The following is a 144179-nucleotide window of genomic DNA, read 5'->3' as shown; positions in this document are numbered from 1 at the left end:
AAGACAATAGTTCACCCTGTATAAGGTGTTCTAATTTACACTTCGTAAAGAAGCACAAACATGTGCCTTCATAAAAATGACATCAAATAAAACGCATCTGCTGTTACACCGTTTTTTATGGTAAACTTAGAACACCTAGAGATGAGACATGATTCTGTATTACTACCAGCTGAGGTGACTAAGAATTGCATAGATAACCCTGGTTAAGGTGTTCTAATTTACACTTCGTAAAGAAGCACAAACATTTGCCTTAGTAAAAATGACATCAAATAAAACGCACCTGATGTTACACCATTTTTTATGGTAAATTTAAAACACCTAGAGATAAGACATGATTCTGTATTGCTACCAGCTGAGGTGACAAAGAATTGCAGGGGTCAGCAGAAAAATGACTAGAGATAATTAGCTTACATCAGCAGAAAATCTTAAAGGAAATACCACTGAAAAAAGGTATAAATATTGAACTCTCAAATGGGATAGTAGACTCGCTGTAAAGGAGCAAAGCAATTCACAGCTTCAGAGAGAGCTCTGTAAGTCTACAACTTTTTGTACCTCGGGGATCAAAGGTACTGTATTTGATTTTGGTGGATATCCTGAATAAGACTAAGAACTGTAAAACTTTAGTGAAGTTAAGATTTGAGAGTAAGGATCTCTGATAATAAGATTGTAAAGCTTTCTCTTTTTGGAACTGTTAATATTGCAATTGACTCACCAACTGTAAATTACATGTCAGTTCTTTAATAAATCTATATATTTTTAGAATTGTCTCACATTCTGTATCAAACTCGCAAACTCAATCTCTGTACACTCTTTGGTGAGAAGTTGCAGAATTCTGGGGGAGTTTTCCGGACCCTCATAATATCCGGAATGTTACAGTCTAGCTAAACTTACTAAAAGTGCTATCTGGAGGATAGTAACATTTTCAGGTTGTTCCTTTCCTTTAGGGAGAGATAGTCTGGACCTTTAGACCCAATTAAGCGTCTTTAGGATTCGGCTACCTCAAACTTCAGTTGAAAGTGAATGTCTGAGGAATACGCCTGATCCGGGGTAGCCCGAAAGGGGCTAGGACTAGTGATTATCCCTTCAACATGAGATGGCAAAGTCGAGGGATGAATATGTGTAGGAGGGAGAGGTTAAGGGAGGACAGGAGGCCAGTGAACTCAGAGGAGAGAGGGCAAAGTGAGGTCAGCAAATGTTGTGGTTAGAGCTGGAAATCTATAACCTGCTAATGAAATGGTCAATTTAATCATTACATACAATGCTAATGTGCCAACCATGCAAGTTTCACAAGGATAGTGTGTGCTTCCAGCAGAATGCCAAAATCTTGGCTTGTATTCCCTTGAGTTTAGAAGGTTGAGAGCTGATGTAATCAACGTGTTTAAAATTATAAAGGTATTCCATAGGGTAGATACAAAGAAACTATTTGCTCTGCTGAGAGAATGAAAAACAAGGGGGGCACAATCTTAAAATCAGAATTAGGCCATTCAGGAGTGAAATCAGGAAGAAGTTCTTTACACAAAGGGTAGTGGAAATGTAGAACTCTCTTACCTAAAATGCTGAGAATGATGGGGGATAATTGGAGATTTCAAGACAAGGATGGATTGATTTTTATTAGGTAAGGGTATTGTTGTGTCTGTGTATAATAAGACACAGACTGCAGGAGAACGGTATAACAGGTGCTTACTCAATGTGGCTCACACGGGAACTGGGCTGTACAGATTACTACTCAGTGTTATATACAGGTGTGGTCACTGCCAGTACTGCAGTATACATTAGCTGTAAAAAGTAGTTCCCCCCTTAAAGGTATATACATTACAATTCCCCCTCTTTTAGATTAACAGTACCATAACACTCATTTAACAATTAAATATCAAACTAATTACAATTAACACATTTAACATGCAACATTAGCTGAAAATAGTCTATTTATATATTCAGTCTTTGGAGAAGCTTCCTGATCCTTTCTGGATAGCGCCTTTCCTGAGCGTCTTGCTCTTGGTGCGGAGGCGATTCTGGCCCCCTGTCGTCGGTTGGTTCATCAGCTTCCGATGCTACTGTTTCTGGGGTAGATGTGACCTGTACGTCGGGTTCATCACCAGGTACGTATGGGCGAGGCATGGGGTTGACTTGTTCCTGAGACTCTAGGATCTGGTCAGCATGGCGTCTCACGATGCTGTCCCCAACGTCCACTGTGTGCATTAGTGGGCCCTGCTGTGTGCATATCATTCCTGGCTGCCATTTTTCTGTTTGGTAGCCGCGGGCCAAGACTGGTTGCCCTACATTGAAGCTCCTTTTTGGCTTCTCACGGATGTGCTGGAATTGCTTACTCTCAACATCTCTTCGTACGTTTGGTCTGAGCAAATCCAGGCGAGATCTTAACCTTCGGTTAAAGAACATCATGGCTGGGGCCTGGTTGGTGACTGCATGTGTCGCATTCCGGTAGGCGAACAGGAAATTGTCCACCTTGTGCTGCAGCGGAATGTTGTCATTGTACATAGCCTTTATTGCCTTCTTAAAGGTTTGTACGAACCTCTCAGCCAATCCATTTGTGGCTGGATGATACGGGACGGATGTGTAACGCCTTACCCCATTCTTTTTCAAGAACCTCCAGAAATCTTCGGACACAAACTGTGATCCGTTGTCAGAGCAAATCTGTTCTGGCAAGCCATTCCTGGCAGAAATGGTCCATAGGACTGCAATAGTTTTCTCCGTGGTGGTGGAGGACATTTTGATGACCTCAGGCCATTTCGAGTGCGCATCCACGGCTATTAAAAACATTGAGTCCATGAATGGTCCAGCAAAATCAATATGCACCCGTTGCCATGGAGATGAGGGCCACTCCCATGGGTGTAGAGGGGCCTGTGGCATCCTGAGCAGCTCTTGGTCAGGTCCTCGATTTGTTTATCGATTCCCGGCCACCACACATAAGCCCTGGCTAGGCTCTTCATTTTTAGCCTTCCCAGATGACCCTCATGAAGCTCATTGAGCACTCTATCCCTTAACTTGGGTGGAATTACGACTCGGGATCCACACATCAAGGTCCCCCGGCACACTGACAGCTGTTCTCTCCTTGTCGAGAATGCTGGCAACAGTGAGTCGCCATGTGCTGGCCATCCCTTCACCGTCAAATCATATACCCGAGACAGTGTCAGGTCATTTCGGGTTTCCTTTTCGATACAAGCGTTAGTTACCGGTAGGTATTCAACTATAGTCAAATGGAATACTTTGACAGGGTCCACTGCTGGTGCTTCCTCCGCAGTAGGCAGTGGCAGGCCTGATAGCCCATCAGCATTTCCATGCTGTTTCGTGCCCTTATATTCAATCTCATAGTGGTGCGACCCTAGAAAATGTGACCATCTTTGTAGTCGTTGCGCAGTCATCACCGGAACGCCCTTCTTCGGATTAAAAATGGAGACAAGAGGCTGGGGATCAGTCAGCAAGGTGAATTTCTGCCCGTGCAGATAGTGATTGAACTTTTTCACTCGCCACACTAGGCTGAGGGCGTCCCTGTCAATCTGGGCGTAGTTACTCTTGGCTGAGGTTAGTGATCGTGACGCAAAGGCTATTGGCCGCTCTGAGCCGTCCAAGAATTTGTGCGACAGCACCGCTCCAATGCCGTAAGGTGACGCATCACATGCCAACCGAATTGGTAATGCTGGGTTGTAATGGGCCAATACCTCTTTCGATGTGATTAGTGTTTTGCTCTTCTGGAAAGCTCGTCTACATTCGTCACTCCACTTCCATGGCACCCCAGTTTGCAGTAGGGTGTTCAGTGGGTGCAGTATTGTAGACAAATTTGGCAAGAACTTATGGTAGTAGTTTACCAGCCCAAGGAACGACTCAGTTGTGACACATTTTCCGGTGCTGGAGCCTTGACTACTGCCTCAATCTTCTCTGGGGACTTATGTAACACCTCTTTATCGATAACGTGGCCACAATACGAGATCTGTTTTCTAAAAAACTCGCATTTGGGGCGGTTAGCTCGGAGCCCATATTCCTGCAATCTAGTGAGCACCTGCTCCAGGTTGGTAAGGTGATCACTGTCATTTTCGCCTGTGGCCAGGATGTCGTCCAAATAACACTGGGTCCCTGGGATCCCTTGCAGGACTTGTTCCATTGCCCTCTGCCAAATAGCCGGAGCTGATGCTACCCCGAATACCAGTCGGTTGTATTGGTAGAGACCTTTATGGGTTTTGATTGTGAGATATTCTTTTGATGCTTCTTCTACCTCCATTTGCAGATACGCCTGGGCCAGATCAATCTTAGTGAAGCGTTTCCCTCCTGATAGTGAGGCGAAAATATCTTCAATCCGCGGAAGTGGATATTGTACGGTGTGAAGGGCCGGGTTCACTGTTACCTTAAAATCCCTACAGATGCAAACCTTCCTTGGCTCCCCAGCCGTGCTGCTCAACGACTTTTTCATCACAGGGACGATGGGTGTAGCCCACTCGCTCCAGTCTACCTTGGACAGTACACCTGAACGTTCCGGACTCTCCAGCTCTGCTTCGACGGCTGGGCGGATCGCATAAGGTATCGGTCTGGCCTTAAAAAATTTTGGGCTTGCGTTTTCTTCAATTTTAATCATCGCTGTCATGCCTTTTAGTGTTCCGAGTCCTTGCTGGAACACTTCTTTTGCGTCAGTTAGGATCTTTGACAGTCGCCCAGGTGTGACGTCGTCATCCTTTTTGTCAGCCACAGTCAGTGCCTGTATGGAATGCCAATCCAGTTGTATTTTCCGGATCCATTCACGTCCCAGTAATGGTGGGCCTCCATCTTGCAATACATACAGGTCTAGTTTTGGTGTTTCCTTACCGTTATATATAACGGTCACCCTTATTTTTCCTTTGGGGTAGACTTTTTGCCCCGTGTACGTCTTCAAAATAATTTTTGTGTCTCTCAAGGGTATGTGTGAGAATAGCCGCTCATATTCCCGTCGGTTTAAGACTGTTAGGGCTGATCCTGTGTCCAATTCCATCTTTACCTGGACTCCTGCTATCTTGAGAGTTACCCAAATGGTTCGGTGATCCTCCATTGTGATCACATTATGTAGTTTCAGACAACTCAGTTCCCTGCTTTCGGAGTCGTTATCACTCTTTTGTTCATCTGAACTATTCTCCGTCATCTTATGTACCTTCTTGTACTTTTCTTTGATAGGTTTCTTATTGCTGGTTTTCTTTCCCGACCTGCAGACTTGTGCTATGTGTTCTACTTTTCCACACTGTCTGCACAATTTGTCTTTGAACCAGCAATCATTCTGGTCGTGTGTTGATCTGCCGCCGTGATAGCACCTCTCTGTTCTATGTGACATTTCGTTTGTGCCATATTCTTGCGGTCTCTGTTGTATCTCTGCAGCACCCCATGCTGCTGCTTCATATGATACCGCAATGCTGAAAGCCTTTTCCAGTGTAAGGTCCTTTTCAGATAAACGCCATTTCTGGGTTCCTTCACTTTGAAGCCCACACACAAACTTGTCCCTTAAGGTATCTGCCAGTCCCGCTCCAAACTGGCAGTGTTTCGATAGTTTGTGCAGTTCTGTTAAATAATCAGCATTGCTTTCATCCTTATGCTGGTTCCGTTTGTGAAACTTGAATCTTTCTGCTATCAGCAGCGGTGTGGGGTTTAAATGTTCCTGTAGCATCGTTACTATGTCTTCAAAACTCTTTTCCATTGGCTTCGTTGGGTTTACTAGATTTTGTAATAAACCATACGTCTTTGCACCCATTAAATTTAACAATACCGACGCTTTCTTGTCATCTGACACCTCATTTGCCTTGCAGTATACCTCTATTCGTTCAACATATGTAGTCCAATCTTCGACTTCATTGTCAAATGCGGTGATACTGCCACTCTTCGGCATTTTGGGTGTGATTTAAAATGGCATCTCCCAATGGCTTATAATGGCATCTCCTGCGCTTTCCTACCTCCCCTGCTGCTGCCAATGCCGCTCCCGGCGGTTCTCATGGCAATGGCGGCGCCCTGTAGGTTTCGCGCGCTTCTCCTGCGCTGCTGCCAACACCACTCTCGGCGGTCCTCGTGTCAATGGCGGCGCCTCGCGGGTTTCTGCGCGTCTCTCTCTCCCTCTCTTCGACGCTGCTCGGCCCCTGAACACCGGCTGCGCCCTGTGCGCTCTGCCCTCTCTCTCTCTCCCCCGTTGACGCTGCTCGGCCCTTTGCTGTGCTGATCGATCGGGCTCTAGCCCGCCGCTGTCCGCGAAGTGTCTGCGCACTTCCTGTTGCCAGCCCGTTTCGCTGGACCACCTCGACTGGAAAGCCAAGCCTGGCTCTCGACAGCCTCCCCCGCAATTCTCGAGTCTCTGCTGGATGACTGGGCGGTTGCCCGTGGTCGTCGCCCGAGTCTCTGGCCTTGACCTCCAATCCACTGATCTCCAGGAACGAATCCCTGGGAGGTGATGCAGAGTTGCAGGTAGGTTCAAACTTGCCTTGTCGCCAATGTTGTGTCTGTGTATAATAAGACACAGACTGCAGGAGAACGGTATAACAGGTGTTTACTCAACGTGGCTCACACGGGAACTGGGCTGTACAGATTACTACTCAGTGCTATATACAGGTGTATTCACTGCTGGTACTGCAGTATACATGAGCTGTAAAAAGTAGTTCCCCACTTAAAGGTATATACATTACAGGTATCAAGGGATATGAAGCAAAGGCCGGTAAATGGAGATAAGATACAGATCAGCCATGATCTGATTGAATGGCGGAGCAGTCGAGGGGCTCAATAGCCTCCTCCTGTTCCTATGTAAAAGCCCTGTGCTCCCAGCTCCAGCTGCTGGTCCATGCTGCTCCAAGTGATTGAACACCTCTACATTCTGTTGGCGGGAACATTACAGCATCCAGCAACAGGAGTCAGGAGTAGCGCTGCGGGTTGGGAGGTATTATGTCCATGTATGATTGAGACACGGACAGCAGGAGTTGAACAAAACAAGTCTTCACTGAAAGGCGTCAATTGGGAAACTGAAACTACAGAGGCTTACTAGCGCCTTTTATACAGGGGTGGTCACTGCCGGTACTGCAGTCTGAGACCAGTTATTCTCTTAAAGGTACATACACAACAATTCCTCCCCTTTTAGATAAACAGTACATAACATTCATTTAACAACTAAATGATAACTAATTACAATCACAATTACGGTTGCTAGATACATTGGTTAAGTTTAAGCAATTATAAGTTCAGTCTTTGAGGAGGCTTCCTGATTCTGTCTGGAAAACGCCTCTTTGGGGTATCAGGTTCCTCTGGTAAGGTTGAGTCGGGATCAATGTCATTGTTTCGTTCATCTGCTTCCAGTATCACCGATTCTGCGGTAGCTGCAATTGGTACGTCGATTTCATTGCCAGGTGTATCAGATCGTGGTGTGGAGTTGACGTTTTCCAGTGACTCTAGAATCTGGTCAGCATGGCGTCTTACAATGCTCTCTCCAACGTCCACGGTATACATGAGAGGTCCTTGCCATGTACAAATCGTTCCTGGCTGCCATTTCTCAGTGCGGTAGTCCCGGGCCAAAACTGGTTGACCTATCTTAAAACTCCTGGTCGGCCTTTCATTCATATTCTGAAACTGCCTGTTCTCCACATCTCTTCAGACGTTTGGCTTAACCAAATCCAAGCGGCATCGTAGTCTTCGATTGAAGAACATCATGGCTGGAGTTTGGTTGGTAACCGCATGTGTCACATTCCGGTAGGCAAACAAGAAGTTGTCCACCTTGTGTTGTAGGGGTATATCTTCATTACACATTGCCTTGATAGCCTTCTTGAATGTTTGAACAAACCTCTCGGCCAATCCATTAGTGGCTGGATGATATGGGGCAGATGTGTAATGCTTAACACCATTGTTCTTTAAGAACTCTTCAGACACAAACTGTGGTCCATTGTCAGAGCAAATCTGTTCAGGCAGCCCATTCCTGGCGAATATGGTTCGTAAAACTGTGATGGTTTTTTCCGTGGTGGTTGAGGACATTTTTATTACCTCTGGCCACTTTGAATGTGCATCCACCGCAATTAAAAACATCGAGTCCATGAAGGGACCAGCAAAATCAATGTGCACCCTTTGCCATGGAGATGAGGGCCACTCCCATGGATGTAGAGGAGCTTGTGGTGGGGTGTTTTGGACCTTCTGGCATCCTGCACAGCTCTTGGTCATCTCTTCGATTTCTCTATCGATTCCCGGCCACCACACAAACGCTCTGGCTAAGTTCTTCATTTTCACCCCACCCAGATGACCCTCATGAAGCTCATTGAGCACTCTATCCGTCAACTTAGGTGGAATTACTACTCTGGATCCACACATCAAGGTTCCTCTGCACACTGACAGCTGTTCTCTTCTCGGCGAGAATGCTGGCAGCAGTGGTTCGCCATGTGCTGGCCATCCCTTCACTGTTAAATCATAGACCCGTGATAGTGTCGAGTCATTCCGTGTTTCCTTTTCTATGTTTACATTCGTCACAGGGAGTCATTCGAGTATGGTCGAGTGGAATAACTCCATTGGATCCACTGCAAGGTCTTCTTCTTCCACCATCGGCAATGGTAGGCATGACAATCCATCAGCATTCCCATGCTGTTTAGTTCCTTTGTACTCGATGTCATATTGGTGTGCCCCTAGGAAAAGGGACCACCTCTGCAGCCGTTGCGCTGTCATTATCGGTACGCCCTTCTGAGGGTTGAAAATGGAGACAAGAGGTTGATGATCGGTTAGTAGAGTAAGTTTTTGACCGTGCAGGTAGTGATTGAACTTCTTCACCCCCCACACTAGGCTGAGGGCCTCTCTGTCAATCTGGGCGTAGTTACGCTCGGCAGAAGTTAACGAACGTGACGCAAAAGCTATCGGCCTCTCTAAACCATCCAGGAATTTATGTGACAGTACCGCCCCAATGCCGTAGGGGGACGCATCACACGCCAGTCTGATCGTCGGTGCTGGGTTGTAGTGAGCCAATACTTCTCTTGAAGTGATTAAGTCCTTACTCTTCTGAAAGGCCCGCTTACAGTCATTGCTCCATTTCCATGCTACTCCCGTTCGTAGCAGGGCATTCAGTGGGTGCAGAATTGTCGACAAATTCGGCAAAAACTTATGGTAGTAATTCACCAATCCGAGGAATGACCTCAGTTGCGACACATTTTCAGGCGCTGGGGCCTTAACAACTGCTTCAATTTTGTCAGGGGACTTATGTAACCCCTCTTCATCAATCACGTGGCCACAATACGATATCTGTTTCTTAAAAAACTCGCACTTGGGGCGGTTGGCTCGTAGCCCATGTTCCCGTAGTCTAGTGAGCACCTGTTCTAGGTTGTTAAGGTGTTCACTGTCATCTTCACCTGTCACAATTATGTCGTCCAAGTAACACTGAGTCCCCGGAATCCCTTGCAGGACTTGTTCCATCGCTCTTTGCCATACCGCCGGAGCCGATGCTACTCCGAATACCAATCGATGATACTGGTAAAGACCTTTGTGAGTGTTTATCGTGAGATACTTCCTGGAGGATTCTTCAACCTCCATCTGCAAATATGCTTGTGCTAGGTCAATTTTTGTAAAACGCTTCCCTCCAGACAGTGAGGCGAAGATATCTTCTATCCTCGGAAGAGGATATTGTACTGTGTGAAGGACTGGGTTCACCATCACCTTGAAATCCCCACAGATGCGAACCTTCCTTGGCTCCTCAGATTTATTGCTTAACGTTTTCTTCATGACAGGAACGATGGGTGTTGCCCACTCGCTCCAGTCGACCTTAGACAACACGCCTGCCTTCTCCAGATTCTCCATCTCTGCCTCGACGGCTGGGCGAATTGCATATGGTACCGGTCTTGCTTTGAAAAACTTGGGAATTGCATTCGCTTCTATTTTTATCGAGGCGGTTACGCTTTAAAGAGTGCCCAGTTCTTGTTGAAATACCTCTTTGGCGTTAGCTAAGATTGTTGACAATTGTCCAGGAGTGACGTCTTCATCTTTTTTACTGTCCACCGTCATTGCATGAATGGAGTGCCAATCTAAGCTTATCTTCCTGATCCATTCACGTCCCAATAACGGTGGTCCACCATTTTGCAGTATGTAGAGATACAATTTCCGTATTTTCTTGCCGTTGTATTCGACAGGCACCCTTATTTTTCCTCTGGGGTATACTTTTTGCCCCATATACGTCGTCAAGACGATAGATGTCTCTCTCAAGGGTATGTGTGAGAATAGCCGCTCGTAGTCAGGTCGATTCATGATGGTTAGCGCTGATCCTGTATCCAATTCCATTTTAACTTGGGACCCTGCTATCGTGAGGGTGACCCAAATGGTTCGGTGATCCTCTTTTGCGATTACATTGTGAAGTTTGAGACAGCTTAGTCTCCTGTTCCCGGATTCACTATCGCTCATCTGGTCTTCGGAACTACTGTCCGTCATCTTTTGTACTTTCTTGTACGGTTCCTTAGTAGCCTTTTTGTTGTCGCTGGTCTTCTTCCCAGACCTGCAAACTCGTGCAATGTGTCCCATCTTTCCGCATTGCCTGCATATTTTGTCCTTGGACCAGCAGTCCTTCTGGTCATGGTTAGTTCTGCCGCAACGATAACATTTTGCAAATCCCCGTGTCATTTCGTGGGTGCCGTATTCTTGTGGCTTTTGTTGAATTTCCGCAGCTCCCCTTGCTGCTGCTTCGTACGATACTGCCACGCTGAAAGCCTTATCTAGCGTCAGCTCTTTCTCTGGGAGTAACTTCTTCTGTCTTCCTTCACTCAGGAGTCCACAGATAAATTTGTCCCGTAGGGTATCTGCCAGCCCTGCTCCGAACTGGCAGTGCTTTGATAGCTTGCATAGTTCCGTAAGGTACTCAGCATTGCTCTCATCTTTATGCTGAGTTCTCCTGTGGAATTTAAATCTTTCTGCTATCAACAGCGGTGCAGGGTTTAGGTGGTCCTGTAGGACAGCAACAATTTCGTTAAAACTCTTCACCTTCAGTTTGGCTGGAGTAATCAGGTCCCGCAATAGGCCGTACGTTCTAGCGCCCATTAAGTTTAGCAATACCGATGCCTTTTCCTATTTCGTTTGCCTCGCAATATACCTCGACTCTTTCCACATATGTGGTCCAGTCCTCTATTGTATTATCAAAGGCAGTGATACAGCCAGTCTTCGGCATCTTGAAAATCTAAAATGTCACCTCCCGTGCTTTGCCTTCTTCCCCGATTTAACAAAATGGCGCCTCCCACGCATTGCCTTCTTCCCCGCTGATTAAGATGGCGCCTCCCGCGCTTTGCCTTCTTCCCCGCTGTTGCTAGCGCTGCTTTCCGTGGTTTCCATTGCAACCTGCAGCTCCTCGCGGTTTCCTGTGCGTTTAATATTTCTTTTTTTTTTTTAATATTTTCCCGTCGTGGAACAACCATGTGGGACTCTTGCCTCCCTCTTCTTGGGTCTATACGCAGCCCGGCTTCGTAGCACCGGCCGCGCCCTGTGTGCTCCACCCTCTCTCTCTCCTCTTCCCGGCAACGCTGCTCGGCCCCGTTGCAAGCCACCCGCTCGAGTTCGCGACCGCCGCAGCCCAGGAAGGATCAGTGTACTACCTGCCACCAGCCCGATTAGCTGAAGCACCGTCGACAGGAACCAAGCCCCGCTTTCGACAGCTTCTCCAGCAATCTTCAACTCCGCTAACTCAGGGGCGGATGCCCACGGTCGACGCCCGTTTCTTCTGCTTCTTTCTTCCTTCTGGCCTTGACCTCTGCTCACTTCGCTGCAGGAATGGATCCCAGGAGGTGGTGCAGACTGTAGGTAAGTTCGTATCTGCTCGTCGCCAGTATTATGTCCGTGTATGATTGAGACACGGACAGCTGGAGTTGAACAAAACAAGTCTTTACTGAAAGGAGTCAATTGGAAAGCTGAAACTACAGAGGCTTACTAGCACCTTTTATACAGGGGTGGCCACTGCCGGTACTGCAGTCTGAGACCAGTTATTCTCTTAAAGGTACATACACAACAGGAGGTGAGGAAAATGACAACATAATTGGGAGGGGGGAGGAGAGTGCCAGCATAAACTGGGTGAGGGAGCAAGTAAAGTAGTGACCTAGGAGAAGAAAGAATTGAGGGTGGGGGAGAGGGAGAAGAGTGCCAGAATGAACTGAGAGAATTGGAGCGATACAGTGTCTCTTTCAACTGGATCCAGAGGGAATCAAGTGTCTCTGTGAACAAGGGGGAAGGGTGGAGGGGCGGGGCTTAGAGTGTCTGTGAACTGTGGCAAGAGGGTTAGAGGGGAGTGCCTCTGTGAAGGGGAGAGAGTGATTGTTGAGGTAGCATTGGGAGAAGTGATGGTTTGTGTAGTGTTCGCATATCAATAATACACGGACTGCAGGAGAACAATAATAACAGGTATTTACTGAACAGAGGGTAAGCTTAAAGCTGAAAGTACAGAAGCCTGCTATGGCTTTATATACAGGTGTGGTCACTACCGGTACTACAGTATAAAGTCAGTTCTCTCTTAAAGGTACATACACAACAATTCCTCCCCTTTTAGATAAACAGTACATAACATTCATTTAACAATTAAATAATAACTAATTACAATTACAATTTTCTCTGTACTATATACATCAACTGAAATAATCATTTATAAGTTCAGTCTTTGAGGAGGCTTCCTGATCCTGACTGGATAGCGCCTTTCTCGAGTATCCTGTTCTTGCGGCGGAGTCGATTCTGGCTCATTGTCATTGGTTGGTTCGTCAGCTTCCAATACCACTGATTCTGAGGTAGACGCAATCTGTACTTACCAGGTGCACATGCTCGTGGTATGGGTTTGGCTTGCTCCTGTGACTCTAGAATCTGGTCAGCATGGCATCTCACGATGCTTTCTCAACGTCCACTGTGTACATTAGTGGTCCCTGCTGTGTGCATATCGTTCCTGGCTGCCATTTTTCTGTTCGGTAGTCGCGGGCCAAGACTGGTTGCCCTATCTTGAAGCTCCTGGTTGGCTTCTCATTGATGTGCTGGAATTGCTTATCCTCAACATCTCGTCTTATGCTTGGTTTGAGAAAATCCAGGTGACATCTTAGCCTTCGGTTGAAGAACATTATGTCTGGAGTTTGGTTGGTGACTGCATGTGTCGCATTCCGGTAAGCAAACAAGAAATTATCCACCTTGTGTTGTAGTGGTATACATCGCCTTTATTGCCTTTTTAAAGGTCTGAACAAACCTCTCAGCCAATCCATTTGTGGCTGGATGAAATGGGGCAGATGTGTAATGTTTCACCCCATTATTCCTCAGAAACCTCCGGAAATCCTCGGATACAAACTGTGGCCCATTGTCGGAGCAGATCTGTTCTGGCAAGCCATTCCTGGTGAAGATGGTCCGTAGGACTGCAATAGTTTTCTCCGTGGTGGTGGAGGACATTTTGATGACCTCTGGCCATTTCGAATGGGCATCCACGGCGATTAGAAACATTGAGTCCATAAATGTACCAACAAAATCAATGTGTACCCGTTGCCATGGAGATGAGGGCCACTCCCATGGGTGTAGCGGAGCCTGTGGTGGAGCGTTTTGGACCTTCTGGCAACCTGTGCATCTCTTGTTCATATCCTCGATTTCTTTATCGATTCCCGGCCAACACACAAACACCCTGGCTAGGCTCTTCATTTTTACCCCTCCCAGATGACCCTCATGAAGCTCATTGATCACTCTATCTCTCAACTTGGGTGGAATTACCACTCGGGATCAACATATCAAGGTCCCCCGGCACACTGACAGCTGTTCTCTCCTTGGCGAGAATGCTGGCAACAGTGAGTCGCCATGTGCTGGCCATCCCTTCACCATCAAATCATAGACCCGAGAGAGTGTCGGGTCATTTCGGGTTTCCTTCTCTATACTTGAGTTTGTAACAGGTAGACATTCGACTATGGTCGAATGGAATATCTCAACAGGGTCCACTGCAGGTGCTTCCTCCACCGTAGACAACAGTAGGCGCGACAGCCCATCAGCGTTTCCATGCTGTTTCGTACCCTTGTACTCTATGTCGTACTGATGTGCCCCTAGAAAAAGTGACCATCTTTGCAGCCGTTGCGCCGTCATCACCGGAACGCCCTTCTTTGGGTTTAAAATGGAGACCAGGGGCTGATGATCAGTCAGTAGGGTGAATTTCTGCCCATGCAGATAGTGATTAAACTTCTTCACCCCCCACACCAGGCTGAGGGCCTCCCTGTCAATCTGGGCATAGTTACACTCGGCTGAGGTAAACGAGCGCGACGCAAAGGCTATTGGCCTCTCTGAACCGTCAAGGAATTTGTGTGACAGCACCGCTCCAATGCCGTAGGGAGACGCATCACATGCCAACCGAATCGGTAGTGTTGGATTGTACTGGGCCAATACTTCTTTTGAAGTGATTAGGCATTTACATTTCTGAAAGGCATGCTTACACTCATCACTCCATTTCCATGTTACTCCAGTTTGCAGCAGGGTGTTCAGTGGGTGCAGAATTGTAGATAAATTCGGCAAGAACTTATGGTAGTAGTTCACCAACCCGAGGAACGACCTCAGTTGCGACACATTTTCCGGTGCTGGAGCCTTGACTACTTCCTCAATCTTGCCTGGGGACTTATGCAACCCTTCCTCATCAATCATGTGGCCACAATACGAGATTTGTCTCCTGAGGAACTCGCATTTGGGGCGGTTGGCTCGTAGCCCATATTCTTGTAATCTAGTGAGCACCTGCTCCAGGTTGGCAAGGTGTTCACTGTCATTTTCGCCCGTAACCAGGATGTCGTCCAAATAACACTGGGTCCCCGGGATCCCTTGCAGGACTTGTTCCATCACCCTCTGCCAAATAGCCGGGTCTAATGCTACCCCGAATACCAGTCGGTTGTACTGGTAAAGAACTTTGTGAGTGTTTATCGTGAGGTATTTCCTAAATGCTTCTTCCACCTCCATTTGTAGATACGCTTGGGCCAGATCAATCTTCGTAAAGCGTTTCCCTCCAGATAGTGAGACGAAAATATCTTCTATCCGTGGAAGTGGATATTGTACTGTGTGCAGGACTGGGTTCACAGTTACCTTGAAGTCCCCACAGATGCGAACCTTCTTCGGCTCCCCAGGCGTGCTGCTCAATGATTTCTTCATTACAGGAACAATGGGTGTGGCCCACTCGCTCCAGTCCACCTTGGACAGCACACCCAAACGCTCCAGACTCTCCAGCTCTGCTTCAACGGCTGGGCGGATCGCGTAAGGTACCGGTCTGGCCTTAAAAAATTTTGGGTTTGCGTTATCTTTGATTTTTATCATTGCCGTTACTCCTTTTAGAGTCCCAAGTCCTTGTTGGAACACCTCTTTCACGTCAGTTAGAATTTTTGACAGTTCTCCAGGTGTGACATCGTCATCCTTTTTGTCAGTCACAGTTAGCGCCTGAATGGAATGCCAATCCAATTGTATTTTTCGGATCCATTCACATCCCAATAATGGTGGCCCTCCATCTTGTAGTATATATAGATAGAGTTTCTGTGTTTCCTTGCCGTTGTATTTAACTGGCACCCTTATTTTTCCTCTGGGGTAGACTTTTTGCCCCGTGTATGTCTTCAATGCAATGGACGTGTCCTTCAAGGGTATGTGTGAGAATAGCCGCTCATAGTCTCGTCGATTCATGACAGTTAGGGCTGATCCTGTGTCCAATTCCATCATTACTTGGGACCCTGCTATCATGAGGGTGACCCAAATGGTTCGGTGATCCTCATTTGCGATCACGTTGTGTAACTTTAGACAACTTAGTCTCCTGCTCCCAGAGTCATTATCACTCTCCTGACCTTCTGAACTACTGTCTGTCATTTTTTTTACTTTCTTGTACTTTTCCTTAGTAGTTCTTTTAGTGTTGGTTTCTTTCCCGACCTGCAGACTCTTGCTATGTGTCCCATTTTCCCACATTGCCTGCATACTTTGTCCTTAAACCAGCAGTCCTTCTGATCATGGGTTGTTCTGCTGCAGCGATAGCACTTTTCTGCTCCATACGCCATTTCGTTAGCGCTGTATTCTTATGGTTTCTGTTGTATTTCCACAGCTCCCCGTGCTGCTGCTTCATAGGATACTGCCACGCTGAAAGCCTGTTCTAGCATCAGGTCCTTTTCCGAAAGTAGTCATTTCTGGGTTCCTTCACTCTGGAGCCCGCAGACAAACCTATCCCTTAAGGTGTCTGCCAGTCCTGCTCCGAACTGGCAGTGCTTTGATAACTTGCGTAGTTCCGTAAGATAGTCAGCATTGCTCTCATCTTTGTGCTGGTTTCTTTTATGGAACTTGAATCTTTCTGCTATCAGCAGCGCTGTAAGGTTTAGGCGTTCCTGTAAGATATTAACAATCTCTTCAAAACTTTTCTCCATTGGTTTAGCTGGGGTAATTAAATTCCGCAATAGGCCGTACGTTCTCGCGCCCATCAAATTTAATAATACCGACGCCTTCTTTCCATCAGCCACCTCATTTGCCTTGCAGTACACTTCAATTCTTTCCACATACATGGTCCAGTCTTCTACCTCGTTGTCGAAAGCAGTGATACTGCCACTCTTCGGCATCTTGGGTGGTTTAAAATGGCGCCTCCCGCGCTTTTTCTTCTTCCCCGATGGATTAAAATGGCGCCTCCCGCGCTTTTCTTTCTTCCCCAATGGAATAAAATGGCGCCTCCCGCGCTTTTCCCTCTTCCCCTTGCTGCCATGCTGCTCCTAGCGTTCTACAGGGTAATGGCGGTGACCCGCGGCTTCGGCGCGTCTCACTTTTCCTTCCCCTCGTTTTATTTTCTCTACGCTGCCCAGTTCTTGAGCACCGACCGCGCCCTGTGCGCTCCACCCTCTCTCTCTCTCTTTTCCTCCCGACGACGCTGCACGGCCCCTTTGCAGAGCCGCTCGATCGAGCTCGAGCCTGCCGCAGTCCGGAAGGGTCAGCGCACTACCTGCTACCAGCACAATTTGCTGGAACACCTTGACTGGAGAGCCAAGCCCAGCTCTCCACAGCCTCCCCTGCAATTCTCCGAACTCCGATGGATCCCTGGGCGGTTGCCCGCGGTCGACGCCCGTTGCTCTGACTTCGACCTCCAAGAAGCTTCTTTTCAGGGAAAGATCCCCGTGAGGTGATGCAGTACTGCAGGTGAGTTCGAACCTGCTCGTCGCCAGTGTAGTGTCCGTGTATCAATAATACACGGACTGCAGGAGAACAATAATAACAGGTATTTACTGAACAGAGGGTAAGCTTAAAACTGAAAGTACAGAAGCCTGCTGTGGCTTTATATACAGGTGTGGTCACTGCCGGTACTACAGTATAAAGTCAGTTCTCTCTTAAAGGTACATACACAACAGTTTGGGTAGTCTGTTGAAAACCCAAATGTCACTTTTCTCCTCTTAATTTTTGATTAAAATGTATTAATTGTGAAGTATAAATATGTTTAAAATTACGGGGAATGCACGAATGCACAATGTTACGGGGGAGAGTGCCCAGGAAGAATACGGACAGTAAGGGGAATAGAACAGAGGTGGAGTGGGGGTCAGGGTCATTTGGAAGGGGTGTGTAGGATGGCCTCCAGCCCTGACTGGTTCGACCCCTCCAGATTTACAGAACCGGGAGTCTCAGGTAGCAGCAGGGGAAACACACAGGGAGGTGGAACAGATCGGGGTGGGGGGGTGGGTGGTGGAATATAGGTCAAGAGGAGGGAGCAAAGCTTCAGGGGAGCATAGGTCACGGTGTATCAACACAAGAGAGGCAAGAAATTCACCCTGGGAGGAGGGAATTTGGAAACTTCCACACCTCTATACAGCGGGGGCAAGTTTCCAATTCTGTCCTCCCGAAAATTAGATTCCCAATTTGCAATTTTCCCTCCAGCCGGGCAAGCCTCTCCGCTGGGAGCACAAAATGAGAAAATGATCCCTAATGTGTCGGGCACAAGGAATCAGAGACAATGTGCGCTTGTTTAAATGGGCCAGTGACTCCCTTTTTTAATTTCCCTTTCAATCTGCAAATAAATTGTCTTGTCTTTACAGCACACCCATTGCTCCACCCTGTTTGCAAGCTGTGGTTTGAGGATCGAATAGACTGCCAACTCTGACTAACCCCAAATGGACAGGTTCTGTGTAAACATTGCTAGATAATGCAATCACAGGCTAAAGTGCATGACCACACCAAGTTTGCGGAGAATGAGGGGAAACAGATGTGTTTTTCTAAATAAAACTGATGTCTTTGCAGATTTTCACATTTGGGACTTCATGGCAAATGATGATAGCTACAGCTGTGCCCCACATGCGCCCACTAAAGTGACAGTGCCTGACACACACCCATTAAAGTGACAGTGCCTCTCACACACCCATTAAAGTGACAGTGCCCCACACACACCCATTAAAGTGACAGTGCCCCACACACGACCACTAAAGTGACGGTGCGCCACACACGACCACTAAAGTGACGGTGCCCCACACACACCCACAAAAGTGACAGTGCCCGACACATGACCGCTAAAGTAATGGTGACCCACACACGCCCATTAAAGTGACGGTGCCCCACACACACCCATTAAAGTGACAGTGCCTCTCACACACCCATTAAACAGTGCCCCACACACGCACCCATTAAAGTGACAGTGCCCCGTACACACCCATTAAAGTGACAGTGCCCCACACACGGCCACTAAAGTGACGGTGCCCCACATACACCCGCTAAAGTAATGGTGACCCACACACGCCCATTAAAGTGACAGTGCCCCACACACACCCATTAAAGTGAAAGTGCCCACAGACACACCCATTAAAGTGACAGTGCCTGACACACACCCATTAAAGTGACGGTGCCCCACACACACCCATTAAAGTGACAGTGCCCCACGCACACCCATTAAAGTGACAGTGCCCCACACACACCCATTAAAGTGAAAGTGCCCACAGACACACCCATTAAAGTGACAGTGCCTGACACACACCCATTAAAGTGATGGCGCCCCACACACATCCATTAAAGTGACGGTGTCCTGCACACACCCATTAAAGTGACATTGCCTGACACACACCCACTAAAGTGACAGTGCCCTACACACACCCATTAAAGTGACGGTGCCCCACACACACCCATTAAAGTTACAGTGCCCCACACACACCCATTAAAGTGAAAGTGCCCACAGACACACTGTGGAAGTACAGTTTTTAGTTAGACATTAAAATGGCTTCCTGGGCATAGAATGAAATCCATTTAAACTTTAAAATGGCCAACAGCATGATTCACTAATCATGTTTCAAGGGAACGAGATAATTTAGGAATGCTATATACGTACTCCTTGTTTGTGATAAGCTTAACAAGGAGTCTCATTATACCAAACAAACAGCCAAGGACATGATAAGGTAAACATCGGCCCACAGGCCTAGTTGGTACAGTGAGAGAACAGAGGGAACAGAGAGATCCCATAATAAAGGATTAGTTAATCTTATCCCAAGGTATTTCCGTTCGTTATTCTAACGCAGCCCGGAATACTTTGTTTCAATAATTCGCAAGGTCTGTGCCTTTGTAATCAGTTATGATTCAATACTATATCATGTGGCATAGAAAGCCTGTTTTGCTTCTATACTGTATAAATATACTACAACTCCTGTATTACTTTGAAGAGGTCTGATGTAGCCCTTGTCTACACACCTCTTCCCTTGCAAGCAAATAAAGCCTGTCTTTAACGATACTTTGTGTTTAAGAGTCTTACTCGGGAGTCGAGACTTCGACAAAACCCAGTAAAGTGACAGTGCCTCACACACACCCATTAAAGTGACGGCGCCCCACACACACACCCATTAAAGTGACGGTGTCCTGCACACACCCATCAAAGTGACAGTGCCTGACACACACCCACTAAAGTGACGGTGCCTGACACACACCCATTAAAGTGACAGTGCCTCTCACACACCCATTAAAGTGACAGTGCCCCACACACACCCATTAAAGTGACAGTGCTCCACACACGACCACTAAAGTGACGGTGCCCCACACACGACCACTAAAGTGACGGTGCCCCACACACACCCACAAAAGTGACAGTGCCCAACACATGACCGCTAAAGTAATGGTGACCCACACACGCCCATTAAAGTGACGGTGCCCCACACACACCCATTAAAGTGACAGTGCCTCTCACACACCCATTAAACAGTGCCCCACACACGCACCCATTAAAGTGACAGTGCCCCGTACACACCCATTAAAGTGACAGTGCCCCACACACGGCCACTAAAGTGACGGTGCCCCACATACACCCGCTAAAGTAATGGTGACCCACACACGCCCATTAAAGTGACAGTGCCCCACACACACCCATTAAAGTGAAAGTGCCCACAGACACACCCATTAAAGTGACAGTGCCTGACACACACCCATTAAAGTGACGGTGCCCCACACACACCCATTAAAGTGACAGTGCCCCACACACACCCATTAGAGTGACAGTGCCCCACACACACCCATTAAAGTGAAAGTGCCCACAGACACACCCATTAAAGTGACAGTGCCTGACAAACACCCATTAAAGTGACGGCGCCCCACACACACCCATTAAAGTGATGGTGTCCTGCACACACCCATTAAAGTGACAGTGCCTGACACACCATTAAAGTGACGGCGCCCCACACACACCCATTAAAGTGACGGTGTCCTGCACACCCCCATTAAAGTGACAGTGCCTGACACACACTCATTAAAGTGACGGTGCCCCACACACACCCCATTAAAGTGATGGTGCCCCACACACACCCATTAAAGTGACAGTCTACCACACACACCCGTTAAAGTGACAGTGTCCCACACACACGCATTAAAGTGACAGTGCCAGACACACACCCATTAAACTGACGGTGCCTGACACACACCCATCAAAGTGGCGGTGCCGCACACACACCCATTAAAGTGACAGTCTACCACACACACCCATTAAAGTGACAGTACCCCACACACACCCATTAAAGCGACAGTGCCCCACACACACCCATTAAAGTGACAGTGCCCCACACACACACCCATTAAAGTGACAGTCCCCCACAAATACCCATTAAAGTGACAGTGCCCCACATACACCCATTAAAGTGACAGTGCCCCACACACACCCATTAAAGTGACAGTGCCTGACACTCACCCATTAAAGTGACAGTGCCCCACACACATCCATTAAAATGACAGTGCCTCACACACCCCCATTAAAGTGACAGTGCCTGACACCCACCCATTAAAGTGACAGTGCCTCACACACCCCCATTAAAGTGACAGTGCCTGACACACACCCATTAATGTGATGGTGCCCCACACACACCCATTAAAGTGACAGTCCCCCACACACACCCAGTAAAGTGATGGTCCCCCACACACACCCGTTAAAGTGACAGTGTCCCACACACACCCATTAAAGTGAAATGCCCCACTCACACTCATCAAAGTGACGGTGCCCCACACAAACGCATTAAAGTGACAGTGCCCCACACACACATTAAAGTGACAGTGCCCGACACACACCCATTAAAGTGACGGTGCCCCACACACACCCATTAAAGTGACGGTGCCTCACACACACCCATTAAAGTGGCAGTGCCTGACACACACCCATTAAAGTGACAGTGCCCCACACACACCCATTAAAGTGACAGTGCCTGACACACACCCATTAAAGTGACAGTTCCCCACACACACCCATTAAATTGACAGTGCCTGACACACACCCATTAAAGTGACGGTGCCCCACACACACCCATTAAAGTGACAGTGCCCCACACACACCAATTAAAGTGACGGTGCCCCACACACACCCATTGAAGTGACAGTGCCCGACACACACCCATTAAAGTGACGGTGCCCCGTACACACCCATTAAAGTGACTGTCCCCCACATATACCCATTAAAGTAACAGTCCCCCACACATACCCATTAAAGTGACAGTGCCCCACACACACCCATTAAAGTGACAGTGCCCCACACAGACCCATTAAAGTGACAGTGCCTGTAAGGGGTTTTGATCGACATGGTCTCTCTCTCTCTCTCTAGAGGCCTCTCTCTATTGCACAGTAATTCACCGAGTTCTTCGACCCACTCACCCCTTAAGTTCTATACACTAGACTTTGAGGCAGGAACTACAATGCAGAGAATACTCTATCGACCAGGTTTAATGAAACGAAATGAAATTTTATTGCACAAAGGAAAAATTGAAATGTAAGCCAATAAGGTACATGGGATGGAAAAACAATTCATAATACAGTACTAACCAACATATCTACAGGCATATTATGCTTTACAAGGTTCATCATGAAATAGGGAAGCACACAGAACATCGAGGGACAACAACTCATTGTTAATTATTCCCCGAAGTGCCCACCCCCTAAACCTAGTTAGATTAGATTATGAGGGGCCAGAAACATGCTCACCAATCCCAGTTAGAAGCATAGAGGTTTTGAAGTCTGCGTTTTGGTCCTCTCAGGCATCCTGTCTCCATGTGGTCAGCGGAACGCAACGGGCTGCGACACACTCTTTCCTCCCTCGAGGTAATGGACTCGGACAGGCTGGATGTTAGCAGGCCTGGACATCGGTGTGGAGAGAGGCCATCTGTTTTACCATTACCATATGGGTTTCTTCTCATCTCGTCAACGTCCCAGGGTTGGTCGATGATCTCCCGACAGTTACCCCGGGGCTGGATGCTGACTTGATCTCCCCTCTCGAACCCCTCTCTCCCTCTCGAGCTTCTCTCCGAACTCGAATCTCGATCCTCCGAACCCGATCCTCTCCTCGATCGCCTCCACTCGAACTCTGCACCAATGAAGCTGATGCTCTTCAATGGCTACCTCAATCGCCACCCGATGAAGCTGCCTCCCAACTCCACCGCTTAAAGATGACTCCCCAGGTCTCCAGTTATACTTTTTCATGGAGGCCCTTATCTCCCGCCAAATGAAGGTTAGTCTTTGTTTAACTTTTGGCGGGCTTGTAGCGCAGCAGGGTAGTCTTTGTTTTTAAAGTATCTTCGGGATGGCCGGTAACTGCCATCTCTGGTCTGGAATGACCCTGTATTGTCTTTAATGTCCCTCTTCGAACTTGAATCTGTTCCCCTTTGTCTGGGTAAACATTTAGATGGCCTTTATCTACAGGCCGATCTGATTGGATCTGCATCCAATCTATATGTATGGGGCTCTGTCTGGTTTTGTTTTCCCTGAAACTGCCTTCCAGAACCTACTGTGGGCTGAATCCACAAAAGCTGTCTGGGGACTGCAGGAACCTGTTTAAAGTGTCCCAAAAGCTGGTCACGGGGTCTGGCGGCCATTTTGTGGATCCCACTTTCTGTGCTTCTTTTAAAAACAGTCTTTAAAATCAAGGCCTTTTTCTGCCAATAGACCCTTATAGGACAATGTTCAATTTTGCGAATTCTACATGTCTAACACTCACCCATTAAAGTGACAGTGCCCCACACACCCATTAAAGTGACAGTGCCTGACACACACCCATTAATGTGACGGCGCCCCACACACCCATTAAAGTGACAGTGCCTGACACACACCCATTAAAGTGACAGTGTCCCACACACACCCATTAAAGTGAAATGCCCCACACACACTCATTAAAGTGACGGTGCCCCACACACACCCATTAAAGTGACAGTGCCTGACACACACCCATTAAAGTGACAGTGCCTGACACACACCCATTACAGTGACGGAGCACCACACACACCCATTAAAGCGACAGTGCCGCACACACACCCATTAAAGTGATGGTGCCGCACACATGCCCATTAAAGTGACGGTGCCCCACACACAAGCCCATTAAAGTGACAGTGCCCCACGCACACCCATTAAAGTGATAGTGCCCCACACACGACCACTAAAGTGATGGTGCCCCACACACGACCACTAAAGTGATGGTGCCTCACACACACCCACAAAAGTGACAGTGCCCGACACACGACTGCTAAAGTAATGGTGACCCTCACACGCCCATTAAAGTGACGGTGCCCCACACACACCCATTAAAGTGACAGTGCCTCTCACACACCCATTAAACAGTGCCCCACACACACACCCATGAAAGTGACAGTGCCCCATACACACCCATTAAAGTGACAGAGCCCCACACATGACCACTAAAGTGACGGTGCCCCACATACACCCGCTAAAGTAATGGTGACCCACACACGCCCATTAAAGTGACAGTGCCCCACACACACCCATTAAAGTGAAAGTGCCCACAGACACACCCATTAAAGTGACAGTGCCTGACACACACCCATTAAAGTGACAGTGCCCCACACACACCCATTAAAGTGACAGTGTCCTACACACACCCATTAAAGTGACGGTGCCGCACACACACCCATTACAGTGACAGTCCTCCCCACACACCCGTTAAAGTGACTGTGTCCCACACACACACATTAAAGTGACAGGGCCTGACACACACACACACCCATTAAAGTGACAGTGTCCTACACACACCCATCAAAGTGGCGGTGCCGCACACACACCCATTAAAGTGACAGTGCCCCACCCACAAACGCCCATTAAAGTGACAGTCCCCCACACACACCCATTAAAGTGACAGTGCCCACACACACCCATTAAAGTGACAGTGCCTGACACTCACCAATTAAAGTGACAGTGCCCCACACACACCGATTAAAGTGACAGTGCCCCACACACCCCCATTAAAGTGACAGTGCCTGACACTCACCCATTAAAGTGACAGTGCCTAACACACACCCATCAAAGTGGCGGTGCCCCACACACAAGCCCATTAAAGTGACAGTGCCCCACGCACACCCATTAAAATGATAGTGCCCCACACACGACCACTAAAGTGATGGTGCCCCACACACGACCACTAAAGTGATGGTGCCTCACACACACCCACAAAAGTGACAGTGCCCGACACACGACTGCTAAAGTAATGGTGACCCTCACACGCCCATTAAAGTGACGGTGCCCCACACACACCCATTAAAGTGACAGTGCCTCTCACACACCCATTAAACAGTGCCCCACACACACACCCATTAAAGTGACAGTGCCCCATACACACCCATTAAAGTGACAGTGCCCCGTACACACCCATTAAAGTGACAGAGCCCCACACATGACCACTAAAGTGACGGTGCCCCACATACACCCGCTAAAGTAATGGTGACCCACACACGCCCATTAAAGTGACAGTGCGCCACACACACCCATTAAAGTGAAAGTGCCCACAGACACACCCATTAAAGTGACAGTGCCTGACACACACCCATTAAAGTGACAGTGCCCCACACACACCCATTAAAGTGACAGTGTCCTACACACACCCATTAAAGTGACGGTGCCGCACACACACCCATTACAGTGACAGTCCTCCCCACACACCCGTTAAAGTGACTGTGTCCCACACACACACATTAAAGTGACAGGGCCTGACACACACACACACCCATTAAAGTGACGGTGCCTGACACACACCCATCAAAGTGGCGGTGCCGCACACACACCCATTAAAGTGACAGTGCCCCACCCACAAACGCCCATTAAAGTGACAGTCCCCCACACACACCCATTAAAGTGACAGTGCCCACACACACCCATTAAAGTGACAGTGCCTGACACTCACCAATTAAAGTGACAGTGCCCCACACACACCGATTAAAGTGACAGTGCCCCACACACCCCCATTAAAGTGACAGTGCCTGACACTCACCCATTAAAGTGACAGTGCCTAACACACACCCATCAAAGTGGCGGTGCCGCACACACACCCATTAATGTGACAGTGCCCCACACACACGCCCATTAAAGTGACAGTCCCCCACACACACCCATTAAAGTGACAGTGCCCACACACACCCATTAAAGTGACAGTCTCCCACACACACCCATTAAAGTGACAGTGCCCCACACACACCTATTAAAGCGACAGTGCCCCACCCACACCCATTAAAATGACAGTGCCCCACACACATGCCCATTAAAGTGGCAGTCCCCCACACACACCCATTAAAGTGACAGTGCCCACACACACCCATTAAAGTGACAGTGCCTGACACTCACCCATTAAAGTGACAGTGCCCCACACACACCGATTAAAGTGATAGTGCGCCACACCCCCCCATTAAAGTGACAGTGCCTAACACTCACCCATTAAAGTGACAGTGCCCCACACACCCATTAAAGTGACAGTGCCTGACACACGCCCATTAAAGTTACAGTGTCCCACACACACCCATTAAAGTGAAATGCCCCACACACACTCATTAAAGTGATGGTGCCCCACACACACCCATTAAAGTGACAGTGCCCCACACACACCCATTAAAGTGACAGTGCCTGACACACACCCATTACAGTGACGGAGCCCCACACACACCCATTAAAGTGACAGTGCCGCACACACACCCATTAAAGTGATGGTGCCGCACACATGCCCGTTAAAGTGACGGTGCCCCACACACAAGCCCATTAAAGTGACAGTGCCCCACACACACCCATTAAAGTGATAGTGCCCCACACACGACCACTAAAGTGATGGTGCCCCACACACGACTACTAAAGTGATGGTGCCCCACACACACCCACAAAAGTGACAGTGCCCGACACACGACTGCTAAAGTAATGGTGACCCTCACACGCCCATTAAAGTGACGGTGCCCCACACACACCCATTAAAGTGACAGTGCCTCTCACACACCCATTAAACAGTGCCCCACACACACACCCATTAAAGTGACAGTGCCCCATACACACCCATTAAAGTGACAGTGCCCCACACACGACCACTAAAGTGAAGGTGCCCCACATACACCCGCTAAAGTAATGGTGACCCACACACGCCCATTAAAGTGACAGTGCCCCACACACACCCATTAAAGTGAAAGTGCCCACAGACACACCCATTAAAGTGACAGTGCCTGACACACACCCATTAAAGTGACGGTGCCCCACACACACCCATTAAAGTGACAGTGTCCTGCACACACCCATTAAAGTGACAGTGCCAGACACACACCATTAAAGTGACGGTGCCGCACACACACCCATTAAAGTGACGGTGCCGCACACACACCCATTAAAGTGACAGTCCCCCCCACACACCCGTTAAAGTGACTGTGTCCCACACACACACATTAAAGTGACAGGGCCCGACACACACACACACCCATTAAAGTGACGGTGCCTGACACAGACCCATCAAAGTGGCGGTGCCGCACGCACACCCATTAAAGTGACAGTGCCCCACCCACACACGCCCATTAAAGTGACAGTCCCCCACACACACCCATTAAAGTGACAGTGCCTGACACTCACCAATTAAAGTGACAGTGCCCCACCCACACACGCCCATTAAAGTGACAGTCCCCCACACACACCCATTAAAGTGACAGTGCCTGACACACACCCATTACAGTGACGGAGCCCCACACACACCCATTAAAGTGACAGTGCCGCACACACACCCATTAAAGTGATGGTGCCGCACACATGCCCGTTAAAGTGACGGTGCCCCACACACAAGCCCATTAAAGTGACAGTGCCCCACACACACCCATTAAAGTGATAGTGCCCCACACACGACCACTAAAGTGATGGTGCCCCACACACGACTACTAAAGTGATGGTGCCCCACACACACCCACAAAAGTGACAGTGCCCGACACACGACTGCTAAAGTAATGGTGACCCTCACACGCCCATTAAAGTGACGGTGCCCCACACACACCCATTAAAGTGACAGTGCCCCATACACACCCATTAAAGTGACAGTGCCCCACACACGACCACTAAAGTGAAGGTGCCCCACATACACCCGCTAAAGTAATGGTGACCCACACACGCCCATTAAAGTGACAGTGCCCCACACACACCCATTAAAGTGAAAGTGCCCACAGACACACCCATTAAAGTGACAGTGCCTGACACACACCCATTAAAGTGACGGTGCCCCACACACACCCATTAAAGTGACAGTGTCCTGCACACACCCATTAAAGTGACAGTGCCAGACACACACCATTAAAGTGACGGTGCCGCACACACACCCATTAAAGTGACGGTGCCGCACACACACCCATTAAAGTGACAGTCCCCCCCACACACCCGTTAAAGTGACTGTGTCCCACACACACACATTAAAGTGACAGGGCCCGACACACACACACACCCATTAAAGTGACGGTGCCTGACACAGACCCATCAAAGTGGCGGTGCCGCACGCACACCCATTAAAGTGACAGTGCCCCACCCACACACGCCCATTAAAGTGACAGTCCCCCACACACACCCATTAAAGTGACAGTGCCTGACACTCACCAATTAAAGTGACAGTGCCCCACACACACCGATTAAAGTGACAGTGCCCCACACACCCCCATTAAAGTGACAGTGCCTGACACTCACCCATTAAAGTGACAGTGCCTAACACACACCCATCAAAGTGGCGGTGCCGCACACACACCCATTAATGTGACAGTGCCCCACACACACGCCCATTAAAGTGACAGTCCCCCACACACACCCATTAAAGTGACAGTGCCCACACACACCCATTAAAGTGACAGTCTCCCACACACACCCATTAAAGTGACAGTGCCCCACACTCACCTATTAAAGCGACAGTGCCCCACACACACCCATTAAAATGACAGTGCCCCACACACACGCCCATTAAAGTGACAGTCCCCCACACACACCCATTAAAGTGACAGTGCCCACACACACCCATTAAAGTGACAGTCTCCCACACACACCCATTAAAGTGACAGTGCCCCACACACACCGATTAAAGTGACAGTGCCCCACACACCCCCATTAAAGTGACAGTGCCTGACACTCACCCATTAAAGTGACAGTGCCTGACACACACCCATCAAAGTGGCGGTGCCGCACACACACCCATTAATGTGACAGTGCCCCACACACACGCCCATTAAAGTGACAGTCCCCCACACACACCCATTAAAGTGACAGTGCCCACACACACCCATTAAAGTGACAGTCTCCCACACACACCCATTAAAGTGACAGTGCCCCACACACACCTATTAAAGTGGCAGTCCCCCAGACACACCCATTAAAGTGACAGTGGCCACACACACCCATTAAAGTGACAGTGCCTGACACTCACCCATTAAAGTGACAGTGCCCCACACTCACCCATTAAAGTGACAGTGCCCCACACACCCATTAAAGTGACAGTGCCTGACACACACCCATTAAAGTGACGGTGCCCCACACACACCCATTAAAGTGACGGCGCCCCACACACACCCATTAAAGTGACGGTGTCCTGCACACACCCATTAAAGTAACAGTGCCTGACACACACCCATTAAAGTGACGGTGCCCCACACACACCCATTAAAGTGACGGTGCCGCACACACACCCATTAAAGTGACAGTCCCCCACACACACGCATTAAAGTGACAGTGCCCCACACACACTTATTAAGGTGACAGTGCCCCACACACACCCATTAAAGTGACAGTGCCCCACACACACGCCCATTAAAGTGACAGTCCCCCACACACACCCATTAAAGTGACAGTGCCCACACACACCCATTAAAGTGACAGTGCCTGACATTCACCCATTAAAGTGACAGTCCCCCACACACACCCATTAAAGTGACAGTGCCCCACACACCCCCATTAAAGTGACAGTGCCTGACACTCACCCATTAAAGTGACAGTGCCCCACACACCCATTTAAGTGACAGTGCCCGACACACACCCAATAAAGTGACGGTGCCCCACATACACCCATTAAATTGATGGTGCCCCACACACACCCATTAAAGTGACAGTGCCTGACACACACCCATTAAAGTGACAGTGCCCACAGACACACCCATTAAAGTGACGGTGCCCCACACACACCCATTAAAGTGACGGTGCCCCACACACACCCATTAAAGTGACGGTGCCCCACACACACCCATTAAAGTGACAGTGCCCCACACACACCCATTAAAGTGACATTGCCTGACACACACAGACACCCATTAAAGTGACGGTGCCTGACACACACCCATCAAAGTGGCGGTGCCGCACACACGCCCATTAAAGTGACAGTGCCCCACACACACGCCCATTAAAGTGACAGTCCCCCACACACACACATTAAAGTGACAGTGCCCACAAACACCCATTAAAGTGACAGTGCCTGACACTCACCCATTAAAGTGACAGTGCCCCACACACTCCGATTAAAGTGACAGTGCCCCACACACCCCCATTAAAGTGACAGTGCCTGACACTCACCCATTAAAGTGACAGTGCCCCACACACACGCCCATTAAAGTGACAGTCCCCCACACACAACCATTAAAGTGACAGTGCCCACACACACCCATTAAAGTGACAGTCTCCCACACGCACCCATTAAAGTGACAGTGCCCCACACACACCCATTAAAGCGACAGTGCCCCACACACACCCATTAAAGTGACAGTGCCCCACACAGACGCCCATTAAAGTGACAGTCCCCCACACACTCCCATTAAAGTGACAGTGCCCACACACACCCATTAAAGTGACAGTGCCTGACATTCGCCCATTAAAATGTCAGTGCCCCACACACACCGATTAAAGTGACAGTGCCCCACACACCCCCATTAAAGTGACTGTGCCTGACACTCACCCATTAAAGTGACAGTGCCCCACACACCCATTAAAGTGATAGTGCCCGACACACACCCATTAAAGTGACGGTGCCCCACACACACCCTTTCAATTGACGGTGCCCCACACACACCCATTAAAGTGACAGTGCCTGACACACACCCATTAAAGTGACAGTGCCCCACACACACCCATTAAAGTGACAGTGCCTGACACACACCCATTAAAGTGACAGTGCCCCACACACACCCATTAAATTCACAGTGCCTGACACACACCCATTAAAGTGACAGTGCCTGACACACACCCATTAAAGTGACAGTGCCCCATACACACCCATTAAATTGACAGTGCCTGACACACACCCATTAAAGTGACAGTGCCCCACACACACCCATTAAAGTGACAGTGCCCGACACACACCCATTAAAGTGACGGTGCCCCATACACACCCATTAAAGTGACTGTCCCCCACATATACCCATTAAAGTGACAGTGCTCCACACACACCCATTAAAGAGACAGCGCCCCCCACACACCCATTAAAGTGACAGTGCCACACACACACACCCAATAAAGTAACAGTCCCCCACACATACCCAATAAAGTGACAGTGCCCCACACACACCCATTAAAGTGACAGTGCCCCACACAAACCCATTAAAGTGACAGTGCCTGTAAGGGGTTTTTGATCGACATGGTCTCTCTCTCTCTCTCTAGAGGCCTCTCTCTATTGCACAGTAATTCACCGAGTGGTTCGACCCACTCACCCCCTAGGTTCTATACACTGGACTTTGAGGCAGGAACTGCAATGCAGAGAATACCCTATCGACCAGGTTTAATGAAACGAAATGAAATTTTATTGCACAAAGGAAAAATTGAAATGTAAGCCAATAAGGTACATGGGATGGAAAAACAATTCATAATACAGTACTAACCAACATATCTACAGGCATATTACGCTTTACAAGGTTCATCATGAAATAGGGAAGCACACGGAACATCGAGGGACAACAACTCATTGTTAATTATTCCCCGAAGTGCCCACCCCCTAAACCTAGCTAGATTAGATTATGAGGGGCCAGAAACATGCTCACCAATCCCAGTTAGAAACATAGAGGTTTTGAAGTCTGCGTTTTGGTCCTCTCAGGCATCCTGTCTCCATGTGGTCAGCAGAATACAGCGGGCTGCGACACACTCTTTCCTCCCTCGAGGTAATGGACTCGGACAGGCTGGATGTTAGCAGGCCTGGACATCGGTGTGGAGAGAGGCCATCTGTTTTACCATTACCATATGGGTTTCTTCTCGTCTCGTCAACGTCCCAGGGTTGGTCGATGATCTCCCGACATTTACCCCGGGGCTGGATGCTGACTTGATCTCCCCTCTCGAACCCCTCTCTCCCTCTCGAGCTTCTCTCCGAACTCGAATCTCGATCCTCCGAACCCGATCCTCTCCTCGATCGTCTCCACTCGAACTCTGCACCAATGAAGCTGATGCTCCTCAATGGCTACCTCAATCGCCACCCGATGAAGCTGCCTCCCAACTCCACCGCTTAAAGATGACTCCCCAGGTCTCCAGTTATACTTATTCATGGAGGCCCTTATCTCCCGCCAAATGAAGGTTAGTCTTTGTTTAACTTTTGGCGGGCTTGTAGCACAGCGGGGTAGTCTTTGTTTTTAAAGTATCTTCGGGATGGCCGGTAACTGCCATCTCTGGTCTGGAATGACCCTGTATTGTCTTTAATGTCCCTCTTCGAACTTGAATCTGTTCCCCTTTGTCTGGGTAAACATTTAGATGGCCCTTATCTACAGGTCGATCTGATCGGATCTGCATCCAATCTATATGTATGGGGCTCTGTCTGGTTTTGTTTTCCCTGAAACTGCCTTCCAGAACCTACTGTGGGCTGAATCCACAAAAGCTATCTGGGGACTGCAGGAACCATTTTAAAGTGTCCCAAAAGCTGGTCACGGGGTCTGGCGGCCATTTTGTGGATCCCATTTTCTGTGCTTCTTTTAAAAACAGTCTTTAAAATCAAGGCCTTTTTCTGCCAATAGACCCTTATAGGACAATGTTCAATTTTGCGAATTCTACATGCCTGACACTCACCCATTAAAGTGACAGTGCCCCACACAACCATTAAAGTGACAGTGCCTGACACACACCCATTAATGTGACGGCGCCCCACACACCCATTAAAGTGACAGTGCCTGACACACACCCATTAAAGTGACAGTGTCCCACACACACCCATTAAAGTGAAATGCCCCATACACACTGATTAAAGTGACGGTGCCCCACACACACCCATTAAAGTGACAGCGCCCCACACACACCCATTAAAGTGACAGTGCCTGACACACACCCATTTAAGTGACGGTGCCCCACACACACCCATTAAAGTGACAGTGCCACACACACACCCATTAAAGTGATGGTGCCGCACACACACCCATTAAAGTGACGGTGCCCCACACACACACCCATTAAAGTGACAGTGCCCCACACACACACCCATTAAAGTGACAGTGCCCCACACACACGCCCATTAAAGTGACAGTCCCCCACACATACCCATTAAAGTGACAGTGCCCCACACCCACACCCATTAAAGTGACAGTGCCCCACACATACCCATTAAAGTGACAGTGCTCCACACACACACCCATTAAAGTGACAGAGCCCCACACACACGCCCATTAAAGTGACAGTGCCCCACACAAACACCCATTAAAGTGACAGTGCCCCACACACATGCCCATTAATTTGACTGCCCCCCACACATACCCATTAAAGTGACAGTGCCCCACACACACCCATTAAAGTGACAGTGCCCCACACACACCCATTAATGTGACAGTGCCCCACACACACCCATTAAAGTGACGGTGCCTGACACACACCCATTAAAGTGACAGTGCCTGACACATGCCCATTAAAGTGACGGTGCACGACAGCCACCCATAAAGTGACAGTGCCCCACACACACCCATTAAAGTGACAGTGCCCCACACACATGCATTAAAGTGATAGTGCCCCACACACACCAATTAAAGTGACAGTGCCTGACACACACCCATTAAAGTGATGGTGCCCCTCACACACCCATTAAATTGACAGTGTCCCGCACACACTCATTAAAGTGACAGTCCCCCACACATACCCATTAAAGTGACAGTGCCCCACACACACCCATTAAAGTGACAGTGCCCCACACACACCCATTGAAGTGACAGTGCCCCACACACATGCCCATTAAAGTGACAATGCCCCACACACACCCATTAAAGTGACAGTGCCCCACACACACCCATTAACGTGACAGTGCCCCACACACACCCATTAAAGTGACGGTGCCCGACACACACCCATTAAAGTGACAGTGCCCCACACACACCCATTAAAGTGACAGTGCCCCACACACATGCCCATTAAAGTGACAGTGCCCCACACACACCCATTGAAGTGACAGTGCCCCGCACATGTGCCCATTAAAGTGACAGTGCCCCACACATACCCATTAAAGTGACAGTGCCCCACACATACCCATTAAAGTGACAGTGCCCCACACTCACCTATTAAAGTGACAGCGTTACACACAGACACACATCGCACTTCCAAACTCTCACACTACATCCCCTGTAATCAGGACAATCTCTTCAAACAGTGGTTTCTGTGCAATTCTATCTCTCTCCCCTCCCTCTCCCCCATCTAAGGCTCAGACACTCTTTTCCCACCCCATACATTTATCTCTGTCCCTCCCCTATCTTTAACAGGCCCTGGGCCCCAGCATGGATGCAATAAAATAAATCTTGGAACTTGTTCCTCAGAGACAACAACAACAATTTGCATTTATATAGCACATTTAATGTAGTAAAATGTCCCAAGGCACTACACAGGAGCATTATGAAACTACATTTTGACACCGAGCCATCTATGGCAATATTAGGACAGATGACCCAAAGCTTGGTCAAAGAGGTTGGTTTTAAGCAGCATCTTAAAGGAGGAAGGAGAGGTGGAGAGATGGAGAGGTTTAGGTGGTGAATTTAGAGCTTAGGATCTAGACAGCTGAAGGCACGGCCGCCAATGGTGGGATAAAGGATATCTGGGATGCGCATGAGGCCAGAATTGGAGGAGCACAGATTTCTCGCAAGTTTGTAGGGCTGGAGGAGGTTAGAGATAGGGAGGAGCGAGGCCAATGACGAAATTGAAAATAAGGATGAGAATTTTAAAACTGAGGCGTTGTCAAACCAGGAGACAATGTAGGTCAGCAAGCACAGGAGTGATGGGTGAACGGAACTTGGTGCGAATTAGGATACACACAGCTAGGGTTGCGAAGGGGTAGAAAGTTTCCGGTAAATTTCCGGAAATTTTCCACGGAAAGTTTAGCTTGGGAATTTTGGGAATTTTGCCCAATAAAGCACATGCTCGCATAATATTGTTTTTTTTTTGTATTTCTTTCATTTTTTTCACAGGTCCTCTCTTAAAATTACTAACAGAGCTGGAATCTTAATTATTAAGGAATTTCTTAATCAATATATGTTTAACTTCTTACTTGGCTTGTTTTAATAATTACAAGTTTTGTGTGTGACTGTGAACAAAGGTGTCCTGATTGGTTGGATGAGTGGATGAGTGATTAGCTCCCTCTATTGGTGATGTAGCATCATGCATGCACAGGTCATGCTTCCATCACATGGAGCATCAGGAAAAATTTACTCACCCTGTTGCAATCGTGCTGATCGACCACAGTTCGACACAGAGACAAATGCCCTTTATTTCTCTGCATAGAACAATGCCACATTTACCATCGGATGTGTGGAAGCCTTTTACCCCAGGCATTAAAGATGGAAAGACTGTGTACATGTTCAAACACTGTACAAAGCCATATGTAAAGAATGCCACAAAGATGCAGCAGCATTTATCCAAATGCAACAACTTCACTCAAAGCTCACAGCAGTCAGGCCTCAGTTCCTCTGTTTCCATTCAAGAAGATGATGGTTCACATTCAGCATCAGGCTCTTTATCATCAGCAACTTCTGGCCCACTTGGAAGGTTCTTTGACACAATGGATAACCATAGCCAGGAGAATGCCTTCCTCGAGCTGTATATGCGACAGGCTCACCCCTCATGCTCACAGCCAATGTGTACTGGAAGAGATTTTTCAATGTTATTCGCCCTGCATACTGTCCTCCCACCAGATATGCTTTGTCTACTTATTGCTGGAGGCTGAGTATAACAGAGTCCAAGGAAAGCTCAAGGAAATGATAGAGATGGCAGGCTGTGTTGCAGTTATCTCAGATGGTTGGTCAAATGTACGAGAGGAGTGCATCATAAACTACATCGTCTCCACTCCTCTCCCAGTGTTCTTCAAGAGCACAGATACGAAGGACAACAGACACACAGGCACATGCATTGCTGATGAGCTGAAAGCGGTCATCATGATCTTGGATCACAAAAGGTCTTTGCAGTAGTTACTGACAATGCTGCAAATATGAAGGCTGCTTGGGCTCAAGTGGAGGAGGCCGACCCTCATATTACATTTATTGGGTGCGCAGTTCATGGGCTCAACCTGCTCCTCAAGGACATCATGGGTTTCAGAACCATGGAAATACTGTACAAGAGAGCCAAGCAAGTTGTTAAGTATGTCAGGGGAAAACAGGTAGTTGCAGCAACCTACAACTCCAAGCAAACGACAAAGAACAAGAACACCACACTGAAGCTGCCCAGCAACACTAGATGGGGTGGCGTTATCATAATGTACAACAGCCTTCTGGAGGGTAAGGAGTCATTGCAAGAAATGGCAATATCCCAGTCTGGGGATATGGAAACCACCATCAAGAAAATACTGCTGGATGATGTGTTTCGGGAGAGAGTGGTTAGCAGCCTTAAACTACTCTCACCAGTAGCATCTGCAATTGCTCAGATTGAAGAAGATGATGCTGTCTTGTCAGATGTTCTCAGGCTTTTTGCTGATTTAAAAGAACATATCAGCATTGCCCTACCCACATCCCTGCTGCTCAAAGCAGAGGAGAAGGCAATTGTTCAATTCATACAGACGCGTCAAGAATTTTGTGTCAAGCCGATTCATGCTGCAGCATACATGCTGGACCCAAAGCATGTTGGGAGACCAATACTTTCTGGAGAACAGATCAACAGCGCTTACAGTGTGATTTCTACCCTCTCACGCCACCTCAATCTGGACGTGGGCAAAGTTCTGGGAAGTCTGGCAAAGTTCTCTACCAAGCAAGGTCTTTGGAATGGGGATGGGATATGGGAAACATGCAAGCATATCAGTGCACATACCTGGTGGAAGGGACTTTGAGCATCTGAGGCCCTGTCACCCATTGCATCGGTGATACTCCAAATCCCACCTTCATCAGCGGCCTCTGAACGAAACTGGTCACTTTTTGGGATACGCATACAAAGCTGCGCAACAGGCTGACTAACAAGAGAGTCGAGAAACTGGTGGTTATCCGGGCAAACCTACAACTTATTGAGCCAGATACAGAAGTGTCCACCACATAGCTAGACAGTGACACAGAGGAGGAAATGGACATGTCAGAGTCAGAGTGAGAGAATCAGGAGTGTTATGTCCGCGCCTCAATAATACACAGACTTCGGGAGAACAGTTTAACAGGTACTTTACTGAACAGGAGGCAGCGTCAGACTGAAAAAACAGAAGACTGCTAGGGCCTTTTATACAGGGGTGGTCACTGCAAGTACTGCAGTCTAAGACCAGTTATTCCCTTAAAGGTACATACACAACAATTCCTCCCCTTTTAGATAAACAGTACATAACATTCATTTAACAACTAAATAATAACTAATTACAATTACAATTTTCTCGGTACTATATACACCAACTGAAATAGTCATTTATAAGTTCAGTCTTTGAGGAGGCTTCCTGATCCTGACTGGATAGCGCCTTTCTCGAGTATCCTGTTCTGGCGGTGGAGTCAATTCTGGCTCATTGTCATTGGTTGGTTCATCAGCTTCCAATACCCCTGCTTCTGAGGAAGACGCAATCTGTATTTCGGGCTCATTACCAGGTGCACATGCTTGTGGTATAGGTTTGGCTTGTTCCTGTGACTCTAGAATCTGGTCAGCATGGCATCTCACGATGCTCTCTCCAATGTCCACTGTGTACATTAGTGGTCCCTGCTGTGTGCATATCGTTCCTGGCTGCCATTTTTCTGTTCGGTAGTCACGGGCCAAGACTGGTTGCCCTATCTTGAAGCTCCTGGTAGGCTTCTCATTTATGTGCTGGAACTGCTTATCCTCAACATCTCGTCTTATGTTTGGTTTGAGCAAGTCCAAGCGACATCTTAGTCTCCGGTTGAAAACAGTACGGCTGGAGTTTGGTTGGTTACTGCATGTGTCGCATTCCGGTAAGCAAACAAGAAGTTATCCACCTTGTGTTGCAGTGGTATGTCATCATTATACATTGCCTTTATGGCCTTTTTAAAGGTCTGAACAAACCTCTCAGCCAATCCATTTGTGGCTGGATGATATGGGGCAGATGTGTAATGTTTCACCCCATTATTCTTCAGGAACTTCCAGAAATCCTCAGACACAAACTGTGGCCCATTGTCAGGACAAATCTGTTGTGGCAACCCATTCCTGGCAAAGATGGTCCTTAGGACTGCAATAGTTTTCTCCGTGGTGGTGGAGGACATTTTAATGACCTCTGGCCATTTTGAATGGGCGTCCACAGCGATTAGAAACATTGAGTCCATAAATGGACCAGCGAAATCAATGTGTACCCGTTGCCATGGAGATGAGGGCCACTCCGATGGATGTAGCGGGGCCTGTGGTGGAGCGTTTTGGACCTTCTGGTATCCTGTGCATCTCTTGGTCATATCCTCGATTTCTTTATCGATTCCCGGCCACCACACAAATGCCCTGGCGAGGCTCTTCATTTTTACCCCTCCCAGATGACCCTCGTGAAGCTCATTGAGCACTCTATATCTCAACTTAGGTGGAATTACCACTCGGGATCCACACATCAAGGTTCCCCGGCACACTGACAGCTGTTCTCTCCTTGGTAAGAATGCTGGCAACAGTGAGTCGCCATATGCTGGCCATTCCTTCACCGTCAAATCATAGACCCGAGAGAGTGTCGGGTCATTTCGGGTTTCCTTCTCAATACTTGCGTTTGTAACAGGCAAACATTCGACTATGGTCGCATGGAATATCTCCACAGGGTCCACTGCAGGTGCTTCTTCCGCCATAGGCAACGGTAGGCGTGACAGCCCATCAGCGTTTCCATGTTGTTTCGTACCTTTGTACTCTATGTCTTACTGATGTGCCCCTTGAAAAAGTGACCATCTATGCAGCCGTTGCGCCGTCATCACCGGAACGCCCTTCTGTGGGTTAAAAATTGAGACCAGGGGTTGATGATCAGTCAGTAGGGTGAATTTCTGCCCGTGCAGATAGTGATTGAACGTCTTGACCCCCCATACCAGGCTGAGGGCCTCCCTGTCAATCTGGGCGTAGTTACGCTCGGCTGAGGTTAGCGAGCGTGATGCAAAGGCTATTGGCCTCTCTGAACCGTCACGGAATTTGTGTGACAGCACCGCTCCAATGCCGTAAGGTGACGCATCACATGCCAACCAAATCGGTAGTGTTGGGTTGTAGTGGGCCAATACTTCTTTTGAAGTGATTAGGCATTTACATTCCTGAAAGGCACGCTTACACTCATCACTCCATTTCCATGTTACCCCAGTTTGAAGCAGGGCATTCAGTGGGTGCAGAATTGTAGATAAATTCGGCAAGAACTTATGGTAGTAGTTCACCGACCCGAGGAACGACCTCAGTTGCGACACATTTTCCGGTGCTGGAGCCTTGACTACAGCCTCAATCTTGTCCGGCAACTTATGCAACCCTTCCTCATCAATCATGTGGCCACAATACGAGATTTGTCTCCTGAAGAACTCGCATTTGGGATGGTTGGCTCGTAGCCCATATTCCTGCAATCTCGTGAGCACCTGTTCCAGGTTGGCAAGGTGTTCATTGTCCTTTTCGCCCGTAACCAGGATGTCGTCCAAATAACACTGGGTCCCCGGGATCCCTTGCAGAACTTGTTCCATTGCCCTCTGCCAAATAGCCGGGGCCGATGCTACCCCGAATGCCAGTCGATTGTACTGGTAAAGGCCTTTGTGCATGTTTATCGTGAGGTATTTCCTAGATGCTGCTTCCAGCTCCATTTGTAGATACGCTTGAGCCAGATCAATCTTTGTAAAACGTTTCCCTCCAGATAGTGAGGCAAAAATATCTTCTATCCGCGGAAGCGGATACTGTACTGTGTGCAGGACTGGGTTCACAGTCACCTTGAAGTCCCCACAGATGCGAACCTTCCTTGGCTCCCCAGGCGTGCTGCTCAATGCTTTCTTCATTACAGGAACGATGGGTGTGGCCCACTCGCTCCAGTCCACCTTAGACAGCACCCCCGAACGCTCCAGACTCTCCAGTTCAGCTTCCACGGCTGGGCGGATCGCGTATGGCACCGGTCTAGCCTTGAAAAATTTTGGAGTTGCGTTATCCTCAATCTTTATGGTTGCCTTTACTCCTTTTAGAGTCCCAAGTCCTTGTTGGAACACCTCTTCCGCGTCAGATAGAATTTGTGACAGATGTCCAGGTGCGACGTCATCATCCTTTTTGTCAGTCACAGTTAGTGCCAGAATGGAATGCCAATCCAATTGTAGTTTTCGGATCCATTCACGTCCCAATAATGGTGGTCCTCCATCTCATAGTATATACATGTATAGTTTCTGTGTTTCCTTTCCGTTATATTCAACTGGCACCCTTATTTTTCCTCTGGGGTAGACCTTTTGCCCCGTGTATGTCTTCAATACAATGGACGTGTCCTTTAAGGGTATGTGTGAGAATAGCCACTCATAGTCTCGTCGATTCATGACAGTTAGGGCTGATCCTGTGTCCAATTCCATCTTTTCTGGGGACCCTGCTATCATAGAGGGTGACCCAAATGGTTCGGTGATCTTCCTTTGCAATCACGTTGTGTAACTTTAAACAACTTAGTCTCCTGCTCCCGGAGTCCTTATCACTCTCCTGATCTTCTGAACTACTGTCTGTCAGTTTCTTTACTTTCCTGCACTGTTCCTTAGTAGTTCTTGTCGTGTTGGTTTTCCTTCCCAACCTGCAGACTCTTGCTATATGTCCCATTTTTCCGCATTGCCTGCATATTTTGTCATTAACCCAGCAGTCCTTCTGCTCATGGGTTGTTCTACCGCAGCGATAGCACTTTTCGGCTCCATACGCCATTTCGTTAGTGCTGTATTCTTGTGGTTTCTGTTGTATTTCCGCAGCTCCCCGTGCTGCTGCTTCGTAGGATACTGCCACGCTGAAAGCCTGTTCGAGCGTCAGGTCCTTTTTTGAAAGTAGTCGTTTCTGGGTTCCTTCACTCTGGAGCCCGCAGACAAACTTATCCCGTAAGGTGTCTGCCAGTTCTGCTCCGAACTGGCAGTGCTTCGATAACTTGCGTAGTTCCGTAAGATAGTCAGCATTGCTCTCATCTTTGTGCTGGTTTCTTTTATGGAACTTGAATCTTTCTGCTATCAGCAGTGGTGTAGGGCTTAGGTGTTCCTGTAAGGTATTAACAATCTCCTCAAAACTTTTCTCCATTGGTTTAGCTGGGGTAATTAAATTCCGCAATAGGCCGTACGTACTCGCACCCATCAGATTTAATAATACCGACGCCCTCTTTCCATCGGCCACCTCATTTGCCTTGCAGTACACTTCAATTCTTTCCACATACGTGGTCCGGTCTTCTACCTCGTTGTCGAAAGCAGTGATACTGCCACTTTTCGGCATCTTGGGCGATTTAAAATGGCGCCTCCCGCGCTTTTGCTTCTTCCCCAATGGAATAAAATGGCGCCTCCCGTGCTTTTGCTTCTTCCCCAACGGGATAAAATGGCGCCTTCCGCGCTTTTGCTTCTTCCCCTTGCTGCCACGCTGCTCCTAGCATTCTACGGGGTAATGGCGGCAACCTGCAGCTTCGGCGCGTCTCGCTTTCCTTCCCCCCGTTTAGTTTCTCTCCGCTGCCCTGTTCTTGAGCACCGACCGCGCCCTGTGCGCTCCACCCTCTCTCTCTCTTGTTTTCTTTTCCTGGTGACGCTGCGCGGCCCGTTTTGTAGAGCCGCTCGATCGAGCTTGAGCCCGCCGCATTCCGGAAGGGTCAGCGCACTACCTGCTACCAGCACGATTTGCTGGAACCTCTCAACCGGGGAGCCAAGCACAGCTCTCCACAGTCTCTCCCGCAATTCTCCGAACACCGATGAATTCTTTGGGCGGTTGCCCTCGGTCGACGCCCGTTGCTCAGACTACGACCTTCCAGGACCCTCCTCTCAGGCGAGATCCCCGTGAGATGATGCCACACTGCAGGTGAGTTCGAACTTACTCGTCGCCACTGTTAAGTCCGCGCCTCAATAATACACGGACTTCGGGAGAACAGTTTAACAGGTACTTTACTGAATAGGAGGCAGCGTCAGACTGAAAATACAGAAGCCTGCTGGGGCCTTTTATACAGGGGTGGTCACTGCCGGTACTGCAGTCTAAGACCAGTTATTCCCTTAAAGGTACATACACAACAAGGAGGAGCAATGATGAGTAGAAGACTCATGAGTAGAAGACTCAAAGGGACAAAATAAGGACAAATTACAGGCTAAATAACCTGACGCTCTTTTTATTTTATTTTAGATGGGTCTTTTTTGAGAGGGTTCAATAAAGTTCAAAATTATAACCTAAATAAAGTTTTGAAAGCCTGTTTTGATTTGTATGGAACAGTATGTCTATTTTGATGACAAAGATAATATAAGGGTCAGAGACAAAAACCATCAGTCTGCAAAAAAACTCAAAATTCCCATAAATTCCCAAAATTCCCATAAATTCCCAATAATTCCCATGGAAAGTTTTCTCTTTTAAAAATTCCCAGAATTTTACAATCCGACACACAGCAGAGTTTTGGTAAGGTAGATAGAGAAAAATTATTTCCTCTGGTGTGGGAGTCCAGAACAAGGGGGCATAACCTTAAAATTAGAGCTAGGCCATTTAAGGGTGATGTCAGGAAGCACTGCTTCACAAAAAGGGTAGTGGAAATCTGGAACTCTCTCCCCCAAAAAGCTGTTGAGGCTCAATTGTTGAGGTCAATTGAAAATGTAAAAACTGAGATTGATAGATTTTTGTTAGGCAATAGTATTAAGGGATACGGAATCAAGGCTGGTAGATGGAATTAAGATACAGATCAGCCGTGATCTGTAATTGAATGGCGGAACGGGCTCGGGGGACTGAATGGCCTCCTCCTGTTCATATGTTCCTATGTTTTTGATATTACGGAGGGTGGAAGATGGAATGCTGACCAGAAGAACATTAGAATAGTCGACTCTAGAGGTAACAAGGGCATGAATGAAGGTTTCAGCAGCAGATAAGTTGAGGCAGGGGTGGAGACGAGCACTGTTTCGGAGGTGGAAGTAGGCAATCTTAGTGATGGGGCGGATATGTGATCGGAAGCTCAGCTCGAGGTCAAATAGGATGCCAAGGCTCCGAACGGTTTGGTTCAGCCTCAGACAGGGGCCAGGATTGAGATGGAATTTGTGGCTAGGGAACAGAGTTTGTGGTGGGGGCTGAAGACAATGGCCTAGAAATTCGGTGGTGCCCCGTTTGGGGCGCCAAGCTCACCTGGGCGCCGGAATTTCCGCTCCAGTCGGAGCCACTTGCGCCAGCGCAATATTCAGTTTCAGCGCCCCAAACGGAAGCGGGGCGCTGCTCGAGACGCCCCGCCACCCTCTTGGGGCGCTGAAACTTAATATCGCAGTGCAACGTGCCGCAGCGCCACACACTGCGGCATGGTGCGCTACGGTACTGCAGGCCTTCCTCCCCTTCTTAAAGGGGAGGGGCCTGCACCAGCGCGATCTCCGATCGCGAGTGCCGGCAAAAGAGCCCGGCACCGAGGAGAAGTGCCGGGCTCTTGGGACACAGCCGGCACTGCCCGGGTGGGGGGATCAGGAGGACGGGGAGGGTGGTGTGAGGCGGTGCTGGCAGGCGGCCAGTGAAAAAAAATGGCCGCCCCACACCTCCCCTTTAATTTGCGTCACTACCGCCACAGGTAGGCCCCCCTGAACCGGTCGCGAATTGCGACCGGTGCTACGGGGGGGGGGCGCGACCCAATATCGTGTTCGGGGCAGTAGCGGGGCGCTGCGCTCATCGATGACGTCATCGGTGGCAGCGCAGCGCTACAGGCTAACGCCGCCATTAGCGCCCCGCTGAATTTTGCAGGTGGCGTGGCCAGTGGCGCTAAAGCCACTGAGTGCCCTCTTTCGGCGCTAACTGGTGGCGCAGCCCACTGAATTTCTAGGCCAATGGCTTTGGTCTTCCCAATATTTAATTGGAGGAAATTTTTGTTCATCAAATACTGGATGTCAGACAAGCAGCGTGTCAGATCAGACTGCCTCTTTCATTCCTCTTTATCTTTCCTCCTGTTCCTTTATTTCTTTTCACTTTCTATTTTTCTCCTCATTGTACCCCTCTCCTACTTTCTTTCATGTAGGTTTCTGCAACACTGGCCTAGCCAATATTTATCCTTCATCTGTGGCGACACGCCACCACTGGACACAATCCGCTCACGGCGTTACGGACAGTTTAAGCAGACGCCCCCAACCGGGGGCCCTTTCCTCCAGCAACTTGTTTCCCACAGGGACAGGCTGCCGGGAGCACTTCCTGTCTGGGGAGTATTTAAGTCAGGCGCGGGATCTTCCAGTTCCTGTTTTGCCATGAGGCTGAGATAAAAAGCTGTTCTGTTTTACTAGCTCTGGTCTCGACTCCCACGTTTGCCGCGGTATCTCAACACTGGTGACCCCGACGCTCAGGACGAATCCTAAGCTAGCATGGCGGATACAAATGCAGTCACGGTTAAATTACCAGACTTTTGGGAAAACTTGGCCGAAGCCTGGTTCGTTCAAGCCGAGTCCAGATTCCGGCTGAAAGGCATCACAGGCGACACCACGAAGTACGACTACCTCGTCTCCTCGCTCACGTACGCTACCGTCCCCAAAGTTTGGGCAGCGCTGCAGGACCCACCACAGACTGGCAAGTATGAACATCTGAAGGCTGCGCTCCTTAAAAAATTTCAAACGTCCTCTTACCAGCGCCACTGCCAACTCCTTGACCTCCCCGGTCTCGGTGATGCTTCACCATCAGACCTGCTTTCCCACATGCTGTCCCTCGCGGACGACAAGCCCCTTGGCACCCTCTTTCGCACGCTTTTCATTCGGCAGCTTCCCGCCAGCATTCGCCCGCTCATTGTGGAGTCCAGCTCCACGGACCTGAATGACATAGCAAAAAAGGCCGACCGGCTGCTCTCTGCACAGTCCGCGCGCGACGTCACACCCGACCTCGCGGCAACGACCACGCGGTCTCCCCGGCCCACCAGGCCCGCCCGCCCTACCACTCCGGGCCACTGTTACTACCATGCCCGTTTTGGCACTAAGGCCCAACGCTGCACGCCACCGTGTACCTTCAATTCCCCCCCCGCACCGGCCCCCGCGATGGCCGTGGGGCAAAAGGGGCCTCTACTGTACGTCACTGACGACAGAACCAACCGCCGATTTCTGTGCGACACAGGGGCCCAGCACAGCATCACCCCCGCCTCCGCCCTCGAAATCCAACGCGGCACATGAGGTATCACGCTGGCCGCCGCCAATGGCTCAGACATCCGCACATATGGCACCCGCATGGTCATGCTCGACCTCGCGGGCCGCCGCTACCGCTGGGAGTTCCTCACTGCCGAGGTCCTCTGCCCACTCATCGGCGCCGACTTCCTACGCGCCCACAGCCTTCTTGTCGACGTTCTGAGGCACCGCCTCGTCGACGCCAACACTATGGCCACCATCCCCGGTGCCTTTACCCCGGACCGTTCGGCCGGCCTGACGACCTGCTGCCTCGCCAGGGCCGTGGACGACTACTCGGAACTCCTAGCCGAGTTTCCCGCCCTCACCAACCCGACCTTTTCGGCCAAAGCCGCCAAACACGGGGTGGAGCACTATATCCCCACCACCGGCCCTCCAGTTTCTGCCCACGCCCGCAGGCTCAACCCGGCCAAGCTGGAAATCGCGCGGGCCGAGTTCACCACCATGGAACAACTCGGCATCATCCGCCGCTCCAGCAGCCCCTGGGCCTCGCCCCTCCACATTGCCCCTAAGCCCGGCGGAGGCTGGCGCCCTTGTGGGGACTACTGCCGCCTTAACGACGCCACCACCCCCGACCGATACCCGGTGCCTCACATCCAGGACTTCTCGGCCCGACTGGCCGGATGAACCGTCTTTTCCAAAGTCGACCTGGTGCGCGGTTACCACCAAGTCCCCGTACACCCCGCGGACATCCCCAAAACGGCTGTCATCACCCCATTTGGCCTGTTCGAGTTCCTGAGGATGCCCTTCGGCCTCAAGAATGCAGCCCAGGCTTTCCAGCGCCTTATGGACTCGGTCCTGCGGGACCTGAACTTCCTATTCGTCTATCTAGACGACATTCTCGTGGCCAGCTCCTCCAAACAGGAACACCTCGAACACCTTCGCGTCCTGTTCGGGCGCCTAGCCCAACACGGGCTCATCCTCAGCCCGGTGAAGTGCCAATTCGGCCTAACCGAGATTGATTTTCTCGGTCACCACATCACCCCTGCTGGGGCTGTCCCCCTGCCCAACAAGGTGCAGGCCGTCCAGCAGTTCCCCCGCCCCACAACCATCAAGGGCCTCCAGGAGTTCCTCGGGATGGTGAACTTCTACAACAGGTTCATCCCCAGAGCTGCAGCCCTCATGAAGCCCCTATACGACTCCCTCCGAGGTAAATCCGGCAAGATGGCCATAGCCTGGACCACTGACACGTCAGCCGCCTTCGGTGCCACCAAAAACGCGCTCGCCGATGCCACTCTGCTCGCGCACCCGAGGGCCGACGCCCGGGTCGCGCTCACCACCGACGCCTCCGACCACGCGGTCGGGGCCGTGTTCGAGCAGTGGGTTAATGGCGCGTGGCAGCCACTTGCCTTCTACAGCCGCCAACTGTGCCCCCCGGAGGTCAAATACTCCACTTTCGACCGCGAGCTTCTTGCGCTCCACCTGTCGGTCCGCCATTTCAGGTTCCTCCTGGAAGGCCGCCCCTTCACCGCGTATGTGGACCACAAGCCACTCACATACGCGATGGCCAAGCACACCGAACCCTGGTCCGCTCGGCAGCAACGCCAGCTCGCGGCCGTGTCCGAGTTTACCACGGACATCCAGCACGTCTCCGGTAGAGACAACGTTGTCGCCGACTGCCTTTCCCATCCCGCCATCTGCGCAAATCACCTCGCGGTCGACTACGCGCAACTGGCAGCGGCCCAGCTCACGGACCCAGACCTCCTCTCGGCGGCTACCAGCCTGCCAGGGCTATGCCTAGCCAAGGTCGCGCACGGGCCCGAAGCCACGGCAGTTACTTGCGACATCACACTCAGCCAACCCAGGCCGGTCATCCCTGAAACCTGGCGCCGCCGCATCTTTGACGCGCTCCACGGGCTCTCCCACCCGGGTTCCCACGCGTCCGTCAAACTCCTCTCCCAGCGTTTCGTCTGGCGCGGCCTCAGCAGAGATGTTCGGACTTGGGCCACCTCCTGCCTCGCCTGCCAATGGGCTAAGGTACAACGGCATACAAAGGCACCCCTGGGAGACTTCGAGGTACCCAGCCGCCGCTTCGACCACGTACACGTCGACATCGTCGGGCCCCTGCCGCCATCGCAAGGCCAGACTTATCTCCTCACGATGGTCGACCGCTACACACGCTGGCCTGAGGCAGTGCCGCTGACCTCCACCACCACAGCCGACATCGCCAGGGCGTTCGTTAACACCTGGGTAGCGAGGTTCGGCGTACCGGCCGACATAACCTCCGACAGAGGCGCCCAGTTCACCTCCGAACTCTGGACGGCCACAGCACGCAACCTCGGTGTGACGCTCCACCGAACCACGGCGTACCACCCGCAGGCCAACGGGCTTTGTGAACGCTTCCACCGGTCACACAAGGCCTCACTCTGCGCCAGCCTGCAGGACAGTACCTGGACTGACCGCCTACCGTGGGTACTACTAGGCCTACGCACCGCGGTCAAAGAAGACCTCCAGTCCTCGGCAGCGGAGTTAGTCTACGGACAACCGCTGTGCGTCCCAGGCGAATTCCTTCCGGAGGCTACCACGCCTTGGTCGGCCGACCAGCAGCGGCTCAACTTTTTCTCTTCCGCTCAGCAGTTCGCCCCACTTCCGGTCAACCGACACGGCGAACTCGCACCTCACGTTCCGCCAAATTTACAGCAGGCGCGCTTCGTCTTTGTGCGACACGACGTGCACCGCGGACCCCTGCGACCCCCGTACGACGGACCGTACGAAGTACTACAAACCGGGGACAAGGTCTTCAAGCTGCGACTCGGCAACAGGGTCGAGACAGTCTCCATCGACCGGCTCAAACCAGCACACACAGAACCAGGGGAACAGGTCCCCGTGGCCCGGCCTCCAACTAGAGGCCGTCCCGCCAGCAAGCCAGCACAGCCGGCGGCAAACCGCCAGGCCCCGCCAACTAGACCGGCGATCACGCAGAGCCGCTGCGGCAGAACCATCAGACCACCGTCACGACTCATCCACTCCTCCTAAGCAGATTCTGGGGGGAGCTCTGTGACGACACGCCACCACTGGACACAATCCGCTCACGGCGTTACGGACAGTTTAAGCAGACGCCCCCAACCGGGGGCCCTTTCCTCCAGCAACTTGTTTCCCACAGGGACAGGCTGCCGGGAGCACTTCCTGTCTGGGGAGTATTTAAGTCAGGCGCGGGCTCTTCCAGTTCCTGTTTTGCCATTAGGCTGAGATAAAAAGCTGTTCTGTTTTACTAGCTCTGGTCTCGACTCCCACGTTTGCCGCGGTATCTCAACACAACCAACATTTAGTGAAACAGATTTCCTGGTCATATCACATTGCTATTTGTTGGCGCTTGCTGCGCACAAATTGGCTGCTGTGTTTCCTACATTACAATAGTGACCACACTTCAAAAAGTACTTAATTGGCTGTAAAGTGCTTTGGGATGTCCTGACATTGTGAAAGGCACTATATCAATGCAAGTTCCTCCTTTCTTTCTTAGCTGCAGCCTTCAAGGGCTGGGGGCATGTGATATCTCCCAACTTTGTGGATGGTAAACTCCCACTGGCAGGCACAGCCTGGACTGGGATGTCGCTGGGCATAATTGCTGAGGCAGACATCACAAAATCTGACAAGGTCGGTCTACTGTAACTTCGGCGAAGCAGAGGAGAATCAGCCTACTTTGTGCTGTCGGAACATAGGAACAGGAGGAGGCCATTCAGCCCCTCGAGCCTGTTACATAGTAACAGGAGGCCATTCAGCCCCTCGAGCCTGTTACATAGGAACAGGAGGAGGCCATTCAGCCCCTCGAGCCTGTTACATAGGAACAGGAGGAGGCCATTCAGCCCTCGAGCCTGTTACATAGGAACAGGAGGAGGCCATTCAGCCCCTCGAACCTGTTACATAGGAACAGGAGGAGGCCATTCAGCCCCTTGAGCCTGTTACATAGGAACAGGAGGAGGCCATTCAGCCCCTCGAGCCTGTTACATAGTAACAGGAGGCCATGCAGCTCCTCGAGCCTTTTACATAGGAACAGGAGGAGGCCATTCAGCCCCTCGAGCCTGTTACATAGGAACAGGAGGAGGCCATTCAGCCCCTCGAGCCTGTTACATAGTAACAGGAGGCCATTCAGCTCCTCGAGTCTGTTACATAGGAACAGGGGGTGGCCATTCAGCCCCTCGAGCCTGTTACATAGGAACAGGAGGAGGCCATTCAGCCCCTCGAGCCTGTTACATAGGAACAGGAGGTGGCCATTCAGCCCCTCGAGCCTGTTACATAGGAACAGGAGGAGGCCATTCAGCCCCTCGAGCCTGTTACATAGAAAAATGAGGAGGCCATTCAGCCCCTCGAACCTGTTACATAGGAACAGGAGGAGGCCATTCAGCCCCTCGAGCCTGTTACATAGGAACAGGAGGAGGCCATTCAGCCCCTCGAGCCTGTTCCACCATTCAATTAGATCATGGCTGATCTGTATCTCAACCTCATGTAACCACCTTTGTTCCATTTCCCTTGATACCCTTACCTAACAAAAAGCTATCGATCGCAATCTTGAAAACTCCAATTGACCACCATCATCCACAGCCTTTTGGGTGAGAGAGTTCTACATTTCCACTGCCCTTTTTGTGAAAAGTGCTTCCTGATTTCACTCCTGAATGGCCTAACTCTAATTTTAAGCCACAGTAAAAGTATATCTTACCATATCAAAACAGAAGGTTTCTCAGAAAACAGATGGATTTTACTCAGAGGAATAGTGTTTTTTGATTGTGTTTAGCTGGGGCCATGTGTGCTGGATAAAGCTGATCTCAGAGTTCTGGAAATGCAGCCAGAGCTGTGGGTGGTCGACATGCTGCCTTCAGCACTGGAAACATTACTTGAACAGCTGAAAGTTAAAATTACCCATAATAATAACGGATCTCTCAACTCCCCACGGTGATCGCTCACATCAATCGCCCGCTGAGAAATCAGGGGCGATTACATTTTCAGCCTTGACATCAGTGCATCTATGTAGGGACATAGGAGCTGACAATGAGCATAGGGATAGAGGAAGAGAAAAGGCCAGTGCACAGCAGCAACACTAACACCAATACCAGCAGGAACCACAGCACCAACACTAACACCAATACCAGCAGGAACCACAGCACCAACACTAACAGCAATACCAGCAGGAACCACAGCACCAACACACCAATACCAGCAGGAACCACAGCACCAACACTAACACCAATACCAGCAGGAACCACAGCACCAACACTAACACCAATACCAGCAGGAACCACAGCACCAACACTAACACCAATACCAGCAGGAACCATAGCACCAACAATACAGTTGCCAACAGCAATAACAACAAACTGCATTCTCTAATACTTCTCATGTGCAGAGAGGTATTGCAGAGAGGTATTGCAGAGCATTTAATTGCTCTGCATCCAGTTCTAATCTGGAGCAGTGTGACGTGGGCTCCTCTACATGGATTGAATTTAGTGTGCTCCACAGATTGACACCTGACTCTAGAGTCACACTGAACCCCCCCAAAACTGCTTTGTATTGACACAGACATGGCAGGATAAGAAGAGTTGTACATTTCATAGAATCATAGAATGATACAGCACAGGAGGCCATTCAGCTCATCGTGCCTGTGCCAGCTCTTTAAAAGGGCTATCGAATTAGTCCCACTCCCCTGCCCTTTCCCTGCAGCCATGCAAGTTTTTTTCCCTTCAAGTATTTATCCAATTCCCTTTTGAAAGTTATTATTGAATCTGCTTCCACCAGTGGATACAGTAGCATAGTGGTTATGTTACTGGACTAGTAATCCAGAGGTATGGCCTAATAATCCAGTAGGCATGAGTTCAAATTCCACCACGGCAGTTTAAATAAATCTGGACTAAAAATCTAGTATCAGTAATGATGATCGTGAAGCTATCCGATTGTCATAAAAACCCAAATGGTTCACTGATGTCCTTTAGGTTTTTGTGCTGTGTGCTTACCCAGTCTTGCCTCCAGACACACAGCAATGTGGTTGACCGCAAACTGCCTTCTGAAATGGCCGAGCAAGCCACTCAGTCTTATCAAGCCGCTACAAAAAGAATAAGACCTAGACATCGGATTCAGACATGACAAAGGTATACCCAGTCCAATCGACCCTGCAAAGTCCTCTTATCTGGGGACTTGTGACAAATAGCCATCCCACAGACTAGTCAAGCCTGACAGAATAGTCATACTCACAAAATCATACCTATCAGCCCATGTTCCAGACGATCCCTGGGTATTTCTTGTCCCACTGGCAGGAGAGACCCACCAGTGGTGGCGGCACAGTGGGAGGTAATGGCTCTAGGAGTCCCCAACATTGACTCCGGACCTCATGGCATCAGGTCAAGGAAAACTTCTAACTGGCAGCCATATGTAATTCCTGGAGTTAGATCAGGATAACTCACCTGTGTGAATTCCATACTTTCTACATTCCCATGCAGTCTTGTGACTGTTTGTCGCCTTTCAAATCATCCCGTCAGGCCCACTGACTTCCACATCTGAAGATTTGCTCCCCTGGTGCACAAAATTCCATCCATTGTCTTCTCAGATTGTATTTCTGATTTGATTTTCCTGTTATTATTTCCTTTAATTCTTCTTAAATCTTCCACCTTGTTCTCCCCTTCTCATTTCAACTGTTATCCTCATATATTTGATCCTCTCTATTCAGTCCTGGTGATTCTGTTGTATTAATTGCTCTACTTTGTAATTGTCTTCTCATCTCCTGTACCATGGAGTGCGTCACACCACTGAGAGGCACGGAGCAGTTTATTACTCCACAAAATAAGTGTGTGTGCGCCTATGTCTGCCTGTGCGTGTGCGCCCATGTGTGTGTGTGTGTCTGTGTGTGTGTGTACGTGTGCCTGTGTGTGTGAGTGTGAGCCTCTGTGTGTGTGAGTGTGAGCCTCTGTGTGTGTGTGTGTGTGCCTGTGTGTGTGAGTGTGAGTCTCTGTGTTTGTGAGTGTGAGTGTGAGCCTCTGTGTTTGTGAGTGTGAGTGTGTACCTCTGTGTGTGCCTCTGTGCCTGTGTGTGTGAGTGTGTGCCTGTGTGTGAGTGTGTGTGTGCCTGTGTGTGTGAGTGTGAATGTGTGCCTGTGTGTGTGAGTGTGTGTGTGCCTGTATGTGAGTGTGTGTGTCTGTGTGTGCGTGCCTGTGTGTGAGTGTGTGTGTGTCTGTGTGTGCGTGCCTGTGTGTGAGTGTGTGTGTGTCTGTGTGTGTGTGCCTCCATGTGCCTGTGTGTGTCTGTGTGTGTGTGTGCCCGTGTGTGAGCATACGTACGTGTATGTATCATGTGAGTACAGGCTCGGCTTCAGTTGTACTGTTGTCCTTAATGAGATACCCCGCGGACAGTCACACATTAAAAATGGCCTCGTGGGTTATGTACTGGAGGGCTGCCTCCTCCCCTGGAACTGTAGCCCAGCAAAACTTAGCGCTGCAGGGGAGAAACGTGAACAGGAAAGATCAGAAAAACTGTTCAATTTAATTGGTCTGAGTTCCCCTTTAAACCAGCCCAGCTGGCTGTGTGCTGGGCTCGGTGTGGCTCCTGCGAGAGGCTGTGGGATGTCCACACTGACCTTTGGCCAGGCTCCAGTGAAAGCCTCCAGCGAGCTGGAATGCAGGCCTGCACGTTCCAAACTATTAACACAACACAGGTTGCAGCTGCGTGTGTCTCCAGCCCGTGGCTCGCTCCATCAACTGCTCCCAGAGCAGCTTTTACAGCTTCGTGTCATTTTCACCAAACCCTGTGGGGAGCCAGCCAGAAGATCATCTCCTTAAAGGAAAGGGACACGACTGTGGCCCCAACAAGGCAAAACCCAACTGCGCACAACCAAAGTAACTGAATTGGCACTGACAACAACAACAACAACTTGCATTTATATAGCACCTTAACGTAGTAAAACGTACCAAGCCACTTCACAGGAACATTATCAAACAAAATTTGACACCGAGCCACATAAAGAGATATTAGGACAGGTCTTGGCCAATGGGGTGGGTTTTAAGCAGCATCTTAAAGGAGGAAACAGAGGTCGAGAGATTTAGGGAGGGAATTCCAGAGCTTAGGGCCTAGACGGTTGAAGGCATGGCTGCCAATGGTGGGGCAAAGGGGCCAGAATTGTAGGAGCGCAGAAATCTTGGAGGGTTGTAGGGCTGGAGGAGGTAACAGATATAGGCGAGGCCATGGAGGGATTTTAACACAAGGACGGGAATTTTAAATTTAAAGCGTTGCTGGACCGGGAGCCAATGTAGGTCAGTGAGCACAGGGGTGATGGGTGAACGGGACTTGGTGCATGTCAGGATACGAGCAGCAGAGTTTTGGATGAGCTTAAGTTTATGGAAGGTGGAAGATGGGAGGCCGGCCCGGAGAGCCTTGGAATAGTCAAGTCTGGAGGTAAGAAAGGCTTGGATGAGGGTTTCAGCAGCAGCTGAGCTGAGGCGGGGTTAATGGGCGATATTACAGAGATGGAAGTAGGCGGTCTAGGTGATGGAGAGGATATGGGGTCAGAAGGCCAGTTCAGGATTAAATAGGATGCCTAGGTTGCGAACAGTCATGTTCAGCCTGAGACAGTGGCTGAAGCATTGAGAGTGAGTTATGGGCTGGACTCTAATTGTGAGATTGGTGTGATTTATATCTAGAATAGGGGTTACGGGGATCGGGTGGGATATGTGTCGGTGCAGGCCCGATGGGCCGAAATGGCCTCTATCTGCACTGTGGGGTTTCTGTGATTCTGTGATTCTGTGAATAACGGATTCCCAAGAGTGAATTAAAGAAAATCTAATCAAGGGGTTCAGGTGGTTTATAGGAACTTAGGAACAGGAGTTGGCCATTGAGCACCTCGAGCCTTTTCCACCATTCAATGAGATCATGGCTGATCTGTGACCTGGCCCATAATTCCTTAATACCTTTGGTTAACAAAAAGCTATCAATCTCCAATTTAAAATTAACAATTGATCTAGCATCAATTGCAGCTTGCAGAAGAGAGTTCCAAACTTCTACCACCCTTTGTGTGTAGAAGTGTTTCCTAATTTCACTCCTGTAAGGTCTGGCTCTAATTTTTAGACTATGCCCTCAGTCCTTGAATCCCCAACCAGCAGAAGTAGTTTATCCCTATCTACCCTATCTGTGCCCCTTAATATCTTGAAAACTTCGATCAGATCACCCCTTAACCTTCTAAATTCTAGGGAATACAACCCTAATTTGTGTAATCTCACCTCGTAACTTAACCATTGAAGTCCGGGTATCATTCTGGTAAACGAACGCTGCACGCCCTCCAAGGCCAATATATCCTTCCTAAGGTGTGGTGCCCAGAACTGCTCACTGTACTCCAGGCGTGGTCTAACCAGGGCTTAGTATAGCTGCAGCATAACTTCTACCCCCTTGTATTCTAGTCCTCTAGATATAAAGCCCAGCATTCCATTAGCCTTTTTATTTATTTTCTGTACCTGTTCATGGCATTTTAATGATCTATGTACCTGGACCCCCAAGTCTCTTTGGACCTCCACTGTTTTTAGCTTTTCACCATTCAGAAAGTACCCTGTTCTATCCTTTTTAGGTCCAAAGTGAATGACCTCACATTTGCCTACATTGAAATCCATTTGCCACTGTAGAATATCAGATACCCAGGAGTGCGTTACAGGTTGGAATCTAATCGAGGGGTTCAGGGGGGTTTATATATAGATAATAACAAATACCTAGGAGTGAGTTACAGGCTGGAATCTAATCAAGGGGTTTGGGGGTTTATATATAGATAATAACAAATACCCAGGAGTGAGTTACAGGCTGGAATTTAATCAACGGGTTCGGGTTGGTTATATATAGGATTAAAGATACCTGGGAGTGAGTTACAGGCTGGAATCTAATCAAGGGGTTCAGGGGGGTTTATATATAGATAATAACAAATACCTAGGAGTGAGTTACAGGCTGGAATCTAATCAAGGGGTTTGGGGGTTTATATATAGATAATAACAAATACCCAGGAGTGAGTTACAGGCTGGAATTTAATCAACAGGTTCGGGTTGGTTATATATAGGATTAAAGATACCTGGGAGTGAGTTACAGGCTGGAATCTAATTGAGGGGTTCAGGGGGGTTTATATATAGATAATAACAAATACCCAGGAGTGAGTTACAGGCTGGAATCTAATCAAGGGGTTTGGGGGGTTATATAAGATAACAGATACCCGGGAGTGAGTTACAGACTGGAATCTAATCAAGGGGTTTGGGGGGTTTATATAGAATAACAGATAGCCGGGAGTGAGTTACAGGCTGGAATCGAATTGAGGGTTTCGAGCGGTTTATATATAGAATAACAGATACCCAGGAGTGAGTTACAGACTGGAATCTAATCAAGGGGTTTGGGGGGTTTATATAGAATAACAAATACCCAGGAGTGAATTACAGGCTGGAATCTAATCAAGGGATTTGGGGGGCGGGGGGGGTTATATATAGATTAACAGATACCCGGGAGTGAGTTACAGGCTGGAATCTAATCAAGGGGTTTGGGGGGTTATATAAAATAACAGATACTCGGGAGTGAGTTACAGACTGGAATCTAATCAAGGGGTTCGGAGGGGGTTTATATATAGAACAGATGTCCGGGAGTGAGTTACAGGCTGGAATCTAATCGAGGGGTTTGTGGGGGGTTATATAGAATAACAGATACCCGGGAGTGAGTTACAGACTGGAATCTAATCAAGGGGTTCGGGGGGTTTATATATAGAATAACAGATACCCGGGAGTGAGTTACAGACTGGAATCTAATCAAGGGGTTCGGAGGGGGTTTATAAATAGAACAGATAGCCAGGAGTGAGTTACAGGCTGGAATCTAATCGAGGGGTTTGGGGGGATAATATAGAATAACAGATACCCGGGTGTGAGTTACAGACTGGAATCTAATCAAGGGGTTCGGGGGGTTTATATATAGAATAACAGATACCCAGGAGTGAGTTACAGGCTGGAACCTAATCGAGGGGTTCAGGTGGTTTATATATAGAATAACAGATTCCTGGGAGTGAGTTATGTTATGTTCATAAATAACTAGACGTTTTCATTATGAACAGCTAGCTTGAGCTAGTCACTTTATTCAGCCATGAAGACTTGTACAGCATCCATCTTGACTACTGCCTTGTGGGTAGCCTGGTGCATTGTAGGTAGCCCACTCTTATATACATACAGCTCCACCTAGTGTACCATTCGAGAATGACATGTTACTGATCATTACATCCCCTTTTCTTTGAGGTTAAACAAAATCAATATCACTCAATATCAATCATAACGACAAAAACATCTTCACAACAGTCAATACATTTTCAATATAGTTTTCTTTGTATTCAAAGATTAAGTCTATCAGGCTTTTTTACTTCACGTGTGGATTTTCTCAGCACGGGTAAGTGTGATGTGTTTTCATGAGAGCCTGTATGTGTGTTTGTTAGATTGTTCTGGTGGTGAGTGACAAGATTCAGTTGCGGCATTGTCCTCGATTTGCTCTTGGATAGTCTCTTGTGTTTTTAGGAGGGAACGGCGGTTCCTCCTGAGAATCTGTCCTTCCTCAGTTCTAACAGTGTATGACCTTGGTCCTACTTCCTCAAGAACTGTAACTTTCCTGTTCCATGCATCTGGATCCTCAATCCTGACAACATCATCCCTTGTCAATGGTTTCAGAGTTTTGGATGACTTGTCATAGTTTGATTTCTGTTTCAGCTTTAACAGTTGAAGTCTCTGTCTCAGTTCCTTACTCTGCTTTTCTTTTGCACAGCAGGGTAGCGTGGTGCGCAACTTGCAACCCATTAGGAGTTCAGCAGGTGAAGAACCAAAGTCTAAAGGTGAGGCTCGGTAGCTCAGCAGGGCGAGATAAGGATCAGACTTGCTTTCTGTTGCTTTCTTCAGTAGCTGTTTGAGAACTTGAACACCTTTCTCTGCCTTACCATTCGACTGAGCATACAGAGGACTGGATGTGATGTGTTGAAAGTCATAATGTGCTGCAAACTGTTGCCACTCCTTACAGTTGAAGCACGGACCATTGTCGCTAACGGCAATCCTGGGAATTCCATGTCTGGCGAAAATGGATTTAACATTCCTTTGCTTGTTTGTTTTGGTGTTTCTGACATGTCTCACATTTGCCTATCATGTTCTCAATGTCCTTATTTATGCCAGGCCAATAAACAGTGTCTCTTGCTCTCCTTTTGCATTTTTCAATTCCGAGGTGTCCCTCATGAATCCTTTTGAGCATGTCTTGATGTAGAGCCTGTTGAATGACTATTCTGTTCTGTTTTAGTAATAGTCCACTTGTGACACTCAATTCTGACCTGATGTGAAAGTACTTTGGACAGGAACTTTTTGGCCAACCATGGTGAAAGTTCTCTATTACTGTTTGTAACACTGTATCTTTTACTGTTTCTTCTGCTATTTGCTTTGATTTTGTGTCTGGCACGGGCAGCGCAGCAGTGACCATACTCACATGAACATCCACGTCTTCCTCAGTAGAGCTCACATGACTCATTGTGGGTACTCGGGATAGTGCATCTGCTAACACTATGTGTTTGCCTGGTGTGTAGATCAGTTCAAAGTCATATCTTTGCAGCTTCATCATGAGTCGTTGAATCCTTGGAGACATCTCATTCAGATTTTTTTTAAAGATGGCAACCAGTGGGCAGTGGTCTGTCTCAACTGTGAAGGTGGGAAATCCATATATGTAGCCATGGAACTTTTCTAGTCCAACTACCAAGCCTAGACATTCCTTTTCAATCTGGGCGTATCGACACTCAGTATCAGTCATAGACCTGGAGGCATAGGCAACAGGCTTCCAATCTTCACCCTCTGCTTGTAGCAAGACCGCGCCTAGGCCATCTTTTGATGCATCCGTTGACACTTTGATTCTCTTTGTTGGGTCAAAGAAGGTGAGTACAGGTGTGGTTGTCAGCACTGTTTTGAGATTCATCCACTCTTGTTCATGTCTTTCTGTCCATGCAAACTCATTTGTTTTATGTAGCAGGTCTCGCAGACAGGCTGTCTTGGCTGACAAGCTAGGAATGAACTTTCCAATGAAGTTTATCATCCCCATGATGCGTAGCACTACTTTTTTGTCAGTGGGTTGAGGCATGTTGAGTATGGCGTTTACTTTTTCCATATCTGGCTCTATTGCTTTACCAGATAGATTATCTCCTAGGAAATTGACCTCCTGGACGCCAAACTGACACTTGGCTTTGTTGAGCTTCAGTCCATTCCGGCGTATGCTCTGTAGCACTTCAGTCAGTCTCTCATTGTGTTCTTTCAGTGTGGAGCCCCAGATGATGATGTCATCAACATAGACCCGAACTCCTTCCAGACCTTCAATTATGTGTTCCATCGCTCTATGAAAGATTTCAGATGCAGATATTATCCCGAAAGGCATTCTGAGGAAACAATACCTGCCAAATGGTGTGTTGAAGGTACAGTATTTGGTGCTCTCTTCATCCAGTTTTAGTTGCCAAAATCCTTGTGAGGCATCGAGCTTTCTGAAGTATCTGGCACCTGACATTTCACTGGTGATTTCTTCTCGCTTGGGAATCTGGTAGTGTTCACGTTTTATGTTTGCATTTAAGTCCTTTGGATCCATGCATACTCTTAGATCATTGTTCTTTTTCTTTACACATACCATGGAGTTAACCCAGTCTGTTGGCTCTTCGACTTTCCTGATGACTCCTAGTGTGGTCATTCTGTCCAGTTCTTTCTTGAGCCGGTCACGCAGGGGTGCTGGAACTCTCCATGGAGCATGTACCACTGGCTGAGCATCCTCCTTTAGCTGGATCTTGTAAGTGAATGGTAGAACTCCAAATCCTTTGAACACATCCTGGAAATTACTCACTACAGAATCCACTGAGTCATCTGGTCTGCTTATGGCACAGTTTATACGGTAGACTCTCTTGACCAGTTCTAAGTCCTCACAAGCTTTGTCACCTAGTAGTGAATCAAGTCCTTCAGCCACAACAGAAAACATGAGATGATGCAATTTGTCTTTGACTGTCACTTTAAGAACATAAGAACATAAGAAATAGGAGCAGGAGTAGGCCAATCGGCCCCTCGAGCCTGCTCTGCCATTCAATAAGATCATGGCTGATCTGATCCTCGCCAATCCACTATCATAGAACCATCTCCTGAATCTAACAGAATTAGACACACGAATACACCTAAGCTATCTATTTTCTGTCCATTATAGCCCTTCAGTAATACTGACTTTTTCTGTATTTTGGGCTTTTCTTTCATATTTTTAATGTCACTCATACTGATTAAGTTTGCTTTTGCCCCAGTGTCTAGTTTCAATGTAACTAATGCTCCATTTACGTGCAGTGGGATCATCCATTTGTCCTCTTTTACTGCATTAACTTTATGTTAAGCATTGTCCATTCCTGAGGGCTGCACATTTTCTGTATCCTTTTCTATATTGTCACAGGACACCATTCCTACAGAAAATGTCTCACTTAAATCGGTGTCCTCAATCACATTGACTTGTTGCCCTTTCTTTGCTTTTACTTTTTAAAAGCATTGTTTGGCAAAGTGATTCTTTCCATGACATTTTGTGCACATTTTTCCAAATGCAGGGCATTGTCATGACTGGTGTTTGTAACCACAGCATTTACAATTAAAAATTGCATCCTCCGATTGCTTTGCATTTCTGTTCTGCCCACGTTTCTTCCCCTTGTAGGACACAGCACCGACAGCAGCACAGTCACTCATTACAGTCGCATCATTATTAATTTCACTGAAAGTTTTTGCGTGCTTTTGAGCTAGCTCACTGGCTTGGCATATTTTCATAGCATTTTCCAATGTTAGTTCGGTTTCTCTCAACAAACATCCCCTGACCTTTTTATCATGAATACCAAACACAATCTGGTCACGAATCATGGATGATTTCAGCTCAGAGAAATTACATGTCTGTGCTTTCAGTTTCAGATCGGTCACAAAGCTATCAAAAGTCTCATTTTGCTGCTGTGTCCATGAACGGAACATGTACCTCTCATAGGTTTCTTTCTTTTTGGGAGAACCATGTGTATCAAATTTCTTTAGCACATCTTCCAATTCTTCTCTGTTCTCCTCTTGATCAAATACAAATGTATTAAATACCTCTATCGCCTGTGGGCCTGCAACCATGAGCAGCAACGCTATTTTCCTTGTGTCTGGCTTCGTACCGAACCCGATGGCAGCAATGTAGAGTTGGAATTGTTGTTTGAAAGTCCGCCAATTGCAGTCGACATTCCCTGTGAGTTTCAAACCCTCCGGTGGCTTCAAAGTCTCCATGTCGCATTTCACAATATTCAGCAGGTTTTACCAAGATGGATGCCTGTACAGTAGTCCACATGGCTGAATAAATGACTAGCTCAAGCTAGCTGTTCATAATGAAAACGTCTAGTTATTTATGAACATAACAAGTTACAGACTGGAATCTAATCGATAGTTTCAGGTGGTTTATATCGCTAGTCTAAGGTGATGGACCAAGATGGCTGCTGGGCTGGCAGCCCCTTTCTGAGCTGTTGTACTCTTCAACTGTATCTGTGGTCATCCATAAAAAGATTTTTACCTTTAAACCTCTGGCTGTGTGTCTACTGAACTGGTTTTACTGGTTTTTCAGCTGGCTTGTAGGTAACAGCTCCACTTGCTGCCTGGTGACTCATTCTACCGGTTTTCAGCTTTGCTGGTCACTGGTTTATGGTTTTACTTTTTCTCTGCCGCTTTGATCTACGGTGGCCTTCAACTTGCGTCAATTTAGCCATCATCTTTCTGCATCGCTACCGACTCTCATTCCTACAGCAACAACCTCCATCCTCGAACTCTCTACCCTTCAAATAGCTTCTGGACTTCACTCACCTGCTTCGTCGATGCTCCATACCGGCCCCATCCGGCTTACGTCAGCTTGTATTTCCATGGGACTTCTGACTTTGACCCTGGTCTTCCTACTATTGTCCCCAACCTATTCCCTGCTACCAGGGATATGTATTCCGTTAATTATTACATTTAAACAGGCCTATGTAACCTGAGCTTTTCCCATGTTCAGTCGTGTGCGTAATTTGGCTGCCGCTCCGGACCTGAGCCACTCCACTTTTTCCCTTTCTCTCTATCCCTCCCTGACCTCACTCTCCTGTCATTGTGCCTCCTTTCTTCTCTCCTCTCTTGGATACACTGCCCTCCCAAATCCTTACCCCAATCCTTCATTACTCTTTGACATTCCTACTCTCTTGCCGCCATCCCAGGCTTGACTCCCTCTTGGATAAGCCCACAGCTTCCCTCTGTGCCTCTCTTGGCATCCTACAAAGGGCCCATCGAGGCACTCATCGCTGCCACCTTACGAGCAGCAAACCCAACTGCCCCATCCTACTCTCTCGCCGACCTTCTGGCCTAGCGCGCCCACTGGGGGCAAATCTTGACAATCGCCTCCCCATCCAACTCATCCCCCCAAGCACTGACCCTGTGGATGTTGGCAGCCATCACCGACCCTCTCCACATCTCCCTCCAGGATGTCCGTTCACTTGCAAACAAGGCCCTTGCCATCCATGAGCTTATCATGGATGACTGCATCGGCATCATGGCCCTGACGGAAACTTGGTTGAGGGGTGATGACACCCTACCCTTAAATGAAGCCTCCCTATCTGGCTATACCTTCCACCACATGCCCCGCTTAGACCGCCGTGGTGACGGTGTGGCTCTCATCAGCAAATCACACCTTGGTCTGTCCCCCTATTCCTCCGGCAGTTTCTCCTCCTTTGAGCATCTCACCTTATTCCACCCCTCTCACCTCATATTTAAAATTCTTGTTCTCTATCGCCCACCCAAGTACCATAAAAATCTTATTACTGAGATATCATCACTGTTCTCCTCCCTCAGCCTCTGCACCGAACGACTTCTCATCCTTGGTGATTTCAACCTCCATCTCAATTCATCATACTCTCTCTCCTCTGAGTTCACTAGCCTCCTATCCTCCCTTAATCTTCCCCTCCATGTAAACTCCCCAACCCATATTCACGGTCACCCCCTCGACCCTGCCATCTCTCGTGGCCTTGCTACTCCCATCGTGTCAATTGCAGATAAGGCTATTGCTGACCATTTCCTCGTATCGCTCTCCACCCACATCCCCCTTCTACCCACCTCCCCCAAACCTACTTCCTTCTATGTCCGCCCCTGGAAAAAACTCTCTCCCAACTCTCTTACAACTGCACTTATGAAATCCCAACTGTCCAGCCTCTGGCCCTCCATTCACCATGACATTTCTGCAGCTACCAATCTGCTCAACCATATCCTCACCATTATCTTTGATGTCTCGTCCCTACTAAAACAATTACCCTCTCTCACCCTGGCCATTCCCCCTGGTACAGCCCTCATTTTCGCTCCCTTAAGTCAAAGGGACGCAGACTTGAATGGATATGGCGGACAACTGGTTTAGCCATTCACCGCCAGATCTAGCTGGACCACATAAAGCACTATCGGGTCCTGCTCTCGACTGCCAAAATTGCTCACTATTCCAGAATCATTCTGGAATGCAAAGATAAATCCCGGCTCCTATTCTCTACTGCTAACCATCTTTTTAATCCCCTCTCCCCTGTCTCCTCCACCCTCACCTCCGGTAACAAGTGTGAGGAGCTCATGGACTTCTTTGTCTCTAAGATTGAGACCATCCGTTCAGCTGCCTCTGCCACTTCCCTTCCTTCCCCTAGCCCACTGGGCCAAACTTCCTCTAAGGTTCCCCCCTGCCCTAGCCCTGAACTCACATCTTTCTCCAGTTTCTTTCCGATCTCCCCTCATGATCTCTCTGCGCTCATCTTGTCTATGAGACCCACCTCCTGCTCCCTCGACCTTATTCCCACCAAACTGCTGACCACCCAACTTCCTTTTCTGGCTCCCACGTTAGCTGATATTGTTAACGGTTCTCTCTCCTCGGGTACTGTTCCCTCTCCCTCAAATCTGCCAGCATCACCCCTCTCCTCAAAAAACAAACCTTGATCCCTCCGTCCTTGCCAACTACCGCCCCATCTCCAACCTCCCTCTCCTCTCCAAAGTCCTTGAACGTGTTGTTGCCTCCCAAATCCGTGCCTATCTTTCCCGCAATTCCATGTTTGAATCCCTCCAATCAGGTTTCCGCCCTTGCCACAGTACCAAAATGGCTCCCATCAAAGTCACAAATGACAGCCTTTGTGGCTGTGACAAAGGTAAACTATCGCTCCTCGTCCTTCTTGACTTGTCTGCAGCCTTTAACACGGTGACCATTCCATCCTTCTCCAACGCCTCTCTACCGTCGTCCAGCTGGGTGAGACTGCACTCGCCTGGTTCCATTATTATCTATCTAATCGTAACCAGAGAATCACCTGCAATGGCTTCTCTTCCTGCTCCTGCATCATTACCTCTGGTGTCCCCCAAGGATCTATCCTTGGCCCCCTCCTATTTCTCATCTACATGTTGCCCCTTGGTGACATCATCCGAAAACACAGTGTCAGTTTCCATATATACGCTGACGACACCCAACTCTACCTCACTACCTCTTCTCTCGACCCCTCCACGGTGTCTAAATTGTCAGACTGCTTGTCCGACATACACAGTTCTGGATGAGCAAAAATATTCTCCAATTAAATACTGGGAAGACCGAAGCCATTGTTTTCGGTCCCCGCCACAAACTCCGTTCCCTAGCCACTGACTCCATCCCTCTCCGTAACATCTGTCTGAGGCTGAACCACACTGTTTGCAACCTTGGTGTCATATTTGACCCTGAATTGAGCTTCCGACCACATATCCGCAGCATAACAAAGACCGCCTACTTCCACCTCCGTAACATCGCCCGTCTCCGCCCTTGCCTCAGCTCATCCGCTGCTGAAACCCTCATCCATGCCTTTGTTACCTCTAGACTTGACTATTCCAATGCACTCCTGGCTGGCCTCCCACATTCCACCCTACGTAATCTTGAGTTATCCAAAACTCGGCTGCCCGTGTCCTAACTCGCACCAAGTCCCGTTCACCCATCACCCCTGTGCTCGCTGACCTACATTGGCTCCCGGTTAAGCAGTGCCTCGATTTCAAAATTCTCATCCTTGTTTTCAAATCCCTCCATGGCCTCGCCCCTCCCTACCTCTGTAATCTCCTTCAGCCCCACAACCCCCCCGAGATATCTGCGCTCCTCTAATTCTGCCCTCTTGAGCATCACTGATTATAATTGCTCAACCATTGGTAGTCGTGCCTTCTGTTGTCTAGGCCCTAAGCTCTGGAATTCCCTGCCTAAACCTCTCCGCCTCTCTACCTCTCTTTCCTCCTTTAAGACGCTCCTTAAAACCTACCTCTTTGACCAAGCTTTTGGTCACTTGCTCTAATTTATCCTTATGTGGATCGGTGTCAAATTTTTTGTCTTAAAATACTCCTTTGCAGCACCTTGGGACATTTTACTACGTTAAAGGCATTATATAAATGTTGTTGTATGGAATATCAGATACCCGGGAGTAGTTACAGGCTGGAATCTAATCGACGGGTTCGGAGGCGGGTTACATATAGAATATCAGATACCCGGGAGTAGTTACAGGCTGGAATCTAATCGAGGGGTTCGGAGGGGGCTTATATATAGCATAACAGATACCCGGGAGTGAGTTACAGGCTGGAATCTAATCGAGGGGTTCGGAGGGGGGTTATATATAGAATACCAGATACCCGGGAGTAGTTACAGGCTGGAATCTAATTGAGGGGTTCGGAGGGGGGTTATATATAGAATAACAGATACCCGGGAGTGAGTTACAGGCTGGAATCTAATCGAGGGATTCGGAGGGGGGTTATATATAGAATATCAGAAACCCGGGAGTAGTTACAGGTTGGAATCTAATCGAGGGGTTCAGAGAGGGGTTATATATAGAATAACAGATACCCGGGAGTGAGTTACAAGCTGGAATCACAAAGGAATTTCCATCCTCACTACTTGGTGCTATTTAAATCCTAACAATAACCCAAAATGCTGGAAAGTGTTGCAGAATAATCAGCCCATAAATCACAAACTGTCCAGCGAAGCCATGTAAGTGACAAAGCAAAATGCAGCAAAGTTAACTGAGAATGTAGGATACATGCAGTGAAACCATCACCTCCCTTTAGGAAGTTCACACGGCCGGCTGCATCAGTGAAGAGCTGTGAGTGGACTCTCTCGCAAAGCTTGCAATTCTAGCCCCATTTCCTCCCCACAAAGAAACGGGACTCTGTGGATCGGGCTCTTGAATGCAACAAGTGCCCTTACATGCTTGACTCAATGGGCAGTGACATTGCTCCTTAGGTCAACTCTATTACAATTGAGAATCAAACTGAATGTTAAATTCTGCGCAGGATTTCTGCCATTCCAACTCTGACAGAAGTGGCTATGAACTAAGAAGGAGCAAGAATGCACCCAGGTGTCCCCCAGATTTCTCTCATAGAAACAGGAGTAGGCCATTCAGCCCCTTGAGCCTGTCCTGCCATGCAGTTAGATCGTGGCTGATCTGTATCTCAACTCCATTTATCCGCCTGTTTTTCATATCCTTTGATATCCTTACTTAACAAAAATCTATCGATCTCAGTTTTGAAAATGTCAATTGTCCCCCAGCATCTAGTCTTGTGGGGGAGAAAGATCCAGATTCCTACTTCCCTTTGTGTGAAAAAATGCTTCCTCATTTCGCTCCTATAAGGCCGAGCTCTAATTTTAAGATAATGCCTCCTCTCTCCCACCAGATTAAATAGTTTCTCTGTATCTACCCTATTAAATCCTTTTAACATTGTAAACCCTCAATTAAATCACCCCTTAATCATGTAAACTCAAGGGAATTTAAGCTAAGTTTATGCGATCTGTCCTCATAATTTAATCCTTTAAGAACTGGTGAATCTGTGCTGTACCTCCTCCAAGGCCTGAGATGTGGTGCCCAGAACTCAGTACTCCAGAAGGGGTCTGGCCAAGGGTCTGTACAACTGAAGCATAACTTCTCAAGATAAAGGACAACATTACATTAGCCTTTTTTGATTACTTTTTGTACCTGTCCATTAGCTTTTAGTGATTTGTGCACCTGGACAATAAACATCATGGCCCTCACCCAGGCAAAGCAAGAAGGCCTGAAGGTCAGTGGCCTAGGCAGAGCCATGAGTTTCGGGAGGCTGGTGACTTACCCCAGTAGGGTGTCTGCATATTACCAGTAGCCCTTCCTTCATTCCCCAGAAATATGCATCAAACTTCATAACTTCAAGTTGCATTCGCAAGACTCACCTGCTAATGCCCAGCCTCTCAGTGCCATCCCAATTCTTGTCCCCTTTCTCCTTCCTCTAGGTCCTTCTCAGCACCTGGACCCTGCAGAAGAAGACACCTTGGAAAAGGACAATCCTCCTGCGCACCTTCACGTGCTCCATCCCTTTCAAGCACCAGCTCAGGCATTGGCACTCCACGTGGGTGAGTGAGTTAGAGGGGTCGGCTTGTGGTGAAACAGCCAGCATGGGTGAGCAGCACCAGGTACTGTTGACAGGGTCAGCCCAGGAGACAGCTCGCCGAAGGGCATGGCCCTCTCCCAGTTTTGCTGAGCAGGACTGAGGTAAGGACTTCATGGTCCCAGTCATGAAACTGCTGGCTGGACACAAGCAGTTGTACAATGGATTGGAAGGCCCACTTCAGAATCTCGCCACTATGGCTGAGAGTGTGGAGGAGTTCACTTCCAACCTGTGTGGTAAAATCCCACATGGCATCAGCACGCTGCAGTCCACCCTGGAGAGTGTAGTCAGCTCCAGAGATGCTGTTGCCAGGACCTCACAACAGGAGTCTATGCTAGCATGCTTTGCAGCTTTGGTGAAAGCTGTAGTGTCTGCAGACACTGGACTCCACCTTGGACAGATTAGTGGATCATGTGGATAGGGTTGAGTGATTCATCTTCTGCAATCTGCTGTCCTGCAAATCAGTGGAAGTGCTGAGGCCCAGCCCCACAGGAGTGGCAGTGGCGCGACGAAAGCAGTATGATCTGGCCTGTCTCAGGGTGTCAGCATTTCTACACATTTGCAGCCCCCAACCAGTACCCACCATGGTGTCAGCAGGTCAGCTGGACCAGGCGGCTCTGGCAGCAGACAAGTTGCAGCCATCTGCAGCCGGACCCTTACAATCTTGAACATCCAGAGGTGGCCTAATTCTAGGGAATGTGACCGGGCAAGTAGTAGAAGTGCCAGTAGGAGAGCATTTTGGTGACCGTGACCATAATTCGGTGAGATTTAAGGTAGTCATGGAAAAGGACAAAGATGGACCGGAAATAAAGGTTCTAAATAGGGGGAAGGCCGATTTTAATATGATAAGGCAGGATCTGGCCAAAGTGGACTGGGATCAGCTACTTGCAGGAAAATCCATATCAGAGCAATGGGAGTCTTTCAGAAAGGAAATAGAGAGAGTACAACGCCAACATGTTCCTGTAAAGGTCAAGGGTGGGACCAACAAGCCCAGGGAACCCTTGATGTCAAGGGATATACAAGAATGGATTAGGAAAAAAAGGGAGGCTTTTGGCAGATACAAAGGACTAAAAACAGTGGAAGCCCTAGAGGAGTATAGAAAGTGCAGGCGGATATTTGAAAAAGAAATTAGGAGAGCGAAGAGGGGGCATGAAAAAACTGGCGGGCAAAATAAAGGAAAATCCCAAGGTGTTTTATAAGTATCTTAAGGGCAAGAGGATAACCAGGGAAAGGGTAGGGCCCATTAGGGACCAAAGTGGCAATCTGTGTGTAGAACCGGAAGATGTAGGTGAGGTTTCAAATGAATATTTTGCATCTGTGTTCACTATGGAGAAGGGTGATGTAGGCATAGAAATCAGGCAGGGGGATTGTGATATACTTGAACAAATTAGTATTGAGAGGGAGGAGGTACTAGCGGTTTTAGCGGGCTTAAAAGTGGATAAATCCCCAGGCCCTGACGGGATGTATCCCAGGCTACTGTATGAGGCAAGGGAGGAGATTGCAGGGGCTCTGACACAAATTTTCAGAACCTCTCTGGCCACAGGGGATGTGCCAGAGGACTGGAGAACAGCTAGCGTAGTAACATTGTTCAAGAAGGGTAGTAGGGATAAACCAGGGAATTACAGGCCAGTGAGTCTAACATCAGTGATAGGGAAATTATTGGAAAAAATTCTGAGGGATAGAATTAGTCTCCACTTGGAGAAGCAGGGATTAATCAGGGATAGTCAGCATGGCTTTGTCAGAGGGAGATCATGTCTGACCAATTTGATTGAATTTTTCGAGGGGGTGACTAGGTGTGTGGATGAGGGTAGTGCAGTTGATGCATGGACTTCAGTAAGGCTTTTGACAAAGTCCCACATGGGAGACTGGTCAAGAAGGTAAGAGCCCATGGGATCCAGGGCAATTTGGCACATTGGATCCAAAATTGGCTTAGTGGCAGGAGGCAGAGGGTGATGGTCGAAGGTTGTTTTTGTGACTGGAAGCCTGTGTCCAGTGGTGTACCGCAGGGATCGGTGCTGGGTCCTTTGCTGTTTGTAGTCCACATTAATGATTTAGATATGAATGTAGGAGGTATGATCAGTAAGTTCGCAGATGACACGAAAATTGGCGGAGTGGTAAATAGTGAGGAGGGAAGCCTCAAGCAACAGGACGATATAGACGGGATGGTTAGATGGGCAGAGCAGTGGCAAATGGAATTTAACCCTGAAAAGTGTGAGGTGATTCATTTTGGGAGGACTAACAAGGCAAGGGAATACACAATGAATGGTAGGACCCTAGGAAGGACAGAGGATCAGAGGGACCCTGGTGTGCATGTACATAGATCCCTGAAGGCAGCAGGCCAGGTAGATAAGGTGGTTGAAAAGGTATATGGGATACTTGCCTTCATTAGCCGAAGCATAGAATATAAGAGCAGGGAGGTTATGATGGAGCTGTACAAAACGTTACTTAGGCCACAGCTGGAATACTGTGTGCAGTTCTGGTCGCCACACTATAGGAGGGATGTGATTACATTGGAGAGGGTGCAGAGGAAATTCACCAGGATGTTACCTGGGCTGGAACGCTTCAGCTATGAAGAGAGACTGGACAGGCTGGGGTTGTTTTCCTTAGAGCAGAGAAGGCTGAGGGGGGACCTGATTGAGGTGTACAAAATTATGAGGGGTATAGATAGGGTAGATAGAAAGGAACTTTTCCCTTTAGTAGAGGGGTCAATAACCAGGGGCATAGTTTCAAGGTAAGGGGCGTTTAGAGGAGATTTGAGGAAAAACTTTTTCACCCAGAGGGTGGTTGGAATCTGGAACTCGCTGCCTGAAAGGGTGATGGAGGCAGGAACCCTCACAACATTCAAGAAGCATTTAGATGAGCACTTGAAACGCCATAGCATACAAGGCTACGGACCAAGTGCTGGAAAATGGGATTAGAATAGACAGGGCTTGATGGCCAGCGCGGACACGATGGGCCGAAGGGCCTCTTTCTGTGCTGTATAACCCTATGACTTTATGGCTGGCCACAAGCATCTCAAGGGTCCCCACATGAGGAATGGCAGCCTTCCATACAGCTCTGCTCAGGCCACTAGCGGACCACCTCGTATGAGTAGTAGAGTTAGGACTCCTTTTCTTAAAGGCAGCACTGTGGATTGATCACTTGGGTGAGAAATGAATGGAAGGCAATTATTACGCTTGGCATTAAATTAATCACATTTGGCACTTTGATCTGCAGCGTGGTTTCATAGCAAATTCTGAGTCTGCATGGTCAGAATGCCATTGATATAGAAGTTGTCTGAATGCTTTGAACGCTCTTCGATGCAGGATGTAGAGAGTGGTGAAGAGTGGTGCAGAGGGGCACTGTCTAAGTTCTCTGGGCAATGGAATGAGAAGCTCAGTGGAATTACTGAGCTATGAGTTGGTCCATGACATCTCTGGCTGCAAGGCACTGATGTGCTCCTCCTTCCTTCCCTTCCCCCTGGTATTCCTCGTCTGATGACGACTGCTGTTGCTACTCTGCCTCCTGCAAATGCAGGCCTCTCTGTCTGGTGAGGTTGTGCAGGATGTAGCACACCACTGTTCATAGAATCATAGAAATTTACAGCACAGAAGGAGGCCATTCAGTCCATCTTGTCCATGCTGGCCGACAAAGAGCTATCCACCCTAATCCCACTTTCCAGTACTTGGTCCATAGCCTTGTAGGTTACGGCACTTCAAGTGCGTATCCAAGTACTTTTTAAATGTGATGATGGTCTCTGCCTCTACCACCCTTTCAGACAGTGAGTTCCAGACCCCCACCACCCTCTGGATGAAAATATTTCTCCTCAAATCCACTCTAAACTTCTGATCAATTACTTTGAAAGGAATGTTATGAGGAAGACTCTGTAGGGAGCCCCAAGTCCTGTCCAGACACTTGAAAGTTTGCTTCAGCAGCCCTAAGATGCATTCAATAATCATCCTGGTGGTTCCCTGGCATTGATTATGTTGCTCAGGTGTGGTGGGATTGTGAAGGGGAGTTCATGAGTCTCATTTGTAGGGGGCATCCCTTCTCCTGCCATGTTTCTGGGATGGTCAAATATTAAGGGGATGGTAAACTGTCGCAGGATAAATGCATCGTGACAGCTCCCTGGGTACCTTGCACAAATTTGCATGATCCTGTTTGTGTGATCAGCCACCACCTAGACATTAATGGAGTGGTAGCTCTTCCTATTAATAAATGTAGCAGGCTGGCATTCTGGTATCCTGATGGCAACATGTCGACAGTGAATCGCACCCTGGCCACAAGCGAAGCCAGCCACTGCTGCAAATCCCCAAGCTTTCTCCAGTTGACTGTTGAGTTCAATGGGGAAGATGATGTACTGGCCAGCCCTGGTGAATAGGGTGTCGGTGGCCTGCTTAATACAGCTGTGAACTGCAGACTAGGACATATGGCTGATGTCCCCTGTAGTAGACTGGAAGGAGCCAGTGACGTAAAGTTTCAGCGCTGTGGTGATTTCGAAGGCCACTGGCATGGCATGCCCCCTGGTCCAGCAGACAGCAGGTTATGTTGCAGGAGGTATCAGAGGTCTGCGACAGCCTGCCTGCACTGATGAGTCTTGGCTTGTAGACTCGGTGTGCTGGGTATGGCCTCCTGCACGCAGCCCCTCTTACCTGCTGTCTTCTGAGAGGCCCAGGTGCAGGTTGTGGTTGTCCAGGCTGCTGCTCCTCCTCCAAATCTTGGTCCAACTGGAGAAAAGAAGCAAGGTTAGCCCCCATGAGAAGCCCTGTGATAAGACAAAAAGGTGGGAAAGAAGTGATCTTGAAGGTGGAAACTCTCCTGGAAAACAAGATGGAAAAAGATCTTCAGATCCACTGAGCTGTAATGAAGAGCCCCCTTTATATACAACTAGCTGAAGTGCCCGGCGGTGCCGAGGGTCTTTTGAGGGCATGTTGTTGTTGCAAGAGAGAGAGAGAGCGACTGGGGGGAAGAGAGAGAGCAACTGGGGGGAAGAGAGAGAGCGACTGGGGGGAAGAGAGAGAGCGACTGGGGGGAAGAGAGAGAGCGACTGGGGGGAAGAGAGAGAGCGACTGGGGGGAAGAGAGAGAGTGACGGGGGAAGAGAGAGCGTGACTGGGGGGAAGGGGGGAAAGGGGAGGGGGGAAAGGGGAGGGGGGGAAAGGGGAGGGGGAAAGGGGAGGGGAGGGGGGTAGGGGAGGGGGGAAAGGGGAGGGGAGGGGGGGAAAGGGGAGGGGAGGGGGGTGAAAGGGGAGGGGAGGGGGGGAAGGGAGGGGAGGCGGGGGAAGGAGGGGGGGAATGGGGGGAGGGGGGAATGGGGGGGAAGGGGGGAATGGGGGGAGGGGGAAGGGGGAAGGGGGAGAAGGGAGGGGGTGGAGGGGGGAGGAGGGAGGGGGAGGAGGGAGGGGGAGGGGGGAGGGGGAAGGGGGAGGAGGGAGTCCCCGAGCCCCGCCCCCGATCTCCCGATGTCGCGCCCCCGATCTCCCGTCCCCCGACCTCCCGATGTCCCGCCCCCGATCTCCCGATGTCCCGCCCCCCGACCTCCCGATGTCCCTGTTGTGTATGTAACCTGTTCCACCTTAAGAGAGCTTAAGCCTGTTCCACCTTAAGAGATGTACTACTTTCTCAGGCTGCTGTAGACGTAATACCGGGGGTGAACACACCGGTATATAAGCACTGTGCAGTAATCTTGTATTCAGTATAGTCCCTACCTCCAACCAGTAAAGACCTGTTTTTATTGTTACTCATTACTCTGTGTCTTAATTAACTAAATAATTCACAGACTTAACACTGGCGACGAGTCAGGTTCTTACCCTGCGGCAGTTATTCCACGGCGGTTGAAGAGAGGTTTCAAACCTCACCACTCACCACCCCACTGGAAGCGACAGGCATTAGGACCCTGAAGCCTCCATCAGCATGTGAACCGGAGTAGAAGACAAGGCTGGGGAAGACAGAGGTACAGGGCGATAGCGATCGGCAGATAAGGGCCGGGCCGCTTTCAAATCGATCGCATCTGCGATAAGGGCGCGAGAGCCACTTCGAGCGGGAGGCGTTTCAAGCCAGCGATCGCACTCCAGATAAGGGCCGAGAGCCGCTTCGGTCGGGAGCCGCTTCGCGATCAGCGATCGCATAAAAGATAAGGGCCGCACTCGGGCTTACAGACAGCGTCGGGGGACGGGTGAAGACCGCCAAGCGCGGGAAAACCGCCATTTTGTGGGCGGAGGACGACGGCAAGAGCGGGAAGCCGCCATCTTTGATAACAAGTAAAGAAAAGAAAATCTGAGAAATTGCAAATCTACAATGCCTAAACACAGGAATATTAGTACCTTTGATAGTGACCTCGAAGATTGGGCCATATATGTTGAAAGAGTAAAAAATTATTGTAAGGCCAATAAAATTCGTGACCAAGATAAAGCTCTAACATTATTACATTTAATGGGTGCGAAGACATACGGGCAATTGAAACACCTGTTATCACCAGATGAACCGGCGGATAAGACGTTCGATGAGATTGTTACTGTCCTGAAAGATCATCTAAACCCCACGCCGCTGATGCTAGCGGAATGATTTAAATTTTACGACAGAAGGCAGCTACAGCATGAAAGCAATGCTGAATATTTGCTGGAATTGCGTAAATTAGCGAAATATTGCCAGTTTGGAACGGGACTGACAGATGCACTACGAGACAAATTTGTGTGTGGTTTATTTAAACAGGATACACAAAAGCGACTGCTCGAGGAGAATGAGCTGACGCTTGAGAAGGCGGTCACTATGGCAGCAGCACACGAAGCCGCAGCGAGAGGCACGGCTGTAATGCAGCTACGGTCACCGGAGCTCAGTGCACACAAATTGGGTGTGAGTTCTGTTAAATGTTATCATTGTGGAAAGACAACGCATGATCAGAACCAGTGTTGGTTTAAAAACCAAGAATGCAGAACATGTGGTAAGCTTGGACATATAGCTAGAGTATGCAGGTCAGGGAAGAAGACCAGCAACAAGAAGTCACCGCAAGGGAAATACGCAAAGGTACACAAGGTGGCCGAACAGGAGTCCGATTCAGACGCTAGCAGTAATGAACTGGCTGGCTTAAGCAGTATTGAACTGGCTAGCTTAAGGGTACTCAACGTTGGTAAGGGTGCAGACCTCCAGACAATTTGGGTTACTCTTCAGATAGAAGGAGTCCAAGTAAAAATGGAATTGGACACTGGATCGGCATTGTCGGTCATGAATAAGAAAGATTACAGAAGGTTATTCCAACATATTCCCCTACAGGATACGGAGATTATATTGACAACCTACACGGGGCAGAGAGTGTACCCCATCAGGACAATAAAGGTTGCAGTGGCCAACAAGGGCGAAGGAAGTCAAATAATGGACTTATATGTGCTACCGGAGGGAGGTCCACCACTACTAGGCCGGGAGTGGTTTAGAAACATAAATATGGACTGGCATTCGCTAAAAGCCATAAAGAGTGAGAACTCGGTGCAGATAATCAGCCCAGACTCTAGAACTGATGATGGTAAGACCAACCCATGTGCAAAAGACAAAGTTTCAGCACAGAATTCCACTGAGCAACAACAACATAGTTTAACAGAGAATTCTGAGTCTGTCAAGTCTACTGATATGCACATTTTTGAGGGACACTGGGCTCGAACTCAACTCCATTTCAAACTACAACAGCAATTAGAACAAATGATTCGCCGTTTTGAGCAAGAGATGAATGAAATAAAAAAGTTCTTTGTTACAGAGTGGGAGAATCTGGAAAGTCAACAGAAGCAACTGATGGAGAAAATGGAGCAGGAGCACACCAACCATCTGCGCGAGGAGGCCGAATGAATCAAAGCTGATTCAGGTTCTGAAGGTGCGTGCCATAATCTGGTGTCAGAAGAGTTAACGGTCAGCCAACTCCTTCATATGCTGAGGGACAAGACTCTGAAATGGGAAAAACTTGAACACGAGCTGCGATCTTCAAAGGAAAAGGGTTCGGAGCTCTCAAAAGTCATTGAGATGGCTGATGTGACGACACAGACTGAAACAACTGCAACAGAGCAGCCATTGGATGCCAAAAGTACGCTGACTCACGTCAATGTAGAACAACAGACCGCTGAAACAGCTGCTCCGGTAGAGGGATTGCATAGTCCGATCAATCAATCTCCAAAGGAAGTTGAAGTATTAAAATCGCAAATGAGGTCACTAGTAAACGACTTGCTGAAAGCCCAGAAAAAGCTGGATGCAGAGGTACACATGAAGAAGTCTCTTCAGGAAAGATGTCTGGATTTGGAACAAGAGCTGGCTAACGTCCAGCTGGGTATGGAGGAAATAGACGACCCTCTCACTGGTCTAGCTCAGGACGACACCGAATATTACCATGACCTGGTGGACGACACCGAATATTACGATGTCCTGTCCTGCCCAGCTTGTAACTTCGACTCCCAAAGTGCAGAAATCATGGAGGAGCACCAAAAGTCTACGGAACATTGGGAGAAGCTGGCTCTACGACGGAAACAGGAGGAAGAGAAGGAGGAACTGCGCATGCAGCTGGCAGCTGTGGCAGCTGACAATGGAGCCCAGAGAGTCTCCAAGAAGCAGAAAAGGAAAAGTAAAAACAGAAGATGACCCATCTGAACCATTATCACCTCTACCAGATCACACACGTGGTCCCTCCGAACGGAGCCAAATCAGTTCGGATGTTCAAGCTGTTAAATCCATGAAAGGACTATTGAATGAGTAACGTGAACCGACTACACCACAGAGATTGAATCTGTGAACTGTTTTCTGCAGAGACTGAATCTGTGATATGTTACGTTAAACATGAAGTTATATATGTATATATGTTATTACGTTATGTTAAATGGGGGGATGACTATAAAGCTAAGAAGGGAGGAGTGTTGTGTATGTAACCTGTTCCACCTTAAGAGAGCTTAAGCCTGTTCCACCTTAAGAGATGTACTACTTTCTCAGGCTGCTGTAGACGTAATACCGGGGGTGAACACACCGGTATATAAGCACTGTGCAGTAATCTTGTATTCAGTATAGTCCCTACCTCCAACCAGTAAAGACCTGTTTTTATTATTACTCATTAGTCTGTGTCTTAATTAACTAAATAATTCACAGACTTAACAGTCCCGTCCCCCGATCTCCCGATGTCCCGCCCCCAATCTCCCGATGTCCCGCCCCCTGATCTCCCGATGTCCCGCCACCCGATCTCCCGATGTTCCGCCCCCCGATCACCCATCCCCCGATCTCCCGATGTCGCGAGCCCCGCCCCCCGATGTCGCGAGCCCCGCCCCCCGCCCTCCCGAGCACCGGCCTCCTGCTCTCCGGAGCCCCGCCCTTCCGAGCTGGCTTCAAGACCGCCGATTGCGGCTGTGAGAGACGGCCGGCGGGCCCGGTTGCCGAGGTAACCCTTCCTGCTCTCCAAGCACGCCCGAGCCCCGCCCCCCCGCCCGAGCCGAGCGGGGAACAGAGAGAGACGCTGCATCTCAGCTGCTCCTACTACGCACGCACCCTGTGTATGTCCCGTGACCCTCGTGGCTGACGCCGTTGCCCCAGGTAATGTGACACCGGGGGGGCGGGGAGCTTAGCAGAAGCCGTGGGACAATTACCTAGCTCGGGTGTGGCTGGGCAGGAGAGGCCCAGGCTTTGAGGCCTAGGTTCTGAGGACTTACAAAAACTGGGAAAGGTAGTAAAAAGAATCTTCAGGTTAGAGAAAATATTTACAAATGAATGAAGTTTTTTTAAAAACAATTTAATTAAAGTATTATGTCCGTGAATGATTGAGACACGGACAGCAGGAGTTGAACAAAACAAGTCTTTACTGAAAGGAGTCAATCGGGAAACTGAAACTACAGAGGCTCACTAGCACCTTTTACATAGGGGTGGTCACTGCCGGTACTGCAGTCTGAGACCAGTTATTCTCTTAAAGGTACATACACAACAATTCCTCCCCTTTTAGATAAACAGTACATAACATTCATTTAACAACTAAATGATAATTAATTACAATCACAATTACGGTTGCTAGATACATTGGTTAAGTTTAAGCAATTATAAGTTCAGTCTTTGAGGAGGCTTCCTGATTCTGTCTGGATAACGCCTCTTTGGGGTATCAGGTTCTTCTGGCAAGGTTGAGTCGGGATCAATGTCGTGGTTTGGTTCATCTGCTTCCAATATCAATGATTCTGCGGTAGCTGCAATTGGTATACTGCAATTGGTACGTCGATTTCATTGCCAGGGGTATCAGATCGTGGTGTGGAGTTGACGTTTTCCAGTGACTCTAGAATCTGGTCAGCATGGCGTCTTACAATGCTCTCTCCAACGTCCACGGTATACATGAGAGGTCCTTGCCGTGTACAAATCGTTCCTGGCTGCCATTTCTCAGTGCAGTAGTCCCGGGCCAAAACTGGTTGACCTATCTTAAAACTCCGGGTCGGCCTTTCATTCATATTCTGAAACTGTCTGTTCTCCACACCTCTTCGGACATTTGGCTTAACCAAATCCAAGCGGCATCGTAGTCTTCGATTGAAGAACATCATGGCTGGAGTTTGGTTGGTAACCGCAAGTGTCGCATTCCGGTAGGCAAACAAGAAGTTGTCCACCTTGTGTTGTAGGGGTATATCCATTAGTGGCTGGATGATATGGGGCAGATGTGTAATGCTTAAAACCATTGTTCTTTAAGAACCTCCGGAACTCTTCAGACACAAACTGTGGTCCATTGTCAGAGCAAATCTGTTCAGGTAGCCCATTCCTGGCGAATATGGTTCGTAAAACTGTGATAGTTTTTTCCGTGGTGGTTGAGAACATTTTTATTACCTCTGGCCACTTTGAATGTGCATCCACCGCAATTAAAAACATCGAGTCCATGAAGGGACCAGCAAAATCAATGTGCACCCTTTGCCATGGAGATGAGGGCCACTCCCATGGATGTAGAGGAGCTTGTGGTGGGGCGTTTTGGACGTTCTGGCATCCTGCACAGCTCTATCGATTCCCGGCCACCACACAAACGCTCTGGCTAAGTTCTTCATTTTCACCTCACCCAGATGACCCTCATGAAGCTCATTGAGCACTCTATCCATCAACTTAGGTGGAATTACTACTCTGGATCCACACATCAAGGTTCCTCAGCACACTGACAGCTGTTCTCTTCTCGGCGAGAATGCTGGCAGCAGTGGTTCGCCAAGTGCTGGCCATCCCTTCACCGTTAAATCATAGACCCGTGATAGTGTCGGGTCATTCCGTGTTTCCTTTAATATGTTTGCATTTGTCACAGGGAGACATTCGACTATGGCCGAGTGGAATAACTCCATTGGATCCACTGCAAGGTCTTCTTCTTCCACCGTCGGCAACGGTAGGCATGACAATCCATCAGCATTCCCATGCTGTTTAGTTCCTTAGTACTCGATGTCATATTGGTGTGCCCCTAGGAAAAGGGGCCACCTCTGCAGCCCTCCAGACAGTGAGGCAAAGATGTCTTCTATCCTTGGAAGAGGATATTGTACTGTGTGAAGGACTGGGTTCACCATCACCTTGAAAACCCCACAGATGCGCACCTTCCTTGGCTCCTCAGACTTATTGCTTAACGTTTTCTTCATGACAGGAACGATGGGTGTCGCCCACTCGCTCCAGTCGACCTTAGACAACACGCCTGCCTTCTCCAGATTCTCCAGCTCTGCCTCGACGGCTGGGCGAATTGCATATGGTACCGGTCTTGCCTTGAAAAACTTGGGAATTGCATTCTCTTCTATTTTTATCGAGGCGGTTACACCTTTAAGAGTGCCCAGTTCTTGTTGAAATACCTCTTTGGCGTTAGCTAAGATTGTTGACAATCGTCCAGGAGTGACGTCGTCATCTTTTTTACCGTCCACCATCATTGCATGAATGGAGTGCCAATCTAAGCTTATCTTCCTGATCCATTCACGTCCCAATAACGGTGGTCCACCATTTTGCAGTATGTAGAGATACAATTTCCGTATTTTCTTGCCGTTGTATTCGACAGGCACCCTTATTTTTCCTCTGGGGTATACTTTTTGCCCCGTATACATCTTCAAGACGATGGATGTCTCTCTCAAGTGTATGTGTGAGAATAGCCGCTCGTAGTCTCGTCGATTCATGACGGTTAGCGCTGATCCTGTATCCAATTCCATTTTAACTTGGGACCCTGCTATCGTGAGGGTGACCCAAATGGTTAGGTGATCCTCTTTTGCGATTACATTGTGAAGTTTGAGACAGCTTAGTCTCCTGTTCCTGGATTCACTGTCGCTCATCTGGTCTTCGGAACTACTGTCCATCATCTTTTGTACTTTCTTGTACGGTTCCTTAGTAGCCTTTTTGTTGTCACTGGTCTTCTTCCCAGACCTGCAAACTCGTGCAATGTGTCCCATCTTTCCGCATTGCCTGCATATTTTGTCTTTGGACCAGCAGTCCTTCTGGTCATGGTTAGTTCTGCCGCAGCGATAACATTTTGCAAATCCCCGTGTCATTTCGTGGGTGCCGTATTCCTGTGGCTTTTGTTGAATTACCGCAGCTCCCCTGGCTGCTGCTTCGTACGATACTGCCATGCTGAAAGCCTTATCTAGCGTCAGCTCTTTCTCTGAGAGTAACTTCTTCTGTTTTCCTTCACGCAGGAGTCCACAGACAAATTTGTCCCGTAGGGTATCTGCCAGTCCTGCTCCGAACTGGCAGTGCTTTGATAGCTTGCATAGTTCCGTAAGGTACTCAGCATTGCTCTCATCTTTATGCTGAGTTCTCCTGTGGAATTTAAATCTTTCTGCTATCAACAGCGGTGCAGGGTTTAGGTGGTCCTGTAGGACAGCAACAATTTTGTTAAAACTCTTCGCCTTCGGTTTGGCTGGAGTAATCAGGTCCCGCAATAGGCCGTACGTTCTAGCGCCCATTAAGTTTAGCAATACCGATGCCTTTTTCTCATCGGCTATTTCGTTTGCCTCGCAATATACCTCGACTCTTTGCACATACGTGGTCCAGTCCTCTATTGTATTATCAAAGGCAGTGATACAGCCAGTCTTTGGCATCTTGAAAATCTAAAATGGTGCCTCCCGTGCTTTGCCTTCTTCCCCGATTTAACAAAATGGCACCTCCCGCCCTTTGCCTTCTTCCCCGATTTAACAAAATGGCGCCTCCCACGCTTTGCCTTCTTCCCCTCTGATTAAGATGGCGCCTCCCGCGCTTTGCCTTCTTACCCGCTGTTGCTAGCGCTGCTTTCCGCGGTTCCCGTTGCAACCTGCAGCTCCTCGTGGTTTCTTGCGCGTTTAATATTTCTTTTTTTATTATTTTCCCGTCGTGAACAACCCTGTGGGACTCTTGCCTCCCTCTTCTTGGGTCTATACGCAGCCCGGCTTCATAGCACCGGCCGCGCCCTGTGTGCTCCAACCTCTCCCTCACCTCTTCCCGACAACGCTGCTCGGCCCCGTTGCAAGCCACCCACTCGAATTCACGAACGCCGCAGCCCAGGAAGGATCAGTGTACTACCTGCCACCAGCCCGATTAGCTGAAGCACCGTCGACAGGAACCAGGTCCCCCTTTCGACAGCTTCTCCAGCAATCTTCAACTCCGCTACACAGGGGCGGATGCCCACAGTCGACGCCCATTTCTACTGCTTCTTTCTTCCTTCTGGCCTCGACCTCTGCTCACTTTGCTCCAGGAATGGATCCCAGGAGGTGCTGCAGACTGTAGGTAAGTTCGTATCTGCTCATCGCCAGTATTATGTCCGTGAATGATTGAGACACGGACAGCAGGAGTTGAACAAAACAAGTCTTTACTGATTGAAGTCAATCGGGAAACTGAAAATACAGAGGCTCAGTAGCGCCTTTTATACAGGTGTGGTCACTGCCAGTACTGCAGTCTGAGACCAGTTATTCTCTTAAAGGTACATACACAAAAAAAGTAACTTTTTTTTTGCTGGAAATGTATATTTGAAAAGAAAGACGCAGAAAGCGGGAAAACGAATGGAAGCAAGATGGCAGCTACTCACCTCGGTTCAGAACGATAAGGCCCGCCCACACACATACCGATTGGTCGACCATCAGGTCACCAAAGCGTAGGATTGGTCAATCGTCCCGTCACTCGACTGTAGGAGGGCCCGCCCGCACGCGCCAGGAACCCGGCGTATGATTGGTCGACCTCGCGGTCACTCTATCGCTAATGAGCGGATAATGAGATGCTAATGAGCGGAATTTTGAACGTTTTTTGGATACCGCGGGCGCAATTTTTGTCCGGCCGAAACGTAAATACGCTTACGACAGTTTTGGAACAGTAAGCTTTCTTTTGACGTAACGCACGCGTAGATACGCTCTATAACTTTCAAGTGCATAGCCGGACAGACGCACACCGGAGGACAGACTGACAGACAGACAGACAGACAGACAGATGTATCTTCTTCTGTTTATATATATAGATACTAGCTGAAGTGCCTGGCGGTGCCGAGGGTCTTTTGAGGGCATGTTGTTGTTGGAAGAGAGAGAGAGAGCGACTGGGGGGGAAGAGAGAGAGCGACTGGGGGGGAAGAGAGAGAACGACTGGGGGGGAAGAGAGAGAGCGACTGGGGGGGAAGAGAGAGAGCGACTGGGAAGGGGGAAGGAGGGGGGGAAGGAGGGGTGGAAGGGGGGAGAGAGAGCGCGACTGGGGGGAAGGGGAGGGGGAGGGGGGAAGGGGAGGGGCAGAAGGGGAGGGAAGGGGAGGGGGAGGGGGAGGAAGGGGAGGGTGGGAGGAGTGGGGTGGAGGGAGGGGACGGGTAGGGAGGGGAGGAAGGGGAGGGGGGAGGAGGGGAGGAGGGGGGAGGGAGGGGAGGGGGGAGGAGGGGGGAGGGAGGGGAGGAGAGGGGTGAGGAAGGGGAGGGGGACAAAGGGGGGGAGGGGGAGGGAGGGAAGGGGGGAGGGGGAGGGAGGGAAGGGGAGGGGAGGGAGGGAAGGGGAGGGGGGAGTGGGAGAGGAGGGGAGGGGGAGAGGGGAGGGGTGGAGGAGGTGGGTGAAGGAGTGGGGGAGAAAGGGAGTGGGGGAGCCAGCAGACCCTCTCCCCACTGCCGGCGATGGCTCCGCTGAGCTCCGTGCCACCCCACACACTGACATGTCGAGCGCAGCGCCCCGGTGAGCCCGAGCCCCGCCCTCCCGAGACCGGGCCTGAGACGGCCGATTGCGGCTGGCCGGGCCCGGTTGCCTTGGTAACCCTCCTCCCCTCTCCGCCTCCCGATCTCCGAGCCTGGGCCTGAGACGGCCGATTGCGGCTGGCCGGGCCCGGTTGCCTTGGTAACCCTCCTCCCCTCTCCGCCTCCCGACCTCCGGGCCTGGGCCTGAGCGGCCGATTGCGGCTGGCGAGCCCGGTTGCCGGGGTAACCCTCTCCGCTCCCCCTCCCCTCCCGAGCCCCGCCCCCCCCGAATGAAGCGCGAGGAGGTTGCAGTGAGCCCAGCCAGCCTTTACCAAGATGGCTGGCCACTGGTTTGGAATCGGGCCCAGCGGGGGGGTGGGGGGTGAGGGGTGGGAGGAGCTTGCCACAAAACAATTGCCTGGGGTCCAGCATGGCTGGCAACAAATGCCCAGGCTTCGAGGCCTACCTGCAAAAACGGGGAAAGGTAGGAAAATTAATGAGATTAGATTAAAGATTTAGAAAGTAATTAACTTTTTTTAAAAACAATATTTAAATGCAACTTTCTTTTGAAAGACACAGAAAGCGGGAAAAAGAAATTAAAAGTTTGGAATCAAGATGGCGGCGACTCACTTCGGTTCAGAACGATAAGGCCCGCCCACACACGCACCGATTGGTTGACCATCAGGTCACCGAAGCGTAGGATTGGTCAATCGTCCCGTCACTCGACTCTAGGAGGGCCCGCCCGCACGCGCCAGGAACCCGCCCCCGCCACGCAGCGATTGGTCGACCGTCGGGTCGCTCGACCGTATGATTGGTCGACCTTGATGTCACTCTATTTCTAATGAGCGGATAATGAGATGCTAATGAGCGGAATTTTGAACGTTTTTTGGATACCGCGGGCGCAATTTTGGTCTCGCCAAAACGTAAATACACTTATGACCGTTCCGGAATCGTAAGCTTTCTTTTGATGTAATGCACATGTAGGTACGCTCTATAACTTTAGAGTGTATAGCCGGACAGACACACCGAAGGACAGACCGAGAGACAGACAGATAGACAGACAGACAGACAGACAGACAGGTGTATCCTTTTATATATATAGATGTGGCCCTGGGACATCAACTCCACCAGCTTTTACTGGGCACTGGGCAGAACTTCCACAATTTTGAGTTAAATTTGTGTCTTGGTCCCAATGGCATAATTGGAGCGCAACTTTTGCCTGCAGCGGGCGCCTTTGCCACGACCAAAAACTGCGTGGTTAAAATGGTGGAGAGCAGGAACGGAGAGGGAAGCCCCCAACCACCATTTTAACCAGCCACCTGTCCCGCTGCCACTGGGTGGGCAGAGTTAAAAACAGCCTGAAGAAGCTTGGGGATTGCCTTGTGTTATTCTGTAGCAGAGTATCACCTCCCGGTGTGGCTCAGCTCATCTCACACAGATCTAGTAGACACTCCAGCTGAATGAAACCATGTGTATGATAACAGGTACCATGAGACCAACCAGCCTAGCCTGACCCCTGGTCCTGTCCAATATCACCCATCCTGATATCAAGCGACAGGTACCTTGCAGAATCTGCTCCTTAAAATGCAAGGCACGTCACATCAGCGCCTGTTCAAAGATATGTTTAATCCACCAAGCCAACGTCTTAGTTCAGGCGAAGGAACCTGGACATCACCTCCAGATGGTGCACTATGTTGGCAAGAACAAGCTTCGAACACGGTCAGTGCCTATTTAGTGACAGATCCAACAGTCCAGACCCCTTGGTTCTGACCCTCCACATCATCCGTGAGAGAAGCTCAGTCACTTCAGATGAGCGACAATATGTGCTGCAAGTGACTGTAAATGGCGGCCTTCGTGACTCCCCCATCCCCTTTGCCACGGTGCCCAGTTAGAAGATGTAGGCCATGCACTGGCAGGCTGCGCCTATCAGCGAGGGCTATCCGCTTTCCCAATGGACCTGCACAATATCCGTCACTCAGCTATTGAATGCTTAGAATGCTTAGACTATCACGAGTGCCTTGAGCGTCTATGTAAGCCTTGGCGAGTTGCTGCAGTGCATCCTGTAGATAGTACACACTGCAGCCATGGTGCGCCGGTGGTGGAGTCAGAGATCTGGCCAGCTCTTTTTGTAAAGTTGTTAATCGACACAGCATTAGTTGTTTATTTCTGGGCATCCAATTCACAAACCCTGTGTGGAAAGAAAGATAACAAATGAGACAATGATGGTCAGAGGGCCATGGGTTGGAGTTCTAACTTTATGTTCACAAACCAAATAGAAAATTCCAGCAGCTTCACAGAGAGGCAGCAGAGAGGGAACTGGGGTCATCAGAGCCTCACTCTCCTTACTAGGCTATAGGCTACAATTAGTGACAAAACAAAACAAACAGTGAGAATTCAAAAGCTCTTAATAACTCCTCTAGTCAATACTGCTCCAAACCCCATGTAAATATATTTTAATGTGTTATTGCTTTGATTCACATTAAACTTTGTACAATAAAACTTGCTTGTTTTCCCATTTGCCCAAGTGGGGGAGAAGGATGGAATGGGGACTTTGTGTTCTGGAACTGCGCCCAAAGTACTACTGAGTGCAGGTGCACAGCAAGGACAGCAAGGGGTGATATCAACCCCAAAGCACAATGCTCACTGGCCTACTTTAACAGGAGTCCCACAGTGGCTGCAGGTTCCAGCTAGTTGGCTCCAACTCTACATCCTCACATGTTTGGATGCGCTGTGGACTTGGCTAGATCGTTAAGCATTATAAACTTCTTAAGTACGCACTCAGTATTGGCACAGGAGCTTACCTCTCCACTGATCCCAGAATTACGGTGGTGCTGGCTGACTACTCCAACCCAGCCCCCATCCCCCAGGGCACTGAGGCCCAGTTGTTGCACCGTGGACGCTGCCAAGATTGAGATCCATCTCAGCTCAGAGATGCAGCTCCCTACTGGGCACACAGGGGAGTTTATGTCACAGGATTAACAAGCGTCCCCCAGTGAGCTCACGAGCTGTTATTGTACCACAGGCCAGGGCTGTTAAATAGATAATGGACAACCCTCCTGCAGTCACAAACCTTCCAGAAGATAAAACTATGAAATTAGTCAAGCCCCTGATCATAGCAGACAAATAAATAAACATATATATATATATATATATATATTTAACTTAGTTCAGCAGCTCCTGACCATGTGCTGCTGATACCCCTGTCCAGTGCTCCCTCTGGTGATATGAAGCTATATTTGTGAATGTGCTACAATTCTGGAACTGCAGCTAGATCGGCAGGATTCTGACCTGTGTTGAAAGGGGAGTCAGCAACCAATGTGTTCTCTCTCTCGCCTCGTTGGAAAGTCTCTAAGCTCTGATGTGAGTTGGTTTATTTTGTTCCTCATTTTCAAGCTTTTATCCTGTCTTGCTCATTTAAGTCCTTCCTCCATCCCCACTGCCCACAAAGAGAGAAATGGTGGCCCCTGCCATTCTATACCCAGTGCCATTCTATACCCAGTGCCATTGTGTACTCAGTGCCATTCTGTACCCAGTGTCATTCTGTACCCAGTGTCATTGTGTACTCAGTGCCATTCTGTACCCAGTGCTATTCTGTACCCAGTGTCACACTGTACCCTTGCCATTCTATACCCAGTGCCATTCTGTACCCAGTGTCGCACTGTACCCTTGCCTATCTATACCCAGCGCCATTGTGTACCCAGTGCCATTGTGTACCCAGTGCCATTGTGTACCCAGTGTCACACTGCACCCAGTGTCATTCTGTACCCAGTGTCACACTGTACCAGGTGCCATTCTATACCCAGTGCAATTCTGTATCCAGCATCACACTGTACCCAGTGCCATTCTGCACCCAGTGCCGTTGTGTATCCAGTATCATTCTATACCCAGTGTCACACTGTACCCAGTGCTAGTCCATTCCGAGTGCCATTCTGTACCCAGTACCATTGTGAACCCAGTGCCATTGTGTACCCAGTGCCATTGTGAACCCAGTGCCATTGTGTACCCAGTGCCATTGTGAACCCAGTGCCAGTGTACTCAGTGCCATTCTGTACCCAGAACCACACTGTACCCAGTGACATTCCAAACCCAGTGCCATTCTATACCCAGTGCCATTCTGTACCCAGTATCACACTGTACCCAGTGCCATTCTGTACCCAGTGTCACACTGTACCCAGTGTCACACTGTACCCTTGCCATACTATACCCAGTGCCATTTTGTACCCAGTGTCACACTGCACCCAGTGTCATTCTGTACCCAGTGCAATTCTGTACCCAGTGTCACACTGTACCCTGTGCCACTCTGTACCCAGTGCCTGTGTATCCAGTGCCAGTGTACCCAGTGACATTGTGTACCCAGTGCCACACTCTACCCTTGCCATTCTATACCCAGTGCCATTGTGTACCCAGTGCCAGTGTGCCCAGTGCCATTGTAGAAACATAGAAAAATAGGAGCAGGAATAAGCCATTCGGCCCTTCGAGCCTGCTGCACCATTCAAGATGATCATGGCTGATCCTCTATCTCAATACCATATTCCCGCTCTCTCCCCATACCCCTTGATGCTTTTGTGTCTAGAAATCTATCTATCTCCTTCTTAAATATATTCAGTGATTTGGCATCCACAGCTGTCTGTGGTAGTGAATTGCACAGGTTCACCACCCTCTGAAGAAATTTCCCCTCATCTCAGTCCTAAATATCCTACCCCGTATCCTGAGACTGTGACCCCACGTTCTAGACCCCCCAGCCAGGGGAAACATCCTCCCTGCATCCAGTCTGTCTAGCCCTGTCAGAATTGTATACGTTTCCACGAGATCCCCTCTCATTCCTCTAAACTCTAGTGAATACAGGCCTACTCGACCCAATCCCTCCTGATACGACAGTCCTGCCATCCCAGGAATCAGTCTGGTGAACCTTTGCTGCACTCCCTCTATTGCAAGTATATCTTTTCTTAGGTAAGGAGACCAAAACTGCACACAGTACTCCAGGTGTGGTCTCACCAAGGTCCTGTATAACTGTAGTAAGGCATCCTTGCTCCTATACTCAAATCCTCTTGCAATGAAGGCCAACATACTATTTGCCTTCCTAACTGCTTGCTGCACCTGCATGTTTGCTTTCAGTGACTGGTGTACAACGACACCCAGGTCCCTTTGTACATCAACATTTCCTAATCTATCACCATTTAATTAATACTCTGCCTTTCTGTTTCTCCTACCGAAGTGGATAACTTCACATTTATCCACATTATACTGCATCTGCCATGTATTTGCCCACTCACTTAACTTGTCCAAATCGCCTTGAAGTCTCTTTGCATCCTCCTCACAACTCATAATCCCACCTAGTTTCGTGTTGTCAGCAAACTTGGAAATATTACATTTTGTTCCCTCATCTAAATCATTGATAAATATTGTGAATAGCTGGGGCCCAAGCACTGATCCCTGCGGTACCCCACTATCACCGCCTGCCACCCTGAAAAAAACCCATTTATTCCTACTCTCTTGTTTCCTGTCTGTTAACCAATTTTCAATCCATGCCAGTATATTACCCCCAATCCCATTTAATTTTGCACACTAACCTCTTATGTAGGACTTTATTAAAGGCCTTCTGAAAATCCAAATACACCACATCCACTGGTTCTCCCTTATCTATTCTACCAGTTACATCCTCAAATAACTCCAGTAGGTTTGTCAAACACGATTTCCCTTTCATAAATCCATGCTGACTTTGTCTAATCCCGTTGATATTTTCTAAGTGTCCTGTTATTATTATGTCCGTGTATAATTGAGACACGGACTGCAGGAGTTGGTTATAACAGGTCTTTACTGAATGGAGGCAACCTGGAACTGCTATGCAAATGTTACTACACAGGCTTATATACAGGGGTGGTCACTACTGGTACTGCAGTATACAGGGGCTGCAGAATATAGTTCCTTCTGCAAAGTACATACACTACAATTCTTCCCCTTTTAGCTAAACAGTACATAACATTCGATTAACAATGAAATAACATATTTACAATTACAGTTGCTAGATACATTAGTTGAAGTTAAGCAATTATAAGTTCAGTCTTTGAGGAGGCTTCCTGATTCTGTCTGGATAACGCCTCTTTGGGGTATCAGGTTCTTCTGGCAACGTTGAGTCGGGATCAATGTCGTTGTTTGGTTCGTCTGCTTCCAATATCACCGATTCTGAGGTAGATGCAATTGGTACTTCGGTTTCATCGCCAGGTGTATCAGATCGTGGTGTGGAGTTGACGATTCCCAGTGACTCTAGAATCTGGTCAGCATGGCGTCTTACAATGCTCTCTCCAACGTCCATGGTATACATTAGAGGTCCTTGCCGTGTACAGATCGTTCCTGGCTGCCATTTCTCTGTGCGGTAGTCCCGGGCCAAAACTGGTTGACCTATCTTAAAACTCCTGGTCGGCCTTTCATTCATATTCTGAAACTGCCTGTTCTCCACATCTCTTCTGATGTTTGGCTTAACCAAATCCAAGTGGCATCGTAGTCTTCGATTGAAGAACATCATGGCTGGAGTTTGGTTGGTAACTGCATGTGTCGCATTCCGGTAGGCAAACAAGAAGTTATCCACCTTGTGCTGTAGGTGTATATCTTCATTACACATTGCCTTGATAGTCTTCTTGAATGTTTGAACGAACCTCTCGGCCAATCCATTAGTGGCTGGATGATATGGGGCGGATGTGTAATGCTTAACACCATTGTTCTTTAAGAACCTCCGGAACTCTTCAGACACAAACTGTGGTCCATTGTCGGAGCAAATCTGTTAAGGCAGCCCATTCCTGGCGAATATGGTTCGTAAGACAATGATAGTTTTTTCTGTGGTGGTTGAGGACATTTTTATTACCTCTGGCCACTTTGAATGTGCATCCACTGCAATTAAAAACATCGGGTCCATAAATAGACCAGCAAAATCAATGTGCACCCTTTGCCATGGAGATGAGGGCCACTCCCATGGATGTAGAGGGGCTTGTGGTGGGGCGTTTTGGACCTTCTGGCATCCTGTACAGCTCTTGGTCATCTCTTGAATTTCTCTATCAATTCCCGGCCACCACACAAACGCTCTGGCTAAGTTCTTCATTTTTACCCCTCCCAGGTGACCCTCATGAAGCTCATTGAGCACTCTATCCTTCAATTTGGGTGGAATTACTACTCTGGATCCACACATCAAGGTTCCTCTGCACACTGACAGCTGTTCTCTTCTCGGCGAGAATGCTGTCAGCAGTGGTTCGCCATGTGCTGGCCATCCCTTCACCATTAAATCATAGACCCAGGAGAGTGTCGGGTCATTTCGTGTTTCCTTTTCTATATTTGCATTCGTCACAGGGAGACACTCGACGATGGTCAAGTGGAATATCTCCACTGGATCCACTGCAAGTTCTTCTTCCACCGTCGGCAACGGTAGGCGCGACAATCCATTAGCCTTCCCATGCTGTTTAGTTCCTTTGTACTCGATGTCATATTGGTGTGCCCCTAGGAAAAGGGACCTCCTCTGTAGCCGTTGTGTTGTCATTATCGGTACGCCCTTCTGAGGGTTGAAAATGGAGACAAGAGGTCGATGATCAGTAAGTAGAGTAAATTTCTGACCGTGCAGGTAGTGATTGAACTTCTTCACCCCCCACACCAGGCTGAGGGCCTCTTTGTCAACCTGGGCGTAGTTACGCTCGGCTGAAGTTAACGAGCGTGACACAAAAGCTATCGGCCTCTCTGAACCATCAAGGAATTTATGTGACAGTACCGCCCCAATGCCGTAGGGAGACGCATCACACGCCAGTCTTATCGGTAGTGATGGGTTGTAGTGAGCCAATACTTCTCTTGAAGTGATTAGGTCCTTACTCTTCTGAAAGGCCCGCTTGCATTCATCGCTCCATTTCCATGCTACTCCCGTTTGTAGTAGGGCGTTCAGTGGGTGCAGAATTGTGGACAAATTCGGCAAAAACTTATGGCAGTAATTCACCAATCCGAGGAATGACCTCAGTTGCGACATATTTTCAGGCGCTGGAGCCTTAACTACCGCTTCAATTTTGTCAGGGGACTTATGTAACCCCTCTTCATCAATCACGTGGCCACAATACGATATCTGTTTCTTAAAAAACTCGCACTTGGGGCGATTAGCCCGTAGCCCATGTTCACGTAGTCTAGTGAGCACCTGCTCTAGGTTGGCAAGTTGTTCACTGTCATCTTCACCTGTCACTAGGATGTCGTCCAACTAACACTGAGTCCCTGGAATTCCTTGCAGGACTTGTTCCATCGCTCTTTGCCATATCGCCGGAGCTGATGCTACTCCGAATACCAGTCGATTATACTGGTAAAGACCTTTGTGCGTGTTTATCGTGAGATACTTCCCAGAGGATTCTTCAACCTCCATCTGCAAATATGCTTGTGCTAGGTCAATTTTTGTAAAACGCTTCCCTCCAGATAGTGAGGCGAAGATATCTTCTATCCTTGGAAGAGGATATTGTACTGTGTGAAGGACTGGGTTCACCTTCACCTTGAAGTCTCCACAGATGCGAACCTTCCTTGGCTCCTCAGACTTATTGTTTAACATTTTCTTCATGACAGGAACGATGGGTGTCACCCACTCGCTCCAGTCTACCTTAAATAACACGCCTGCATTCTCCAGATTCTCCAGCTCTGCCTCGACGGCTGGGCGAATTGCATATGGTACCGGTCTTGCTTTGAAAAACTTGGGAATTGCATTCTCTTCTATTTTTATCGAGGCGGTTACGCCTTTAAGAGTTCCCAGTTCTTGTTGAAATACCTCTTTGGCGTCAGCTAAGATTGTTGACAATCGTCCAGGAGTGACGTCATCATCCTTTTTACCAGCCACCGTCAGTGCCTGAATGGAGTGCCAGTCTAAACTTATCTTTCTGATCCATTCACGTCCCAATAACGGTGGTCCACCATCTTGCAGTAGGTACAGATACAATTTCTGTCTTTCCTTGCCGTTGTATTCGACAGGCACCCTTATTTTTCCTCTGGGGTATACTTTTTGCCCCGTATGCATCGTCAAGACAATGGATGTCTCTTTCAAGGGTATGTGTGAGAATAGCCACTCGTAGTCTCGTCGATTCATGATGGTTAGAGCTGATCCTGTATCCAATTCCATTTTGACTTGGGACCCTGCTATCGTGAGGGTGACCCAAATGGTTCGGTGATATTCTTTTGCGATTATGTTGTGAAGTTTGAGACAGCTTAGTCTCTTGTTCCCGGATTCACTATCGCTCATCTGGTCTTCGGAACTACTGTCCGTCATCTTTTGTACTTTCCTGTACGGTTCCTTAGTAGCCTTTTTGTTGTCGTTGGTCTTCTTCTCAGACCTGTAAACTCGTGCAATGTGTCCCATCTTTCCGCATTGCCTGCATATTTTGTCCTTGGACCAGCAGTCCTTCTGGTCATGGGTTGTTCTGCTTCAGCAATAACATTTTGTAAATCCCCGTGTCATTTTGTGGGTGCCGTATTCCTGTGGCTTTTGCTGTATTTCCGCAGCTCCCCTTGCTGTTGCTTCGTACGATACTGCCACGCTGAAAGCCTTATCTAGCGTCAGCTCTTTCTCTGAGAGTAACCTCTTCTGGGTTCCTTCACTCAGGAGTCCACAGACAAATTTGTCCCGTAAGGTATCTGCCAGTCCTGCTCCGAACTGGCAGTGCTTTGATAGCTTGCGTAGTTCCGTAAGGTAATCAGCATTGCTCTCATCTTTATGCTGATTTCTCCTGTGGAATTTAAATCTTTCTGCTATCAGCAGCGGTGTAGGATTTAGGTGTTCCTGTAGGATAGCAACAATTTCGTTAAAACTCTTCGCCTTCAGTTTGGCTGGAGTAATCAGGTCCCGCAATAGGCCGTACGTTCTTGCCCCCATTAAGTTTAGCAGTACCGATGCCTTTTTCTCATCGGCTACTTCGTTTGCCTCGCAATATACCTCGACTCTTTCCATATACGTGGTCCAGTCTTCGATTGCATTATCGAAGGCAGTGATATTGCCAGTCTTCGGCATCTTGGAAATCTAAGATGGCGCCTCCCGTGCTTTGCCTTCTTCCCTGATTTAACAAAATGGCACCTCCCGCGCTTTGCCTTCTTCCCCGCTGGATTAAGATGGCGCCTCCCGCGCTTTCTGTCTTCTCCGCTGTTGCTAGCGCTTTATGCCTTGATGGCGACACCCTATGCTCTTCGCGCACTTCCCCCCCCGCGCTGCTGCTAACGCCGCTCTCCGCGGTTCCCGTGGCAAACTGCAGCTCCTCGCGGCTTTCTGCGCGTTTAATTTTTATTATTTCCCCGTCATCGGAACAACCCTGTGGACTCTTGCCTCCCTCTTCTCGGGTCTGTACGCTGCCCGGCTTCGTAGCACCGGCCGCGCCCTGTGTGCTCCACCCTCTCTCTCTCTCTCCTCTTCCCGACAACGCTGCTTGGCCCCGTTGCAAAGCCACCTGCTCGAGCTCTGGACCGCCGCAGCCCAGGAAGGATCAGTGTACTACCTGCCACCAGCCCGATTAGCTGAAGCACCATCGACAGGATAACCAAGCCCCGCTCTCGACAGCCTCTCCTGCAAATCTTCAACTCCGCTGACTCAGAGGCGGATGCCCACGGTCGACGCCTGTTTCTTCTGTTTCTTTCTTCCTTCTGGCCTCGACCTCTGGTAACTTCGCTTCAGGGATGGATCCCCATGAGGTGGTGCAGACTGTAGGCAAGTTCGTATCTGCTCGTCGCCAGTATTATGTCCATGTATAATTGAGACACGGACTGCAGGAGTTGGTTATAACAGGTCTTTACTGAATGGAGGCAACCTGGAACTCCTATGCAAAAGTTACTACACAGGCTTCTTTACAGGGGTGGTCACTACTGGTACTGCAGTATACAGGGGCTGCAGAATATAGTTCCTTCTGCAAAGTACATACACTACAGTTATCACATCCTTTATAATAGACTCTAGCATTTTCCCTACTACTGATGTTAGGCTAACTGGTCTGTAGTTCCCTGTTTTCTCTCTCCCTCCTTTTTTAAATAGTGGGGTTACATTTGCCACCCTCCAATCTGCAGGAACTGCAGGAAATGTGTAGCCAGTGCATTTCTATACCAAGTGCCATTCTGTACCCAGTGTCATTCTGTACCCAGTGCCATTCTATACCCAGTGCAATTCTAGTGTCACACTGTACCCAGTGCCATTGTGTATCCAGTGTCATTGTGTACCCAGTTCCATTGTCCACCCAGTGCCATTCTGTACCCAGTGCCATTCTGTAGCCAGTGCCATTCTGTACCCAGTGTCACACTGTACCCAATGCCATACTGTAGCCAGTGCCATTGTGTACCCAGTGTCATTGTGTACCCAGTGCCATTCTGTACCCAGTGTCGCACTGTACCCAATGCCATACTGTACCCAGTGCCATTGTGTACCCAGTGTCATTGTGTACCCAGTGCCATTCTGTACCCAGTGTCACACTGTACCCAGTGCCATTCTACACCCAGTGCCATTGTGTACCCAGTGCCATTCTACACCCAGTGCCATTGTGTACCCAGTGCCATTCTATACCCAGTGCCAGTGTACCCAGTTCCATTGTGTACCCAGTGTCACACTGTACCCAGTGCCATTCTATACCCAGTGCCATTGTGTACCCAGTGCCATTGTGTACCCAGTGCCATTCTATACCCAGTGTCACACTGTACCCTGTGCCATTCTGTACCCAGTGCCATTGTATATCCAGTGTCCTTCTGTAGCCAGTGCCATTCCATTCCCAGTGCCATTCTGTACCCAGTGCCAGTGTTCCCAGTGCCATTCTATACCCCATGCCATTTTGTACCGTGTCACACTGTACCCAGTGCCATTCTGTACCCAGTGTCATTCTGTACCCAGTGCCATTGTGTACCGAGTGCCATTCTGTACGCAGTGCCATTCTGTACCCAGTGTCACCCTGTACCCAGTGCCATTGTGTACCCAGTGCCATTCTGTACCCAGTGTCACACTGTACCCAGTGTCATTCTGTACCCAGTGTCAGTGTCATTCTATGCCTAGTGCCATTCTATACACAATGCCAGTGCCACTGTGCTCCAAGGGTCATTCTGTACGAGGTGTCATTCTGCACCCAGTGCCATTCTGTACACGGTTGATAGGATGAACACAAGACACTTATCTAACCCAATAAATTCATGATTTGCCCACCTCCTGTTGGGGCGCTCCACCATCACTGTGCTGCACCTTCCCCAACTGTGTGGTCAAGGCCAGGTTACCGTGAGGGGAGTCAGTCACATGACCATGCATCCCATCGCTCCATTCCGCAGGATGTGACAGTAGCAGCCTGTGACAGAATGCTTCCTGTCAAACAGCATGAGTCCTATTATTGGAGAGACTTGAAACGTACACATATCACAAGCCTTATGGTTTAGCTGACAACCAGCCACCCCTTATAACGGATGACTTACTCAGCTCAGTTTTTGTCAAGTTGTGTCAAGCGCCTTGAAGGCTCAGTGCTCCTGCCCAGTTGAGATACTGAAGCTTGCAGAACAGGAGGATCCCAGGTTCACTCTGATCTCAGCCAGGTAACAACTGATGGTAACTGTCCTGTGATCTACGCCACCCAAACAGACTAACTGGTCATTTATTTCATTTGCTGCTTGTGGGATCATGCTGTGCACAAGTGGGCTGCCACGTTTCCTACATTATAACAGTAACTGCACTTCAAAAGTAATTCATTGGCTGTGAAGTGCTTTGGGATGTCCTGAGGTACTCTCTTAATGACTCCTGCTAAAATGTGAAGGTGTGAAGTCAGGATCAGTTTGACAGTGATGGCCCCATGGTTAAATTGCCTGCCAACTGTCCTTACCCCACCTTGCCACTGAGGAATTATTGTGACCTGCAGTCAGGGCCTGCTCTTCACCTCACAGTTCATGTGCTGGCCTTTGCCCTCTGCCTATGTGTGGTTCTGACTCTGTGACTGGCAGGAGCTGAGCCTCTGAGAGGGGGAGGTGCACTGCCCAAGCCGTGTGGCCAATAGCAGAATATTCTACCACAGAGAGGAAAGGAAGCAAAAGGACAGCTGATGAAAAAGACGTCTGGAGCTTAGCGCCAAATCTTTGGTAAGAAGAGGCGGGGTGATAAGAGCAGCGTTGTTTCAAGCTGTAAGGTGCAACGGTCTGAGTGTAAAACCCCCCATTCCCTTGTGTGACCTCTACTGCGGAATCATTCCAGCAGCAAAGAAATGGAGAGGCCATTTTTTTAACACAATTTTGTGTTTGCACTTTGTCTGCACAACCCCTCTCCTCTCACAAATCTGTTGGGGTACAGCCCCCTCCACTACATTGGCCTTCTTCAAATATGAGTCTAGACAGTGAATGTCAGCAGTCTATTCGACCATGAGCCCAGTCAGATCCACACCCATCGCTGACCTCCCGGTCCTGCTACGCCTTGATTTTAAAATTCATCTCTTTGTTTTCAAATCCCTCCATGGCCTCGCCCCTCCCTATCGCTGTAATCTCCTCCAGCCCCACAACCTCCCGAGATACCTGTGCTCCTCTAATTCTGCCCTCTTGAGCATCCCTGATTATATTCGCTCAACCATTGGTGGCCATGCCTTCAGCAGCCTTGGCCCTAAGCTCTGGAATTCCCTCCCTAAACCTCTCTGCCTCGTTACGTCTCTTTCCTCCTTTAAGATGCTCCTTAAAACCTATCTCTTTGACCAAGCACCTGCCCTAATTTATCCTTATGTGGATCGGTGTCAAATTTTTTGTCTTAAAATACTCCTGTGAAGCGCCTTGGAACATTTTACTACGTTAAAGGCACTATATACATACAAGCTGTTGCTGTTGCCCAGTCTCCATATGTGCGCTTTATCAAAGGAATGGCTGCAGACTAGTCAGGTGTGGGACCCTCAGACCAGTCAGGTGTGGGAACCTCAGACCAGTCGGGTGTGGGACCCTCAGACCAGTCGGGTGTGGGACCCTCAGACCAGTCGGGTGTGGGACCCTCAGACCAGTCGGGTGTGGGACCCTCAGATCAGACCAGTCGGGTGTGGGACCTGTATTGATTTCTTTGTGGGTTCAATGATGAGACATTTATGAAAGAGAATGTCTTTTAATCTAAAGTCTGTTCAACTCTTTATACAGCATTTCAGGAGACACCATGCTAGTGATCCATCTAGAATGAAACTGAAACTAAACTAAACTGCCTTGCTTGTCTCTGTCACATGCCCTCTGCTGGTCAGGCACAAACAATCAATACATGCAAACATGCTGGTAAGGCATCATAATCAAACAGGCAAATACCATCTCTATTTGCTGATATCATTACATCTCCTTTTCTTAAAACAAAAGTATTTTACTTTTAACTAACAACATGTTTTCTTTGTATTAATCTGCATTTTAACTGTAACACTTAATGAACTTACATTATCATTATCATGATCAAGGTTTTTTAACCTTGCTTTGTGTGTTCACATGAAATATGTCAATACACTAGAACTTGAAGAAAGAATAAGATAACATTACTTCCTTCTATAACAATAGTCCTTAAATTTGCTCAATGTGTCTCTTAGGAGGCTTCACGTGTCTTGAGGATTTTCTGATTGATTGTCCTTGAATCTGAGTTGTTGCCTCAGATGATTGGTTCTCAGCTGTGTGATCAGGTTGTTCAACAGTATCAGTCTCTTGACCTGCTGTGTCTGGTCCCATGAGAAGATCCCTACGATTTCTTCTCAGAACAGCACCCTCATCTGTCTGAATGGTGTATGATCTTGGTTGAACTTCACTCAGGACAGTTCCCTTCTGAGTCCATGTGTTTGTTTTGTCTTTGAACCTTACTTGGTCACCAGTGTGGAGTTCAGGTAGGTTTTGTGTTCCTCTGTCATAGTAGTACTTTTGCTTTTCTTTCTGTTGCTCTTTGAACTTCCTCACTTTCTCCCCCTCTTTTGTTTTCAGGAGGTTCTCCGGGATGGGTAGGTTTGACCTTAGCCGACATCCCATAAGGAGTTGGGCTGGTGACATACCACACTCGAGCGGTGTTGTGCGGTACAAGCATGCTCTGGTAGAAGTCAGTTCCACTGTCTTTTGCCTTGTACATCAGTCTTTTCACTGTGTTTGCGGGCTCTCCTGGGTCAACAGCTCTGGACAACGTGTCTGCTGTATACATCAGCTTACCCGGTGTGTACGCAACATTCAGTTCATCATAGGCTGCCTCTCCTTCACTTTCCACAACGAGGACTCTCTTTACCAGGTTCAGTCTCTCACAGGCTTTTAAACCTAGTATGGCTTGCACATCCTTTGGCACCACGATTAATGCTAGCGTGTGCTCTCTGTCCTTGTGTATTACTTTGACAATGCATCTTCCTTTCACTGGTATATCAGTACCTGAGTATCCTGTCACTTTCACTTTTATTCCATATATCTTTGGTCTGGGTCTAATTTTCTTAAAATCAGTCTCTGCTATCACATTAACTTGTGCTCCAGTATCCAATTTAAATGGAATGTGTATGTCATTCACTTTTAGTGCCAACATCCAGTCTCTTTCTTCTTTTTCGTTTTCAGACACAACATCTACATAGAACTCCTCTATGTCGCTTTCATCTACTGCATGGACCTTGCTTTGTTGCACTTGGTTCTTGCAGCAACGGGCATAATGGTTGTTTTTGTTGCAACTATTGCATTTTTTACCATATGCTGGACACTTTTTTGGTGGATGCTGTGTACCGCATCGACTACATGACTTTCGATTGTCCCTTTCATTTTCGTTCGCTGGCCACGCCTCTTTTTTCACATTGGCGCTCGTTTTGTTAAACGGTTTGTATCCGTTCTTTCTCACTGCATCCACGTTGCAGCTATTGTCACTGAACAGCTCCTTTGCCTGCAACTTCACAGTCTCTATAGCCCTACACAGTGCTATGGCTTTTCCCAGGTCTAGATCTTGCTTTCTTAGCAGTCTTTCCCTTAGACCATTATCTGGAATACCACACACCAGTCTGTCTTTTATCAGCGAGTCTGTCAGTCCCCCAAATTCACACGATTTGCTTCGGTTTCTTAGTTCAGTCACATACTGATCAATAGTCTCAACCGTTTTCTGTACACATTTGAAAAATCTGTGCCTCTCAAACGTCACATTACGTTTAGGTATGCAGTAGGCCTCAAACTGTTCCATTATTTTATCTAGCTTCATTTTGTCTCCATCAGCAGCGAATGTGAAGTTATTATACACCTCCAGCGCTTCATCACCCACGACATGTAAGAACAGTGACGATTTCTTTTTATTACTTTTCTCGTCAGCTCCGATTGCCACTAAATACAATTCCAAACGTTGTTTGAATCTCCTCCAATTTTCAGCCACATTACCTGTCAACTGAAGCTTCGCCGGTGGGTGTAAACCTTCCATTTTTTCACTTCGTTAGCTATTCTCCAATGGTAAGCAACGATGTTCACTTTTGGCTTGCTAATATGTGGAGAGCTGATTTAACTTCAGATTTTTCCTCTTCATCTCTTTCAATCACTTCTGACACCATGTATTGATTTCTTTGTGGGTTCAATGACGAGACATTTATGAAAGAGAATGTCTTTTAATCTAAAGTCTGTTCAACTCTTTATACAGCATTTCAGGAGACACCATGCTAGTGATCCATCTAGAACGAAACTGAAACTAAACTAAACTGCCTTGCTTGTCTCTGTCACATGCCCTCTGCTGGTCAGGCACAAGCAATCAATACATGCAAAAATGGTGGTAAGGCATCATAATCAAACAGGCAAATACCATCTCTATTTGCTGATATCATTACAGGACCCTCAGCGCAGTCGGGTGTGGGACCCTCAGACCAGTCGGGTGTGGGACCCTCAGACCAGTCGGGTGTGGGACCTTCAGGCCAGTCGGGTGTGGGACCCTCAGACCAGTCGGGTGTGGGACCCTCAGACCAGTCGGGTGTGGGACCCTCAGACCAGTCGGGTGTGGGAACCTCAGACCAGTCGGGTGTGGGACCTTCAGACAGTCAGGTGTGGGACCCTCAGACCAGTCGGGTGTCGGACCTTCAGACCAGTCGGGTGTGGGACCCTCAGACCAGTTGGGTGTGGGACCTTCAGACAGTCGGGTGTGGGAAACTCAGACCAGTCGGGTGTCGGACCTTCAGACCAGCCGGGCGTGGGAACCTCAGACCAGTCGGGTGTGGGAACCTCAGACCAGTTGGGTGTGGGACCCTCAGACCAGTCGGGCGTGGGAACCTCAGACCAGTCGGGTGTGGGAACCTCAGACCAGTCGGGTGTGGGACCCTCAGACCACTCGGGTGTGGGACCCTCAGACCAGTCGGGTGTGGGACCCTCAGACCAGTCGGGTGTGGGACCCTCAGACCAGTCGGGTGTGGGACCCTCAGCCTTCCCCTCCGAGTCACATATGCTGCAGTCAGTATGATATTCCCTCTCACCAACCCAACCAAAGTGATCTAGAGTTCAGACATGGGCCTTTGTTAACCATAGGGCTCTGAACCACGAGCAGGAGCTAGGTGATTGCAAGGTTGGGAAGGTGAGGGTTGGGTCCCGATCCTCCCAACACAGAGCAAGAAGACATGCTGAATTAAAAACACACATATTTCTTACAGTCAACTTCCTGTCTACACAGAAACACAGAAGAGGAGTAATCTCTGACTGACAACAAGCAGGGAATTGATTACAGGCTCATTTATGCCTCTTGTGGTTCTATTTTTGCCAAGCAGACTGGAATTGAGTTAAATCTGATATTCATCAATGTGCTTCCACCACACAGAATCGATTTTCGAGTCTATGGCTTGGTTTTTTATAAAAAATACTCCACACCTGAACCAATAAAATAACCGTGATTCTTCTTTTAACATGAGTCAGTCCCAGCATGCAAGGTCCAGTTAGTGGGGCTGTTAAAAGCGATCTTGTCAGATAAACCCATCGTACCGCAAGAGGGCAAAGCAAACAAGACGCCTTTTGTTCCTAATGACCCCCTTCTATGAACGGATGCAGGGGCAGAGTCTTGACAAGGCTTGGCATTGAAAGGGACGAGCAGAGCACAGCACTGTCCGGCCTAAGCCTGAGGCCAGCTGTCTGGGATGCTCTGGTGGTCCAGTAGCTAAGCAACAACAACCAAAAGAAACAGTGCCCCTCGTATCTCACATCCGGTGATGGCCCCCAGCAAGACCCAGAATATTTGACTTGGATTTCCAAACCATCGGGTCCATTATAGCCCACTTATAGTGCGGCAATACACTTTGAAGACAGGGGGAACTGCCCCAGGAGCAGAGGTGGGGGGAAGTGCTGCTGCCATCACCGGCAAATCACCGCTAGCTTACATGTACCTTCCACAACACCACCTCCATGAGATGCAGGCCTGTATTATCAACGGGTTTTAACTGACCAGATCGGTTACCTGCAACAGAAAACAGAGGGAACAAATTATAAAACTGGATCTGTGCATTCCGATAGCTCAAGGTAAAAGAAAGACTTGCATTTATATAGCACCTTTCATGATCTCAGGACGTCCCAAAGTGCTTTACAGCCAATGAAATACTTTTGAAGTGTGGTCACTGTTGTAATGTAGGAAACGCGGCAGCCAATTTGCACGCAGCAAGATCGCACAAACAGCATTGTGATAATAACCAGATAATCTGTTCTAGTGATGATGGTTAAGGGATAAATATTGGGCACGAAACCGGGAGAACTCCCCTGCTCTTCTTCGAATAGTGCCGAGATCTTTTACATCCACCTGAGAGGGCAGGTGGGGCCTCAGTTTAACCTCTCATCCGAAAGACAGTGCAGCACACCCTCAGTGGGTGGGGTATACAGGGGGTGGGGAGGGCAGAGCGGGGATGGCAGAGGGTGGGGAGCGCACTGCTCGCACCTGTTAGTATTGTCCCAGGGAGCATGTAATATCCGTGCTGCCTGCTGGTTATCATGTCAAGCAAGCAGCCAGCACTAGCCGCGATATTTATTGGCTGCCCGCCTGTAGGAGGGCAGTAAATTGGGCGTCTCTGTTGCCACTTAATGGCAGCCAGCACCTCTTAAAGGGGAGGTGCACTCTAGCTGTAGACAGGAGGGAACATTTGTGAAGATAGAAATGGCTGCTAGACATATAGATTAGGCAGCCAGGTTCTTTGATGCTGCTTTAGAGCCCCTGGTCCAGGGAGTGAACATGAGGAGGAATATCCCATTCCCCCAGGAGGCAGAAAGCCCCCAGGCAACATCACCACCGCCAGAGGGAAGACATTGCTGAGGAGGTCAATGAGACTGTCACTAACACACTCCCTGCTTTCTTGCAGGAGAAGGTCGCCCACAACTCCAGACAGGGGCTGCCAGCAGAGGAGGCCAAATCCACCGGCACACCCTCTCCCCTCTCTGGAAAAAGACGTGCTGAGCAACACAGGCAGAGGAGAATCGAGGCCGTGACGAGTGGGAGCACTGAAGGAAGGTCTTGTGGTTGTTGGAGGCCAATCATCTCAGCCCCAGGACATCGCTGCAGGAGTTCCTCAGGGCAGTATCCTAGGCCCAAACATCTTCAGCTGCTTCATCAATGACCTTCCCTCAATCATAAGGTCAGAAGTGGGGCTGTTCACTGATCATTGCAAAGTGTTCACTTCCATTCGCAACTCTTCAGATAATGAAGCAGTCCGTGCCTGCATGCAGCAAGGCCTGAACGACATTCAGGCTTGGGCTGATAAGTGGCAAGTAACATTCGCGCCACACAAGTGCCAGGCAATGACCATCTCCAACAAGAGAGAGTCTAACCACCACCCTTTGACATTCAACGGCATTACCATCGCCGAATCCCCCACCATCAACATCCTGGGGGTCACCATTGACCAGAAACTTAACTGGGCCAGCCACATAAATACTGTGGCTACAAGAGCAGGTCAGAGGCTGGGTATTCTGCGGCAAGTGTTTCACCTCCTGATTCCCCAAAGTCTTTCCACCATCTACAAGGCACAAGGCAGGAGCGTGATGGAATATTTTCCACTTGCCTGGATGAGTGCAGCTCCAACAACACACAAGAAGCTTGACACCATACAGGACAAAGCAGCCCACTTGATTGGCACCCCATCCACCACCTTAAACCTTCACTCCTTCCGGCGCACTGTGGCTGCAGTGTGTACCATCTACAAGATGCACTGCAGCAACTTGCCATGGCTTCTTTGGCAGCACCTCCCAAACCCACGACCTCTAACACCTAGAAGGACAAGGGCAGCAGGCGCATGGGAACACCACCACCTCCAAGTTCCCTTCCAAGTCACACAATATTTTGACTTGGAAATACATTGCCATTCTTTCATCGTCGCTGGGTCAAATTCCTGGAGCTCCCTACCTAACAGCACTGTGGGAGTACCTACACCACACGGACTACAGCGGTTCAAGAAGGCGGCTCACCACCACCTTCTCAAGGGCAACTAGGGATGGGCAACAAATGCTGGTCTTGCCAGCGATGTCCACATCCCATGAATGAATTTTTAAAAATGACTCAGGCAGGGTTTCTTCACACCTCATCCTCTTTTTCCCTTCTTACTTCTATCTCATCCTCCACACTCTGTATGAAAACCTGGAGTTGCTTTCACCAACCACTTCTCCCTCTGCCCTCCCTTCACAATAACAGCTAACCCATGTTCTTTCCTTTCATTTCAGGTCCTCCAACAACAGAAGAATGCTGACTTGAATATTTTATTCATTGCTTTAAATAGTTCTGGCATCTGCCTACGGAGCAGCTCGATCCAATGTGACAGGTGGTCCACTTCCGGTTCATAATGAGCGTACTTCCTGCCCACCATATTGGACACTTATGCAGCGTGATCAAATTTCTAGACCGATGCCTGTGTGTGTTCAACAGCTCAGGGAAGTCAATGACAGGAAATTAAACAGTATCTAATTTTTGACCGCAGTAGCAGCATCATGCAGTCCTTGGGGAGGCACAGCACAGTGTCGAGCTCCATCTGTTCTGTCCCAGCAACATGACTTAACCTCAACCTAAGAAGGGTGTTCTCTATTGCACATAAACATTCACTCCCTCCACCACCGGCATACTGTGGCTGCAGTGTGTGCCATCTATAAGACACACTGCAGCAACTCTACAAGGCTCCATCAACAGCACCTCCCAAACCCGCAACCTCCACCACCTAGAAGGACAAGAGCTGTAGGTACATGGGAACACCATCACCTCGAAATTCCCCTCTGTAAAGTCTGTGGGTTGTTTAGTTAATTAATACACAGACTCCAAGAGTAACTTAAAACAGGACTTTACTATTCGAAGGTCAGGGCGAATCTGCCCAATACTTCCTGACACAGCACTTATATACCGGTGTGGTCACCATCGGTATTACAGTATACAGAAGCCAACAAAGTAGTGCAACACCTAAAGTAGTTCTCTTAAAGGTGGACGGTTACATACAATAGTTCTCTTAAAGGTAGACGGGTACATACACTACAATCCTCCCTTTTTAGCTTACAACATACTGATTCCCCATTAAACATACATTTGCCTCACAGCGCCAGGGACCCGGGTTCAAATCTGGCCTCGGGCGACTGTCTGTGTGGAGTTTGCACATTCTCCCCGTGTTTGCGTGGGTTTCCTCCGGGTGCTCCGGTTTCCTCCCACAGTCCAAAGATGTGCGGGTTAGGTTGATTGGCTATGATAAATTGACCCTTAGTGGTAGGGGGGATTAAATACGTGGGGTTATGGGGATCGGGTGGGATATGTGTCGGTGCAGGCTCGATGGGCCGAAATGGCCTCTATCTGCACTGTGGGGTTTCTGTGATTCTGTGATAACATATATACAAATTTATGCAAGACAGTTCACAGATTCAGTCTCTCTGGAGGTTTCCGGACTCTGTCCGGATAACGCCTCGGTGGTGTCGTAACTTCCGGCGGGGTAGTAGGTGCTTCTGGCAAGGTCGATACGGCTTGAAGGACAGTGTCAGGTTCATCTGATTCCAGTATTACCAGATCAGAGGTAGGTGTTCTGGGTATCTCTGCCTCAACATTAACCGTGTAAGGTGGTGGAGTAGGTTGGCCATTTGTGGCTGACCCTATGATCTGGTCAACATGGCGCCTTATTATACTGTCCCCAATGTCCACCATATACATCAACGGCCCTAGCCTTTTTCCGATAGTTCCAGGCTGCCATTTCTCGGTACGGTAGTCCCGGGCCAAAACATGTTGACCTATCTGAAAAGATCTAGTTGGCCTTTCATTCATGCCCTGGAATTGCCGGTTCTCTACGTCCCTTCTGACGTTTGGCTTAAGCAAATCCAGCCGGCATCTTAGTCGTCTATTAAAAAACATCATGGCGGGAGTTTGATTTGTGACCGCATGTGTTGCATTCCTGTACGCCAACAAGAAGCTATCCACCTTATGTTGTAAGTTAATGGCTTCATTACCCATGGCCTTTATGGCCTTCTTGAAGGTCTGGACAAACCTTTCAGCCAATCCATTGGAGGCGGGATGGTATGGGGCTGACGTGTAGTGCTTAACCCCATTGCTCTTTAAGAATTTCTTGAATTCTTCGGGCACAAATTGCGGTCCATTATCAGTACAGATCTGTTCCGGCAGCCCATTCCTAGCAAACATGGTCCTTAACACTGTGATGGTTTTTTCCGTGGTGGTGGTGGACATCTTTATTACCTCTGGCCACTTGGAGTGTGCATCCATCGCTATTAGAAACATTGAGTCCATAAATGGACCAGCAAAGTCGATATGTACCCTTTGCCAAGGAGATGAGGGCCATTCCCATGGATGCAGAGGAGCCTGTGGTGGCGCGTTTTGGACCTTCTGGCATCCTAGACAGCTCTTAGTGATTTCTTCGATGTCCCCATCAACGCCTGGCCACCACACAAACGCTCTTGCTAGGTTCTTCATTTTCACTCCACCCAGATGTCCCTCGTGCAGCTCCTTTAACACCTTCTGTTGAAGTTTGGGTGGAATCACCACTCTAGATCCACACATCAGGGTTCCTCGACACACTGACAGCTGTTCTTTTCTCTGCGAAAATGCTGGCAGCGTTGGTTCGCCCTGTGCTGGCCATCCCTCCACCGTTAAATCATAGACTCGTGAGAGAGTCGGGTCATTTCTTGTTTCGTTTTCAATCATCGAATTTGTTACTGGTAGACATTCCACTATGGATGAGTGGAACATCTCTACCGGGTCCACTGTAGTCGCTTCTTCTACTATCGGCAATGGCAAGCGCGATAACCCATCAGCATTCCCATGCTGTTTGGACCTTTTGTATTCGATGTCATATTGGTGTGCCCCAAGTAACACGGACCACCTCTGTAACCTTTGCTTTAATTCCTCGCAGTGTTCCCAGTCCTTGCTGGAATACCCCTTTAGCTTCGTCTAATATTCTGGACAACCGTTCAGGTTTGACATCTTCCTTTCCGGAATCTACCGTCATGGTGTTTAGTGAATGCCAGTCTATCTTTATTTTCCTGATCCACTCCCGTCCCAGAAGTGGTGGACCTCCCTCAGGCAACACATACAGGTCCATCCTTTGGTGCTCTTTGTCCTTGTATCTCACCTTGACTTCTATCTTTCCGATGGGGTATACTTTGTGCCCCGTGTATGTCTTCAATACTAGTTCCGTATCCCGTAGGGGAATATGCTTGAATAACTTTTTATAATCATGCTTATTCATGACCGTCAACGCCGATCCGGTGTCCACTTCCATTTTCACTTGGACTTTTGCAATCTGTAGTGTGATCCAGATAGCTTGTCGGTCAGCTTCATTACTCACATTGTGAATTCTCAGACTATCCAGTTCCTTGCAGTTGGAGTGTGAGTCCGAATTCTGTTCTTCCGGACTCTTCCTAGTCACCTCATGTACCTTCCTGTACCTCTTTTGTGGTGACTCATTATTGTTGGTCTTCTTCCCTGACCGGCATACCTTAGCTATGTGACCGAGCTTGCCACATTTCCTACACTCCTGGTTTTTAAACCAGCATTGGTTCTGGTCGTGTGTTGTCTTCCCACAACGATAGCATTTCGTTGTACCCGAAGTAATTTGCTGCACCCTGAGTGCCGCTGCCTTTAGCTGCATTTCCGCCGTTCCTTTCGCTGCGGCTTCGTTCGATGCAGCAATAAGGACAGCCTTCTCAAGTGTAAGGTCGTTCTCTTCGAGCAGTCGTTTTTGTGTTTCTTCCTTCGACATTCCGCACACGAATTTGTCTCGCAACGCCTCTGTCAGATTCCCTCCAAACTGGCAGTGTTTCGCTAGTCTACGCAGTTCGACCAAGTATTCTGCGTTGCTTTCGTCTTTCCTTTGCGTTCTCGCATAGAATTTGAATCGTTCCGCCAACATCAACGGTGTGGGGTTCAAGTGATCCTTCAGAACAGTCACAATATCATCGAAAGTCTGATCCGCCGGTTTAGCTGGTGCTAGTAGATGCTTCAAGAGCTCGTATGTCTTCGCGCCCATCGAGTTTAGCAAGGTTATAGCTTTGTCATCTTCTTCTATTTTATTGGCCTCACAATAGATCTCAATGCGTTCCGCATACGTGGCCCAGTCTTCTACCTCGGAATTAAAATCGTTGATGTTACCACGCTTAGGCATCTTCCTCTCTTCCTGATAACACCACAAATTATTTCTTTAAATTTTTTTTTTTTCCAAGATGGCGGTTCCCGCGAAAATGGCGGTTTCCCGTGCTTATCTTCTCTCCCCGCCCACTTCAATGGCGGTTCCCCGCTTCTGTCTTCTTCTCCGCCTAATGGCGGCTTCCCGCGTTTCTTCCCCTGGCGGGAGGGGTACACTTTCCCCACGGGTGACGGCCGCTGGCTTTCAGGTTCACAGCCTGCGCGTCGGCTTCAGTGCTTTCCCTTTTCTCAGCAGGGCAACCGGCGCTGGGTACACCCCGTTGACGGCGAACAGTTTCAGCCGCTGGGCTGGCTCTCGCTCAGTTCCCCTTGTTCGGGCTCTGTCTCTCTCCCGCTCGCTCAGCTCTACCGGCGCTGGGTACACCCCGTTGACAGCGAATAGTTTCAGCCGCTGGACTGGCTCTCGCTCAGTCTCCCTTGGTCAGCTCTGCCTCTCCCGCTCGCTCGGCTCCCAATCGCGCCTCCCAGCCCTCTCGCAGTCCGGTGCTTCCCTCCCCAGCTGCGGCTGAGTTTTTATATCTTCCCGCACCTACGCTCCCGGTCGCAGCGCTTCGTGGCTTCGGTCGCTGCCCGGCCTTTTTCGCCGGTCGTGGTCTAGCTGTCTCACGACGCCGTTGCGTCCCCAGCCTGTCTGTACCGCGGCTTCCTTGCTCCACGCTGCCCCAGTCTCAGCGCCTCTGGGCCCGACTTCTGTCCGGCTCCTTTCCCCCTCGACCGTGGTCGAGTGCACCGCCCTTATCCTCCGGTTATTCTTTTTACTTTTCCCTTACTCACAGTCACCGTGGCCGCCTTGCTTCTCGTGCTGATCGGCTCACTCCTCACCGTGGCAGAAGAGACAGTCAGTGCCTGTTGCTGATGGAAGTCTTTGTCTCTGAATTCTTCCTCCTTTCCAGCTCTGCAGACTCGAGTTTTCTCCCAGCAGAATGACGAGGGCGGTTGCCTCTTCTCCACGCTCGTTAACTGCTTCGGAATTATTGTTGCCGCAGGGTACGATCGGACTCGTCGCCACTGTAAAGTCTGTGGGTTGTTTAGTTAATTAATACACAGACTCCAAGAGTAACTTAAAACAGGACTTTACTATTCGAAGGTCAGGGCGAATCTGCCCAATACTTCCTGACACAACACTTATATACCGGTGTGGTCACCGTCGGTATTACAGTATACAGAAGCCAACAAAGTAGTGCAACACCTAAAGTAGTTCTCTTAAAGGTGGACGGTTACATACAATAGTTCTCTTAAAGGTAGACGGGTACATACACTACACCCTCCAGGTCACACACCATCCTGACTTGGAAATATATTGCCGTTACTTCATCATTGCTGGGTCAAAATCCTGGAACACCCTACCTAACAGCACTGTGGGAGCAGCTTCACCAGTGGTTCAAGAAGGCCCACCACCTTCTCAAGGACAAGTAGAGATGTGCAATAAATGCTGGCCTTGCCAGTGACACCCACATCTGAGAATGAATAAAAAACTGCTGAGACACAGTTCCATTTCCCACACCAGCCATGCTGTGGCCTATATGATGGACACTGTTAATCTGATGCCGGTATTTGGGCAGTTTAGCACTGTGGGTCCAAAGACTCTGAAAAATGGAGCACATAAAGCTGGGCTGACACTCCAGTGCAGTGCTGAGGAAGTGCTCTCTCAGGTGGACATAAAAGATCCCAAGGCACTATTTCGAAGAAGAGCAGGGGAGTTATGCCCGGTGTCCTGGCCAATATTTATCCCTCAACCAACATAACAAAAACAGATTATCTGGTCATTATCACATTGCTGTTTGTTGGAGCTTGCTGTGCGCAAATTGGCTGCTGCGTTTCCCACATTACAACAGTGACTCCACTTCAAAAGTACTTCATTGGCTGTAAAGCGCTTTTGAGACGTCCGGTGGTCGTGAAAGGCGCTATATAAATGCAAGTCACAGAATCAGAGAAACCCCACAGTGCAGATAGAGGCCATTTCGGCCCATCGAGCCTGCACTGACACATATCCCACCCGATCCCCGTAACCCCAACACAAACACATATGTCACCCTATCCCTGTAACCCCACGTACTTAATCCCCCTAACACTAAGGGTCAATTTATCATAGCCAATCAACCTAACCTGCACATCTTTGGACTGTGGGAGGAAACCGGAGCACCCGGAGAAAACCTACGCAAACACGGGGAGAATGTGCAAACTCCACACAGACAGTCACCCGAGGCCGGATTCGAACCCGGGTCCCTGGCGCTGTGAGGCAACAGTGCTAACCAGGCAGACACAGAAGCTGAGAGAAGAGTGTGTTAACCTGCTGCTCTACCCAGACCATATATTGTCAAAGGCATGTAAAGATAAAATAAATACCAGTGAAATAATTTTCCAGCTGGCTTTCGCAACAGGCCAACTGAGCTGTAAAGCGAAGGGAAGCGTGTCAGATCGCATTGCTCCTCCTTCCAGCTTCCATCCCACATAACTTCCCATTGAGCATCTGTGCTGGGGTTTTGGTTCCCCACAGTTTTAACCCTGCACCATTCCACATTTCATAGAGGAGGGGGTAAGAGATCACTTTCAGCGAGAGGCAGCTGAAGACTTTAAGCTGAGCAGGCACAAGGAATACATTCACATGTCAAGACTCAATGCTTTCTTGGCAGGTTGCCCCATAATACAGAGGTGATGATTAATGATCTTTGAGTAAACCCCCAATCTGGCCGTAATAGAGAGGCGATGAAGTCCCCCCATCTCAATCATCACTAAAGAGCCTCTGATGACATCGACAGTTCTTTATTCCAACACTTTGATTTAGGCAACAAGGTGAAAGTGACATTTCACAGTGAGAATGTGTGACATTGGAATAATATTCTCCTGAAACCGACTGAACTAAAATGGCAATATCAGAACAGTATTAGTCACCTGGTCCAATGTCAAGGGACAATCAGTCGCCTGGTCAAATGTCAGAACAGTATCAGGCACCTTACCCACTCCCACCTTCATCCTTCCCCTTGGTAGGACCACCATCATCGCTCCCTGAAGTCCAAGGGACGTAGGTTCGAAAGTTCATGACGCACAACTGGTTTAGCCATTCATCGCCAGAACTGGCTGGACTACATCAAGCACTATCAAGTCCTGTTCTCCTGTGTCAAAACTGCTCGCTACTCCAGGATCATCTTGGAATGCAAAGATAACCCTCGGCTCCTTTTCTCTACTACCAACCTTATCCTTAAATTCCTCTTCCCTACTCCTTCCACCCTCACCACCAACAAGGAGCTGCAAGGATCCCATGGAGTTCTTTGTCACTAAGATTGAGACAATCCATTCAGCTGCCTCTGCCGCTTCCCTCCCTTCCCTTAGCCCACAGCGCCAAGTTTACCCCAAGAATCCCCTCTACCCCAGCTCTCTCCAAGCTGCGATTAGGTTATTATTAACTAGTGTCCAAGATGTGATTGTTATTATTAACCGCTGTCCCAGCTATGCTTATTTTATTATTAACTGCTGTCCCAGCTTTATCAGCTTATTATCAACCACTGTCACAGCTGTGATTATGTTCTATTAACATCTGATGAAGCTGTGATGAGGTTATTATTAACCACTGTCCCAGCTGTGCTTGTTATTATTAACCACTGTCCCAGCTGTGAATATGTTATTATTAACCGCTGTCCCAGCTTTATTAGTTTATTGTTAACTGCTGTCACAGCTGTGATTATGTTCTATTAACATCTGATGAAGCTGTGATGAGGTTATTATTAACCACTGTCCCAGCTGTGCTTTTTATTATTAACCACTGTCCCAGCTGTGAATATGTTATTATTAACCGCTGTCCCAGCTTTATTAGTTTATTGTTAACCGCTGTCCCAGCTGTGATTATGTTATTATTAACCACTGTCTCAGCCGTAATCACGTTATTATTAACTGCTGTTCCAAATTTATTTGTTTATTATAGAAACATAGAAGATAGGAGCAGGAGTAGGCCATTCGGCCCCTCGAGCCTGCTCTGCCATTCAATGCGATCATGGCTGATCATCCAAATTCAGTACCCGGTCCCTGCTTTCTCCCCATATCCCTTGATCCCTTTAGTCTTAAGAAATATATCCAACTCCTTCTTGAATATATTTAATGTATTGGCCTCTACTGCCTTCTGTGGTAGAGAATTACACAGGTTCACCACTCTCTGGGTGAAGAAATTCCTCCTCATTTCTGTCCTATATGTCCTACCCCTTATCCTTAGATTGTGACCCCTGGTTCTGGACTCCCCAACCATCAGGAACATCCTTCCTGCATCTACTCTGTCCAGTCCTGTCAGAATTTTATAAGTTTCAATGAGATCCCCTCTCATTCTTCTAAACTCCAGCGAGTACAAGCCCAATCGACCCAATCTCTCCTCATACATCATTCTTGCCATCCCAGGTATCAGCCTGGTGACTCTTCGCTGAACTCCTTCCATGGCAAGAACATCCTTCCTCAGATAAGGCGACCAAAACTGCACACAATACTCAAGATGTGGTCTCACCAAGGCCCTGTACAACTGCAGCAAGACATCCTTATTCCTGTACTCAAACCCTCTCGCTACGAAGGCCAACATGCCATTTGCATTCTTAACCACCTGCTGCACCTGCATGCTTACCTTCAGCGACTGGTGCATAAGGACACCCAGGTCTCGTTGCACTTCCCCTTCTCCCAATCTATTGCCATTCAGATAATAATCTACCTTCCTGTTTTTGCCACCAAAGTGGATAACCTCGCATTTATCCACATTATATTGCATCTGCCATGCTTTTGCCCAATCACCCAACCTGTCCAAGTCATCCTGGAGTTTCTTGGCATCCTCCTCACAGCACACATGCCCACCCAGCTTTGTGTCGTCTGCAAATTTGGAGATATTACATCTAGCTCCCTCGTCTAGATCATTAATATATATTGTGAATAGCTGGGGCCCAAGGACCGATCCCTGCAGTACCCCACTAGTCACTGCTTGCCACTCAGATAAAGACCCGTTTATTCGAACTCTTTGCTTTCTGTCTGCCAACCAGTTCTCTATCCAAGTCAATACCTTGCCCCCAATCCCATGTGCCTTAACTTTACACGCTAATCTCTTATGTGGGACCTTATCAAAAGCCGTCTGAAAGTTCAAATACACCACATCCACTGGTTCTCCCTTATCTATTTTACCAGTTACATCCTCAATAAATTCCAGTAGATTAGTCAAGCACGATTTACCTTTTGTAAATCCATGTTGACTTTGTCCGATCCTGTCACTGTTTTCCAAGTGCTCTGCTATTACATCTTTTATAATGGACTCTAGCATTTTCCACACTACCGATGTCAGGCTTATCGGTCTGTAATTCCCCGTTTTCTCTCTACCACCTTTTTTGAATAGTGGGGTAACATTAGCTACCCTCCAATCCATGGGTACTGCTCCAGATTCCATCGAATGCTGGAAGATGATCAGCAAAGCATCAACTATTTCTAGGGCCACTTCCTTAAGTACCCTAGGATGTAGATTATCAGGCCCTGGGGATTTATCAGCCTTCAATCCCATCAATTTCCCTAACACCATTTCCCTACAAATACTGATTTCTTTCAGTTCCTCCCTTTCATCAGACCCTATGTTCCCCGGCATCTCTGGGAGGTTATTTGTGTCGTCCTTTGTGAAGACAGAACCAAAATGTGTATTTAATTGGTCTGCCATTTCTTTGTTCCCCATTATAAATTCCCCTGATTCTGACTGCAAGGGACCTACGCTTGACTTCACCAATCCTTTTCTCTTCACATATCTATAAAAGCTTTTACAGTCAGTTTTTATGTGCCCTGAAAGCTTACTCTCATATTCTATTTTCCCTTTCTTAATTAATCCCTTTGTCCTCCTTTGTTGAATCCTAAACTGCTCCCAATCCTCAGGTTTACTGCTTTTTCTGGCCAATTTAAATGTCCTCTCCTTGGATCTTATGCTATCCCTTGTTAGCCACGGTTGAGTCACCTTTTTTGTTTTATTTTTATGCCAAACTGGGATTAACAAATTCTGTAGTTCATCCATGCGGTCTTTGAATGCTTGCCATTGCCTATCCACCATCAACCCTTTGAGTGACATTCCCCAATCAATCCTACCCAATCCTACCCAACTCGCGCCTCTGAGTTGACTACTTCATTCTCCATCTTAATGAAGAATTCGATCATATTATGATCGCTCCGACCCACTTATTAACCACTATCCCAGCTGCAGAGGTTATTATTAACTAGTGCCCAGCTGTGATTAGGTCATTAATAAATGCTGTACTCATCTCTGTCTGGCTCAGCACAGCTGAAGAAGGGTCATGCCCCAGGTAATCAATTTCCTGGCCCAATCCTGTCACCAGTATCTGCAGCTGTTCACCTGTGCTGGGTGTTTCACCACGTGCAGACTGTTCCAACTCAATCTCTAACCCATGTGGAGTGCCAATATCTGAGCTGGTGCTTGCGAGGGATTGATTGCGTTCAGGTCCCACTCCAGAGATTATTTTGTTTCACTGCGTCGAACTTCATTATTCGGATAGGAACCTCCGTTCCTATAAGTCTTTATTTTATTATAGGTGATGTGGTTATCATTAACTGTGACCCCTCTGAGATCAGGTCACTTCTTCCGATGCAGTTGGCAATTCTTTCCCCTTCAGTTTCATCCCTTCAGAGCTCTAATGGGTAAGGATTTCTATGGTGTTTGCTATACCCATGGTACCCAAGTGTAATCAGGTTATTCAACCACCAAGGCATCACAGTCAGACTGATGCTGGCAAAAAGGAAAGGGAGGTGGGGTAGCTTTGCTGGTTAAAGAGGGGATTAACACAATTGTAAGGAAGGATATTAGCTCTGATGATGTGGAATCTGTATGAGAAATACCAAGGGGCAGAAAGCATTAGTGGGAGTGGTATATAGACCTCCAAACAGTAATGCAGAGGTTGAGGATGGCATTAAAAGGGAAATTAGGGAAGCGTGCAATAAGCACACAGCAGTTATCATGGGTGACTTTAATCTACATATATATTGGGCTAACCAAATTAGTAACAATACTGTGGAGGAGGAATTCCTGGAGTGTTTACGGGATGGTTTCCTGGACCAATATGTCGAGGAACCAACTAGAGATCAGGTCATCTTAGACTGGGTATTATGTAATGAGAAAGGATTAATTAGCAATCTTGTTGTAGGAGGCCCCTTGGGTCGGAGCGATCATAATATGATAGAACTCTTCATTACGATGGAGAGTGAAGTAGTTGACTCAGAGACTAGGGTCCTGAATTTAAATAAAGGAAACTACGATGGTATGAGGCGTGAGTTGGGTAGGATTGATTGGGGAATGTCACTCAAAGGGTTGACGGTGGATAGGCAATTGCAAACATTCAAAGACTGCATGGATGAACTACAGAATTTGTTCATCCCAGTTTGGCATAAAAATAAAACAAAAAAGGTGACTCAACCGTGGCTAACAAGGGAAATTAGGGATAGCATAAGATCCAAGGAGAGGATATATAAATTGGCCAGAAACAGCAGTAAACCTGAGGATTGGGAGCAGTTTAGGATTCAACAAAGGAGGACAAAGGGATTAATTAAGAGTGGGAAAATAGAGTATGAGAGTAAGCTTGCAGGGATCATAAAAACTGACTGTAAAAGCTTTTATAGATATGTGAAGAGAAAAAGATTGGTGAAGTCAAGCATAGGTCCCTTGCAGTCAGAATCAGGGGAATTTATAATGGGGAACAAAGAAATGGCAGACCAATTAAATACATATTTTGGTTCTGTCTTCACAAAGGAGGACACAAATAACCTCCCAGAGATGTCGGGGAACATAGGGTCTGATGAAAGGGAGGAACTGAAAGAAATCAGTATTTGTAGGGAAACGGTGTTAGGGAAATTGACAGGATTGAAGGCCAATAAATCCCCAGGGCCTGATAATCTGCATCCTAGGGTACTTAAGGAAGTGGCCCTAGAAATAGTAGATGCATTGCTGATCATCTTCCAACATTCGATGGAATCTGGAACAGTACCCATGGATTGGAGGGTAGCTAATGTTTCCCCACTATTCAAAAAAGGTAGTAGAGAGAAAATGAGGAATTACAGACCGGTAAACCTGACATCAGTAGTGGGGAAAATACTAGAGTCCATTATAAAAGATGTAATGGCAGAGCACTTGGAAAACAGTGACAGGATCGGACAACATCAACATGGATTTACAAAAGGTAAATCATGCTTGACTAATCTACTGGAATTTATTGAGGATGTAACTGGTAAAATAGATAAGGGAGAACCAGTGGATGTGGTGTATATGGACTTTCAAAAGGCTTCCGATAAGGTCCCGCTTAAGAGATTAGCGTGTAAAGTTAAGGCACATGGGATTGGGGGCAAGGTATTGACTTGGATAGAGAACTGGTTGGCAGACAGAAAGCAAAGAGTTGGAATAAACGGGTCTTTTTGCAAGTGGCAGGCAGTGACTAGTGGGGTACCGCAGGGATCGGTCCTTGGACCCCAGCTATTCACAATATATATTAATGATCTAGACGAGGGAACTAGATGTAATATCTCCAAGTTTGCAGATGACACAAAGCTGGGTGGGTGTGTGTGCTGTGAGGAGGATGCCGAGAAACTCCAGGATGATTTGGACAGGTTGGGTGATTGGGCAGAAGCATGGCAGAAGCAATATAACGTGGATAAATGCGAGGTTATCCACTTTGGTGGCAAAAACAGGAAGGTAGATTATTATCTGAATGGCAATAGATTGGGAGAAGGGGAAGTGCAACAAGACCTGGGTGTCCTTGTGCACCAGTCGCTGAAGGTAAGCATGCAGGTGCAGCAGGCGGTGAAGAAGGCAAATGGTGTGTTGGCCTTTGTAGCGAGAGGGTTTGAGTACAGGAACAAGGATGTCTTGCTGCAGTTGTACAGGGCCTTGGTGAGACCACATCTTGAGTATTGTGTGCAGTTTTGGTCGCCTTATCTGAGGAAGGATGTTCTTGCCATGGAGGGAGTTCAGCGAAGATTCACCAGGCTGATATCTGGAATGGCAGGAATGACGTATGAGGAGAGATTGGGTCGATTGGGCTTATACTCGCTGGAGTTTAGAAGAATGACAGGGGATCTCATTGAAACTTATAAAATTCTGACAGGACTGGCAGACTAGATGCAGGAAGGATGTTTCTGATGGTCGGGGAGTCCAGAACCAGGGGTCACAGTCTAAGGATAAGGGGTAAGCCATTTAGGACAGCAATGAGGAGGAATTTCCTCACCCAGAGAGTGGTGATCTTATGTTCATTAATAAATAGACATTCTTATTATGAACACAGCTAGCTTTTGCTAGACACTTTTATTGAGCACATGTGGACTAGGTACAGTGGCCTAGAAATTCAGTTGCGTTCGCCAGCCGTTAACGCCATAAGAGGGGTATATTTCCAGCACTAGGCACTTAGCGCCCGGGCGCAGACCGATCTGCGCCTACGCCCAAATTCAGTTGACATTTAGCGCCGGCGCAAAGTGTTTGCGCCCGCTCAGCTGCGCGCGCAGCTTATGACGTCATTTCATTGTGCAACGCTGTTTGTGCGCCCCAAACCGGAAATTCAGTGGCGCCCGCCCAATGTGGGCGTGGCGCTGTTAAGAACTGTGAAGTGGAACGCAACAGAGGCCCTGTGGGCCTCGGGGAGCGCTAATTAAAGGGCACTTACACTGACCTATAAAGCCCAGCCATTCTGCTGCAATGACTTTACTGCTTTGGATTTCTGGACAGAGACCAAGGGACAGAGCTTACTGATTTGGGACAACATAGGAGGTATTTTTGGCTTCTGGCCAGAGCTTTGACATTTGAATCATTGTGATTTCACTGTTTGCAACTTTATTATGGGGGCTGTATGGGGGTCCAACCCTCAGTTGCAGCATTATGTGCGAAGGGCTCGCAGACGCTGTGAGAGAGGGCCAGCCATGCCTAGACGCAGAGGGGCCATCAGGCGTCGGCAACGTAGGCCTTACCCACTCAGGCAATACCGGCAGCAGGTGTCCTATCTCACCATGACTGCGGCGCATTGTGTTAAGAGGCTGCGCTTCAGAAGGGAGGTGGTTGCAGAGATCTGCCAGCTGCTTCACAGAGATCTGCGTCCACAGCTGATGTGCAGGACGTCTCTTTCGGTGGAAGTGAAGGTCACGGTGGCTCTGAACTTTTATGCAAGCGGCTCCTTCCAAGCCGCTGCAGGGGACATAGCGAACATCTCCCAGTTCGCTGTGCATCGCTGCATCCGGCAGGTCACCGATGCACTTTTCGCGAGGAGACACCAATTCATCTCCTTCCCCATGACCCTACAGAGGCAGGAGCAGCGTGCAGTCGGATTTGGCAGGATCGCGGGCTTCCCCATGGTGCAGGGTGCCATTGACTGCACGCATGTGGCTATGCGGGCACCTATCGACAATGCCGAGGATTACCGCAACCGGAAGGGCTACCATTCCCTCAATGTACAGCTGGTGTGTGACCACAGGCAGCGCATCCTAGCTGTCAATGCCCGCTTTCCAGGAAGCAGCCACGATGCATTTATCCTGCGCCAGACTACTGTGGCTGACATGTTCGAGGCACAGCCTCCACCAAGGGGATGGCTTATCGGGGACAAGGGCTACCCTTTGTGTACATGGCTCATGACCCCGCTCCGCGCGCCCAGGACCCCAGCGGAGGAGGCATACAACGAAAGCCATCAAGCCACAAGGAACATCATAGAGCAAACGGTAGGCATCCTCAAGCAATGGTTCCGCTGCCTGGATCGTTCCGGCGGATCTCTACAGTATTCGCCGGATAGAGTCTCCCAGTTCGTCGTTGTGTGCTGCATGCTGCACAACCTGGCTATCCGCAGGACTCAGGCACTACCACCTGACATTGCACCACCACCTCAGGAGGACGAGCAGGAGGACCATGAGGAGGAGGAGGAGGAGTACCAGCCCAGGAGGGAGCCACAAGGTCCAAGGGCCGTCCGCCGGCGGCTTATTGAACGACACTTCTAGGCCCCCTGTCAGGGAATGGCCTGTGGCAATGAACGCACCTGAAGGCAGCCGCTCCGCAAGCCCTCAGCCGGTTAATGCAACAACCACTTGAAACATGACACCTGGACATGCTGAATAAATAAAAAGCTTTATTTCACAAACTCAGGGCCCTTCCCACATGAAACAGAAAAACAGACAAGACCCCCCAAAAAACAGTCAAAAACATCTGTCACTCCCAAAACCTGGGGAGGACTAACAAAACTTGCCCATCCAAATGGCCTTCATCATCGGCCTTACAAAAATAAGCCCCCCCCTCCACAACAGAAACACCCCCATAAAAACAAAAAATGCCTTGATCTTCGGCCTTACCAAAATAATCCCCCCCCAGAACACAAGCCCCCCCATGTAAAAAAACCCGCTATCACCACACTCTACTGGGTGTGCCGAGAGGGCGAGTCCTTAGACAGGCTTCTCCGGCCCCTGCCCGCCCTGCTGCTCCGCCTCAACCTGGGCCCTGTGGCTGTGGCAAGGCTGGGGGAAGGCTCATGAGGGCGACAATGCGTGTCGGCAGATGCCCTTGGGGGTCGGCCTAGACGAGGCCCGGCCCGGGAGGGGCCGGCTGGTGACTGCTGCAGCTGTGGCTGGCCAGCATCAGTCTCAGCAGCAGCTCGTCGCACCTTGGCTGGGGGAGTGGTAGTGTCGGCTGCACCAATGGGGGCAAGCTGGCTGATGGCAGGCGCGCGCTGTTCGCCAGAGACACTGGCACTCGGCCGGGCTGGCAGTGCAGCAAGCGCAGCAAGCTGGTGGAGGCCAGACCGCTGTGCTGCAGCAGGGCGGCGGGTGCCCTGGCGATGCTTCCGCGCCACAGCGAGTGTGGCAGAAGTGAGTGTCCGAACTGCCCTGGTATGTGCCCGCATCAGCTCTGCCAGGGTCTGGACGGCACCACTCATGTACTCGCGACTCGCGTCCTGCGCTGCCGCGAGTTGTTCGACCCCCCTGGCCTGTGATTCGCCGAAAGCGACCACACTATGAGCCAGGGACTCAATGGCCTGAGGCATCTGTTGCACAACCCCCATGAACTCCTGGTGGCGCCGCTCCGACGCCGCCGACATCTCATCGAGGAGGCGCACCTCCTGGGCGAGGACCGTCTCCGGACTGGAGGGCGGACTCTCCCTCTGGGGAGAAGGCCGCCGAGCTGCCCGACCCTTCCCGCGTGCGTCGACCCCACTGGGCCCAGGAACTGCCCTCCCCTGCAACACCTCCCCCCTCTGGGGAGAAGGCCGCCGTGCTGCCCGACCCTTCCCGCGTGCATCAACACCACTGGGCCCAGGAACTGCCCTCCCCTGCAACACTTCCCCCTGGCTCTCCTGCAGGCCAGACGTCTCCCCTCCATTGCCATCCCCTGGCGCGGATGAGGGTTCCCCCGATGTGCCGCCTTCCTCCTGGTCCTCGTCGTCATCCTCCTCCAAGGGCCTGGCACTCTGAGCTTGAGGGACCACCTCCTCCTCACCAGCTGAAAGCAGGAAGAGACAAGAGTAGCTTTAGAGTGAGGACAGGGCGTCAGCGAGGGAGGCCTGAGTGGTGGCATTATGCGCATTTGTCGGACAGTGGGAAAGGATGTAGATCTGAAGCGCAAAGGCAACGAGAGAGGTCCAACCAGTCATGTCCTTACCAGTGGGTCCCAGTACAGGGTCCGCATCTCCGATGGCAACAGGGCCAGTCACCCGGCCACGCATTAGTCGAGCCACGCTCTCCTCCAGCTCACTGAGCGCCTGGTACTCGGGACGGCCTCCACCGGTGACAGACTGGCTCCTCAAATTCCGCGCCAGCTTGGCCTGCAAGAGAAAGGACGGCCTGTAAGTACAGTGTGGTGCCCTGTTGCTGTGTGCACTGCCTCCCATGGTGGAATAGCTTGGCCAGTGTGGTGCCCTGTTGCTGTGTGCACTGCCTCCCATGGTGGAATAGCTTGGCCAGTGTGGTGCCCTGTTGCTGTGTGCACTGCCTCCCATGGTGGAATAGCTTGGCCAGTGTGGTGCCCTGTTGCTGTGTGCACTGCCTCCCATGGTGGAATAGCTTGGCCAGTGTGGTGCCCTGTTGCTGTGTGCACTGCCTCCCATGGTGGAATAGCTTGGCCAGTGTGGTGCCCTGTTGCTGTGTGCACTGCCTCCCATGGTGGAATAGCTTGGCCAGTGTGGTGCCCTGTTGCTGTGTGCACTGCCTCCCATGGTGGAATAGCTTGGCCAGTGTGGTGCCCTGTTGCTGTGTGCACTGCCTCCCATGGTCGAATAGCTTGGCCAGTGTGGTGCCCTGTTGCTGTGTGCACTGCCTCCCATGGTCGAATAGCTTGGCCAGTGTGGTGCCCTGTTGCTGTGTGCACTGCCTCCCATGGTCGAATAGCTTGGCCAGTGTGGTGCCCTGTTGCTGTGTGCACTGCCTCCCATGGTGGAATAGCTTGGCCAGTGTGGTGCCCTGTTGCTGTGTGCACTGCCTCCCATGGTCGAATAGCTTGGCCAGTGTGGTGCCCTGCTGCTGTGTGCACTGCCTCCCATGGTCGAATAGCTTGGCCAGTGTGGTGCCCTGTTGCTGTGTGCACTGCCTCCCATGGTCGAATAGCTTGGCCAGTGTGTTAAGTGCAGAAAGTGCTATTGATGATCATGCCAGTGGGAGGAGGGCTGCCCATTAGGCCTTTGAGGTCCCTTTGCCCATAATGTGAGGTGCACATGCAAGGATGAGGAGGACACTGGAAAGGGTACTCACCTTCACCAACCGAGTGAGGTCGTTGTACTTCTTCCGGCATTGGTCCGCACTCCTGGGGACATCGCAGGTGGATGACACCCTGCGGGCGATTTTCTTCCAGGCTTTCCTGTACTGCCTCCTGGGAGCCTTCTTGCCACTGTCCGGGCACAAGATCTCTCTTTTGTTTTCCACACCATCAACCAGCACCCTCAGAGCATGCTCTGAGAAGCGCTGCGCTCGTTCACGGGCCCTCTCCATGGCTTCAGGCGCTATTTTGGCCCACCAGCAGTGTTGAGGCCTAGCTGCAGGGCTCCACTATGCAGGGCGTGGCAGCAGTCAAAGTCGACCTTTCCCCCTTTAAGAGCTGGCCAGCGTCAGGGTGTCTGCTGTCAATCAAAACATGCCCGCACCTGCGCTGCGCCCGGCCTCGGCGTTATCAGGCCGCATCTCCGGCTTAGCGCCTGAAGATAGCATTGCAACGCCAGTTTCAGCGCTCGCCCAAACTCTTGCCCAAATCTACTGAATTTCGGCGAAGTGGCCTACACTTTCCGGCGGGCACTAACTTTAGTGAACGCCCGACTTTAGCGCCCCAAAAGTGTCCAGACTGAATTTCTAGGCCAGTATCTGTAGAGGCTTCCATCTTGACTGCTGCCTTGTGGGTAGCCTAGTGCCTCATGGGTAATGTAGTCTTAATATTTATACAGCTGGGTAGTGTAGTCTTATACATACAGCTACATACAGCTCTACACAGCTCTACGGCTCCACCTAGTGTCCACTATAGAATGACATGTTATTGATCATTACATCCCCCTTTCTTTGAGGTTTAACAAAATCAATATCAATCAACTTTCAAGAAAACAACAAAGATAATATCAGTAACACTTTTTCAAAGCTTTACATTGTACTCAAAGATTAAGTCTATCAGGCTTTTTTACTTCACGTGTGGATCTTCTCAACACGGGTAAGTCTGATGTGTCTTCATGAGATTGTTCTGGTGGTGAATGACAAGATGCAGTTGCGGCATTGTCATCAATCTGGTCTTGAATAGTCTCTTGTGTTTTTAGGAGGGAACGGTGGTTCCTCCTGAGAATCTGTCCTTCCTCAGTTCTAACAGTGTATGACCTTGGTCCTACTTCCTCAAGAACTGTAGCTTTCCTGTTCCATGCATCTGGATCCTCAATCCTGACAACATCATCCCTTTTCAATGGTTTTAGAGTTTTGGATGACTTGTCATACTATGATTTCTGTTTCAGCTTTAACAGTTGAAGTCTGTCTCAGTTCCTCACTTTGCTGTTCCTTTGCACAGCAGGGTAGCGTGGTGCGCAACTTGCGACCCATTAGTAGTTCAGCAGGTGAAGAACCACAGTCTAAAGGTGAGGCTCTGTAGCTCAGCAGGGCAAGATAAGGATCAGACTTGCTTTCTGTCGCTTTCTTCAGTAGCTGCTTGAGAACTTGAACACCTTTCTCTGCCTTACCATTTGACTGAGCATACAAAGGACTGGATGTGATGTGCTGAAAGTCATAATGTGCTGCAAACTGTTGCCACTCCTTACAGTTGAAGCACGGACCATTGTCGCTAACGGCAATCCTGGGAATTCCATGTCTGGCGAAGATGGATTTCACATGCATTATGACACTGCTTGCTGTGGTGCTTGAGAGCAGCGCCATCTCAGGATAGTTAGAATAGTAGTCAATCACTATTAGATAGTAGTTACCATTTAAATGAAAAAGGTCCATACCAACCTTTTGCCATGGTGCTGTTGGTATGTCAGCTACTATCATTGGTTCCTTTGCTTGTTTGTTTTGGTGTTTCTGACATGTCTCACATTTGCCTATCATGTTCTCAATGTCCTTATTTATGCCAGGCCAATAAACAGTGTCTCTAGCCCTCCTTTTGCATTTTTCAATTCCGAGGTGTCCCTCATGAATCCTTTTGAGCATGTCTTGACGTAGAGCCTGTGGAACGACTATTCTGTTCTGTTTTAGTAATAGTCCACTTGCGACACTCAATTCTGACCTTATGTGAAAATATTTTGGACAGGAACCTTTTGGCCAACCATGATGAATGTTCTCTATTATTGTTTGTAATACTGTATCTTTTACTGTTTCTTCTGCTATTTGCTTTGATTTTGTGTCTGACACGGGCAGCGCAGCAGTGACCATACTCACATGAACATCCACGTCTTCTTCAGTAGAGCTCACGTGACTCATTGTGGGTGCTCGGGATAGTGCATCTGCTAACACTATGTATTTGCCTGGTGTGTAGATCAGTTCAAAGTCATATCTTTGCAGCTTCATCATGAGTCGTTGAATCCTTGGAGACATCTCATTCAGGTTTTTTTTTATGATGGCAACCAGAGGGCTGTGGTCTGTCTCAACTGTGAAGGTGGGAAGTCCATATATGTAGCCATGAAACTTTTCTAGTCCAACTACCAAGCCTAGACATTCCTTTTCAATCTGGGCGTATCGACACTCAGTATCAGTCATAGGCCTGGAGGCATAGGCAACAGGCTTCCAATCTTCACCCTCTGCTTGTAGCAAGACCGCACCTAGGCCATCTTTTGATGCATCCGTTGACACTTTGATTCTTTTTGTTGGGTCAAAGAAGGTGAGTACAGGTGTGGTTGTCAGCACTGTTTTGAGGTTTATCCACTCTTGTTCATGTCTTTCTGTCCATGCGAACTCATTTGTTTTATGTAGCAGGTCTCGCAGACAGGCTGTCTTGGCTGACAAGTTAGGAATGAGCTTTCCAATGAAGTTTATCATCCCCATGATGCGTAGCACTCCTTTTTTGTCAGTGGGTCGGGGCATTTTGAGTATGGCGTTTACTTTTTCCATATCTGGCTCTATTCCTTTACCAGATAGATTATCTCCTAGGAAAGTGACTTCCTGGACGCCAAACTGACACTTGGCTTTGTTGAGCTTCAGTCCATTCGGCATATGCTCTGTAGCACTTTAGTCAGTCTCTCATTGTGTTCTTTCAGTGTGGAGCCCCAGATGATGATGTCATCAACATAGACCCGAACTCCTTCCAGACCTTCAATTATGTGTTCCATCGCTCTATGAAAGATTTCAGATGCAGATATTATCCCGAAAGGCATTCTGAGGAAACAATACCTGCCAAATGGTGTGTTGAAGGTACAGTATTTGGTGCTCTCTTCATCCAGTTTTAGTTGCCAAAATCCTTGTGAGGCATCGAGCTTTGTAAAGTATCTGGCACCTGACATTTCACTGGTGATTTCTTCTCGCTTGGGAATCTGGTAGTGTTCACGTTTTATGTTTGCATTTAAGTCCTTTGGATCCATGCATATTCTTAGATCATTGTTCTTTTTCGTTACACATACCATGGAGTTAACCCAGTCTGTTGGCTCTTCGACTTTCCTGATGACTCCTCGTGTGGTCATTCTGTCCAGTTCATTCTTGAGCCGGTCACGCAGGGGTGCTGGAACTCTTCGTGGAGCATGTACCACTGGCTGAGCATCCTCCTTTAGCTGGATCTTGTAAGTGAATGGTAGAACTCCAAATCCTTTGAACACATCCTGGAAATTATTCACTACAGAATCCACCAAGTCATCTGGTCTGCTTCTGGCACAGTTTATACAGTAGACTCTCTTGACCAGTTCTAAGTCCTCACAAGCTTTGTCACCCAGTAGTGAATCAAGTTTTTCAGCCACAACAGAAAACATGAGATGATGCACTTTGTCTTTGACTGTCACTTTAAGTCTGCATACACCTAAGCTATCTATTTTCTGTCCATTATAGTCCTTCAGTAGTACTGACTTTTTCTGTATTTTGGGCTTTTCTTTCATATTGTTAATGTCACTCATACTGATTAAGTTTGCTTTTGCCCCAGTGTCTAGTTTCAAGGTAACTAATGCTCCATTTACCTGCAGTGGGATAATCCATTTGTCCTCTTTTACTGCATTAACTTTATGTTCAGCATTGTCCATTTCTGAGGGCTGCACATTTTCTGTATCCTTTTTGATATTGTCACATGACACCATTCCTACAAAAAATGTCTCACTTAAATCAGTGTCCTCAATTACATTAACTCGTTGCCCTTTCTTAGTTTTTACTTTTGAAAAGCATTGTTTGGCAAAGTGATTCTTTCCATGACACTTTGTGCACACTTTTCCAAACGCTGGGCATTGTCTTAACTGGTGTTTGTAACCACAGCATTTACAATTAAAAATTTCATCCTCCGATTGCTTTTCATTTCTGTTCTGCCCACGTTTCTTCCCCTTGTAGGACACAGCACCGACAGCAGCATTATCACTCATTACAATCGCATCATTATTGATTTCACTGAAAGTCTTTGCGTGCTTTCGAGCTAGCTCGCTGGCTTGGCATATTTTCACCGCATTTTCCAAATTTAGTTTGGTTTCTCTCAACAGACGTTCCCTGACTTTTTTATCATGAATACCAAACACAATCTGGTCACGAATCATGGATGCTTTGAGCTCAGAGAAATTACATGTCTGTGCTTTCAGTTTCAGATCAGTTATAAAGCTATCAAAAGTCTCATTTTGCTGCTGTGTCCGAGAACAGAACATGTATCTTTCATAGGTCTCATTCTTTTTGGGAGAGCAATGTGCATCAAATTTTTTTTTAGCACATCTTCTAATTTTTCTCTGTTCTCCTCTGGATTAAATACAAATGTATTAAATACCTCTATCGCCTGTGGGCCTGCAACCGTAAGCAGCAATGCTATCTTCCTTGCATCTGGCTTCGTACCGAATCTGATGGCTGCAATGTAGAGTTCGAATTGTTGTTTAAAAGTCTGCCAATTGCAGTCGATTTTTCCTGTGAGTTTCAAACGCTCTGGTGGCTTCAAATTCTCCATGTCGCTTTTCACAATTTTCAGCAGATCTTCACCATCCTGGGGTACCATCTTATGTTCATTAATAAATAGACATTCTTATTATGAACACAGCTAGCTTTTGCTAGACACTTTTATTGAGCACATGTGGACTAGGTACAGTATCTGTAGAGGCTTCCATCTTGACTGCTGCCTTGTGGGTAGCCTAGTGCCTCATGGGTAATGTAGTCTTAATATTTATACAGCTGGGTAGTGTAGTCTTATACATACAGCTACATACAGCTCTACACAGCTCTACGGCTCCACCTAGTGTCCACTATAGAATGACATGTTATTGATCATTACAGTGAACCTATGGAATTCTCTACCACAGAAGGCAGTAGAGGCCAATACATTAAATGTATTCAAGAAGGAGTTGGATATATTTCTTAAGGCTAAAGGGATCAAGGGAGATGGGGAGAAAGCAGGGACAGGGTACTGAATTTGGATGATCAACCATGATCTCACTGAATGGCGGAGCAGGCTCGAGGGGCAGAATGGCCTACTCCTGCTCCTATCTTCTATGTTTCTATGTTTCTATACATTTGCACTTTCCAACATGGTCGCGTGGGTTTGAGTGCAGAAACTCTGCCTGAACTTTTCTCACTCTAGACAAGGGCACTCACACCAATTGTAACCCTAAACATAATCCTAATCCTAACCTTAACCCTAAATACTGACTCTAACCCTAACACAAATGATTATCCTAACCCTAATGCACTCACACTAATATTAACCCGAACAATAACCCTAACCTTAACTCTAACCCTAACCCTGCCTGAGTTTCCTCTCCCTAGACAGGGACACTCACATCAATTGTAACACTAAATCTAACCCTAATCTTAATCCTAACCCTAACTTTAACCCTAACCTTTACCATAACCCTAACACTAACCTTAACTCTAACACTAACCCTAATCGTAACTCTAACACTAACCCTAACCTTATCGCTAACCTGAAGCTGATACTGACTCTGATCCTAATCCTGACCTCGACCCTGACCACAACTACACCGGATCCGACCCTCATCCCGAATCCTGACTACCCCGGATGTTGACCTGTAACCCTACCCCTGACCTTGTCCATGACCTCTAACCCTAACCTGAACCCCAATCCTAACTCCTAACACCAACCCTAAGCCTAACTGCAACACTGACCCTAATCCTGACCCTGACCCTATCCCTAATCATATCGAACCTGGGTCCTACCTACATCCCGAATCCTGACTGCCCTGGACCCTGACCTGTAGCTCTACCCTAACCCTAACCCAAACACCACCCTGAATTCAAACCATGAACCCCAACCATTATTCTAACCTTAACCCTGAGCCTACCCCGGACCCTGGCCCTAACCCCAACTATCGCGGACCCTGCCCACAACTCTACTCCTAGCGATCTCAGATCTTATCCACATCACTAATCCTGACTACCCCGGACCCTGACCTGTAACCCTACCCCTGAACTTGACCCTGACCCCTCACCCTAACTCCAAAGCCAACCCCAACCCAACCCCTGACCCCAGCTACCCGGGACCCCAACCCTAACGTTAACTACTATCCCAGACACTATCTACAACACTAATCCTAATGACCCTGGATCCTACCCATGTCCCTGAGCCTGACTAACCCAGACCCTGACCTATCCCTCACCCTAAAATAGCTTCAACCATGATCTTTATCTTGATCCTAACCTAAACCAGATCTACTATCTTTCAAGAATCCAACAGATGCCTCAAACTCCAACTCTCAATACTAAAGTCAACTCACAACACTCAAATAAACTGCACCCATGGAGCAAACAATAGGAAGCTACAGTTTGATGTCGACTAAAATCAACCCTTTTGATAAGGTTCCACATGGCAGACTGGTCACGAAGTTAAAAGCCCATGGGATCCAGGGCAAAGTGTTAAGTTGGATTCAAAACTGGCTTGGAAGCAGGAATCAGAAGGTAATGGTTGATGGGTGTTTTTGTGAATGGAAGGCTGTTTCCAGTAGGGTTCCGCAGGGCTCAGTACTAGGTCCCTTGCTTTTTGTGGTATATATCAACAATCTTGACTTGAATATAGGGGGTATGATTAAGAAGTTTGCAGATGATACTAAAATCGGCTGTGTGGTTGATACTGAAGAAGGAAGCTGTAGACTGCAGGAAGATATCAATAAATTGGTCAGGTGGGCAGAACAGTGGCAAATGAAATTCAATCCGGAGAAGTGTGAGGTAATGCATTTGGGGAGGGCTAACAAGGAAAGGGAATACACATTAAATGGTAGGACACTGAGTAGTGTAGAGGGACAACGGGACCTTGGAGTGCATGTCCACAGATCCCTGAAGGTAGGAGGCCAAGTAGATAAGGTGGTTAAAAAGGCATACGGAATGCTTGCCTTTATTAGCCGTGGCATAGAATACAAGAGCAGGGGGGTTATGCTTCAACTGTATAAAACACTAGTTAGGCCTCAGCTAGAGTACTGCGTGCCGTTCTAATCACCACATTACAGGAAAGATGTGATTGCACTAGAGAGGGTACAGAGGAGATTTACAAGGATGTTGCCAGGAGTAGAGAAACTTAGCTATGAGGAAAGACTGGATAGGCTGGGTCTGTTTTCCTTGGAACAGAGGAGTCTGAGGGGAGACCTTATTGAGGTGTATAAAATTATGAGGGGCATAGATAAAGTGGATAGAAAGGACCTATTTCTCCTAGCAGAGGGGTCAAAAAACAGGGGGCACAGATTTAAAGTAATTTGGGGAAGGTTTAGAGGGGATTTGAGGGGAAATTTCTTCACCCAGAGGGTTGTGGGGGTCTGGAACTCACTGCCTGAAAGGATGGTAGAGGCAGGAACCCTAACCACATTTAAAAAGTACTTGGATGTGCACTTGGGATGCTCCAACCTGCAGGGCTACGGACCAAGAGCTGGGAAGTGGGATTAGGCTGAGTAGCTCTTTGTTTGGGCTGAAATGGCCTCCTTCCGTGCTGTAACTTTCTATGAACCCCACTACCATAATCCCAGCCGAGGAACCTTGGTTAGATTGTATCAAAACTTGGTTAAATTGTATCGAACCTTGGTTAGACCACACTAGGAGTACTGCATACAATTCTAGTTGCCATATTATAAAAAGGATTTCGAGGCACTGGAGAGAGTGCAAAAAAGATTTACGAGGATGACACCAGAAATGTGAGGAAAGGATGAACAGGCTGGGTCTCTTCTCTTGAACGAGGGGCATGGACTGACTGCTTCATTATCTGTGGAGTTGTGAATGGTGCTGAACACTGTGCAGTCATCAGCGAACATCCCCATTTCTAACCTTATGTTGGAAGGAAGGTCATTGATGAAGCAGCTGAAGGTGGTTGGGCCTAGGACACTGCCCTGAGGAACTCCTGCAGCGATGTCCTGGGGCTGTGATGATTGACCTTCAACCACCACAACCATCTTCCTTTGTGCTAGGTATGACTCCAGCCAGTGGAGCGTTTTCCCCGATTCCCATTGACTTCAGTTTTACTGGAGCTCCTTGATGCCACACTCGGTCAAATGCTGCCTTGATGTCAAGGGCAGTCACTCTCCCCTCACCTCTGGAATTCAGCTCCTTTGTCCATGTTTGGACCAAGACTGTAATGAGTTCGGGAGCCGAGTGATCTTGGCGGAACCCAAACTGGGTATCAGTGAGCAAGTTATTGGTGAGTAAGTGCCGCTTGATAGCACTGTCGATGACAGCTTCTAGATACAAAAGGCGTCAAGGGGTATGAGGATAGAGCAGGAATACGGTATTGAGATAGAGGATCAGCCTGATCATATTGAATGGCGGAGCAGGCTCGAAGGGCCGAATGCCCTACTCCTGCTCCTATTTTTCTATGTTTCTAGAAGGCTGAGGAGTGACCCAATAGAGGTCTTTAAAATTATGAAAGGTTTTGATAGAGTAGGTACAGATAGAGTGTTTCCACTTGTGGGGAAGAGCAAAACTAGAGGCCATCAATATAAGATAGTCACCAAGAAATCGAATAGGGAATTCAGAAGAAACTTCTTTACCCAGAGGGTGGTGAGAATGTGGAACTCACTACCACAGGGAGTGGTTGAAGTGAATAGTATAGATGCATTTAAGGGGAGGCTAGACAAGCATATGAGGGAGAAGGGAATAGAGGGTTATGCTGATAGAGTTAGATGAGGAAAGACGGGAGGAGGCTCAAATGGAGCATAAACGGCAGCATGGACTGGTTGCACCGAATGGCCTGTTTCTGTGCTGTATATCCTATGTAATCCTGTGTAAAGAATAACGGCAAGTAAAGTAGAACAAAATGCAGTAGAAAGCGTGAGCCAAAAAAAAGTGGCAGCTACCAGTGAAACAAAAAAAACCTCAAGAAATGTGAATACGAACACAAGAGCAGACAACCACCCTCCTGCCTGCACCCCCCAACCTTAACCCGAACCCTAACCCTAGCCTTAACCTTAACCCAAACCCTGCCTGAATTTCCCTCTGCCTAGACAGGGGCACTCACACCAATTGTAACCCTAACCTTAACCTGAACCCTAACCTGCTACAAAACAGGAACATGGGAAAATGGCCTTAATAAACCAAAGGATTACATGTGAACAGCACAAAGTAATCTACGCAATCCAATGCAAACAGTATCACATCTTATATATAAGGGAAACAGAGACCACTCTAAGAACCAGGCTGGTCCCTGGAAATTACAGGGCTTGAAACCAACAGGAACTGGACACCCCCACAAAGGCAAAGGAGAGCGAGACACTGGATTGAAAAATTAGAAACCCAGTTTATCAAATGGCCTGATTCAGACATAATGCAGGTGAAATCGGACCCGGACCCTAAAGCTAAAATACCCCCAAAACAAACCCCACTGACCCGACCCTTAACCCTAACCCTTAACCTCAACCTCTAACCCTAACCCCAAGCCCAACCCTAACCCAATCCCAACTCCAACCCTAGTAGTAACCCTGACCCCGACCTCAACCCTAACCCCAACTACCCTGGTCCCTACCCACATCCCTACCCCTGACTACACCGGACCCTGATCTGTAACCCCATCCTTGACAATGACCACTAACCCTAATTCCAACCACTAACCCCAACCACTAACCCCAAACCTAACCCCAACCACTAACCCCAACCACAACCCCAACCACTGACCCCAATCCTAAACCCAACCACTGACCCAAACCACTAACCCCAACCACTGACCCCAATCCTAAACCCAACCACTGACCCAAACCACTAACCCCAACCCTAACCCCAACCACTAACCCCAACCACTAAACCCAACCCTAACTATAACCCTAACCCCAACCACTAACCCCAACCACTAACCTTAACCCCAACCCAACTCCTGCCCTGGATGACAGAAAGAAAAAAGAAAGACTTGCATTTATATAGCGGCTTTCACAACCACCGGACGTCCCAAAGTGCTTTACAGCCAATGAACTACTTTTTGAAGTGTAGTCACTGTTGTAATGCAGGAAACACGGCAGCCAATTTGCACACAGCAAGATCCCACAAACATCAATGTGATAATGACCAGATAATCTGTTTTAGTGATGCTGATTGAGATAAATATTGGCCAGGACACCAGGGAGAACTCCCTTGTTCTTCTTTGAAATAGTGCCATAGAATCTTTTATGTCCACCTGAGAGGGCAAACAGGGCCTCGGTTTAACGTCTCTTCTGAAGACGGCACCTCTGGCAGTGCAGCACTCCCTCAGTACTGCACTGGATGTCAGCCTGGATTTTTGTGCGTAAGTCCCTGGAGTGGGACTTGAACCCACAACTTTCTGACTCAGAGCCAACTGAGCCACAGCTGACAGCAATGTACTAACACAGACTGGGGTCAAACCTGGAGCCAACGGATTAATGTAACTCAGCTCCACACTAGGTGATCCATTGTATTAAGTCGGGTATCATTGACTGAAGCAGTGTGGTCACCGATACAGGGCACTTGACTCCGCCATAGTCCTGTTATCTCAGCTTTTGACAGCCAGCTTCCTCACGGGGTTGAGATCAGACACTGCTCCCTGATGGTGTCATCATCACTCAGCCATGATACTCGCACCCCTCGCCCCATGGCTCAGCGGGCAATGGCTGGTACTGAGCTACACAGAGGGGAAAGTTCCTGCTTCGTTGCCTGGCCTGTGCCAACCTGGCTTATCTCAGAGCAGTCAGATGTGTCACAACTGGCCTCAGTGTCCCTGGCTGACAGAAGGGACAGTTCAGTCGGGGTTCCAACTTCTGACCGCTTCCCAGTGATGACTGCTGTAAATGACCCAAGTGTGGACTGAAGCAGGATTGGATGTGATGCCCCCCACAGTCCAATAGCCGGTAGAACCTCACTGTCTGGGTTTACACATGATGAATGGCCACTTGAGCAAAGTACTGGAGGGAAAGATACCTTCACAAGGGGTTAATTACTTCAGGGGATGATAGGAGAAAATGTAAAGATACCTCCCCACCAAAGTTTAAAAGAGGAAAGTAAATTATTTTTGGCTGATATTGAAAAGAGTGATCACAGGAAGGCGTCCCTCTTTAAGCAGATTAACCGTTCATTCGTCTGATTGCTGTTCATGGGATCTTCCTATGCACGAAAAGACTGCCATGTTGGCTTGTGATAACAAGCAATTCATTGTACGTGAAGCATTTGGGGATGTTTCAGAGAACTCGCTCTCTGTCTCTGTCTTCCTCACTGCCCTCTCCCTCTTTAACAGGTCCACAGAAATGGAGGTTGATAAAACAAGAGGATGAATGCGGATAAAATAAATGGAACAATCGTTGATAGCAATTGGGAGTTTGAAATAATTCCATTCAATAAAAAGAAAAAAGCAAGGAGTCGTCCTGCCCTGTGTCAGCCTCACCCCTCACCTCTTCATCAACAAGCAGTTACATTCAAAAGCCCATCCCTCTCACTTAATTACAGACGCCCTTAAGACATTCAGATAATTTTCTGTTGTTACTTTTGAGTTTAGACTAGAAGGTGCTCCTCCCACACAAGCAGCCTCCTGCTGGCTCCGTCTGCACCAGACAACCGGACAGATTTACATGCAAAGGGATCGCAACTCATGTAGGTGAAGGAACTCTCCAGCTCTCTTACTTAACTGTGGGAGTCAGTTCAGACAACATGGGTCCTGAACTACACCCTCACTCGGATAGCTTTGCACAGTGCCTGAGCAGCCTCGACTAAGCTGTAAAGAGGGGAAGGAGAGAGAGAGACAGACAGAAAGAGAGAGAGAGAGAAGGTGACCATGTTTGTGTAGAGGAGTCAAACAGCAGTCCAACCTGAGAGTAAGAATGAGCTTCCTGTTGTTAATTAAAAAACCTATAGCAGGACTTCTCTGGAACTGCTTCTTGCTGCAGTCGGTTTTGGGGAACCTGACCACAGACAACGGGATCCATTCCAGTTTCATCCATGGGCGCCTAAAGAGCCAGGAGAGGCGGGAGATGCAGAGAGAAATCCTCTCGATCCTGGGTCTGCCTCACCGTCCCAGACCCCACTTGCACGGCAAGCACAGCTCAGCGCCCATGTTCATGCTGGATCTCTACAACTCCATGTTGATGGAGGATCGGGGGGGCTTCTCGTACCCTTACAGGGCCCTCTTCACCACCCAGGGACCTCCGCTGGCCAGCCTGCACGACAGCACCTTCCTCAGCGACGCCGACATGGTCATGAGCTTTGTCAACCTGGGTGAGTCTAGAATGTTCCTTTGATTTGAAACTCTGCCGGGGCTGCGAGGGTGATCTAAGTCTTCCATGGTGTTTTTTTTGCACGATCCTCTCGGTGCTGCACATTTAGCTCTAGGTGGTGTGAAAGTTCTCAATAAAACTTTGTGTTTTGCCTGAGAATCCACTTCAGGTGGCAACCAAATTGTAAAAGTTTTAAGCGTCCCTTTCACTCATTTCCCAGCACGGGATGCTGCATTAAGATTGTTTAATTTATTTAGGAGTGAGTTGTATTTCCCTCCATCACTGTTTAATTAGTATTTCCTCCCTCCCCCTCGCTGCTTATTCTTTCGACTGTTCAGGAAGGTGGGCAGTAGACTTTACTGATGGGTCTCCCCAGGTGCCCACTCTCTAACCAGCCACTGGAAGTTACTGCCAGGCTGTGCTGGGGATGTCAACTCCCCCACTCTTGCCCCCCACCCGGAGCCACTTGATTTTTCCCTTCCTGCAACTCCTACCTTCCTTTTTATGGAAAGCATTTAACTTTTGCTGGAAACAAAAGGTAGAGGAGGCAGCCTTGTGTTGGCACAAGAAGGATGCAGGAGCATGCCAGTTCCACAGTGTCCACACAGGAGCTCCGAGAAATAAAAGAGCGAGAATCACACAGACATAGATTGCATCTTTAAGATAATCGGCAAAAGAACCAGGGGCATGTGGAGATATCTTTTAACACATGTTGTTGTGATCGGGAATGCACTATCTGAAAGGGTGGTGGAAGCAGATTCAATAATAACTTTCAAAAGGGAACTGGAGAAATACTTGAAAAGGAGAAATGTGCAGGGCTATGGGGAAACAGCAAGGCAGTGGGACCAATTGGACACAAGGAGCCGGCACAGCACGATGGGCCAAATGGTCTTCTTCTGTGCCGTACGATTCTAGGATTCTTTCTCAACCTTGAATCTAAAGAGTTAGGGAATGATGTGAATTGCTCTGGTAATAACTGTAGGGTTGTTTTTCATGCTGGTGCAGAGTTGCTGTTTATGCTGCAGTTTAAGGGTTAAAATTTTGACTCACAGATAAATAATTTGTTTGTCGGCAGGGGAACATTTCCTGGTGAAGTATTCGCAGTGCAGACTGTCTCCCCGCTGCTCTGCTGTGTGGAGTTGTTGAGTGTAAACCTCAATTGCTGCAGTCACCTCAATCGAACTAACCCTTTAAACACTGCTGGAGTTTTCCTTCTCTCTTCCGCCTCCCCCCTCCCCCACACCCTTCTCTCCTGGGATACAGTTCTGTAGCCAATGAAAGCCATCCTGTACGTTGCCCATTCTTCGCGTGAGTGCTGACATGGGGTGTGGGTTTCACTGCTGAGCCAAGCTCTTGTTTTTAATCCAACCACATGGGCACTCTCTCCAGCAGGGTTGCGTGGTGGTAATCAGGAGCAAGATTCTTTGCGCTTTCTAAAGCAGGAATGCTAACAGCAGTTGTAACATCTCTAAACTGCTGCCTGGCTGAGATCGGCTAACAGCTTCAGGCCAGGGCCTGACCCTGACCCTGGGACTCCCTCTTACTCAACACCAACTGACAGTACTTTTACTTCAACTTCTCTCCCCCTTGCTATCAGAATACTTCCTGTACCCTCGACCCCAATATTTCACCTGATTCAGATTTTGAATCACTTGGGATAGATTCCAAACTTGCGGATCAAAGGAAATGAAAATCAGGCAGTTCCATAACAGGCGGCTAATCCGCAATGCCAGCTTTACACCCGGGCGACCATTTGAAAATCTGTCGCAGGAATGTTACCGCGTTTTTCAATGACGAACACGCCACATTTCCTACGAGTGAAATCCAATATGTCACAGTCACGGGTAAATTTCCGAGGAGCTCCTCTGGTTCAGCCACCTTAACTTTTGCAGAAACTCAGTCCATGGCGTAACCGGGGCACCCAGGGAGGTTACAATGAAGCAGCGCGAGAATAGCCGAGAAACCTCATCCCCAAAAATGCTTTTAGATTGTGGCCGGGTCTCGGGGAGTGACCTATGTCTGTAGTCTCGGGGAGTGATCTATGTCTGTAGTCTCGGGGAGTGATCTATGTCTGTAGTCTCGGGGAGTGACCTATGTCTGTAGTCTTGGGGAGTGATCTATGTCTGTAGTCTCGGGCAGTGACCTATGTCTGTAGTCTCGGGGAGTGATCTATGTCTGTAGACTCGGGCAGTAACCTATGTCTGTAGTCTTGGGGAGTGACCTATGTCTGGAGTCTCGGTTAGTGACCTACATCTGTACTCTTGGTGACTGAGCTATGTCTGTAGCATCAGGGAGTGATCGATGTCTGTACTCTTGGTGAGTGACCTATGTCTATACTCGGGAGTGATCTACATCTGTACTCTCGGGCAGTGACCTACGTCTGTAGTCTCGGGAAGTGATCTACATCTGTACTCTCGGGGAGTGAATTATGTCTGTAGTCTCGGGGAGTGACCGACGTCTGTAGTCTTGGGGAGTGACCTATGTCTGTAGTCTTGGGGAGTGGCCTAAGTCTGTAGTCTTGGGGAGTGACCTACATCTGTACTCTTGGGGACTGAGCTATGTCTGTAGCCTCAGGGAGTGATCTACATCTGTACTCTTGGTGAGTGACCTACGTGTGTACTCGGGAGTGATCTACGTCTGTAGTCTCGGGGAGTGACATGTCTGTAGCCTCAGTGAGTGATCTACGTCTGTACTGTCGGTGAGTGACCTACGTCTTTACTCGGGAGTGATCTATGTCTGTAGTCTCAGGGAGAGACCATTGTCTGTAGTCTCGGGGAGTGACCTATGTCTGTACTCTCGGGTAGTGACCTATGTCTGTAGTCTCGGGGAGTGGTCTATGTCTAGTCTCGGTTAGTGACCTACATCTGTACTCTTGGTGACTGAGCTACGTCTGTAGCATCAGGGAGTGATCTACGTCTGTACTCTTGGTGAGTGACCTACATGTGTACTCAGGAGTGATCTACGTCTGTAGTCTCGGGAAGTGATCTACGTCTGTAGTCTCGGGGAGTGATCTATGTCTGTAGTCTCGGGTAGTGATCTATGTCTGTAGTCTCGGGTAGTGATCTATGTCTGTAGTCTTGGGGAGTGACGCATGTCTGTACTCTTGGGGAGTGATCTACCTCTGTACTCTCAGGGAGTGACCTACGTCTGCACTCGGGAGTGATCTACGTCTGTAGTCTCGGGGAGTGATCTATGTCTGTAGTCTCGGGAAGTGATCTATGGCTGTAGTCTCGGGGAGTGACCTACATCTGTACTCTTGGGGACTGAGCTACGTCTGTAGCCTCAGGGAGTGATCTACATCTGTACTCTTGGTGAGTGACCTACGTGTGTACTCGGGAGTGATCTACGTCTGTAGTCTCGGGGAGTGACATGTCTGTAGCCTCAGTGAGTGATCTACGTCTGTACTGTCGGTGAGTGACCTACGTCTTTCCTCGGGAGTGATCTATGTCTGTAGTCTCAGGGAGAGACCATTGTCTGTAGTCTCGGGGAGTGACCTATGTCTGTAGTCTCGGGTAGTGACCTATGTCTGTAGTCTCGGGGAGTGGTCTATGTCTAGTCTCGGTTAGTGACCTACATCTGTACTCTTGGTGACTGAGCTACGTCTGTAGCATCAGAGAGTGATCTACGTCTGTACTGTCGGTGAGTGACCTACGTCTTTACTCGGGCGTGATCTATGTCTGTAGTCTCAGGGAGTGACCATTGTCTGTAGTCTCGGGGAGTGACCTATGTCTGTAGTCTCGGGTAGTGACCTATGTCTGTAGTCTCGGGGAGTGGTCTATGTCTAGTCTCGGTAAGTGACCTACATCTGTACTCTTGGTGACTGAGCTACATCTGTAGCATCAGGGAGTGATCTACGTCTGTACTCTCGGTGAGTGACCTATGTCTGTACTCGGGAGTGACCTACGTCTGTAGTCTCGGGAAGTGATCTACGTCTGTAGTCTCGGGGAGTGACGCATGTCTGTAATCTTGGGGAGTGATCTACCTCTGTACTCGGGGAGTGACCTATGTCTGGAGTCTCGGGGAGTGAACTACATCTGTACTCTTGGAGACTGAGCTACGTCTGTAGCCTCAGGGAGTGATCTACGTCTGTACTCTTGGTGAGTGACCTACATGTGTACTCAGGAGTGATCTACGTCTGTAGTCTCGGGAAGTGATCTACGTCTGTAGTCTCGGGGAGTGATCTATGTCTGTAGTCTCGGGGAGTGATCTATGTCTGTAGTCTTGGGGAGTGACGCATGTCTGTACTCTTGGGGAGTGATCTACCTCTGTGATATACCTATCAATTCGTCCAATGAAAAGCGATGAGTTAGGAACGTAACTAAAGGTTTTTATTGACTAAATAACAGAGCCCACCCTCGTGGGGGATCGGGTCCAACAAGGAGGAATACCAGCCAGTCGACTACCTTTATACCTGGGCAGGTAGGTGGAGCCATGGGCGGAGTCGGAGGTGGTCAGCCCAGGTATAACAGCGCGACAAGAGGCGACCTCGTATAGTGATACAACAGTGAGAACAGTGATAACAATACAACAGTGATAACTATAGTGTAACGATAGTGAACGATAAAAGTGGTTTACCACATTCACCCCTTGTTTAGATTTGAGTCCGGCGGGGTGAAGTGTACTACCAGTTCTGGTATGTCAGTCTGTCCGGAGGCCTCGTAAGCCTCTCCGATCGTCGCAGCGGCGGTGCTGCATTATCCGGTGTTAATGCTGGTGTCTGCGTGGTCGGCGAAGGCTCGTGGGGTTCCTGCATGCCGTCTACCTGGGCTGGAATTGGGGGGGTGGTGGGGGGGGGTAAAGGTGGTGTCTCCGGAGTGCCCGAGGGTGCGAGGTCTCGTAAGGAGACAGTGTCCTCCCGCCCGTCTGGGTAAGCCACGTAGGCGTACTGGGGGTTGGCGTGCAGGAGGTTCACCCTCTCGACCAGGGGGTCCGTTTTATGGGCCCTCACGTGCTTTCGCAGCAAGACGGGCCTCGGAGAGGTCAGCCAGGTTGGTAGAGTGGTTCCCGTAGTCGACTTCCTGGGGAAAACAAACATTCGTTCATGGGGGGTGGCGTTAACGGCAGTGCAAAGTAGTGACCGGATGGAGTGCAGCGCTGTCGGGAGGACTTCCTGCCAGCGGGAGGTTGGGAGGCCCTTAGACTTTAAGGCTAAGAGGACGGCCTTCCATACCGTCGCGTTCTCTCTTTCCACCTGGCCGTTCCCTCGGGGGTTGTAGCTGATGGTCCTACTTGCTGCAATACCTCTCGCTAGTAGGAACTGACGGAGTTCCTCGCTCATGAAGGAGGAGCCCCGGTCACTATGTATATAGTTCGGGAACCCGAACAAGGCGAAGAGGTCGTTCAGGCACTTGATGACCGTGGTACTGGTCATGTCTGGGCAGGGGAAGGCAAAAGGGAAATGGGAGTACTCATCAACGATGTTGAGGAAGTACACATTGCGGTCAGATGACGGTAGAGGCCCCTTAAAGTCGATGCTCAGGCGCTCGAAGGGGCGGGTGGCCTTGATCAGGCTTGCTCTGTCCGGCCTATAGAAGTGCGGTTTGCACTCGGCGCAGGTCTGGCAGTTCCTGGTCATGGTCCTGACCTCCTCGATGGAGTAGGTCAGGTTGCGGGCCTTAATGAAATGGTAAAGTCTGGTGACCCCGGGGTGGCAGAGGTCGTTGTGGAGGGTCTGAAGTCTATCAATATGCGCGCTGGCGCATGTAATTCGTGAAAGAGCATCAGGGGGTTCGTTCAGCTTACCTGGCCGGTACAAGATATCATAATCGTAGGTGGATAGCTCGATTCTCCACCTCAAGATCTTGTCATTCTTGATTTTGCCCCTCAGCTTGTTATTAAACATGAAAGCAACCGAACGTTGGTCGGTGAGGAGGGTAAATCGTTTGCCTGCCAGGTAATGCCTCCAGCGCCGTACCGCCTCCACAATTGCCTGGGCTTCCTTCTCGACGACGAGTGTCGGATCTCGGGGCCCTGTAGGGTCCTTGAGAAGAAGGCCACCGGCCTCCCCTCCTGGTTAAGGGTAGCGGCTAGGGCGAAGTCGGATGCATCGTTCTCCACTTGGAAGGGGATGGACTCATCCACTGCGTGCATTGTGGCCTTGGCTATGTCTCCCTTGATGAGGGAGAAGGCCGCGCACGCTTCCTCCGTGAGGGGGAAGGATGTGGACTTCATGAGGGGTCTGGCTTTGTCCGCATAATTGGGCACCCATTGGGCATAGTAGGCGAAGAGCCCCAGGGTTCTCTTAAATGCCTTAGGGCAGTGGGGGAGGGGTAGCTCCATGAGGGGGCGCATTCTTTCGGGGTCGGGGCCGATGAGTCCATTCTCTACCACACAGCCAAGGATGGCAAGGCGCGAGGTGTTAAACACGCATTTCTCCTTATTGTAGGTGAGGTTCAGCCGTTGGGCCGTACGGAGGAATTTCTCCAGATTCACGTCATGGTCCTGCCGGTCGCGGCCGCAGATGGTGACGTTATCTAGATAGGGGAATGTGGCTTGCAGTCCGTTCTGGTCAACCATCCGGTCCATCTCCCTTTGGAAGACCGAGACCCCGTTGGTGACACCGAAGGGGACCCTAAGGAAGTGGTATAGGCGCCCATTCGCCTCGAAGGCGGTGTACTGGCGGTCCTCGGGGTGGATAGGGAGTTGGTGGTAGGCCGACTTAAGGTCGATGGTCGAGAATACGCGGTATTGTGCAATCTGATTGACCATGTCAGATATGCGGGGAAGGGGGTATGCGTCCAGCTGGGTGTATCTGTTTATGGTCTGGCTGTAGTCGATGACCAGGCGATTTTTATCGCCGGTCTTAACGACCACGACCTGGGCACGCCAGGGGCTGTTGCTCCCCTCGATAATGCCCTCTTTCAGGAGGCGCCGCACCTCAGAGCTAACGAAGGCTCTGTCCCCAGCGCTGTACCGCCTGCTCTTGGTAGCGACGGGTTTGCAGTCGGGGGTGAGGTTAGCGAACAGGGAAGGTGGCGGCACCTTGAGGGTGGATAGGCTGCAGGTGTTACGCGGTGGGCGGTTTAACATTCGCTGGTTGTCGACTGTGAGTGGGGGGAGGGGTCCACCGTATGCTAGGGTTACACTTTGGAGGTGGGATTGGAAGTCCAGCCCTAGTAGGACGGCAGCGCAGAGCTGGGGGAGGACGAGGAGTTTAAAATTTTTATACTCCGTACCCTTAACCGACAAGGTCACAACACAGTAGCCGTTAATGTCCGTGGCGTGGGACCTCGATGCCATCGAGATTCGGTTGCGCGTTGGCAGGACAGGGAGGGAGTAGTGGCTCACCGTGTCTGGGTGGATGAAGCTCTCCGTGCTTCCGCTGTCGAACAGGCAGGCCGTGGCGTGGCCGTTTACTTTGATGTCCATCATCGACTTGGACAGGTGGTGTGGGCGGGCTTGATCCAGAGTGACGGAGGCTAGTGTGTAGGTAAGCGAGTCGTTGTCGTCTGCGGGCGAGGCGGTCGTCGGGTCCGGGGGCCCGGTGGCAGTCGGGCATGTTGGGTAAAATGGCATCTCCCACGAGGTAGGACAAAATGGCGGAGAAGATGGCTGCCCCCATAACTCACATGAGGCACTATTGGGGTCGGTTGCCTTGATCAAAGATGGCCGCCCCCATGACTCACGTGTGGGGATGCTGGCCTCAGTTGCCTTGAAAGAAGATGGCCGCCCCCACAGTTCGCATGAGGCACTGCTGGCCTCTGAAGATCCGCTCCTGCAGGCCTTAGAGAAGTGGCCTTTCTTCCTGCAGGTTGAGCAGGTAGAGTTCCTGGCTGGGCAGCGCGACCTCGGGTGCTTCTCCTGGCCGCAAAAGAAGCAGCCGGCGGCCTGATCGCGGGTGCCCGATGTCGGAGCCGGTACCGGGGGTGGCGGTCCCGGTCGGGTCCGGGACGCCGACGCTGAGGTAGGTCCCGGGGGCGGCGCTGCGAAGGGTATTGCGGTAGGGGTCGGGCCCGAGTCCCAGGGTCGCGAGCAGTACCTGGAAAACGCCTCCTGGTCCCGATGGGCCACCTCTAGGGAGAGAGCGAGGGCTTCAGCTTTGTCCAGGTCGAGGTCTTTAGCTTCAAGCAGTCTTTGCCGTGAGTAGTCGGACCGTAGGCCTTTCACAAAGGCATCGCGGATATTATCTTCCGTATTTTCAACAGCCGTCACCGCTTTAAAGTCACAGTTCCTGCCGAGTGCTCTTAGCGCCCGTAAAAATTTAGCTACCGACTCTCCTGGCTGTTGCGGGCGGGATCTCAGGAGGTGCCTGGTGTACATGTAATTTACCGGGCTCCGGTACTGCTGTTTCAGTAGGTTGATAGCGGCCTCGTATGTAGTCGTGTCCTGGATGAGTGCGTATACTCTTGGGCTCGCTTGGGCTTTCAGAACTCTTAGTTTGGATCTCTGAGGGACGCCGGATTCTTCCAGGTAGGATTCGAAGCAGTCCAGCCAGTGTTTGAAGTTGAGGGCTGAGTTTGCTGCCTGTGGGTTTAGATCCAGGTACGGTGGTTTGAGGGCTTGCAGCCAAGCCGGCTGGTGTGGCTGGTGTAGCCCGGTGTCTGAAAGCTGCTGTGGCTGTGCTTCTGGGAGGGCTTCTGGCTGGCCAGTAGTAGACATCTTTAAAATTTAGTCAATAAAATTGATATACCTATCAATTCGTCCAATAAAAAGCGACGAGTTAGGAACGTAACTAAAGGTTTTTATTGACTAAATAACAGAGCCCACCCTCGTGGGTGATCGGGTCCAACAAGGAGGAATACCAGCCAGTCGACTACCTTTATACCTGGGCAGGTAGGTGGAGCCATGGGCGGAGTCGGAGGTGGTCAGCCCAGGCATAACAGCGTGACAAGAGGCGACCTCGTATAGTGATACAACAGTGAGAACAGTGATAACAATACAACAGTGATAACTATAGTGTAACGTAAGTGAACGATAAAAGTGGTTTACCACACTCTGTACTCTCAGGGAGTGACCTACGTCTGCACTCGGGAGTGATCTATGTCTGTAGTCTCGGGGAGTGATCTATGTCTGTAGTCTCGGGAAGTGATCTATGGCTGTAGTCTTGGGGACTGACCTATGTCTGTAGTCTCGGGGAGTGACCTATGTCTGTAGTTGGGGAGTGACCTTTGTCTGTAGTTTCAGGGAGTGAGCAATGTCTGTAGTCTCGGGGAGTGACCTATGTCTGTAGTCTAGGGGAGCGACCTACATCTGTACTCTCGGGGAGTGACCTACGTCTGTAGTCTCGGGAAGTGATCTGTGTTTGTACTCCTGGGGAGTGATCTATGTCTGTCGTTTCGGGGAGTGACCTATGTCTCTACTCGGGCCGTGATCTATGTCTGTATTCTTGGGGAGTGATCTACATCTGTAGTCTCGGGGAGTGACCTATGTCTGTACTTTTGGGGAGTGATCTACGTCTGTAGTCTCGGGGAGTGAACTATGTCTATAGTCTTGGGGAGTAACCTATGTCTGTAGTCTCGGGGAGTGATCTATGTCTGTACTCGGGGAGTGACCTATGTCTGTAGTCTCGGGGAGTGACCGATGTCTGTAGTCTTGGCGAGTGACCTATGTCTGTGGTCTCGGGGAGTGACCTATGTCTGTAGTCTTGGCGAGTGACCTATGTCTGTAGTCTTGGGGAGTGACCTGTGCCTGTAGTCTCGGGGAATGAGCAACGTCTGTAGTCTTAGGGAGTGACCTATGTCTGTACTCTCGGGGAGTGACCTACATCTGTAGTCTCGGGAAGTGATCTACGCCTGTACGCTTGGGGAGTGATCTTTGTCTGTAGTCTCGGGGTGTGATCTATGTCTGTACTCGGGGAGTGACCTATATCTGTAGTCTCGGGAGTGACCTATGTCTGTAGTCTATGGGAGTAGCCTATGTCTGTAATCTCAGTGAGTAAGAAATGTCTGTAGTCATGGAGAGTGACCTATGTCTGTAGTCTTGGGGAGTGACCTACGTCTGGACTCTCGGGGAGAGACCTACGTCTGTAGTCTCGGGAAGTGATCTACGTCTGTACACTAGTGGAGTGATCTACGTCTGTAGTCTCGGGGAGTGACCTATGTCTCTACTCGGGGAGTGATCTACGTCTGTATTCTCGGGGAGTGATCTACATCTGTAGTCTTGGGGAATGATCTACGTCTGTAGTCTCGGGGAGTGACCTATCTCTGTAGTCTTGGGGAATGATCTACGTCTGTAGTGTCGGGGAGTGATCTATGTCTACTCTTGGGGAGTGAATTCCTTATGTAATCCCGGGGAGCGACCTATGTTTGTACTTGGGGAGTGAACTACGTCTGTAGTCTCGGGGAGTGATCTATGTCTGTAGTCTCAGGGAGTGAGCTACTTATATAATTTCGGGTAGTGACCTATGTTTGTACTCAGGGAGTGATCTACGTCTGTACTCTCGGGAGTGACCTATGTCTGTAGTCTCGGGGAGTGACCTATGTCTGTAGTTTCGGGGAGTGACCAATGTCTGTAGTCTCGGGGAGTGACCTATGTCTGTAGTCTCAGGAGTGACCTATGTCTGATGTCTCGGGGAGTGACCTATGTCTAGTTTCGGGGAGTGACCAATGTCTGTAGTCTCGGGGAGTGACCTATGTCTGTAGTCTCGGGGAGTGACCTATGTCTAGTCTCGAGGTGTGACCTACGTCTGTAGTCTCGGGGAGTGATCTATGTCTGAACTCTCAGGGAGTGACCTACATCTGTACTTGAGGAGTGATATTTGTCTGTATTCTTGGGGAGTGTTCTACGTCTGTCTTCTCGTGGAGTGATCTATGTCTGTACTCTCCGGGAGTGATCTATGTCTGTAGTCTCGGGGAGTGGCCTATGTCTGTAGTACTGGCGAGTGACCTATGCCCGTAGTCTCGGGGAGTGACCTACATCTGTACTCTTGAGGACTGAGCTACGTCTGTGGCCTCAGGGAGTGACCTATATCTGTAGTCTCGGGGAGTGACCTACGACTGTACTCTTGGGGAGTGACCGACGTCTGTAGTCTCGAGAAGTGATCTACGTCTGTACTCTTGGGGAGTGATCTATGTCTGTATTCTTGGGTAGTGATCTGCATCTGTAGTCTCGGGGACTGCCCTATGTCTGTAGTCTTGGGGAATGATCTACATCTCTATTGTCAGGGAGTGATCTATGTCTACACTCGGGGAGTGAACTACTTCTGTAATCTCGGGGAGCGACCTATGTTTGTACTCGGCGAGTGATCTACCTCTGTAGTCTCGGGGAGTGATCTATGTCTGTAGTTTTGAGGAGTGATCTATGTCTGTAGTTTCGGGGAGTGATCTATGTCTCTAGTCTCAGGGAGTGAGCTACTTAGATAATCTTGGGTAGTGACCTATATTTGTACTCAGGGAGTGATCTATGTCTGTACTCTCAGGAGTGACCAATGTCTGTAGTCTCGGGGAGTGACCTATGTCTGTAGTCTCGGGGAGTGACCTATATCTGTAGTCTCGGGGAGTGACCTACATCTGTACTCTTGGGGAGTGACCGACGTCTGTAGTCTCGGGAAGTGATCTACGTCTGTACTCTCGGGGAGTGACCTACATCTGTACTCTTGGGGAGGGACCGACGTCTGTAGTCTCGGGAAGTGATCTACGTCTGTACTCTTGGGGAGTGATCTACATCTGTAGTCTCGGGGACTGCCCTATGTCTGTAGTCTTGGGGAAGGATCTACGTCTGTAGTGTCAGGGAG

At 48.9% G+C, this 144179-nt stretch overlaps 1 long non-coding RNA gene across 2 annotated transcripts; it reads left to right on the top strand.

Annotated features, from left to right (window-relative positions):
• The first annotated feature begins 31732 nt into the window (after positions 1 to 31732).
• On the top strand, positions 31733 to 102590 carry LOC147108495 (uncharacterized). Of its 2 annotated transcripts, XR_015080720.1 has the most exons (4): positions 31733 to 32178; positions 66510 to 66629; positions 100984 to 101256; positions 102338 to 102590. It is a non-coding gene; the product is annotated as an uncharacterized LOC147108495 (long non-coding RNA). The 2 variants fall into 2 exon arrangements; XR_015080719.1 differs by lacking the exon at positions 100984 to 101256.
• Positions 102591 to 144179: the final 41589 nt, after the last annotated feature.

This window comes from Somniosus microcephalus, chromosome 13 (genome assembly GCF_052327205.1).
Source record: "Somniosus microcephalus isolate GS21.2 chromosome 13, FLI_Smic_1.0, whole genome shotgun sequence".
NCBI lineage: Eukaryota > Metazoa > Chordata > Chondrichthyes > Squaliformes > Somniosidae > Somniosus > Somniosus microcephalus.
The sequence above is the reverse complement of the archived record's forward strand: the minus strand, read 5'-3'. Positions and strand labels throughout refer to the sequence as shown.